Source organism: Eleutherodactylus coqui, chromosome 11 (genome assembly GCF_035609145.1).
Source record: "Eleutherodactylus coqui strain aEleCoq1 chromosome 11, aEleCoq1.hap1, whole genome shotgun sequence".
Taxonomy (NCBI): Eukaryota; Metazoa; Chordata; class Amphibia; order Anura; family Eleutherodactylidae; genus Eleutherodactylus; species Eleutherodactylus coqui.
Genome location: NC_089847.1, coordinates 118,857,586 through 118,994,598, shown reverse-complemented (window position 1 = coordinate 118,994,598; position 137,013 = coordinate 118,857,586). Strand labels below are relative to the sequence as shown.

At 43.7% G+C, this 137,013-nt stretch overlaps 1 protein-coding gene across 2 annotated transcripts; it reads left to right on the top strand.

Annotated features, from left to right (window-relative positions):
- The first annotated feature begins 30,696 nt into the window (after positions 1–30,696).
- CREB3L1 (cAMP responsive element binding protein 3 like 1) lies at positions 30,697–118,781 on the top strand. 2 transcript variants are annotated; one of them, XM_066583404.1, is made up of 12 exons: positions 30,697–31,314; positions 96,004–96,217; positions 97,593–97,741; positions 100,170–100,245; positions 101,107–101,264; positions 101,412–101,561; positions 103,067–103,125; positions 103,325–103,393; positions 106,556–106,655; positions 108,743–108,869; positions 116,776–116,986; positions 118,116–118,781. In XM_066583404.1, exons 1-12 carry the CDS (start codon positions 31,222–31,224, stop codon positions 118,138–118,140), a joined length of 1,431 nt encoding a protein of 476 aa, XP_066439501.1. In that variant the 5' UTR covers positions 30,697–31,221; the 3' UTR covers positions 118,141–118,781. The 2 variants fall into 2 exon arrangements, with proteins under 2 accessions (XP_066439501.1, XP_066439502.1); XM_066583405.1 differs by lacking the exon at positions 108,743–108,869.
- Positions 118,782–137,013: the final 18,232 nt, after the last annotated feature.

Genomic DNA, 137,013 nt, shown 5'->3' with positions numbered 1-137,013 from the left:
AGCAGCACAAATTCTTTTTATAGAGTACCTGCAGGCACGGAGAAGGTCCAGGGGCTCATCCTGAACAGTGTTAACACTCTTGGGAGGATATAAAAAATAAATATATTTTCACTAACCAACATATCAGCCTCATCCTTAGGGCTTGTTCTAACAAGCATGATTTTGGCGCGGTATAGGTGTGCGAAAAAATCGCGCCTATACTGCGCTAAAAATCATGTGAATGGGCAATTTTTCACATACAGAAGACCCAAGTTTAATGCACATGAAAATCGACCATTCACTGGAGCAGCATGTTGCTTTAAAAAAGCAAAGCTGCTCCAGGAGGAGAGAGAGATGAAGCCCTGCAGGACTTTTGGATTTTCCCATAGCAGGGAGAGAGAGAGCAGGGCTATGGTCTATAGCCCCGCTCTGGGTTAATCCCTCAGAGCCCCGCTCTCTCTCTCCCTGCTATTGGGGCTTAACCCATAGCCCTGCTCTCTCTCCTTGGATATCCCCATAGCACAGAGAGAGGGGGAAAGGCTAGAGACAAGACCAGGCTATATGGCTTCTCACAGGGATTCCCCATAGCAAAGAGAGAGGGATGGGGCTAGAGGGTGGATCCCTTTTGTGCAGCACTTTTTAAATTTCTCACTTTAAGTAGCTGAGAATTCCTTCGGTCGGCAGACATCCTTCTAATGACTTGTCATCCTATTTTTCTCTGCAGGAGTTTTCATAGACTCCTGCTCACATAGGAGCCTATGGACACTTCTGCACAGCGCGCACCGAAGATAGGTCAGGTCCTATCTTTTCATACATCGCGGACCTTAGGCCTCCTTCACTGCCCACGACATGGCCGCAGCGGCCGAAAATCGCATGAACAAGAGGCAGCCGTGACGAACTCATGGCTGCATCTCCCATTTAAGCGCCCGTTCTGACGGCCGAGGTGCGGCAAGTATACGTCGCAGCTTGGAATACCATCGGGGGGCGGGAAGAGAGAGTTTAGCTATACTGCTCTGAAGATCACATGAACGAGCTAATTCACATGCTCCAAGGTGCATGAAGCAAAGATAGGACAGGTGCTATCTTTGCACTCACCTCAGAGCTAGTTTGCACTCACATGTCCTATCTTTTGTTAGGGGCGCTGATCAGCGCCCCTAACATTCTATTATGTGAATGCTTCTATAGGAACCAATTGGTTCCTATAGAAACGCATTCTGTGCGCTGCTTTTTAGCGCACAGACAGCGATCGTGTGAAAGGGGCCTTAGGGTGGCATGGGCAGATATGGATGATCACTTATAATGTAGACTAGGTTAGAGTAGATATGGGTTATGAGTAGTATATATGGCCCTGCTGAAGTATACTGTATCCTAAAAAAAATCTGTATGTACCGTACAACGCAACAACATCAAATGATTTGAAGTGAACATGTAGAAAAAAAAAAATCTGTGCCTTTTAGCGCTGTAATCAGTTGTATCAGTGACTAATTCCATCATGTTAATTAAACTGATTCACGACTTTTCATGCTGTTAATCCCCTGTTGTATGAAGGTACTTTGTCTGCGTTTGTTTTATCATTTTATGACTCAGGTTCTGCAGTGTTGCTCAGTATGTTTGCAAGCATTAATCACAGTATAATCTAAAATAAATGGGGATCTAACAAGTTCCTGGAAGTTTTAAATAAATATTTGAAAACTTGCATTAGAGGGTCAGTGGGAATTCCCAGGAGAAGTAAAACGAATTGCACATCTACAGCAGCAATTACAAATGTGTTCTACATCTACTGTGTTATATATGAGCGAAGAATACAAAGCAACAAGCTATTTCCATAATACTACAACTACTAGTATTATGCATGTTGGATAAATAGGACCAAGGACATAAATTAGGGTTCCATGGTAGTAGTTGCCCCTTGGCCCTGGTGCCTAAGGGGGCCTAAAGACACCTGCGCCACATAAGAAGACACCGGCATTATAACTAGCATGTGGGATGCCATGTTACAGATTTTGTATTGGCCTCAGGAACTTCTGCTCACAACCATATTACAGCCCCATATAACCTCCAAATTGTAATATGGCAACAATAGAGGCGTATTCGACCCTGGTCTACCCTGAGTGTTCCTCCAATTTCATACAGAGGTTGTGGATCATTCTATTGGATATTATATCAGGGCTCCAGACTAGAAAAATTACCTAGGAGCAGAGGCGTAACTTGAAGCTTTGGGCCCCAATGCAAAATATATAACAGGGCCCTTTATTTTAATGCTTTGTTCATAGTACTGGACTCCCTATATGGATAAGAGAGGCCTTATGGGCCCTCTAAGGCTCCTGGGCCCAGGTGCAACCACATCCCCTGCATCCTCTATAGTTACGCCCTTGCCTAGGAGCCATTGGCTCCTAAACTGAAAAATGTAATCGCTAAATTAAAATACATATGTAATGTTAAACTAATGACTTGCTGTAATATATCATACTCTAGCATAGTATAAATTAAAGGGGTTTTCCAGGCAGAAATGCTATTGATGACCTGGTCGGTCCACCGCTCCGAATCCCGGCCAGTCAACTGATTGGGTGCCCGCTGTCAGCACCGGGACACATAGGGATTCGAGTGAAAGCTGCTGCTCTGACCCCTGTCTAGTCACCAGCACTTGTAATTGCAGGCGCAGGTGCCATTGAATTTATTGGGAGCTGTACCTGCAATTATAAATGCCAGTCACTACACAGAGAATCGGAGCAGCAGCTTCCACTCCAATTCCTATGTATACCGGCACTGACAGCAGGCGCCCAATCAGCTGATCAACCAAAGTCCTGAGCAGTAGACCCCGGCTGATGAACTACTGATGACCTATTCTGGGGATAAGTCATCAATAGTATTTTGCATGAAAAATCCCTTTAATTACATAAAGATATTTAGAGTATCCCCTCAGTATAATGCACCAAGATCATCCAAAACTCCAGAGTAATCATCTATACATCCTGAATGTGTCACCCCTCAAGTATAATACAAGTAAACATTGCCACAACCTACTATACACATTCAGTAGTCCCTCCTGCAGTATAATCACTTTCAGAGCTTCCTACCAAATCATATGATCTGTAGCCAGGTGACCAATTCCTCCCTGAGTTATACAATTGGGCAAGGTGCTCCCCCAATGGCATGAACTAAAACCAGGCACTTCTCCATCACATGAAATGTGGCCTGCCCCCCCCCCCCCCCCCTTTCAATCCACAATCTTACTACTGGTCCTTCTGCACATTTTTCCACCCTCTATCCCAGCCATCCTAAGTGTTGCATCGACCATCCTACACATTATCCACCCTCCGCCTCTCAGCCTTCCAAACTCTTACATTGATCCACCTGCACATTTCCTATTGACACATACTGTAATCCCATGACACAAGCCACTAGCAGCGTGGTTCATATCACTTACATAGACAGGCAGTCAGCTGATAGACAATAGAAAGGTTCAGCCAACAGAGATGAAGTCCCTGAAACTCTCGACGACAAGGTTGAGTGTTTGGGAGCGAGTCATATAGCAGACGTGCCTCGTATGAGGCATGCTAGATGGCTGTGTTGGATTGAGAAGTGATTTTTTTCTATTACAGCAGTGAGACGCTATGATGAGGGTAGTCATAAATGGCAATAAGATTAAAAAAATCTTGTTGCCATTTGCAAAGTTTTAGGCACTTTAAAAACCATTTTGGTGGCCATCAGGACCCTTTTTGTGTTGGAAAAAACCTGAAGAAGGCAAAAGCAAAAACTCCCATTAAGTAAACCCTTCATGTAAGGGGCAAAAGCCGCTCCTCACTACAAATTTTTCAGAACGTCAAGTTTAAAGAGCTTCAAACATACATTTTGATGCAAAACACTAGCTAAAATCTATAAATAAAGTTGCTGAAGTTACAAAAGCCTGCACATTGTCTTGTCGACAACTGGGGTCCATGGCTTCATGAAGTCTAGAATCAACCTGAAATAATTGGGCCACGTCACACTGCCAGTTCTCTAGGGTCCAGTTAGCAACCCTACGAGTCCATTCTATAGAAATAGAATGTCCCATCCATCTGTCACTCACTATCATACCTCATTGGAACTCCGATGTCACCTTGCCAGTATTCGACCTCACTCACCAGATTACGCCCTACAGCTTATACAGGTGTGGGCATTCCTAAGCCATCACCTCAGTTAATGCCACTTCATAATCAATTTCCACATTGCTATCCCATGACTTTTGACACGTTAGACTTTTAGATCTTATTGTACAATGATAACCAGTAAAGTTTACAGTGCTATTAAAAGTGAATGGGTATACGTTCTGTATAGATGGCAGGAGGGTAGAGTATAATCTCCACTGGAGGGCATTCGGTACTGATGGTGTGAACCCAACATGGAGGAAGGGGTGCATTTTAATTTCTACTATGGTCTGCAATAGCAATACTCTGACCATGAGCAGGATAAAACTATGGGAACGAAAACCTCACATTTTATTAAGATAATTGCATCCATTATATTGTCTTTTATGTCTCGCTCTTCTTCCCATGTGTGTAGAACTCTAAACCATTCTGCTGAGTAGTACACATCGGCATTAGGAGAGACTGACATTACTGACCACGAACTTAGTACTCTTGGATCTAGGGGGTAATTAACCACTTGAACACATCACTTTTATGAGTAAGCCTGAGTCAGCAGTGTCTCTGAGGGACCAAATCTATGACTGTAGTAGACTTGTTAGCGATTGATTTCCATGTTTGGTCACTCATTTAACCTTACATGATTTTAGTTTTTTTTTTCATAAAGATTTTTCTTGTTATTTGTGAAAATTGCTTCCAGCGTTCATATATAATCTGTGCTCAATTTCCCAGAAGCGCCACCACAGGAAGAATGAAGCATTACACATTTCTCATTGCAACCAATTAGCTGTCCGTGTAATGTATGGACATGCCAAGACCTCCAGAGACAGAGATGCTCCTTGTAGTCAAACAAGCCCTTAAAGGGGTTGTCCAGTTGTAAACGATTGATAGCAGATCCTTAAGGTAGGTCCGTTGCCAGAGAGCCAAACCAGTCTGCTGTTCTATGGGCCTGTGCACTTGTGTACTGAGCAGATTTCTACAGGATGTAGACGGCTCCGTTTTTATGGCAGTGGCCATGCTTGGCCTTGCAGGACAAGTTCTGATACATTTCAATGGGTGCTCGACCTGCAGTTTCACACCTGGCGACTGCAATGGAACTAGAACTGTCTGCTTTCTGTAGAAATCAGCTCAGTGCAGTCCAGAGAATGCTGATTGGCAGTGGTTTCTGAACAATGGACCCCTGCTGATTTACTATTCATGATCTATTCTGATAATTGGCCATGAACAGTTTACAACTGGGCAATCCTTTGTATAAACTCTGTAGCCCGTTAATTTACATACTCATACCCAAGGCCATACCCATTAAACTTCAGTGGTCCTTACCCACCGATTTCAGCTAGACCGAATATTGCATGTTTATGGGGTCCTCTCGACTTTCCCTTGGCAGATGATGTCGGGAGAAAGTGGGATTGGGTAAATTAAATTTCAATGATTGTTCAGGACTGGAAATCAGGATTTCCTGTACTCCAGGCAGCAGCTCTATCTGCTGAGCCATCCAGCTCTTTGGGCAGCTCCTCTGCATGATCTTAGCCTTATTTTGAGCTCCTGTAATCCAGTCTCTGTTTTAGCTGTGCCCTGTTCCTGACATGCTATAAAAGCTTGGCCTTTCCGCTTCCTCTTTGCGTGATTATTGCTCACTGAAAAAGGCCCGAAAATAAAATATAATCTTTATTAATTTAAAGGATAAAAAACCCCTCTAGATTCCGGGGGTAATTGAGACCCGAAACAGACACAAAGAGACAAACACACAAAAAACCTATGGGAATTTAAGCAATTGGCTTAGATACATCAATTCATACCGACCTCATTGGTTTTAGAGGTAGGTAATACTGTGAAGGCGTAAAATGAATTAGTGAAAGCGGTGGCCGTTTCCTGTGAAAGGGGGCCAGAAAGGTGGTCACTAAATAATTAGCTTGTGGTTATTATCCACTGGTGGAAACGTGCGCGTTATGTTAGAGGGCCTCGTTCACACCAGGATATATTGCCACTCCACAGTATTAAGTAAGGGGTGTTGATACTCAGCAATCCATTACACAAAAAAATATTATTATATTCATATCCAATTGTGACAACAATGCCCTGTGTCCATATGTCACAATTGCTACAATTGCTATTCCGATAGGGGCAACGGTCCGTCACTCTTTGCGTGATTATTGTGCTCGCTGCCTTTAGTCAAGCTCTGCTGCTACTGCTCCTCTCTATACAATTGCTGTTACCCTTTACCGACCTCTGGCTACATCCTGACTATGCTACCTGCCTGCTCCCTGGTACTGCAGCAGATACTTACCCGTTACCAAGCTCTGGCTACATTCAGACTATGCTACCTGCCTGCTCCCTGGTACTGCAACAGACACTTACCCGTTACTGACCGCTGGCCTTTCTTGACCAGGCTATCTGTCCACTTGGGTTACAACACAAGGCTTCGAAGCCGCTCCGGGTCATTACAGCCAGATCCTTTTGTGCACTCTGAAGATAAGCCACCACCAGAGCTGCCTGGCTGCAGCTTTCTTCACATAAACACTCGGCTGAACCCAGAGGTCATGTGTTTTGTGAGGTAGGGGAAATATCTGTCGGCTGAACAGCTATGGAAGTGTAAGCCTCAAAATGCACTAAAGTAATTAATAATGGGGAAAATTTACCAAAAAAACCCTTGTTTTAGACACTATCTTGAAAATGTTAAAAACTGGGTAAAAAAGAAGGTCGGCTAAAAGTGCATTTTTGCAGACAATATTGAGGTAAGTGTACATCAGACATAACGAGGTCAAAGGCTGCCTTCACATTGATGATAAAATTGCGCAATGCAGGGTTATGAAAGCAATGATTTTCAATGGTTTTATTCCCATTTGTGATGTTTTTATCCATGTGATGTGGCGTGAAAAAAAAATCAAGGCATGTCCTATCTTTCTGCATTTTTTTTCTAGCCCATGCTTCCCTATGGAGCCTTCGATTTATCGCATGGCGATGTTCTTGTGCTGTGATGCGCTTTTAAAATTAGGAACTCCTATTGAGTTTCAAGCGAGAAAATTGTGGGTGGCAGCAATGTGATGCGGGATTATTCTCTGGAAAAAGCATCGTTGAGGCTCAAAAATCGCGTGAACACATATGCAAATTTTCAGAAATTTTCTAATGGCGAGATCGCGATCGCCAGTGTGAAGGAGCCCTAAGAGGTAGATGCAGATACCATTTTGATAAATTAGACAGTTTTTCCTGACATAAATGTATGCACTAGAGATGAGCGAGTATACTCGCTAAGGGCAATTGCTAGAGCGAGCATTGCCCTTAGCGAGTACCTGCTCGCTCGAGAGGAAAGGTTCGGGTGCTGGCGCGGGAGAGCAGTGAGTTGCGGCAGTCAGCAGGGGGGAGCGGGGAGGAGAGAGGGAGAGACAAATCTTCCCTCTGTTCTTCCCCGCTCTCCCCCGCAGCTCCCTGCCCGCCGCCGGCACCCGAACCTTTCCTCTCGAGCGGGCAGGTACTCGCTAAGGGCAATGCTCGCTCATCACTATGCACCTTTCTATACCACTGATACATTTTCCCCATGAAGTTTATGCATTCTGCTGCTGTATAATAGACTTTCATCTAATAATCTTCAAGAAGAACAATCCACTGTAGCCTTTTATAAGATGTCTCCATGGTTTTCCTGCATCAATCTGGAGTAAATTTCACATTGATTCTCCTCTTTGTCATAATCTGATGTTTAATGTCAGACGTAACACAAGAGACAATGACAAAAAGTATGAATTGGCGGCGCTCAGCTGTTGATACGTGCATGTAGTGACGTTACAATGTAACAAGTGTCAGAAGCGCCGGGTTTCCATGGAGATGGACACTGACGCAGTAAAACTCAATTACTGAAAGGCGCTGCTAAGAATATCATGTAGGTATAAATCATACAGTCTGGAACAAAGATCTAGGCAATCGTTAAGTATCGTGATTACTGTTCTGTGAATGGGAAGAGCTTGTGGGCATTTTCCTAAAAAGGGGGTGTTCCTGGAAGCTTTGGAGGTGAAATGGGTAAAGTGTTTCACAATTTAGAATGCAAATATTCGGAGGGGAAAAAAAATTAAATCACTTAAAAAAGTGTAAAATAATTTTTTTATTTTATGGCTATTACATGTCAAGAGCAAGAATGAGTATTTCAATGATACATGTATGACATGGTGCTTTGTGACTTCTAAAGGGTTACTTTAGCAGGTCAGCTTAAGTTTGGGGTTGGACGGGGGCGTGGGGTGTGGTTCTTCTGTCTCCCCACGGATTTTGTCCTCACATCAGTGCCCGCTAAGATGCAGCTTTAATCAGTTTTCGGAAAAGCTACAATTTGTCGAGGGAAATGCAGGACAAAGAAACCCCAAACTACCAATTCTGTCCCGTCTCCCCACAATCCTGTTTGTGTCTCCTCTCTGACTTGCTCTAATTAGAGGGGGCCTCATTATAGGTCTTGTGTACCCCCCACGAAGAGACAACATTAACCCTTAACTATTGAATGACCCAACATGTGAAGTCTTATAGAATGTAAAGATGTGAAACGGATGTAGCCGCCACCTCTCTGCTGTCCAGACATCTCCCTATAAAAGTATATAGCGCAAGGTCGGAATCCTCTTACAAGTCATAATTTACTTGCATTTAACTACTTCATTCCGAAGAAGGAGTGGGGGTGGGGGGAAGTTGCAGTGCTGTGACATCAGACCTCTAAACATAATGAGCTAGAACTATTTTGTGACTTAACTTCACTTAAAACTGTTGTCTCCGTATAAAGAAACTTAACCACCACTGAAGAGAATCCCCCCTACAATAAAGTTATTTATATCTGTTTTTGGTAAAACTGGGTGACAACCAACAGGACTGCAATTACAGATACCACAGGGTTGTCAACCAGCTTTTCCTAAATTACATATCTGACTGAATGAAGGATGTATCACAGTTTAACTCAGGGATAGAAAACATGGCTGGGGGGTTATGTACAGGGTGATTCAGAAGTCTGGGCTACCCATAATATTTTCTGAATGAAAAGAGATGCAAGTAGGGAACTTTGTAAAATACTTTGATGGGTAGGGGAAAGCTTTTTGGCACTATGGTTGTGCTTGTGGGTCATCTTGGTAGCAGCCATCTTGATTCAGCCCAAGAAACTTCAATGGTCTTTGGATACAGAAAGTAGATGGAACATCAACTGATCTTCCCTGTGCTATTGGGGGAATAAAAGAATGCAGGCTATCTATAAGCAGAGAGATGGTGATGGAACACTTAGCTAACTTAAATGAATTCAAGTCTCAAGGTCCAGATGAATTGCATCCTAGGATACTAAAGGAAGCATCAGAGATAATTGCTGAACCACTAACCATAATCTTTGAAAATTTCTAAAGAACAGGAGAAGTCCCAGAAGATTGGAAAATGGAAAATGTTGTCCCTATCTTCAAAAAAGGGGAGAAGGTGGATCCAGGAAACTACAGGCCTGTGAGCCTGACTTCTATACCAGGAAAGATCTTTGAATAAATATTTAAACAGCATGTATGCAAGTACTTGGATAAAAATGGAGTAATTACCCAGCGCAAGCATGGGTTTGTAACAAACAAGTCATGCCAGACGAATCAAATTTCCTTCTATGACAGGATCACCGAATGGGTTGATCAGAAAAATGCGGTGGATATAGTATATCTTGACTTTAGTAAAGCATTTGCAAAGTATCTCATACCATACTTATTGAAAAAATGACCAAATATGGGATTGACAAGGCAGCTTAGGTGGATTTACAACTGGCTGAGTGATCGTACTCAAAGAGTGGTCATAAATGGCTGCACATCCAAGTGGAAGAATGTATCAAGTGGGGTACCACAAGGCTCCAGTGTTGTTCAACATTTTTATAAATGATCTGGAGGACGGAATTGAGGGGAAACTGATCAAATTTGCCAACTACACAAAGCTAGAAGGGATAGCAAACACTAGGGAAGAGAGAGTAATCAAAAATATCTAGAAAAGCTTGAATAGTGGGCGGTGACTAACAGAATGGCATTTAACAAGGGGAAATGCAAAGTCCTACATCTGGGCAAGAAAAATGAAAAAAGCACATACAGAATGGGAGGAGTTGTGCTAAGCAGCAGCACATGTGAAAAAGACTTGGGTATACTAATAAATCATAGACTGAACATGAGTCAACAATGTGATGCAGCAGCCAAAAAGGCAAACACAATTCTGGGATGTATTAAGAGAAGCATAGAGTCTAGATCATGTGAGGTCAATATCCCCCCTCTACTCTTCCTTAGTCAGACCTCATCTGGAATACTGTGTCCAGTTCTGGGTACCCCATTTTAAAAAAGACATAGACAAAATGGAGCAAGTTCAGAGAAGAGTTACCAAGATGGTGAGCGGTCTGCAAATCATGTCCTATGAGGAACTGTTAAAGGATATGGGAATGTTTAGCTTACAAAAAAGAAGGCTGAGAGGAAATTTAATAGCGGTCTACAAATATCTGAAGGGCTGTGACAGTGCAGAGGGATCCGCCCTATTCTCATTTGCACAAGGAAAGACTAGAAGCAATGGAATTAAACTAAAAGGGAGGAGACAGATTAGATATTAGACAGTGAGGGTGATCAATGAGTGGAACAGGTTACCACCGGAGGTGGTGAGTTCTCTTTCAAATTTACCATTCTATGATACATGATTTAAGAGTAGTATTTCATCAGAAATAAAGCATGAACTGTCAAGAAACTGATTCAAAAGTTTGGGGGAAACTGGCAGCGTCTAGGATAAACCGAGAAGTGGTTGTCTGAGCAGTATTACCGTTCTGCAGGTATATCCCTGGGTGTTCTTGATTGAAAGCCTCACCTACCTCGCGTGAACTTCTGTTACCGACCATCAGGATGATCTCAATTTTACCCTGGATTGCTAACGACATCTTCTTGTACCTGGAACATCATCCATAACTTGAAAATGGTTGCAGGTATTGAAAAAATGACTGCACCTATCAATTTCTGATAAAATTCTACCCTTAAATCATGTATCCCATGACCCCCTTCCCATGGACGTTTCTTGGGCTGAGTTCAAAATGGTAGTCACCAAAATGGTTGACAGGCACCACCAAAGTACCAAAAAGTCTACAAGGTTTCCTACTTGTATCTCTTTTGGTTAAGAAGAAACTCTGGGTGTCCCTGACTTTTGAATCACCCTCTATTTATGTTGGTTACATACTGTAGCACCAAGATATTGTGCAGTGGCTTATATAACTCACACAAATCCCTTTTCCCCAATCCCACACACACGCATGGAACAATTTATCAGTATGTTGATGGAGGAACCATGCTGTAGGTTACAAAGTGTATAATCTATATTCAATATGTATATGTGAGTGCAACTGTAAACAAAGTGAATATGGATAGCGCCCTCTTGTGGGAAAGCTGTCCAAGAGAATTCTGAAATTTACAGGGGTTGTCCAAGAAACAGCAGCACACTTGTCCACAGGCTGTGTGTGGTATTGCAGCTCAGCAATTTCCGCTTGTGTGGAGGAAAGAGCATTTTTCAATAGCATGTTATGGGCAGTATTTGCTACGGATTTCGGAGGTGGACGCCCACTCCGGATTCCGCAATGCAAGTCCGCCCATGTGCAGGCGACCTAAGGCGGCAAAGAGGCTCCCGAACCTCCCTGTGTTTAAGCTGGACCACTGCTGTGGTATATGAATGCTCATCTATTTTTTACTGCATATTTCAAAAGCTCTGTTCACATCTGCATGCAGGGTTTCCGTTTTACTGTTCCGTCCTGCGAAATTTGAGTCCCTGCCAGGAATGGAGCCGTCCTATAATGGAACCAGATGGACCTCATTGACCAGTTGGGTTTTGGTCCAGACGAAATCTTGCAGCATGCTAAGTTATTTCGCCCAAGATCTCAGGACGGATCAGCGCCGGAGGCTTCGTTCCGCAGATGTGGACACAGCCTAGGCTACAAATCTAGATCAGGCCAACATCCCTGCCTGCTGGTCATTGTCTAACAGCAGCTGATTCCTTAATTTGGAAGCTTAATTAACCCATTGTATGTTGTATATATTTTTTATATTGGGCATAATGGAAATAATTCCTCAAATATAGCAAAAGACCTGGTAGCGGACACCTGAGATGATATAGTACAGAAGTAGTGACAGGTCAGCTAATGTATTAGGGAAATGCTATTTATTGCTTACTTAGTGTGTCCTTATATTAGCCTGCGGGTATTTCTCTATCTACAGACCTGCAGACACTGGTTGTCAAACAGCCCATGGCAGCTTCCAGGCCTTACAGGAAGCCATAGGGGATTTGAATCCCCCCCAGCTCTACATCTGTATTATCTACACGCTCCTGCTTGCGAAGGCAGCAATTCCATTAATATGTTTATATAGAACATTGCTATGCATGTAATTCTCCAATGTAGTATGGTATAGATACTGCACAGCAGCAGTCCCATGTGTACAGTTGTGGCTAGAGATGAGCAAACATACTCGTTTAGGGCGATTTCGCAATCGAGCATCGCTTGTTTCAAGTAACTGACTACTAGAGCGAAAAGATTCGGGGGGCGCCAGGGGGCGGTGTGGTAGAGCGGGGGTAGCAGTGGGGAACAGGGGAAGCTCTCTCCCCCCCCCCCCCCCCCCCCACTCCCCTCTGCAACCCCCAGCTCACCCCTGGCGCCCCCCGAATCTTTTCGCTCTAGTAGTCAGTTACTCGAAAAAAGTGATGCTCGATTGCGAAATCGCCCTAAACGAGTACGTTCGCTCACCTCTAGTTGTGGCCTTAGGTTTTGAGACTGACACAAATTTTGGTTTTCAGTGCTTCAGTGTTTTTAGATCTTTTAGGTCCAATGTCCATGGGCGGATCTGATTTGTGGAATCTGCGCAGGTCACGCGAGCGGAAGATCCGCAAATCAAGCCGCCCATAGGGATACATGGGCGTCCGCAAATGAAATGAAGCATGCAAATTTGATTTGCCGAGCTTTTGATCCAGGAAAAAAATCTTTTCAAAGCGGATCCCGCACAAACGGCTTCCATTGAAGTCAGTGGAAGCCGTCCGATCCGCGGCCAGGCTGCAATAGAATTGCCACAGATTCCGCAGGAAGCAGAAGTTTAAAAAAAACAAATCCACTGAGCATGTGTGGTGGCGCGGCGGCCGGCGCTTCCGCACATATCCGCTGGGAAGAAAATGAAGACCCGGATGGGTAAGTAGAAGACCTGCAGGGTCCTTGGTCACGGGCAGGGTCAGATTCCGCTGCAGGATGCCCCATTGCGGAATCCGATCCGTCCGTGGACAAGAGGTCTAAGTCAAATGTTTCTATGGTGTACTGAAGTACAATTCTAAGCATTTTTTGAGTTTTTAAACTTTTATTGACAAATACATCAAAGTTAGGCAAAAACCTTTTTCTTAATGCTTCTGCTATTCGCCCCAGGCATGCTGGATATCAGCTTCGGGGCCAAATACTGATTTTTTTCCCCCATTTTTCCTAATTAGGGCTTGGAGTTTATCACAATTTCAGTGTTTTTGTTTGTCCACACGCTTTTTGAGGACTGACCCCAGGTTCTCAATGGGATTGAGATCTGGGGAGCTTCCTGGCCACTGACCCAAAATTTCAATGATTTGTTCACCAAGCCATGCTAGAAAAAGCATTGTTCATCACCACACTATGCCGGGATGTTTGAGAAGTTGCTCTTGGAGTATGTTTAGATGCCATACTTTATTCATGGCAGTGTTCTTAGACAGAATCGTAAGTGAGCCCACTCCCTGGGATGAAGAGTAACCCCACGCATGAATGATCTCAGGATGCTTTACTGTTGGGAGGACTCAGAAATCATGGTAGAGCTCCCCTTTTCTTCTCTTCCAGATGTCCCAAACAGTCTGAAGGGGGCTTCCTCAGAGAAAACAACTTTACCCCAGTCCTCTGCTGTCCAATCTCTGTACTGTATTTTCTCTGATGCATTTGAACTCGGAAGTCCCATTCAAATGAAGGAAGCGGCAGCACGCTGCTTGTGGCCTTAGGTCACGCTGCTTGGGTGACTCTCCATTCATGCTCCTCCTAACTGTGATGAGAAGAGGTGGGCACGGAACCCTTCCTTTCGCGATCAGTGGTGGTCTCAGCAGTGAGATCCCCAACCGATCAGACTTTTATCGCCTATACATTCATCACATATTCTGCAAAAAGCACAATATTTTATCTCAGAAACCAGCATCGAAATGCAAATGTTCAACATGCGGATCCTGCCATGAATTGGGAAATAGCTAAATTCTGCGGCAAATATGCAGATTGGCACATATTTCCACTGTGAAATATTTCGCTGCGTGTAGCAGAATATTCCGGTGTATGTGAAAGCACCCTGAGGACTCTTTCACACGAGCGTATATCGCCCGCTGTTTTCATGGCCGGCTGATATATGCTACGATCTGATGCATTGGATTCCAATGCATCAAATCACATGGCTGTATTCCTACGGCGTGACAGCACCCGGTAGGCCAATATAACGCCAAGCACTTTCACGCCGGTCCACAAAGATAGTCTTGGAACTATCTTTCAGGCCAGGAATACGTTGGCCACTGCATGGGCTCCTATGGGAGCCCATGACAGCAGCCGGAGAAGGGAGGTGACTGCTAAACTCTCTCCCTCTTCTCTTCTCCTCTCTCCTACCCTCTGGTTGTTTGCAATGGGAGGTGGCGGAGCTTGGCTCTGCCCCATCTCACCCCCTCCCATTGCTGGCTGCAGACAAGGGTCAGGAAGGGAGTGGGAAATTAGCTCCTCCCCCATCCCGCCCCCTCCCATTGCACACAGCTGGACGAGAGGAGATGAGACGGCGAGGGGCATGAAGGGGAGGCCCAACGGCATTGCGAGCTCGGCGTGAGTGCGTCGGGGCCCGTGCCGTCTGAACAGGTGCACAAACGTTAGATTTGTGCGCACGTTAACACATTTTTACGGTCTTAGCAGACGGACGTAAAAGCGCCTACGGCCATGTGAAAAAGTTGAGGATCATAATTTCTATAATTTAAAAGTGGGTTGAGCAAATGTGGAAAATCCCTGGGAAATTATTTGCAGGGGCTCCTTGCTGATGATGAGGTAGTATGAGTAATACTGCCTCAGAGAACCGCACAGCCTTAGACACATCATAGTATGATAAGTATATTCCATTACAATACGCATAAATGGACATGTTTCCATTGACATGAATGTAAATAGTATTTATATGATGTCAGAAGCAAGCAAATGTACAGAGATCAGCAGCATGACATAGGCACCGCTCATCTCTCCTCTCAGAACCATCAGAGATCAGTTTTGCAAGAAGTTCCTCTAGCTGTGCCAATAACAGATGGACTGACATGACTTTTCCTTTAAATGGGTTGCGTCAAAATTGACTTTATAGGATAGGTGATAAAAACCTAGTAACTCACCAATAAGACCCTCGCCAATCCTCAGAAGAGTGGTCCCGTGGCCCCCTCTCCTCTTCATTGCACGCTCACTGCACCCTGCACAGCGAGCAGGAGATTGGATAGAGCAGGGGTTGCGCATGCGCAGTGTCACTCCATTAATTCTCAATGGGCTCAAACTGGTGGGAGTCCCATTGCCTGATTCCAAGAACGGGGTATCCATGATCAGCCCCTTTCTCAATTGCTTATTCCTATTTCCCTAACACTGCAGCAAATGGGTGGTCACAGCTCCATTAATTTCTACGAGGCTGACAGATAGCCATGTGTTGTGCTTGGCTATTTTCGTCAGCCTCATTGAAATGAAGTGGCTGCACGTGGCTTTGTCCATTTTAATGGGGCAGAAGGAGATATCTGTCGCAGCTTTTCGGTCGTGACAGCATCGTAGTATGGTGGCCTCAACGCAGGCCAAGACCTGTCGCCTTGTTATGCAGGGCAAGGATTTATGCACCATGTGCAGAGACTGCTGGGTGCTGTCTCTCTTTGCTGCATGGATGCATGCTGGATTAGTCATGCCTGATAGAGGGTTAGAGGTGTGTTCTCAAATTGCTCTGCCAGTCCTCAGGTGTGGAGTAGCTTTATATTCTCAACCCTCCCTTTGCTCAATGCTGCTTATTCAGCTCCATAGAGGAGTAGTAGAGAGTGGAGCTCCTCTGTGCGGGGTGTACTGTTACTTCCAGATAAGTTGCTGCGGTTTACTTTTCTGTTTTCATTTCTGTTTTGCTTTGCTGTTCGGTTCATCTCTCCAGGGGCCTCCATAGGGACAATCAGGGCCCAGGAAGAAGACCATGGGGCCGCCTCTATCAAGGCGATTACTCTGCTTCTAGGCAGGGACCCTTCACCCCCCTGCTAGGTTAGGGCCAGGCTTCCTTCTACCTGGAGTGGTGCTACGGTTTAGCATAGCGTGGTGTGCGTCTCTTTCCAGCAGTGTGTACATCTCTAGCGCCGTGCTGAGCGTAGTACTCTTGTGCCGCTCAGGCTTCACATACTAGTTTTCGTACTCCTGTTGTGGTGCGCACTGTTCTACAGTGCATATGTATTATCAACTGCAGTGGTTGTGAACGTCACCCTGCGTCCATGCTGAGCGTGGTGCTTGTGTGCCGCACGAACGTGACAATAGCCAAGTTCAAAGTGCCCATCTATCTCTGTCCATCCCATTGAAATGAATGGATCCACAGTCACACATGCGCGACCAGCGGCCTGTTAGCTGCAGTGTTAAAGAAAGAAGGATAAGTGACTCTGCAGAGAACATGGGTCCCGCACTCTCGGAATCAGTGGGGGTACTAGTAATCGGACCCACACTGATTTATCAGTTTTCACTCATACAATGGACGAGGAAAAACTTAGAGAAGTTCTTACTTTGCAGAATATCCCTTTAAAAGGGGTTGTCCCACCACTTAAATTTGCTCCTAGTTGCTGCACACCAGATCCTGTGACTGCTGCAGCCAATCACTGGCTATAGAAGATTACTGCTGTGACTAGTGATTGGCTGCAGCAGTCACAAATCCTGGTCAATAGCTAACAGGGAGCTAATGTAAGTGGCGGGACAACACTTTTAGGGCTAATTCCCACGGGCGGATTTACACTGCGTATCACGCGGCGGAAATCCGCGGCGTTGCCCCGCAGCTATTGGGTTCTATTGAACCTAATAGCGCAATGCTCACGGTGCAGAATTCACATGTACTTACCCGCGGCATATTCTATTTGCCGCGGGCGTACGCGTGGACGGCTTCCATTGCAGTCAATGGAAGCCGTCCGTCACGCTATCTTCCGCTGTAAATCCCTAAAAAGTGTCTGGTCCATAAGGGGTTAACTCGAAAACACTTAAAACTGCAGTAAAGCATAGCTTTTTCTATACCAACAAAAGGAGGTCTTAGTAGAGTCACAATTGTGTTGTATTTGATGGCACAGGAAGGGTTCATCGTTATTCTATGGTGCCGGGTAGGTAATACTATACTCCACTGTTTACACAAGGGTGGAGCATTGGATAAAACACAGATCAAGTGTTTTCAGTTGAAATCCATGTAATTTTTTTCTGAGCCTTTAATTGGTGCCTGTCCCTTTAATTACAGTATTATGGAATTGCAGGCTTTTGCCCATCCTTAGAAGTAGGAAATGAAGTAGATGGGATCTCTGCGAGAGACTGGACAGTGTTTATGGGAAAAGGCAGCTCATTTTACAGCAGGGGGAAACTAAATGTAGTTGCCCCTTTATTGTCATTTCCCCAGAGGTCCACGTGGGTTACCTGTATGTGTGGGCATGCCGGACTGCGTATGTGCTCTGGTATTACACTGTGATTAGATGTAATAGCATCACTTAAGCAATAAATATTACCTGTCTGTCTTTGTGTAGTCCGAAGTGTAGTCACACAATGGTTGCCTTGTTGCACCCTAAGGCCTTAGTCACACGGGTGTTTTTTCACGCGATTTGCGCATCGCATGACGGATGCGCATGCGCAAATCGCGTGACCGGCGCCGAAAAATCGGCCGAAAAAACGCCCGAAAATCTGCTCCTAGCCGCGTTTCATTAGAAACGGGCCGGAGCTGTCCAGCGCATTGCATTCAATGGAGCCGGCAATACAGTCGGCTCCATTGAAAGCAATGCGCTGCGGGCGAGCGCTGGATGAATTGTCGGGAAGGGCTTAAATATATAAGCCCTTCCCTGCAATTCATCCTAAAATGTGTTAAAATTTAAAAAAATTGTATACTCACCTTTCCGCTGCAGCGGGAGTTCTGCCGTGGCCGCTGTCAGTTCTCCTGAACTGCTTCTCGGCACTATTCAGCCGGCGGGGCTTTAAAATCCCCGCCGGCTGAATGAGTTGCCTCTGATTGGTCACAGCCTGACCAATCAGAGGCAGGTTTCACTCACACACCCATTCATGAATTCATGAATGGGTGAGTGACTGCTGCCTCTCATTGGCTCAGCGGGACCAATCAGGGGCAGCTCCCGCTGCTTTCACACAGGAGCCATAGTCATTCCGTGAACAGCGGCAGAGCATGCCGGAGATCTCTTGCTGACGCTCGCTTGCCTTTATTGAACAGGAAGTCGCTCAAAGATGAGCGACTGCCTGTTTAAATTGTACGAGATGTCGTTCACAAGTCGCTTTGTTTCAGTGAGCTTGAAAAGTTCCCATATGCTGGGTTGAAACATTGCTGTCATGACCATGGAGGAATAAGGATAAAGATGACATTGGTTGCATAACCTTGGATGTATGGATTTCTTTTTCTCCCTTGATGCTGCTTCCTTTTTTTGATATATTGTACTATGTTGCGATTAGGGTCTGATCCCATGTAAGCTTGCATCATACACACTCCACCCACAACAGAGATACTGGTGAGTGCAGCTGACATCTTTTTCTTCTCTACTTGAAGTCCATCTTGATTCCCACACAAGACAAACACAGCTTGGCTCGTCCCACAGCAGTGATGTCACGCAGGTCTTTCAGCCCACCGGATCTCTGTGGTGGGGGTAGGTCGGTGTCTTCTGTCAGGACTGCTGAGTTGTGTCTGAGATAATAACGAATTAGTTGTATTCCCATTTTGTTATTTTTGTCCTCCCCTTTTCAAGAGGCCTGTGTTGTTGTTCTGTCGGTCAGGCTCTGTATTTTATATATCCTGTAGGACCTGCAATGACATAGCCAGGGAGCGGAGCATAAGAAGAACCCACATACAATACTTTCTACCAAACTGCAGAATGGCCCTTCCCACAGCAGTGACATCACCACAGGTCCTTCAGCCCACCGGATCTCTGTGGTGGGGGTAGGTCAGTGTCTTCTGTCAGGACTGCTGAGTTGTGTTTGAGATAATAACGACTTAGGCCTAATTCCCACGGGCAGATTTCTATCGCGTATCACCCGGTGGAAATCCGCGGCGTTGCCCCACAGCTATTAGGTTCTATTGAACCTAATAGTGCAATGCTCACAGTGCGGAATTCTACCGTGGAACTCTATCCCGTGAAATCACCCGTAATAAGCCGCGGCATGTTCTATTTTGCCGCGGGCGTATGCATGGATGGCTTCCATTGCAGTCAATGGAAGCCATCCATCACAGCGGAAGATAGCATTAAAGAGCTTCCCCACCCATCAACGCCCGCATCATATGACGCGGCTGACTCATGATGTGACACTGTGGGCATGTCACATGACGCTGCCGGCGAGTCACATGACACTGCCAGCACATCACATGACACTGCCGGCGCGTCATGCGCTGTACTGCGCATGCGTGCCCACACGGGCTGTGGGACTTCAGGCAGCGGATCCGGAGGTGAGTATGGGGTCTTTGGAGGGGTGCCGTGACGGGCTCCGCTGCGGTATTCTGCTTGCGGAGCCCGTCACAGCCATGGGCACTAGGCCTTAGTTGTATTCCTTTTTTGTTATTTTTGTCCTCCCCTTTTCAAGAGCCCTTACTCTGTTGTTCTTCTATCGGTCAGGCTCTGTGTTTTATATACGTTGTAGGACCTTCAATGATGTCACCAGGGGGTAGAGCGATGTCACCAGGGACGGAACATGAGAAGCACTCACATACATACTCACTGACAAGTGGTCGTTAGTAGTTTGATAAATAGGAGTACGCGCGCACAGCCTGGAGCTTTGAGTCCGATGTACAGTCCTGCTGACTTTCAAGAGTGACAGCATAAGAGGCTTATATTAAAAAAAACACCTCCTCGGGCTCCTGAAAACCTGCTCTATAAGCACCATAACTTAGTGTCTGGTGTTCATAGCCGGTGATAGGTTCTTTTTAAGTAACTCTAACCCTCCTATGGACTGAAGCAAAGCCACAAGACAAATTAGTAAAGTTTATTTGCTTTGAAAAAATACTCCCTCCTTCTCCATCATCTTGTAACCTACAATTCGAGGGCCTTACCTGTGACCCGTTTCAGGTCCGTCATTGTGACTCCCATCAATCACAAGAATGGGGATCCTACGCCCCACTCTTCTAGAGGAGTTTGAATGGAGCTGTGGTCTCATAAGCACTCTTCCGCACCGTTCAGTGTCTATTCACTGACATACATAGGCAGGCTTGGTGGTGGTCCCAGGAGTAGGTCCCCAGTGATTCTACATGTGTCACCTGTCCTTTCGATAGATGATAAGTGCTTCTGTGGGATAACGCCTTAAAGTGATATTTAGTTTAATGGAAACGATCAATGCCTTTTGCATCATTGTCAGTGTTTATTGATGGGACAGAAGCAGCCGTCTGTATAATTTGTGTTGTGTTAATTAAGCTCATTTATTGATTAATACAATGTTCTGCAATGCTCTAATACACTTGATTTTTCAATAAGCAACATTTCCAAGTTGTATAAAACTGAGAAACTCCTTTAAGTCAAGGCTGGATATTGGTAAATGTAATGAAATGTGTCATTGATACAGTTGGTATAATACCAAGGTTTCCACAGCTCAGTTGTTAATGGAGTAAAAATTACGATTATTTCTCCTGCAGCCAAGAATGAATGGAATTCAAGAATTCCCAGAGCTGACACATGAAGGTAACACTGAACTATTAAGACAATATTTACACTTCTGGAAAAAAATCCTTTGTGAAATTACTTTTTATTTGCTGTTAGTGTCACATTACCATCCAGATAAAACATGGCGTTGTATAGAGCTATACATTGTCTTACCAGAGGGGGTGCTATAGGACAAATGAGTATTGGGGTGGGGCTCCGCAGTGTCTTCTGATGTAAAGAGGGTTGCTAAGGCCGGATTCACACAAATGTATTTGTGCATGAAAAATGTGGGTGCGCAATATGCAGAAAAGAGAACCTACTGGTTTCAATGGGTTTGTTGACATGCGTGTATTTGGCGCAAAAAATACTCATAATGCGCATTTGTACAAGAAAACATGGTGAACTACATATATCAGAATGGTCTGGCACCCTGTATCCACTATGTGAGGGGGTATACACCAAGCAGCCACCCCCCTCATTATCAGGAGGCAGTGTGAGTGGGTGTCTCATCGGTGTCCTGCACAGGTGTTATTGGCTCCTCCATTTGGTAGTCAGCTACCTGCATGGTGAGAGGAGGCTGCATCTATATGCACTCCTCAGTCAGTAAGTAACGGCCATTTTCTGTGATTGTTTTTAATTCTTGATTTCCCCTTCTGTGATGCATTTATATTAGTGTCGGGACCGACTACAATGCAAGGAACCGTGAAGTGGTTAGTGGGCTCATGTATCTTGGCCAACATCCAACCAATGCCTTGCATTTATTATCTATCATTCACATGCAGTGTGGCATTACGACTCCAGGGGGAGCCCAGGGTGGCAGTACCAATGTGGTTCACTGACGGATATGCAGGGCAACCCGCCGAATTATCATGGCGTCATTAATAGGTTGCTGGTCTGCATGGTGAACTACATATATCAGAATGGTCTGGCACCCTGTATCCACTATGTGTGGGAGTATACACCAAGCACCCACCCCCCTCATTATCAGGAGGCAGTGTGAGTGGGTGTTTTATCGGTGCCCTCACAGGTGTTATTGGCTCCTCCATTTGGTAGTCAGCTACCTGCATGGTGAGAGGAGGATGCATCTATATGCACTCCTCACTCAGTAAGTAACGGCCATTTTCTGTGATTGTTTTTAATTTTTGATTTCCCCTTCTGTGATGTGTTTGTACAAGAAAAGAACATTTTGAACTCATGAAGCTATTGGCCAGTTCAATAGTTGAGCGCCTCTGTGTGTGTTTTTTGCGTGCACATTTATGCATGACTTTGCGCACGCAAAAAGTATAGTAAAATACGCAGATGCATGCACAAATACACAATGCGGATTCAGCAAAAACGTGAAAGAAAAACATGCGCAAATACACTTAATATAGAATCATAGAATGGTAGAGTTGGAAGGGACCTCCAGGGTCATCGGGTCCAACCCCCTGCTCAGTGCAGGATTCACTAAATCATCCCAGACAGATGTCTGTCCAGCCTTTGTTTGAACACTTCCATTGAAGGAGAACTCACCACCTCCTGTGGTAACCTGTTCCACTCATTGATCACCCTCACTGTCTAATATCTAATCTGTCTCCTCCCTTTCAGTTTCATCCCATTGCTTCTAGTCTTTCCTTATAGAAATGAGAATAGGGCTGATCCCTCTGCACTGTGACAGCCCTTCAGATATTTGTAGACCACTATTAAGCCTCCTCTCAGCCTTCTTTTTTGCAAGCTGAACATTCCCAGATCCTTTAACCGTTCCTCATAGGACAGGATTTGCAGACCGCTCACCATCTTGGTAACTCTGCTCTGAACTTGCTCCAGTTTGTCTGTCTTTTTTAAAGTGCGGTGCCCAGAACTGGACACAGTATTGCATATGAGGTCTGCCTAAGGAAGAGTAGAGGGGGATAATGACGTCACGTGATCTAGACTCTATGCTTCTCTTAATACATCCCAGAATTGTGTTTGCCTTTTGGCTGCTGCATCACATTGTTGACTCATGTTCAGTCTATGATCTATTAGTATACCCAAGTCTTTTTCACATGTGCTGCTGCTTAGCTCAATTCCTCCCATTCTGTATGTGCTTCTTTCATCTTTCTTGCCCAGATGTAGGACTTTGCATTTCTCCTTGTTAAATACCATTCTGTTAGTCGCCGCCCACTGTGCAAGCTTTTCTAGATCTTTTAAAACACTCTTCCCTAGTGTTAGCTATTCCTCCTAGCTTTGTGTCATCAGCAAATTTGATCAGCTTTCCCTCAATTCCCTCCTCATTTATAAAAATGTTGAACAACACTGGGCCCAAGACAGAGCCTTGTGTTACCCCACTTGCCACATTTTTCCACTTATGCGAATCTGACCTAACTGTCCCAATATTCCTGGACAGTCCATAAAATAGGGCACTTTTTTCCATTGACCATCAAAAAAAGAGATGCTTCCGTGAATTTTTTGAGGCCGGTGGTCCTTGATCAGGTTATTATGATTGTAATTATCGTCATTTTGGAGTTCACAGTAAATGCTTGTAATGTGTTATCAATATTTGACCTGCAAAGATATTTTTATCACTTAGAATCTTTATAATTAATTAACTGTGTCTGTAAAAAATGTTGGCTGACCTATGGATAACGTGTCCAGCAAAAAACTAAAAATCTGCTTGTTAACTTGGGCTGCAGATGTGTGTCATGCAACTTGTGTACATATGTTAGGTGACCTACCTTTTGTTATCTGATGTCTTTCTTCTTTCATAGATGTCATATAAGGCATTCATATGGCAGAAGTTCCAAACCTGTGGCTCTCTAGCTGTTACAAAACTACAAATCCCAGCATGTTCTGACAGCCTGCGGCATAAAAACTGTAATAATAATCTTTATTTCTATAGTGCCAACATATTACGCGGGATATATTTGGTGCAACTCGCTAAGCATAAACTTTCCACCTCCGTATGGCTCTTCATGGTTGACAGAGAGTACATTGAGGATATGTTCATAGAAGCTTGGCTATTCCATTGCTCGGCTCTGCTACCGGAGCCGAACAACGAAAATGATGAAAGTGCTGGATCTGGCTCTTCTTTTACACATATGGCGCTCGACAGACCTCATTTACTATAATGGGGTCTATTGGGCTTCTGGCATGCCGACTAGAGTTTTACAGGACAAAATAGTGCAGCATTTTGCTCCAAACGAAGCCTTTGATGTGAACAGAGCTTAAACGAAGATTTTGTGCTTTTCAAAACTATAAAGATTAATGTAAAAAGGGTGTAAAATACATATTTGGCACCTGCCGTGTACTACACTTTTTTTTGTCATATTTCACTTATTTAACCCCTTAACGACACGAGCTGTAAATTTAAGTCCGGTGCATTCAGGGTTTGTATGGAGGGGGATCTGGAACTCATCCGTCTCCATACAATGCGGCTGCTGGCTGTTTCGTACAGCGTGAATGCTGATCATGGCTGTTAACCTCTTAAACACCACTGTTTGTTTTTACAGTGGCATTTAAATCCCCTGATCAAAGTTTGGGGGTCCCAAATGGCCCCACCATTATGAGATAGCGAGGTGTCGTTTAGTTGCTGTGGAGTTTTCTGAAGACCCCCAGCGCTGCCATGACTGATTGCCATTCTTGTGGCGTAGCTTGGTAGTTTGTCTGTCAGGTTGTGGTATAATGTATTACTGTGGTATTACATTATACTGCATGAGAGATCAAATGATTGCAAGTTCAAGTCCCTTTGTGGGGACTAAGAAAAATGTAAAAGTGAGTAAAAAAGGTTTTCATAATTATTAGAAAAAAATAAAAGGAAGCAAAATACCCTTTTTCCATATTTATAATGAAAAAATCTAACAATAAAAACCCCAAAACATTTGGTATCCCTGCGTCCGTAAAAATCCGATTTAACAAAGTAAGGCTGGATTCAGACGACCGTATATCGGCTCGGTTTTCACACCGAGCCGATATACGGTGTCCTCATCTGCAGGGGGGAGGGGAGGATGGAAGAGCCAAGAGCGGGAACTGAGCTCCTGACCCCTCTCTGCCTCCTCTCCACCCCTCTGCACTATTTGCAATGAAAGGAGTTCTGAGAATTAGCCCCGCCCCTGTCCCGCCTCTCCTCATTGCAAATAGATGAGGCAGAGAGGGGACGGGAGTTCAGAGCACTGCTCCTGGCTCTTCTTGGCTCTCCCCCTGCAGAGAGAGACAACGTCTGAATCCAGCCTCAGCCATTACTTGTCCTGTATGGTGAACGTCGTCAGAAAAGAAAATACACAACGCTAGAATTGCGCTTCTTGGGTCACAGCGCCTCCAAGAATAATTTCAATAAAAAGCGATCAAACAACTGTATGTTCCGAAATGGTACCAATAGAAACTACAAGACATCCTACAAAAAAACGAGCCCTCAAACAACTGTCAATTGAAAAATAAAAAAGTTATGGCGGTCAATAGATGGCGGCAGAAATTTTTTTTTCTGAAGATAATTTGTTTTTTTTAAGTAGTACAGCAAAAAATATATATATATATAGACATTTGGTTAAGTCAGAATAAAGCTTTCATGTCATTTTTGCCACAATATGTACACTGCAAAAACAAGGCGCCCCCAAAGATGGCAGAATGAGTTTTTGTTTTTTTTATTTCACTCCACTCAGAATTTTTTAAAGTTTTTCAATGCAGTATATGGTACCAATGAAAAATACAACTCATCCTACAAAAAAACAAGCCGTCAGACAGCTATGTTGATGGATAAATAAAAGAGTTATGATTTCTTAACCCTTTCCAATCCAATCGGGCCTGCCCTGACATCATCATTTTCTTCCACACCTCCGATGTCGGGACAGGCCCGACATTGCAGTGCAGGGGTGCATCTGCACACGATCGTCAGACACATCGGGTGCAGATGCACTCCTGCATTGGTCCTCATCGAGGACCCCCGAAGAGAAGGCAGAAAGGGTTTTTAACCCTTTCTGCCTTCTCCTTTACACATTACATAGCGCTCAATTAGCTGGGGATAGAGATGAGTGAGTATAATCGCTAAGGGCAGGCGGGCAGGGAGCGGCAGGGAGGAACGGAGGGGAGATCTCTCTCTCCCTTGCTCCCCGCCGCAACTCACCTGTCACCCGCGCTGGCCCCCGAATCTTTAGAGACGAGCGGGGAGAGATACTCGGCTAAGGCACTACTCGCTCAAGTAATGTGCCTTAGCGAGTATACTCGCTCATCTCTAGCTGGGGAGAATGGATGAGAAAAAATAAATGGATTGGAAAGGGTTAAATGTGGAGAGGAACCCCTCCCCATACCCCCCTTTACCCACCCCCCACCCCAAAAAAAAAAAAACTGGGAGGTCCTTAAGGAGTCAAATGGGTTTTCCAGGGAAATATTATTGATTACGTATCCTTAGGATAGATCATCAATGGTTGATCGCCCGGGGTCTACTGCTTGAGACCCTTGCTGATCAGTTGATCGGGCACACGCTATTAGCAACATAACATGTGAGAAAGCATAATATGTAATTTTGATGGAATGGTGGAAGGGGATTTCCACTGACAATTGTCTTTTAACAGGTCATATATATAAATATTAGAAGATTTGTGGAAATCTGTAGATTTGGACACCATCAACTTCAAGGATGAAAGGGATTTAAAGGGGTTTTCCATGACTCTAATATAGTATATGTCATCAGTATCTGAGTGGTGGGGGTCCGCCGCTTGAGACCCCTATCGATGAGCTGTTCGAAGAGACAGCGGCCAGTGACTGATTATGGACATTTCCTGTCCTAGGGTCAGACAGGTGGCCTAGGTTCCGGACATGGGGTCGTCCTTGTCGGAACGATAGCCCCACTTTAGGCAGGAGTATTTCCCCCCTTCGGCTGTTAGGGCTAGAATTCCCATCTTTTCCCCTTGTTTGTGTTTGGTGGTGGTTTTAGTGCTTTACGTGGGGCTTTCTGGAGGTTATTTGCCCCATGTGAACACTGTCTTGCATCTGTGATGGGCGTGGTGCGTTATTGCTCAGCACGCACGGACGTAACACTTAAATTACATTTGGTATAGATAGCAGAAATGACGAGGCGTACCTCTTTAATGCTCTAGAAATCCCTGGCAACATTTGCCACAGAGGACTTCATTAATTATGGCTGTCTTCACCCCATGAATAGACAATGTACAGACATTGGTTCAGAAGTTCATTTCTGGTGTCCAGTTCAAACATCACATAATAATTATATAAAATACAAACATATGGAACAGGCGGTATTACAAAAGACGCATTCATCATAATATTCCCTCCCACTGAATGATACAGTGTTATGTCTTGGAGATAAACACTTCAGAAAATGTATCTCACACTACAGGCCCAGAATATTTCTGTTATCGCAGGCATTAGAAGAGCCAAAATCCGTGGGCAATTAGCAATTAAATGAATACTATGCCTAAAGTTTACTCAGATGAGCATATTCCACATCTGTGTACTGTCCAACATACTGCATACAGACAGCACATGGACCTATAGCATGCGATGGGGCCAATCACACATCGGCCTATGATGTGTGTGAAAAACATTGTAACACGTAAGGGGATGAAAATGTTAGCAATGTGTAGGTGGACCGGTGCCACATCTGCATTGAAATGCCCGGTCAGAGGTTCTGCCACAGATCCGGCTCAAAAAACGTAAAAACAAGAGAACCTACCCTACTCCCCCCCTCACCAAGATAGCAGAATTATGTTTTTTCTCCATTTCAATGCACTTGGAAAATGAAAATACGTACCATGTTTCCCCGAAAATAAGCCCTACGCCGATTTTCAGGGGGGAAGGCTTGAAATATAAGCTCCAACCTCCCAAATAAGCCCTAGCTACACTAGATTTAGAAAAAACAGCAATACTCACCTAAACGGCAGCGTCTGGGTCCCTTGCGCTAGTCTTGGTGCTGTGGCAGGCTGCTGTGTAATCCTCCACGCTGACAGTATTCTCTTCCTGGTTGGATCACGAGCGCTGCTGGCTCAGCCAATCGGAGCCGGCGCTCGATCATTCACAGCCACTTAAGTGAATTACATCACTGAATCGCAGTGATTGGTTCATCAAGTGCCGGCTCGGATTGGCTGAGCCAGCGGTGCTCGTGATCCAATCATAGCACTCGCTTGCTGGAGGTGGGGTATTCAAAGCCATGTTAATTACCAGGAAGAGAATACTGTCAGCGCAGAGGACACTGCAGCCTGCAGCAGCACAGGAGACCAGCGCGAGGCATCGGGATGCCATCTGCTAGGTGAGTATAAGGAACCCAGCAAAAGTCTGCAAAAGTCTTTAGTCGAAATCTGTAGTTGACATAAGTATTGCAGTGTATTATGTCAGCGATGCTGCAGTTGCATGGTCAAATTCCATGGTGGGACTAGAAAAAAAAGTGAATCACGGCACGATATCGCGCTCACCAACATGCGATATCCCTGCGGATGTGAGGAGTTTTTGTGACAAAACTGCCTCGCATCACTTCGGGGAAGAAGCGATTCTCCATCGCGGCTGACAGAGGATCGCGGAGTGTCTCCCATTGTTTTCAATGGGGAGACATTGCCTAGCACGCGGTGTGATGCTGCCGGCGGCCCCATTGACAACATTGGCCGACGCGATGCGAGAGCACGCCCGAAGATAGCGCTGCGGAATAATTTGGCGCTATACAAATAAAGATTATTATTATATTTATTATTATGGCCCCATTCAAAAGAATGGGGTTCATATTCGTGCGTCTCGCAACGCACCGATCTCGCACGATTTTCTCGGCCGTATGAAAACGACCTAAGATGTTATTTATCCTGCAAGGTGAATGTCATTAAAAAAACGAACAAAAACTTCACCAGAATCGCTATTTTTTCCCCCGCTCATTCCGCCTTCATTAAATTAAAAAGTACCGTAAAAAACACTAATATTTCGTATAAAGCGTTTTTATCACGCAAAAGTAGGGAAACATAAAAAATACGATATGGGCGGCTTCAGACGCGCGTATGCGCAAATATGCTAGCCTCAGCGCTACGTATTTGGGCAGTGATAGGATTGATTAGCGCACGTATCTACGCATAGTAGTGTACTTTTTGCGTACGCAGGGCCGCTTCACACGCGACACGCGACACCCCCCCTTCCATGATTTAAGAGGCTATTTCAAAAACGCGCGCCGCTACAGAAGCAGTCAAAATTCTTTTTTTTTTTTTACCCTTCAAGTTTTGCGCTATCGCACACAGGTAAAAAAATAAAAATAAAGCAGGAAGGCGGGTCCGGCACTATCGGTTCTCGCACATAGAATAGCTACGTGCAAGAAGGATAGGGCGAATCCCATCTTTTATATCGCGCGTCGTATTAACGCGTGAGAATCTTGCTAGTCAAGACGAAACCACGTGAAAATCACGCTTGGAAAACGTGACGAAACTTAGTCATTTCTCTCTTTTACACATGCGAGAAGAGATAGGTCCAGCTCTATCTTTCCGTTTTTTTTCCCGCGCGCAATAGTGCGAAGTTTAAATGGTAAAAAAAAAAGACTTTGGACTGGTTCATGCGCGAATACGCTTTGTAATGGTGGGCGCATTTGCACATGCGCCCGTCCGAAAAAGCAGGCTGCTAAGGTGTGTGCAATAGCTCTTACGCCCATGTGAAGCCGTCCTAAAGGAGCATTTACACGTCTGACGGCGATTCGCATCCAACTTGCATCGAACAGCACGTATTTTACTGTACTTTTTGCTCCTGCAAGCTACGCTCATTTGCACGCGGCGAACAAATACCGATTAAAATGGCTGATTAGTCTAATGAGCTCCAGGTGTGTTTTTTTTTCCAGCAGAATTACGCAGTATTTCACACATAGCCTAGAGTATTTTGCGCCAATTTGCGTGCCCCCTTTGACTTCTGGGGGGTCTTTAGGTGCGCAAATGCACAGGAAAACAGAGCATACTGCGTTGGTTTTTTTTTGTGCGACCAAAAAGAAATGCGCATATGTGAACGGACCCATTGAAATCGATGTTTTTTTCCCCCTGCGCTTGCAAATTTTGCGCATGCAAATACGCCCGTGCGAAGGGGACTTAGGGTGCATTCACGCGGACTAATTACAACCCACGAGTTCTGTTCCATAGCGTGCGCGTTAATAAGACCTGTGTGTTTATTCACGTGAGCCATTTCTCACGCACGGCGAAAATGAAACGTCATTCGCATGTGCTATTTTTGGGCGCCATTTTTTTCTTACTGAAACTTTTTTTAAAAATCGCAGGGCACCCGCCTTGTGCACGAGCGCGATACGATTTTTACCACTGAAATCTATCGGAAGCTCTTGTGATCGTATCACGCACGTAAAAGTCTCAAGTACATAATGGCGCTGCGTGTTACAAGCAAAAACGCACGGTTATTCGCATCCAGAACCGCACGTTTACAGGCGACGTATCAGTGTGAGTTTTGTGTGAATACACCTTAATTCAGTTGCTGCTTATTTTGAGGTAAATACTACACATTTATTGTTTCTCAGGACTATTTTCCACATAGGTTTCTCCTCAGACTGAGGTGCCGGCCGTGCAGCCGCCCTCTTATATACATTCTCCCCTCAGCCGGGAGTTCCCGCCCAACACACATCGCCGCTCTGAGGTAAAAGCAGGGGGCGTGGCCTATACTAGCGCGGCTCTTTGGTAGAGGGGCGTGGTTTGGATGCTCTCTGTTGCATATGCATAAGATGGGCGTCGTTCAGAGAACCTGCGCCCGGCGGAGCTGTGTAATATTCATGAAGGGGCGTGGTGTTGGTTGTCAGCTCCGGCTGCAGCTGACAGCTGTGGAGAGTCACCGGGAGACACTGGAACAGGACAGCACAAGCCCGGCACTAGGGAGAGAGCCATAGGGAAGACGGGAGACCCTCTCCCCGGAGGGGAGCACCATGCACTGGGAGGAAACAGGGCCTGCTGAGCCCTACTGACTAAAGAAGCCTGCCCCCCATTCCAGCCCGGGCATCCTTGCACCCCATCCCTGTGACCCCAGCTAGTATTGCTGCACCCCCCATTCCTTTGCACTAGTTCTGCACCCCCTGTATATCATTATCTGCACCCCATTATGATAGAGGTACTTTTGGGTGACTTTGCCCCATGTGCCCATCTCTGGGGTCTCTAGATAAGACTTTGGGTTTTGGTTCTCCCCCCTCCAGCAGCTTGCAGCAGGTCAGTTTACACCTTGGCTTTGGTTGGCTGCACCTTCTTCCCATCCAGCCACCTGTGACTGATCTCTGCAGAACTCCGACTCTCATGGATGGCAGCCAACCCCGGTGACACCTGACGGCAAGAACCTCAGACCTGGGACCATGGATGGTGTCGCCATGCCGCAAGAGCGAAGCTTCCACAGCCCCTTCCTGGAGCTGGAGGACTTGACCGAGGCAGACTTTATGAGCAATGTGGTAAGATCATTCTCTACTATTGGCCATGGCGGATGGCTCGTCACATCAGGACCGTGGCAAGTGCCAACCATCCTGATGGCTAGCCAGCACGTCTCCAGAATGCACCTGCTTTAGCCCAGGCTTCCTAGACGGAGATGTAGCAGAGCTGAGTTTGTTATGTGGCATCATTTGTGATAGGAGAATTCAGATCGGCGTCCGGCGAACAGTTTTTGCTTTCCGTTTTTTCTTAATTAAAGCGGTAATCCGGTACAAACTTAGCTTTAAAAATTAGATCCAAGGGCTTATTTACACGAGAGAGAAAATCACGCATGCGTTGTAGTAGGGGTTAATTTGCACAGGCCATTTTTTTTCTTCTAGGACCGATAGGACCTGTTTCAGTTTTTCTGTCTCGCCCCATTTGCGTGCGATTCACGTGCAAGAATTGGACTTGCAACGTGCGGTAGCGTGTACATGTGCTGCGCAATGCGAGTTGCGTCCAAGAATCTCAGCGCAACTCGCTATTGGCTGTGTAGATACAGCTAAGGCCCCCTTCTTTCAAACATTTGCGCGCTCCTCAGTGCAACTTCTTTGCGCAGTGAACAAGGCTTCTTTGCAGTCGTATTTTAGTACACTTTTTGCGCATGTTCATTTGCGCGCGACAAACAAAAATGCGCCAATTTTTTTTTTTTGAGTGACCGAAACGCACAGGAAAAATACGTGCATGTGATCGAACGCATTCAAGTCAGTGCGTTCTATTCTCTTCGTATTGCGTACGCAAATTTTGCACATGTGAGGGGGGTTGCTTTGGAGGGGCTTATGGGTCCTTTCAATGGACACGATTTGCCTGATAGTCGTCCCAGTGATAATTGCGCCACTGCTTTTACACAAGTGCGATGATTGCTCAGCGAATGGAGGAGGGCTGCATGGAGACTTCTTCCGGCTGCCCGCCTCCATTCACAGTAAACAGGCAGCCATTCGTAGATGAATGACTGCCTGTTCACACGGGCCGATCATCGTTTGATTTTTATGCCTGCTGAAACTGAATTACGGATGATAAGTAGAGATGAGCGAGCGTACTCGGCCACGCCCCTTTTTCGCCCGAGTACCGCGATTTTCGAGTACTTCCGTACTCGGGCGAAAAGATTCGGGGGGCGCCGTGGGTGAGTGGGGGGTTGCAGCGGGGAGTGGGTGAGAAAGGGAGAGAGAGAGGGCTCCCCCCCTGTTCCCTGCTGCTACCCCCCGCGCCACCACGCCTCCCCCCGCCCCCCGAATCTTTTCACCTGAGTACGGAAGTACTCGAAAATCGCGGTGCTCGATCGAGTAATGACTCGAAACGAGTACGTTCGCTCATCTCTAATGATAAGCGAATGAATTCTCATTCGTCGCTTAGTCACTAAATGAATATCGTTCAGATTCCCGCGGTAAAAGGTTGCGTGTAAAAGGGCCCTAAATCAGTTAAAACAATAAAGCGAAGGGTACTTACCCATTCTCTGCCCTGGCGATCCAGCGCCGTAGCCCCACGATTGTAATGGTCTGTGCTGACAGCGGAAGTCCCTATGGAAGCAAACTGATTAAAAACGGAACGTAGCGAGCAATACCGTTTTTGCTCTCAAATTAGTCCGTTCAGTTTTTTCTTTTTCAAACTTTTTTTGAGTGGGAAAATATAGAAACTGAACGGAAAGCACCTTTCCGTTTCTTTTTTTGCGTAGATGTCTATGGCTGACGGAAGCAAAAACCTCTCTTTGCTTTCGCCTACCTTCCATTTTGACCGGATCCGTTTTTAAGCATACAGTGCTGGAAAACAGGCATCAGGTGACCAGAGGGGGAGGGGAAAAGCCCGCCCAGCGCTAAATAAACGGATTTGTTTAAAACTGGCAAAAAAAATGGTTTGCAAACTGATACATCTGTTTGTTTTTAAACAAATCCATCGAAGTGTAAGCAAATGTATCGGTTCTACTTCAGTTTGCAGTCAGTCCTAGGGGTGCGTTCACACCATGCTGAAGATTGTGTCACGGATTTAGTGCAGATCTGCGGCAGATTTCACCCTTTCAATTGAACTCAAATCGAAGGGTGGAATCTGCTGCAGATCTGCACCGAAATCCGCAGCAAATCAGCAACACGTGAACATCTGTTTCTAAAAAGACCCAGAACTCTGATATCAATTCACCCTCAGTTCCTGCAAATCCTCCTCCTGACCAATCAGGCAGCCCCAAAGGTTTAAATGACAAACTCAGCTCTGCTGCATCTGTTCTTGATCTGTGCAGGGGATATGGTTTGCTAGCTGTCACTGCTGACAGGCATGGGGTTTAGTATAGCGTTACACTGTGTTGAGTGATGATGATGGACTTGTTACATTCTTGCTACGTTGTTTTCTGTCTCACACTGCGTCTTCCAATCCCCCAGGTTACCAAGGAGTTGATGGTTTCCCCACATTAATAAGCATATAATAGGTAGGACTTGTAACTGGACTGTAGTTGCAGATCCTACTGGTGGCCATAGAACAGTGATCTACAAGCTGTGGCTGTTAGGGCATGCTGGGAGTTGTAGTTTTCTAACAGCCACAGAATAGAGCTAGTGCCATAGAGACTTGTGATATGGGTTTACTACCATAATGGTTGGCCTGCACTGATATCTTGCAAGGATCTGACTTATTAACAAGACGGAGACTCATTAGGACGCTGCAGAATGTTCCTCCTTGTGGAAAAATCCGTCCCATAATCTGGATGTCTAACGTGTAGATTTTGATATAGAATTAAAGATGGCAAATGCAAAAAAGAGCAACTCTTGTTCTGGAGGACCCAACATGTCCATGCTTCATACAGACAGTCAACTGACTTCACTGGAAACGGTGTAATGCTTCGTTTTTCCTGTGGGAGTGCTGCAGGAAAATTGAGCATTTGCCGTTATGTTACCGCACATACGACAGCTGATCGCTAAGGGTGTCATAAGCAACTTATTGTCTAAAGTGGGACAGAATTTGTCCTGGCCTGCAAGTAGAAGCAATATTACCTGCCACCCGTCCGTTACAGAATTCTTCCCGTTTTCAGACCCCTCTTCTTTCTTCCAAGATGATGGCGCCGCTCCTCACTACCTGATCCGCCCTGTGCAGCAGTAGTCTTCAAGCTGCTTTTGGATTGGCCAGCACTGCTCACGCAAGTAGTGGTGGCCAATCGGAGAGCAGGTGCAGAGAATCGTAGTCTAAGACACAACCAATGCACAGGTAGTCAGTAAAGTCTGGTGACCATATTGGGAAACCGAAAGTGAAACCGCTGCTCAACTTCCACTCCCTCCCTTTATCTGACGGCTCCCATAGACTCCCATAGAAGTCTATGGAGCCTTCAGCGTTTTTTGGTCCAGAGATAGGGCACGACCTATATTTTTCGGCAGCGTGAAATTTCGGTCGCTGAAATCACGCGCTTATGTGCTATATTTTTCAGTCCGATATTTTTGCGCGCCAAAAAATGATTCTTCTGAATGAATCCATAGGAATCCATAGGAAATCATTGGCTCTGATGGTCGGGATTTTATTGCGTGGCTAACTTAGCAGCGATAGAACGCTCGTATGAATAAGGCCTCAGGGTGTATTCACACGTACAAGTGCGATATCGGTCTGAGAAACTCAAACCAATATCGCACTTGTAAGCCTATCACATTTGCCTGAGATTGTGATGCGTTTGGAAAAACGCATCGCTGCCCGTACGATTATTAAACGTGTTTTTCACGCCCATGAAAAAAACCCATGTACTTTCAATAGTTAAACTGCTGGAAATCGCACCACCGTCCCGTACTATTCGCATGGCATGGGAGTATGAAGTATTTTTTTTTTCAGGCTTCCATAAGATATAATGGTCAATTCTTTTACAAGAACCCTCCAAAAATAGGACACGTGCGACTTCTCTAACTCCGATCATCGGTCTGAAAGAAAAGTCGCTCATGTAAATAACACAATTGAAATGAAAGTGTTCTTTTTACGTGCGAGTTCCTTCTGTATCGCAATCGGACGGAACTCGCGCGTGAAGATCGCCCGTATGAATGTATCCTAATGAAAAGAGACCGCACGTCTCTGCCCGCTGCGCTTATTGGTGGAGATTGTAGCTGGAAACCTTAATGATCGGGATATCAAAATGGTTCAGCATTGGCCATTACATGCTGCTAGAGCGGGCCAGTTTCGCGGTACTGGCGCATTGTGAAAAAGTTTCGCGTTTTGTGCCACCATTGCACTGGTGACTCCTGTATAAAAGTCGTGCGTCAATCTCAAATATAGAAAGAGTGAAGACTTACAGGATCTCGGACTGTATGCGTATTTTATGTCCATGACCTGTAATGTCCGTCATTTCTGCGCCATTTCTAAAACCTGCTTTACGATATTTCCCACTATTGACAGATGAGACCCCTGTGGTACATCGAACGCTCCGGCACAACCTGTAACCTCGTACACTAATACAACTTTCCAGAAGAGGTCAATCCAGTAAAGTTAGATGGGGGTCATTCTCTTTTCCCAGGCGCAGCGGCGTGATGACCCCTCTCTGCTTGCAGGGACAGGCAGGAGATGTCCTGATAGCATCAACCTCCTCACCGCCGTACGAGCGATGATTCACACAACACCTCGCAGATTCCATCCAGAACAAATAGACAATGTGTCAGAGAATCTATACCGCATGTTACTGCTTCATTACACCGGAGGATTACGTCGCGGCGTTCGTTCGGAGGGAGAATGAATGAATAATCCAAAGATGTGTCACTAATATTAGATCACTGCAATGAGGCGCAGGCAGCGGGGGGTGATTGCACTACATAGAAGTGTGACAGCGCGGTCTAATATGGGGGTGCGGCAGTTTTATTGAGGTGTTAGATTACCGGGGTCAGGGGACTACGTTTCGCGAGTATGCCCCTCCCCATCCCTTTGCCAGGCGGCTCCCATGGGAGTCTATGGGAGCTGCCGGTGTTGTGCCGTCAAAAGATAGGACTTGCGCCAATTGTGTGCGAGTAAAAAAAAAAGCCGAAAGATAGGGCAGGACCTATCCTTTCTCACGCACAGGAACTGCGTGCGAGAAACACGACTCATTGGTTTCGTTTTGTCACTTTTTGTGGCTGTAGTCTTCACGGCCGCAAAAAAGGTCCGCAAACACTGTGGGGTGTTTAAGCCCTAAAGCCACCTGCATGTGGGCGAGTGCGATATCATGCTGAGAAACTTGTGAAAGTGCGATGTATCTGCGGATGCAAGGCGATTTTATTGCAAAAATGCCTCACATCTGTGAAATTGCGCTCCTTCCGCGTTTCATGCGCAAAAAAGGATCGGAAGCGTTTCCCATTGATTTCAATGGGAAACCTCGCATCACATTCGCATACACATTGCAAGGCATGGAAGAGCCAAGCGAGGCATTAAAGCTCCCATTGAAATCAATGGGCGATGCATTCCGAGGAATGTTCATATCTTGCGCGAGTTGCGTGAAAGCGCTCTAATTTAGAAGTACCCAATGCCTGATGTTTCAGATCCCCAACAAAGAGAAATTGAGGTCTATGTTTTCTGTCAGTGAATGGAAACCTTTTACATCCAGAGCCAGAAGACATGCAGGAAGCTACTTCTCACAGCTGAGAGTTTGATACAATTGTGTCTAGTTCAAAATGTATCAGCAGCACGATTGTTTCATGTCCTGATGCTACATTTACACGGCGAGTATAATAACATCCGTCCCAGAAACTCGGACCAATATCGCACTGCCAATATTTGCCTGCGATACAGTTTGCGAGAAAAGCGCATCCTATCACTGAAAATGTAAGAATCACACTGCACCCGTATGGGCATGCAAATGTGATGCAACGTATAACTCGCCAATAGGAAATAGTGGGCAAATTGGTCTTACTGGTAATTTGCAGCTGCACTGAATTGGCGTTTTGTCATTGGCTGACACGGTCCCATAATGATGGCATTGCCCGTGGACTGCACTGTCCAACAGCTCCATGCCTACTTCCAGTGCGCTTTACTTACTTCAGTCCTAGCGGCGGTCCCACGGGACTTAGAGAGGCAGGGAAAGCGGATTTCTGCTCCTCACACGCTACTCTTCAACTTCGCAATTGGGTTTTACTCTCTCTTACAGGGGCCACAACACAAAATTGAAATCCATGTTCAGGGGCCCCCAGAAGCCGTGCGCCATACCATCATATAGCGCATCCATGCCTTCCCATTCAAGTACGCAATTGTTATTTCACTATGGGACGCCAGTACTGAGGTATAGCGCCACTACACCCGGTATATGTATACTTTAGGTACAATATTATGACAAGAGGACCTGAAAAATATGCAACTTCTGTCTCCGAAACACATTGTACATGGTGGCTGGATTACAGCCCGTATTTACATTTAGTGGTTAGTAGTACATGATCCAGCAGGGAGAAGGCTATGGGTGATGGATGAGTGCTGCGGAGAAGGGAAGGAGAGTAGTGGATTGCAGGTACCAATTGATGGATTGCAGTGTAGCATCACTGTGGGAGTAGGGATCAGGGACGAGAGCGATAGACTGCGGATTCCTCTCCCGCAATACCCTTGAACGCTCACCAAATGTATTCCTTAGCTTTACCTCCCATCAGCCTGTGCTCGTTCAGTAAGAGCGTATTACATGAACGCATTTCACAGCGCATTGCTCACGCAAAATGCGTGTGTACAATACACAGTGAATAGAACCCCTTTGGGTTTGTTCACATGAGCGTATTTTGCGCACGCATTTCGTTCGCGCAATAAAATATGCAGCATCTTCTATTTTCGTGAGTATTGCGCACAAACATAGCACGTACGGTATTTAACGTAATTGCCCATTGAGATCAATGGAGGCATGCTTGCGTGTTTTTTTTGGTGTGCGCAAAAAGTACAGTAAAACACATAAAGGCGCACGCAAAAACTCAACGCCCATTGTGTAAATATGAAGCACTAATGCATTTCAAAGTATAAATGGTTTTTTTTTTGGAATTCGGTGCAGAACTTTGCAGGTCCATGTGGGAATGTTGTTTTTTTTTTTTTAAAGAGCCACTCCGTCCAAAACACTTTTTTCCATCACTGGCCGCCTCACCTGATTGTCAGTCACACTCTTGTATTCTCCTCTGTGTATTCCAGTCACTTTCATGCAGTGCATCCTCCCAAATGATACTTATCAGGCACCATCGTGATGGTAAGAGATTTTGGTTTCACTTTTACATCTATCCCATGATGCATCCGCTAGAGCTATACCATTTTTGCTTGTTGGAGGGATAGTTTTAATTACTTTCTGTAGTAAAGCTACAGACCATAAATATACAGTCAGGAGGATGAGCCGTGATCTCCTCCATTATAGCTGTGTGATCAGCATTTGTAACTTTGACAGGAGCGCCTGTATCCCCCTGTGGTAGATCCATGTAACAGCATCATACAAACTGAGAAACTGACTAGAAAATGAATACATAACCCCAAGTAGATCTGGGCTAGTGAGAACTGAGATCACATGACCATCTGGGGTGAAAGAGGCCAGGAGATTCAGACAGAAAGAAATAACTAATCAAGGTAACATTAGCTCACTTATATATCCTGGGTAGAGATGAGCGAGTACACTCGCTAAGGCACATTACTCGAGCGTGTAGTGCCTTAGCCGAGTATCTCCCCGCTCGTCTCTAAAGATTCGGGGGCCGGCGCGGGTGACAGGTGAGTTGCGGCGGGGAGTGGGGGGGGAGGGGGAGAGGGAGAGAGAGATCTCCCCTCCGTTCCTCCCCGCTCTCCCCCGCCGCTCCCCGAATCTTTAGAGACGAGCGGGGAGATACTCGGCTAAGGCACTACTCGCTCAAGTAATGTACCTTAGCGAGTATACTCGCTCATCTCTAATCCTGGGGGATAGCTACATAGTGAATGTATAAAAAAATGGAGTTTTTACTGTAAGGCTAGGTTCACACGTGTTGAAATTGACGCCGTATTTCGCATGCATTTTTAAACCTGAGACTAAACAGCAAAGTGTTTAGTGTCATTCCGAGCATTTTATTCCGATCGTTGCTTGCCATCGCTTCGGTGTATTTTTTTAACATACACGCTGCAGCGCCCCGTGTGATTAGCTCCGCCCCTGTCCCGCCCACTCCCATTGCAAAGGGCTCGAAGGTGAGGATAGAGAGGCGGTGAGGGTGAGGAAAGGGGGACTGCTCAGATGAAAACGTATATCGGCCGGCCGTAAAAAACACTGGGTGATATACGCTCTTGTAAATAAGCCCTAAGTGTGTGATCAGACATCGCAGAGACAAAAACCCGCATGTGAATGTTCACTGCAGTATTTACTGATTGCAGTGAATGAATTCCGCTGTGAAAATGCACGAAATTTCCGCAGCAAATGAAGTGTGTTGCAGATTCGCAGGCTGACCAGCTTCTACTACAGATATTGTCCGCTATGACTGCATGGGGTTTATTAAACCCTGACATCACACTGTACATTGCTGCGGATTCGCGGCTCGCATTCTGCAGCACTTCTGCCTTTCTGTGATTCCGCTTGCTCTACATTTTCGCATTCCTTAGAATGTTCACTTTCTCTGTGGTGCCAGCGATCTGGTTGCTCAGATTTAAGAGGAAGCTGGTATCCCGCTGTGACAGGAACTAATTTTAATTCTATAATATGCTTGTGGTTGTCACTAATTATTTGTTCTGCCCATTGGAATCTGTATTACGGCTTGGAAGCGCTCCTGGGTCGGGAATCAGCGCTCACAATTACAGATGACAGCTACTTTGGCTGAAGAAATTATAGTGCTGCTGTCTCACAGAACCGGCTCTGCTGCATCGCTCATTTGTTGCACATCTGCTTATTGGGGGAGGGGAGTGACGGGTTTTAGTAGTGGGCTTATTTTTTCAGATTCAATCAGTCCCATCTTCCTCTAATGGGCTTTATTACCTTTATGCCTGGAAATACTTGGATGGCAAGTGGTAAATATGGCGGTGTGAAGACGGTCGTTGGCTAGCTGCTACTTCTGGAAGTGTTGAGCGAACCGAACCGGTAGAACGCTGTTGAACTCTTCTAAAAGTTCAGTTCCGCACAAACCCGAACCAAGTTCTCCGTAAAGCTCTACCTGAAAGAGGATTCTACTATTCGGTTTGGTCAACACTAGCCTAAATACTGGAGTTTGACGCTGTCATAAAAGCCATATACTCCGGCGTTATCTCGCAGGCCGCACTCAGATCCGCCCCTTAATCCGATGCTGCAAATTCCGCACCAAAACTCACAAGTCTCATTATGGATTTTCAATTCTGCATCAAAATCTGCACGGAGGCATATAGATTTTGGTGCGGAATTCGCCACAGCTTGCGGTGCGTCCTGCAGGCTAATTCTGCCAATGTGAAATGTCCCTTATGGCTCGTAGACAGTGTTTAGGTGTTTTTGGTGAATTTCTGGATGGGAACAAACTTTTTGCAAAAGTTTGGCGAACTGACTGAACCAAACTTTTCAAAAGTTTGCTCATCACTAACGTCTGACGTGTCTTGGTGAAGTGGGGGAGTAACGGGGGGAGCGGCGAATAAGCCGGGCAGCAGAGTTGACAATGGATTGCAGGGGTGCAAGGGCATTAGAAGGGAGGCCACATAGGGGAATGTGCAATTAGGGTGCTTTCACATGGGCCAGAATGAACCTGGCGCTGCAGAAATCTGCACCAAATCCCACGTGTCTAAATGCAGATTTTTGATGTGGAATTGCTGGCAGATTGAAGCCATTTTCAATTCCACATCAAAATCTGCATGCAAATTTTGGTGCAGAAGTTTCTGCATGTTGTGCCCAAATCCCACCCGTCTAAAAGGTCCCTAGGGTGCCTTCATGGGGGGCATATTCACTGCTGACTTTCCACCGTAGAACATCAGGTCTTTCCCATACACTGTGGTTTTCATGCAGAATTTTTCCACTTAATGTAGACAAGATTTAGAGGCTAGTACTACTCGCGATTTTGCCACAAGAGAATTGCGTCTTTTTTCACGTGATTTTTGAGTGTCAGCGCTGCTTTATCTCGTAAAATCATTACTGCCGCTCGCGATTTTCTCACACGATTTTACCTCGTTTTTTTTTAGTGGAAGTTAACCCTTTCCAATCTGTATCTTGGTTTTCCTAGGGGGCTTACTTTTTTTCTGCTGTTATACAACAGCGCTATATGCTGGCTGAAGCCAGTACTGCATGAGGTGACACTATGGATAGGCTTCGACAGCAGAGAGGCTGGCAATATACAGTAAGAGAACCCCGACGGATGTCTTCCAGCATCGGAGCTGTAAAGCCTGAAATCATAATGTCTTTAGACATCAGACAGTGGATTGGAAAGGGTTAATAGCGATGAAAAGGAGGGAAAACGCGCTAGAAAATATCACTATTCACTGAATGGCTGTGGTTGGTTCATCAAGCACTTTCTCTGATCGGCTGAGCCGCGGCACTCAAGAATCAATCACAGTCAGCGCTTTCTGGCGCTCCAATCCACGAAGTTCTGATGGAGGACTTCAAACAAGTGCCGGGGACCTGCGAGGAGACGTGCGGCGGACTGACAGTGGCTGTTAGGTGATGTATTGTGTTTTTACATTTTTTTTAAAAATGTAGCTAGGGCTTATTTCAGGGGTAGGGCTTATATTTCAAGTCTCCCTGGAAATCACAGCAAAAGAGCGCTTCCCAAAATGCGTGACTTTGTAGCGCCATGTGCGACTTTGTAGCGATACAAAATCGCGAGAATACGCAGTGATATCGCACAGAACACAAATGTGATATCGCTGCGCTTTTTTTTTGCAGTGATATCGCTGTTGCCCGTGTGAAAGAGGCCTGCAATGTACAGTACAATGTAAGTGGGGCTTTTACAAACCGCAAATCTATAGCAGAAGATCGTAATGATGTGAACTTTCCAAATCCACCGGATGATCTACTCGTTGCGGAAATGCTGTGGGCTTCACCATGCAATGAATAGATTCAGGGAGGGAAAATTTGCACCAAAATTTGCGCATACATTTTTTTGCAGATTTTGCTCTGATTTACTCTACAATGTGAGATCATACCCTACTGCACAATTTCCATTGATTCAGACTGAGGCCTTAGTCACACGGGCGTTTTTTCACGCGATTTGCGCATCGCATGACGGATGCGCATGCGCAAATCGCGTGACCGGCGCTGAAAAATCGGCCCAAAAATCGCCCGAAAATCTGCTCCTAGCCGCGTTTCATTAGAAACGGGCCGGAGCTGTCCAGCGCATTGCATTCAATGGAGCCGGCAATACAGCGGCTCCATTGAATGCAAGCGCTGCGGGCGAGTGTGGGATGAATTGTCGGGAAGGGGTTAAATATATAACCCCTTTCCTGCAATGCATCCTTAAATGTGAAAAAATAAAAAAAAAGGATGTACTCACCTGCTCCCAGCAGCTGGAGATCCCAGCGGCCGGCCTGCAGTGGGTGTGAAGGAGGTGTGACTCAGACTTGCCCCTGATTGGCTCAGCGCTGAGCCAATCAGAAGCAAGTCTCAGTCACACCCATTCATGAATTCATGAATGGGTGTGACTGAGATCAGCCTCTGATTGGCTCAGGCTGAGCCAATCAGGGGCAAGCCTGAGTCACACCTCCTTCACACCCACTGCAGGCCGGCCGCCGGGATCTCCAGCTGCCGGGAGCAGGTGAGTACATCCTTTTTTTTTATTTTTTCACATTTAAGGATGCATTGCAGGGGAGGGGTTATATATTTAACCCCTTCCCGACAATTCATCCCGCGCACGCCGGCAGCCCATTGCTTTCAATGGAGTCGGCTGTATTGCCGCTCCATTGAATTTAATGGGCAAACATCGTTCTTCTCTGCCACAGCTGTTACAGCTGTGGCAGAGAAGAATGATTTGTCTTCTGTATGTTCTCAATGAGGTCGGCGCTGCTGCCGCCGGCCCAGTTGAGCGCATATAGAGAAGAGAACAGGAATCGCAGATCGCAGATAGGTGCGATCTGCGATTTCTGTTCTCTAATTTATCGGACGAGCGCATAAAAAGCGCTCATGTGTCCGATACCATTGCAAAGCAATGGTTTTAAAAAATCGCCGGACGCATGCGCATGCGCAAATCGCGGCAATAAACGCCCGTGTGACTAAGCCCTGAGAAAGGAGAAAAATTGTGCAGCTCTAAGTGATTAAAAGTCCGTTTGTGAAAAGTTTGCAAAAGTTCCTATCATTTGGTGTCTACAGCTCCTATACAGAACTATGTGGATTCATGATTACAGACTAGAGTACTCTATATACATTAGCAGGGGGCATTGGGCGCATGACTAAAGGATCAGACCACACAGGGTTTGTTTGTAGTCTGTAACTATGGAAACACATGAGTCTGTAGAGGAGCAGCAGACACAAAACAAAAGGCGGTTTCTACTCAAGACATTTCTGGTTATGGGACTTGAAGAAAAAATGAAAGACTGCAAATCACAATAATGACAGATTGTCACAAAAGACAGTAAGCAGGATCATCGTTTTTAGCCAAAACTTATCTTTGTTTATAACTTGCCATAGACACGAGATAGCGGGCGGCCAGACAGTTGTTTGGCTGACAGCTATTCCCCTTCAGCTCCATCGCTAACTGACTTGACTGGACAGGCATATCGTTTCTATGTAGGGAGGAGGGATAAGCAGCTGTCAGATGCCTCTGGCACCGTGTATCCCGAAGGAAGCAATAGCATTGGTTGTATTGAAATCCAAGCTGTCTGATCCCTTGTGTTGGGTGGGGGTCTACCGGTCATCATAGACCTGAGATTGTAGGCCGATTGCAATGAAATTCTGTGGTCTAACCCCCTCTATGTACAAAGTGAGGACTATAATGCATGGGTGGTCTCACACAATGTTTTTGTGGCAGATTTTGAAAAACACTGTGGATTATAAATACGCAGCAGGTCTAAACTGAGGATTTATGCTGTGGATTTCAACCCTTGAAAAACAAATTTCGCAGTAGATCAGCTGAAAAAATGTGGCCAAATGTGCACCAGATGAACACGCCTTGCAGGCGCAAAAATTATAGTGCAATATGCAGATGCGCGTGCAAAAGAAGTATCTCTCATTCTGCAAAAAGGTTACACTCATGCGCGAGCTAATACACATGCGCCCGTGTGACACCACGCCTTAGGGTGCTTTCACACGGGAGGAATTAGCTCACAGTCCGCACTGCAGTGGCCCCTGGGGAAGCACACTTGGGGAACCTTCGCACATCACGTAAATTCTGCAGAATTTACAGTCCAATCAGTATGGACAAGAATCGAAAACCACATGGCTGTTTGTGCTGCGGATTCTCACTGCGGATTTTGACCCGTGGCAAATGCGCTACAAAATTGTGTGGATTTGGCCACTGTGGATTTTCATCGTATATGCTGTGAGTTTTCTGCTGCAGAAACTAGGCAGCAACTACATGCTGTGTAAAGGCATCCAATACATGCTATGTAAAGGTATCCAATACATGCTGTTTAAAGGCATCCAATACATGCTGTGTAAAGGCATCCAATACATGCTGTGTGAAGGCATCCAATACATGCTATGTAAAGGTATCCAATACATGCTGTGTAAAGGCATCCAATACATGCTATGTAAAGGCATCCAATACATGCTATGTAAAGGTATCCAATACATGCTGTGTAAAGGCATCTAATACATGCTATGTAAAGGCATCCAATACATGCTGTGTGAAGGCATCCAATACATGCTATGTAAAGGCATCCAATACATGCTGTGTAAAGGCATCCAATACATGCTGTGTAAAGGCATCCAATACATGCTATGTAAAGGTATCCAATACATGCGATGTAAAGGCATCCAATACATGCTGTGTAAAGGCATCCAATACATGCTGTGTAAAGGCATCCAATACATGCTGTGTAAAGGCATCCAATACATGCTGTGTAAGGGCATCCAATACATGCTGTGTAAAGGCATCCAATACATGCTGTGTAAAGGCATCCAATACATGCTGTGTAAAGGCATCCAATACATGCTGTGTAAAGGCATCCAATACATGCTGTGTAAAGGCATCCAATACATGCTGTGTAAAGGCATCCAATACATGCTGTGTAAAGGCATCCAATACATGCTGTGTAAAGGCATCCAATACATGCTGTGTAAAGGCATCCATTACATGCTGTGTAAAAGCATCCAATACATGCTGTGTAAAGGCATCCAATACATGCTGTGTAAAGGCATCCAATACATGCTATGTAAAGGCATCTACATAGATCAGTATCACAGAAGCCCTTAAAGGGAACCTGTCACTGGCCACGAGCACCATATGGCAGGTTCCCAGAAGCCCAGGGAGATATTTTTTATACTCATTGTGTCTGCGTTGTCGGCCCCCAAAAGTTGATGTGCAGCCCATTGGACTCAAAGCTCCAAGCTATCCATGCAATCCATTGATGGTGCCTTCACACTTGCGGTCGCAATATCACTGTGTTTTTTAACTCGAATGTCAATAGCACTTTCTAATGTTAAAAATACTGCGGTTTTAATGGACAAAACTTGCATGCGCCCGTGTGAATGAGCCCTTTACTGCTACTGCACTAATGCAGGGGTCCCCAACTCCAGTCCTCATAGACTCCCAACAGGTCATGTTTTCAGGATATCCTATTGTAAGAGCACCTGTGGCAATGTCTGAGGCACCGACAATAATTACATCACCTGTGCAACACTGAGGAAATCCTGAAAACATGACCTGTTGGGGTCCCTGAGGACTGGAGGTGGGGAACACTGCACTAATGGCTTGAATGGCTGACTGCATGGCCCATATGTGTAATACTATGGTAGTATTTCGGAGGGGAAGTAATGGACCTCACATTACGAAAGCTTTCTTAGACAATGATTAATCTCATAAAATAATATTTGTAGAAGCAGCGAATAGTCCTACGCATCTGGGGAGGTCATATCGGAGTGCAATGTGTGCCCCTCCCTCAACCCTCTGTATGATAATAGTGATGTGCAGATGTACAAGGGACAGCCTGGCCTTGTGTACTATGTGGTTGTAGCATCTATATACTGTATATAGTCAACTGTATGGAACACAATTAGCAGAAGAGGTCACCACGTTTAGCTCTTTGATGTAATGGCCCATTTACACGTAACCATTATGGCTCAAACGAACGGATTTGAGCAATAATTAATTAAATGCTAAAACATATAAAAATCACTCACCATTGGTTCAGAAGTCGTTATCACTGGCTTTCACGGGCTTCTCGTTCCGTGTAATTGCTCCACCATGTAGAAGGTGAACCACTGAGCGAGACGCTTGCGATTCAGCGGCGAATTCTCTGCACGAGCGCTAACGACCTTAACGGGTAACCGTGTCATTGCCTAGTGACGGCGCGAGAAAAATAAACATTTAGAAAAAAGTCTGTACTGCACATGACTGACGGGGGCTTTGCGGAAGCCTTCCGCAGTACAAAAAGGGAAGAGTCAAGTACGCGGGGGCACAGGGTCAGATTCAGCTTTGGGCTCCCGCGTGCAGAATCTGACCCGTTCGTGTGCAGGCGGCCTAAGTGACTGTTGTCCCGTACACACAAGGCCACAAAACGAGAATACATTCACTAGTCATTACAAGCTCGCCTAAAGATAGTCGCTGGTTGATTATTGTCTGTTGTGAACAGGTAATCGTTGTTTTTCAACCACTAGCCAACAACTTTGCAGGGAGGTCAGCGCTTGTTCAACATGCGCTTCCCACTGAATGCTGATTGGCTCCCACCTTTTTTTTTGAACATTTTGCCATACTCATTTAACACTCATTGGTTCCTGAAAACGCATAAACACGTGGTAGTCATCCTCAACTGAACAGTTCCTGCTGGTCTTCGAAGGAACACTCCCTACTGCCAGAGCCGTAACTTGAAGCTCCTGTGCCCCAATGCAAAACCTGGAACGGGGCCCCCAACTATAATGCTTTATTCATAGTACTGGGCTCCATATATGGAGAAGAGAGGCCTTATGGGCCCCCCAAGGCTCCCGGGCCCGGGTGCAACCGCATCCCCTGCACCCTCTATAGTTACGCCCCTGACTACTGCCTTCTCTGGTTGGTCTTGGTCTAGCTAGAACTCGGTGATCAATGAGCGTACATTGAGCAGGGGTCAAAATTTCAAATACACCCGCCCAAAGAACCTCATGCCCCCTAACTAGTCAACGATCGATATTTCGACCCGTGTAAAGGCTCTCAACAATTCGTTCAGCGATTGTGAAATTGAGCAAGTGAATACCAAACGCGCCAGGTTACGCTTTAGCGACTATTTCAGACCATAGTTGTCTCTTGTAGAGCCACCCTAACATTGGGGGCCTATGAGCCCTCCAGACATGATGGCCAGTTGTAACACCTCTTACAGTCACGCTCGGGTCTGGTTATCTCTATTTGGATATAAGTATATATACATTTCTGCTAATTCTTTTTATGTCTGCTTGGTCTCCCTCCCAACTCTGCTTTTTCTCTTATTTCCTCCCCCACAATTGACATTTTCCATCCTGGTTCACATATCCTGGAGCCTTCGAAGTGACTGAATCCGTCGTCTTGATTAAATGCAAACAGCAGGCACAGGCGAGGGCCCTGCGTTGCGGTGTGGGAAGTGTGCGCCCTGTGAGATCCCAGCAGGAACTGATTAACAGGTGCATTTACCATCATGTTTACATGGGCCGTCTCGCTGCATGCCAGACTGTGAGGACTTAGGGATTTGCCACTTTCCTACTAAATAAGCTAATTAGCCCTAACATAATAACTGATGTCACCTAACAAAGGCACCTGCTGTTTAATCTTACTCCCCATTGTGCTGCAATCTGGGTGGGCATGGGGGGGGGGGGTTCTCAAGTAAACAGCATCCTCATTGCAGTAGGGAATGAGCCAATCGCTCATCTGACATTTACAATACATATGCTGCTACAATGGAACTTTAAATTGGCAGCATAAGGGTAATGGAAATGGCCATTAAGTACTTGTACCAGCTTTACCAAACCACCGACTCTTGACCGTGGTTTGAAAAATTGGTACATAGAGCATAGTGCTAAGACTGCAGAAATGCAGTCCTAAACTCTCGCTCACGACCTGAAGGTTTGCGTGTTCAATCCCCGCATGCTTCAGTTAGCCGGCTCAAGGTTGACTCAGCCTTCCATCCTTGCGAGGTCGGTAAAATGAGCACCCAGCTTGGTGAGGGCAATAAATAAATTACTCGAAAGCGCTGCGGAATAAGTTGGCGCTATACAAATAACAGGATTTTTTTTTCTTTGTTACAGGTATGAATAGACAGAATTTAAGGGTTTGTCTAAAAAACAGAAAAAAAATTCTGGTGGGGCAATTGGTAACAATTAAAAAAGCGGCAGGAACCTTGGTCCCCAATGATACTGTCCCGGAAGAATCTGCAGCAGTCCCGTGCCATTCGTTGTACATGTGACCACTGAAGCCAGTGATACTTCCATGGATGGCACGTGACCACTGAAGCCAGTCATTGGCCGAGCGGTCACACGTAGAATGAAGGTTTGTGACTGCTGCAGCTTCTTCCCGGACAGGATTGTTGGGCACCAGGGCTTTTGAACTGGATCGGAGGGACACGTTTATGCAACCATGTTACAGGCAAGTGTGCTGGCATGACTAAGGGGATCCTGACCCAAATAACAAGAATCATTGATTCCTATGATGCTCAGAATTCAAGTTAGAAGAGCCATGGTCAGGATGGGAGGGTCGCCCATATGATGGACACTTAAATGCAGAGGGAATACGCTCATCTATCAATGGCCTTAAAAGGCTTCACTGATCATAAAAATGGGGATTCTTTACCCCCTGTTTGAATGGAGTGGCAGTCAAGTGAGCACACACCGGCATTTAGAGTCTATGGGATGATGGAGATACAAGATGGTAGGAGATGTTTAATCATGACTTAGGGTACTTTCACGAAGGCTGAGCAACGGCCCAAAAAATTGCTCAAATAAGTGATTTTAACCAAAATTTCTCCAGCGTAAGAGCAGAACCTGACGGTATTCAGCTCACTGAAACAAAGCGACTAGTGAACAACCTCTCGCTCGACGTAAACAGGCAGTCGTTCATGTTTGATCGACTGCCGGTTGACAGTGAATGGAGGCGGGTGACTGAAAGAGATCTCCGGTACGCTCCGACTCCATTCACTAAACAACTATCACTCCTGTGTGAAAGCGTAGGAGGGATAGTCATCCTGTTTAAAAGTACTCTTACATTGACATGCCAAAAGTCATGGGATAGGGGTATGTAAATTGATTATAAAGCGGCTCTACCTCAGGTGACATCTTGGGAACGTCTTCACCTGCATAAGTTATGAGGGGTTATCTTGTGAGTGAGGTTGAACATTGGCAGCATGCTCATGGCAAGGCAACGTGAATTATCGACGTTCGAATGAGGCGTGATAATGGGTGCCAGACGGATGGGACATTACCTTTCCAAAGTCGTACGGGCATTTAATGTTCCGCAATCCATAGTGTCACGCGTGTACTTAGAATACGTCAGAGAAGGCACTACCATCCACAGTGGACAATGCGGTGGCTGCCTAATGGTGCTTGATTATTGTGACTGACTGCATCTTGCTAGAATTGTCCATGTGAACAGACAACCAGAAATCACATTCAATGCAGGAGACCCCACACACATACATCCCGCAGGTCAGTGCAGCGCTCTCAAGCTTCCAGGGGATATGGGACCAGAAGATCCATCAGAGCTGCTGGTAACACCATGACACCGGGCACAGTTCTTCACCTGGGCCCGTGAGGTTGCTAACTGGACCCTAGAGAACTGGCAACATGTGGCATGATCCAGTGCGTTACGGTGCAGTGTCGGAGGAGCGGGCCCACAGCCGAGAAAATAGCGGGGCAGATCAGGGCCTTGTCATGGGGCTCTACCATCTCCTCCCCTGAGGGTAGCTCGGGCCCCGTCCAAGTTACTGCTGGGAGAGGTCACATGGAAAAGCAACTGAAAGTTATCTTGAGTCTCTTTTGTCACTAGTGATGCCACCGTTCCCTCCTCTGCGGTGAAACTGGATGTTGTAATAAAAAAGTCCACACACAGAGGGCAACTATTCATGGACAAACCCGGGAACGGTTGATAGTGTTTGTTTCCTTTAACTTCAGAACAGTGCCAACAAACACTTGGGTACTGACACAAATTACTCTCCTAGAGGCTGGTACAACAGGGAGGACTTCTCAGGTGATCTGGACAATCCACAGGCTCGTTATCTGTGAGATCCTGCTCCCGGCGACTCTCTCTCCCACACACTCCAACTCTCTACCGGTCCACACTCACGCTTCCTGTGCCTTACTCTTGCCAGACAACGATCCTTCTCCCTACTCAGGACTTAGTGGTAGCATTAGTACATGCCAGGCGGAGTAATCCCAAGTCGCACAACAGGGAATCACTCAGCCTCTTCCATGCTTCCACACACATATGTATCACAAGGTCACATGACATACAACATGATACATTTTCCAGACATAACCCAGACGTTAGCCCATTCAGTGCTGCAGAGGTGCAATAAACATCAAATGCATACACATAGAAGACACTGACAATACGATTGCACAAGACAAACATTTAACATAATGGAGGGGCCACCACAATGGTACCAATTGTTTCAGGCTGATGAGATTCATGTGTGTGTGCAGGCTGCTGGTGGTTCCATACTGCTGTTCAGTATGTTCTCATGGTTGGGTCCATTATTCCACCTAAACACGTCATTACCTGGTGCTCACTATGTTTCACTGCTTGGTGACTATTTGTAGCCCTTCATGAACTTCATGTACCACTACATTGATGCGATATTCCAGCAGGATAATGCATTGTGCCATTGAGCCCAAGTTGGCCAGAATTGGTTAAAGATGCATTCTGGAGAGTTGCTACGAATGGTGTGGCCTATATGTTCACCTGACATAGGCCCAATTGATCATTTATGGGATGGTGGTGGAGAGGTCCATTCGCACTGTAGATCCTGCACCTACAAATACCACAGAGCTGTGGGTGACTATCTAACGGCTCAACATCCCTCCAGATGTCTTCCGGCCACTTGTGGAATTGATGCCACGTTGAGTTGCTGCACTTTGCTGGACTAGAGGGCTTCCTACATGACATTAGTTGGCGTCCCATGACCTTGGAATGTCAGTGTATTTACAAAGTTGCTTTATTTCTATTGAAAATTTGCTTCAAAAGGTGGACCCTGTGAGAGTGCAGCCATTTTTTGTTTGTCAATTTTGGTTTCTTTTCACTTTCATAAAATCATAACTTTTTATTTTTCCATTTTCTGTGGGTCCGGAAAGTCTTCAAAACCTTTCTTTTTTTTTTACATTTTGCTATGCTGTGGCCTTGTGCAATTTAAAAGAAAATTCCAGGTTTTCCACATCATTCTACACTCAGCATTCCATAATGACAAAGTGAAAACAGAATGTTAGAAATCATTGTAAATGGTTTAAATGTGAAAAACGAACATTTTGCATTTACATAAGTGTTTACACCCTTTGGTATGACACTTGAAATTTAGGTCTGGGGGCTCCCATTTCTCTTGATCTTTTTTGAGATGTTTCTACACCTTGATTGGAGTTACCTGTAATAAATTCAGTTGATTGGACATAATTTTAAAAGGCACAGCCCTGACTGTATAAGGTCTCAAAGCTCACAATGCATATCAGAGCCAAAACCAATCCATGAGGAGGATAGAACTGCCTGCAGATCTCAGAAACAGGATTGTGTGGAGGCATAGATCTGGAGAAAGCAACCAAAACATTCTGCTGCACAGGAAGTTCCCAAGAGCCCAGCGGCCTCCATAATTCTTAAATGGGAGAAGTTTGGAACAACTGGGACTCTTCGTAGAGCTGCCGACCCACCAAACTAAGTAATCGGGGGAAGAAGGGCCTTGGTAAGAGAGGTGACGTAGAATCCAATGGGAAGAGAAGGGTGGAGCGACTCCTACTAAGGCTTTATTCCCACGAGCATATATCGGCCGGCATTTTCACGACCGGCTGATATACGCTATCATCTGGGGCTTAGAAGCTCGTGAACGGGCGCACAAATCTAACGTTTGTGCGCCCGTTCACACTGCATGGGCCCCAGGGCATATGCAGCAAAGTCACCATGCTGTCGCCCCTTTCCGCTCCCTCCCAATTGCATGCTCACCTCTGCTCTCCTCCCCACTCGTTCTTTGCAGAGGGAGGGGGCGTAACGCTGGCGGAGCTAAGCGCCGTCCCGTTCCGCCTCCTCCCATTGATAGCTATGGACAAGGGGCGGGAGATTAGCTCCGCCCACATCCCGCCCCTGGTCCGCAGCCAGCAATGGGAGGAGGCAGGACGGGTCAGCGCTTAGCTCTGCTCTCGCCCCCTCCCATTGTAAAGAACAAGCAGGTAGGAGAGCAGAGGTGAGCCGGTACGGGGGGGGAGGAAAGCAGAGGGAGGGAGTTTAGCAGCTAAGCTGCTAAACACTCTCCCACCTCCGGCCGCTGCCATGGGCTGATGTATTCTGGCCCGAAAAATAGTTCCAGGACTATCTTTTGGGCCAGAGGTAAAAACGCCCAGCGCTATATTGGCCTGGCAGGGCACTTTTACGTCTCAGGAATACGGCCATGTGATCTGATGCATTGGAATCCAATACATCAGATCACCAGCGTATATCGGCCGACCCGATATACGCTCGTGGGAAAGAGCCCTAAGGATGTGATCCTGATAGAATAATTAGTAAGGTGCTACCAGTCTAATTATCTTCACCATATGTAATGGGGGATAGAAATGCTTAATTATAAAAAGGAGAAAGTGATGGACCGTGGGCGCAACCCTTGTAATGTAAAGCGCATAAAAGCAGAGGGATTAACCCAATTTCTTCTTTATTAATCAATTGATGTAATATATTTGTGCTGGCTAGCAATTAATTAATGAAGAAGAAATTGGGTTAATCACTTAGCTTTCATGTGCAGTACATAACAAGGGTTGCACCCACGGTCCATGGTCCATGGTCCAGTGACCAACCCAATGGTCACTCTGGCTGAGCTCCAAAGAACCTGTGTGCAAATGTGAGAAACGCGGAGGGTCAGCCATCACTTCAGCCCTCCACCAATTCAGGCTTTATGGCAGAGTGGCCAGAAAGAAGCTTCTCCTCAATAAAGGACACATGACAGCCCATCTGGAGTTTGCCAAAAAAGCATCTAAAGGACCCTCAGACGGTGAGAAACTCAATTCCCTGGTCTGATGAAACCAAGATTAAGCTTTTTGGCCTCAAAGTTTTTTGTTGCACTGCTTTTAAAAATATATATGTGTAAAGAAAAGGGATTCTGCCACCATCTTGTGACTACCATCAATGCAACTGTGTGAAGGCATGTTTTTTGGCATGTAGTTTTACCATTTTGTGGTATATATGACTTTTTGAATGCTATTTATTATATTTTTTTTTTTGGCGACAAGGTGACCAAAAAGTGTATTTCTGGTGCTGTGTATTTTTTTCTGACAGCATTCACTGCATGGGATAAATCATGTATTATTTTAATTCAGATTAAAGTCAGATTTTTATGGATGCGTATCAATACTAGAGTTGAGCGAACATACTCTGGCGAGCTTGATGCTCGTTCAAGTATTAGCGTACTCGATGGTGCTCGTTACTCGAACGAGCATCAAATCGCGTTCGACCCCGCCCCAGCTTTTGGCTCCTCCCCGCTGTGACGTGCCTGTTTTGGCCCCTCCCTGCCACGACGCAGCACGCGCCATTTGAAAGTTTTTGGTCTGGCAGGAAGGGGAAGAGAGAGAGAGAGAGAGAGAGAGAGACAAACCAAGAAAGAAAAAAAAAAGCTCGGGACCCTGCGTTCCACATACAAAAATGCTCGAGTCTCCCATTGTAGTCAATGGGGTTCATTACTCGAGTAGAGCTCTCGAATTCTACGAAAAGCTCGACTCGAATAACGCGGACCCGAGCATTTGGGTGCTCTCTCATCTCTAGTCAATACCAAATGTTTTTGTTTTTTCTTAGTCTTTTTTGTTCTAAATATAGAAAAATGTTTTTATTTAACTTTTAATACTTTTTATTTTTGTGTATTTTAAAAAAAACTGTATTTTGCTTATCTTTACTTTTTTTAGTTCCCATAGGGGTCATGACTTTTACGAACCTTTGATCGGTTATTCAATATACCGCAATACTCCATTACTGCAATATCTTGTTTTCCTGCAGGCATTCTATTGAGATAAGCCACAGGCGCATCTTAATAAGCAGAAATACATAGCAGTTCTGCCCCCCCCCGATGAGGTCAAGGGGTATGGGGGCACGTTCGAGACACTTAAAGTGACCCTCTGGCCCTGGACAAACAAAGATGGCCAAACGAGCTTCTCTGACTAGCTGATGCACACTGTGCAATAGTATGCATAATTAGTCTAAGACACTATTAATGCACAGTGTGCATTACGTAGCCAGAGAAGGAGTTCGGCCATCCTTGTTGTCCAGGACCGGAGGGTCACTTTTAGTGGCGCTGTCAGAAGTCACAGCGGTATACAAATGGTTAATGGCTCCAGTCAGAGTTATCTCCAGTTGCTTCTTCTGCGGCTGGGTATCCGCTGTCAAAGGCTGCCCATACCTGCCATGTATGGAGTGAGCTCGTCTCCCTGGGCCATGCAATCTCCATGCATATTCGCTATACATCTATGGTGGATGTTGCCAAGGGATTAAAGCACTTTGACTGTTTAGGGCTGGCAGCAGCAAATGTAGGGCATCTTGTGTTCTTATTTCCAACCTTTTATTTTCTTCCATAATCCTGGATTCATGGGGCTGTTTGCATATTCAGCCAAAGAAACTTAGGTGGCAACTGGCAGTAGACAGCGCAGGGACACCCTTCGGTACGCTGTCCGATCTTCATAGACATTGCACACTGCATGGCCTATTCAGGTCCCTGAATAACCCCTATAGCTGTAACTCTAGACACAGTCGAAATAACATCAGTGATACAATTAATATTTATAAGTCGCAAGCTGTAGTCATTTTATAATACTTAGTAACTAAATTCGTTTTTTTATTTTTATGCTTCGCTCACCATTGCCCCTGCTGAGCACAACACACAGTAGGAGATGCCAAGAGTTACACAAGTGACAATTGCTCTGACTCAGAAAACTATTTGTCACTTGTCAAGCTGATTCAACTTCTGGCCCAACAAACTAATTGGAATATCCTTACTCCATAGGCACTAACTAGTATAATACTGCCCTTATGGACAGAAATATAACTACAGTTGTGACTTTAACATAACGTGTTAAGAAGAAGTTCTGTGCCATAGTTTGCTTGCTCTTTCAATAGCTTTTGTAATTGCTTTTGTTGTGTTAACTTCAAAGAACATTATTTTCAGTGGCTTAAGATAAGATAACTTGTCACAGACGGCAGAAGAAAGTTAAACTACATTTGTAACAAACTATAATGTAGCCCATTACATACAAGACTAACTACTATAAGGGCTTAGTCACACGGGCGTTTATTGCCGCGATTTGCGCATGCGCATGCGTCCGGCGATTTTTTAAAACCATTGCTTCGCAATGGTATCGGACACATGAGCGCTTTTTATGCGCTCGTCCGAAAAATTATAGAACAAAAAATCGCAGATCGCACCTATCTGCGATCTGCGATTCCTGTTCGCTTCTGTATATGCGCTCAATGGGGCCGGCGGCAGCAGCGCCGACCCCATTGAGAACATATAGAAGACAAATCATTCTTCTCTGCCACAGCTGTAACAGCTGTGGCAGAGAAGAACGATGTTTGCCCATTGAATTCAATGGAGCGGCAATACAGCCGCTCCATTGAAAGCAATGGGCTGCCGGCGTGCGCGGGGTTAATTGTCGGGAAGGGGTTAAATATATAAACCCTTCCCTGCAATTCATGCTAAAATGTGTTAAAATAAAAAAAAATTGTATACTCACCTTTCCGCTGCAGCCGGAGTCCAGCCGCGGCCGCTGTCAGTTCCCCTGAACTGCTTCTCGGCACTATTCAGCCGGCGGGGCTTTAAAATCCCCGCCTGCTGAATGATCTGCTCTGATTGGTCACAGCCTGACCAATCAGAGGCCGGTTTCACTCACACACCCATTCATGAATTCCTGAATGGGTGAGTGACTGCTGCCTCTCAGCGCTGAGCCAATCAGGGGCAGGTCTGACTCACATCCATTCATGAATTCATGAATGGGTGTGAGTGAGGCATGCCTCTGATTGGCTCAGCGCTGAGCCAATCAGGGGGCAGGTCTGACTCACACCCCCTTCACACCCACTGCAGGACGGCTGCCCGGAGCTGCAGGCAGAAGGTGAGAATGCAATTTTTTTTTATTTTAACACATTTTAGGATGCATTGCAGGGAAGGGCTTATATATTTAAGCCCTTACCGACAATTCATCCCGGGCTCGCCCGCAGCGCATTGCTTTCAATGGAGACGGCTGTATTGCCGTCTCCATTGAATGCAATGCGCTGGACAGCTCCGGCCCGTTTCTAATGAAACGCGGCTAGGAGCAGATTTTCGGGCGATTTGCGGGCGACTTGCGCGCACCGGTCACGCGATTAGCGGATGCGCATCCGTCATGCGATCCGCAAATCGCGGCAAAAAACGCCCGTCTGACTAAGGCCTAATACTGATCCCCCATGTACAAGAATATAACTACTATAATACTGCACCCTATGTACAAGAATATAACTGCTATAATAGTGCTCCCCTATGTACAAGAATATATCTACAATAATACTGCCCCCTATGTACAAGAATATAACTACTATAATACTGCCCCCTATGTACAAGAATATAACTACTATAATACTGCCCCCTATGTACAAGAATATAACTACTATAATACTGTCCCCTATGTACAAGAATATAACTACTATAATACTTCCCCCTATGTACAAGAATATAACTACTATAATACTGCCTCCTATGTACAATAATATAAATATTATAATACTGCCCCCTATGTACAAGAATATAACTAGTATAATACTGCCCCCTATGTACAAGAATATAACTACTATAATACTGCTCCTATGTACAAGAATATAACTACTATAATACTGCTCCTATGTACAAGAATATAACTACTATAATACTGCCCCCTATGTACAAGAATATAACTACTATAATACTGCTCCTATGTACAAGAATATAACTACTATAATACTGCCTCATATGTACAATAATATAAATACTATAATACTGCCCCCTATGTACAAGAATATAACTACTATAATACTGCCCCCCTATGTACAGGAATATAACTACTATAATACTGCCCCCATACAAGACTAACTACTATAATACTGCTCCCCCATGTACAAGAATATAACTACTATAATACTGCACCCTATGTACAAGAGTATAACTACTATAATAGTGCTCCCCTATGTACAAGAATATAACTACAATAATACTGCCCCCTATGTTCAAGAATATAACTACTATAATACTGCCCCCCTATGTACAAGAATATAACTACTATAATACTGCTCCTATGTATAAGAATATAACTACTATAATACTGCTCCCTATGTACAAGAATATAACTACTATAATACTGCCCCCTATGTACAAGAATATAACTACTATAATACTGCCCCCTATGTACAAAAATATAACTACTATAATACTGCCCCCTATGTACAAGAATATGACTACTATAATACTGCCCCCTATGTACAAGAATATAACTACTATAATACTGCCCCCTATGTACAAAAATATAACTACAATAATACTGCCCCCTATGTACAAGAATATAACTACTATAATACTGCCCCCCTATGTACAAGAATATAACTACTATAATACTGCCCCTATGTACAAGAATATAACTACTATAATACTGCCCCCTATGTACATTAATAAAACTACAATAATACTGCTCCAATATACAAGAATATAACTACTGTGATACTGCTCCCTATGTGCAAGAATATGACTACTATAATACTACCTGCTATATACAAAAATATAACTACTATAATACTGCCCCCTATGTACAAGAATATAACTACTATAATACTGCTCCTATGTATAAGAATATAACTACTATAATACTGCACCCTATGTACAAGAATATAACTACTATAATACTGCCCCCCTATGTACAAGAATATAACTACTATGATACTGCCTCCAATGTGCAAGAATATAACTACTATAATACTGCCCCTATGTACAAGAATATAACTACTATAATACTGCTCCTATGTATAAGAATATAACTACTATAATACTGCCTCCTATGTACAAGACTATAACTACTATAATACTGCCCCTATGTACAAGAATATAACTATTATTATAATATAGCCTCCTATGTACAAGAATATAACTACTATAATACTGCTGCAATATACAAGAATATAACTACTATAATACTGCCTCCTATGTACAAGAATATAACTACTATAATACTGCCCCCTATGTACAAGAATATAACTACTATAATACTGCCCCCTATGTACAAGAATATAACTACTATAATACTGCCCCCTATGTACAAGAATATAACTACTATAATACTGCCCCCTATGTACAAGAATATAACTACTATAATACTGCCCCCTATGTACAAGAATATAACTACTATAATACTGCTCCTATGTACAAGAATATAACTACTATAATACTGCCTCCTATGTACAAAAATATAACTATTATAATACTGCTCCTATGTACAAAAATATAACTACTATAATACGGCCCCCTATGTGCAAGAATATAACTACTATAATACTGCTGCAATATACAAGAATATAACTACTATAATACTGCTGCAATATACAAGAATATAACTACTATAATACTGCCCCCTATGTACAAGAATATAGCTACTATAATACTGCCCCTATGTACAAGAATATAACTACTATAATACTGCCCCTATGTACAAGAATATAACTACTATAATACTGCCTCCTATGTACAATAATATAAATATTATAATACTGCCCCCTATGTACAAGAATATAACTACTATAATACTGCTCCTATGTACAAGAATATAACTACTATAATACTGCCCCCTATGTACAAGAATATAACTAGTATAATACTGCCCCCTATGTACAAGAATATAACTACTATAATACTGCTCCTATGTACAAGAATATAACTACTATAATACTGCTCCTATGTACAAGAATATAACTACTATAATACTGCCCCCTATGTACAAGAATATAACTACTATAATACTGCTCCTATGTACAAGAATATAACTACTATAATACTGCCTCATATGTACAATAATATAAATACTATAATACTGCCCCCTATGTACAAGAATATAACTACTATAATACTGCCCCCCTATGTACAAGAATATAACTACTATAATACTGCCCCCATACAAGACTAACTACTATAATACTGCCCCCATGTACAAGAATATAACTACTATAATACTGCACCCTATGTACAAGAATATAACTACTATAATAGTGCTCCCCTATGTACAAGAATATAACTACAATAATACTGCCCCCTATGTACAAGAATATAACTACTATAATACTGCCCCCCTATGTACAAGAATATAACTACTATAATACTGCTCCTATGTATAAGAATATAACTACTATAATACTGCTCCCTGTGTACAAGAATATAACTACTATAATACTGCCCCCTATGTACAAGAATATAACTACTATAATACTGCCCCCTATGTACAAAAATATAACTACTATAATACTGCCCCCTATGTACAAGAATATGACTACTATAATACTGCCCCCTATGTACAAGAATATAACTACTATAATACTGCCCCCTATGTACAAAAATATAACTACAATAATACTGCCCCCTATGTACAAGAATATAACTACTATAATACTGCCCCCCTATGTACAAGAATATAACTACTATAATACTGCCCCTATGTACAAGAATATAACTACTATAATACTGCCCCCTATGTACATTAATAAAACTACAATAATACTGCTCCAATATACAAGAATATAACTACTGTGATACTGCTCCCTATGTGCAAGAATATGACTACTATAATACTACCTGCTATATACAAAAATATAACTACTTTAATACTGCCCCCTATGTACAAGAATATAACTACTATAATACTGCTCCTATGTATAAGAATATAACTACTATAATACTGCACCCTATGTACAAGAATATAACTACTATAATACTGCCCCCCTATGTACAAGAATATAACTACTATGATACTGCCTCCAATGTGCAAGAATATAACTACTATAATACTGCCCCTATGTACAAGAATATAACTACTATAATACTGCTCCTATGTATAAGAATATAACTACTATAATACTGCCTCCTATGTACAAGACTATAACTACTATAATACTGCCCCTATGTACAAGAATATAACTATTATTATAATATAGCCTCCTATGTACAAGAATATAACTACTATAATACTGCCCCCTATGTACAAGAATATAACTACTATAATACTGCCTCCTATGTACAAGAATATAACTACTATAATACTGCCCCCTATGTACAAGAATATAACTACTATAATACTGCCCCCTATGTACAAGAATATAACTACTATAATACTGCCCCCTATGTACAAGAATATAACTACTATAATACTGCCCCCTATGTACAAGAATATAACTACTATAATACTGCCCCCTATGTACAAGAATATAACTACTATAATACTGCTCCTATGTACAAGAATATAACTACTATAATACTGCCTCCTATGTACAAAAATATAACTATTATAATACTGCTCCTATGTACAAAAATATAACTACTATAATACGGCCCCCTATGTGCAAGAATATAACTACTATAATACTGCTGCAATATACAAGAATATAACTACTATAATACTGCTGCAATATACAAGAATATAACTACTATAATACTGCCCCCTATGTACAAGAATATAGCTACTATAATACTGCCCCTATGTACAAGAATATAACTACTATAATACTGCCCCCTATGTACAAGAATATAACTACTATAATACTGCTCCTATGTACAAGAATATAACTACTATAATACTGCTCCTATGTACAAGAATATAACTACTATAATACTGCTCCTATGTACAAGAATATAGCTACTATAATACTGCCCCTATGTACAAGAATATAACTACTATAATACTATCCCCTATGTACAAGAATATAGCTACTATAATACTGCCCCTATGTACAAGAATATAACTACTATAATACTATCCCCATGTACAAGAATATAACTACTATAATACTGCCCCTATGTACAAGAATATAACTACTATAATACTGCCCCTATGTACAAGAATATAACTACTATAATACTATCCACTATGTACAAGAATATAACTACTATAATACTGCCCATGTACAAGAATATAACTACTATAATACTGCCCCCTATGTACAAGAATATAGCTACCATAATACTGCCCCTATGTACAAGAATATAACTACTATAATACTGCTCCCTATGTACAAGAATATAACTACTATAATACTGCTCCCTATGTACAAGAATATAACTACTATAATACTGCTCCTATGTACAAGAATATAACTACTATAATACTGCTCCTATGTACAAGAATATAACTACTATAATACTGCCTCCTATGTACAAGAATATAACTACTATAATACTGCCTCCTATGTACAAGAATATAACTACTATAATACTGCCCCCTATGTACAAGAATATAACTACTATAATACTGCCCCCTATGTACAAGAATATAACTACTATAATACTGCCCCCTATGTACAAGAATATAACTGCTATAATACTGCCCCCTATGTTCAAGAATATAACTACTATAATACTGCCCCCTATGTACAAGAATATAACTACTATAATACTGCCCACTCTGTACAAGAATATAACTACTATAATATTGCCCATGTACAAGAATATAACTACTATAATACTGCCCATGTACAAGAATATAACTACTATAATACTGCCCCTATGTACAAGAATATAACTACTATAATACTATCCCCTATGTACAAGAATATAACTACTATAATACTGCCCATGTACAAGAATATAACTACTATAATACTGCCCCTATGTACAAGAATATAACTACTATAATACTGCCCCTATGTACAAGAATATAACTACTATAATACTGCCCCCTATGTACAAGAATATAACTACTATAATACTGCCCATGTACAAGAATATAACTACTATAATACTGCCTCCTATGTACAAGACTATAACTACTATAATACTGCCCCTATGTACAAGAATATAACTATTATTATAATATAGCCTCCTATGTACAAGAATATAACTACTATAATACTGCCCCCTATGTACAAGAATATAACTACTATAATACTGCCTCCTATGTACAAGAATATAACTACTATAATACTGCCCCCTATGTACAAGAATATAACTACTATAATACTGCCCCCTATGTACAAGAATATAACTACTATAATACTGCCCCCTATGTACAAGAATATAACTACTATAATACTGCCCCCTATGTACAAGAATATAACTACTATAATACTGCCCCCTATGTACAAGAATATAACTACTATAATACTGCTCCTATGTACAAGAATATAACTACTATAATACTGCCTCCTATGTACAAAAATATAACTATTATAATACTGCTCCTATGTACAAAAATATAACTACTATAATACGGCCCCCTATGTGCAAGAATATAACTACTATAATACTGCTGCAATATACAAGAATATAACTACTATAATACTGCTGCAATATACAAGAATATAACTACTATAATACTGCCCCCTATGTACAAGAATATAGCTACTATAATACTGCCCCTATGTACAAGAATATAACTACTATAATACTGCCCCCTATGTACAAGAATATAACTACTATAATACTGCTCCTATGTACAAGAATATAACTACTATAATACTGCTCCTATGTACAAGAATATAACTACTATAATACTGCTCCTATGTACAAGAATATAGCTACTATAATACTGCCCCTATGTACAAGAATATAACTACTATAATACTATCCCCTATGTACAAGAATATAACTACTATAATACTGCCCATGTACAAGAATATAACTACTATAATACTGCCCCTATGTACAAGAATATAACTACTATAATACTGCCCCTATGTACAAGAATATAACTACTATAATACTATCCACTATGTACAAGAATATAACTACTATAATACTGCCCATGTACAAGAATATAACTACTATAATACTGCCCCTATGTACAAGAATATAACTACTATAATACTGCCCCCTATGTACAAGAATATAGCTACCATAATACTGCCCCTATGTACAAGAATATAACTACTATAATACTGCTCCCTATGTACAAGAATATAACTACTATAATACTGCTCCCTATGTACAAGAATATAACTACTATAATACTGCTCCTATGTACAAGAATATAACTACTATAATACTGCTCCTATGTACAAGAATATAACTACTATAATACTGCCTCCTATGTACAAGAATATAACTACTATAATACTGCCTCCTATGTACAAGAATATAACTACTATAATACTGCCCCCTATGTACAAGAATATAACTACTATAATACTGCCCCCTATGTACAAGAATATAACTACTATAATACTGCCCCCTATGTACAAGAATATAACTACTATAATACAGCCTCCTATGTACAAGAATATAACTACTATAATACCGCCCCCTATGTACAAGAATATAACTACTATAATACTGCCCCCTATGTACAAGAATATAACTACTATAATACTGCTCCTATGTACAAGAATATAACTACTATAATACTGCCTCCTATGTACAAGAATATAACTACTATAATACTGCCTCCTATGTACAAGAATATAACTACTATAATACTGCCCCCTATGTACAAGAATATAACTACTATAATACTGCCCCCTATGTACAAGAATATAACTACTATAATACCGCCCCCTATGTACAAGAATATAACTGCTATAATACTGCCCCCTATGTTCAAGAATATAACTACTATAATACTGCCCCCTATGTACAAGAATATAACTACTATAATACTGCCCACTCTGTACAAGAATATAACTACTATAATATTGCCCATGTACAAGAATATAACTACTATAATACTGCCCATGTACAAGAATATAACTACTATAATACTGCCCCTATGTACAAGAATATAACTACTATAATACTATCCCCTATGTACAAGAATATAACTACTATAATACTGCCCATGTACAAGAATATAACTACTATAATACTGCCCCTATGTACAAGAATATAACTACTATAATACTGCCCCTATGTACAAGAATATAACTACTATAATACTGCCCCCTATGTACAAGAATATAACTACTATAATACTGCCCATGTACAAGAATATAACTACTATAATATTGCCCATGTACAAGAATATAACTACTATAATACTGCCCCTATGTACAAGAATATAACCACCTAAATACTGCCCCCTATGTACAAGAATATAACTACTATAATACTGCTCCCTATGTACAAGAATATAACTACTATAATACTGCTCCTATGTACAAGAATATAACTACTATAATACTGCTCCTATGTACAAGAATATAACTGCTATAATACTGCCCCCTATGTACAAGAATATAACTACCATAATACTGCCCCCTATGTACAAGAATATAACTACTATAATACTGACCCCTATGTACAAGAATATAACTACTATAATACTGACCCCTATGTACAAGAATATAACTACTACAATACTGCCCCCTATGTACAAGAATATAATTACTATAATGCTGCCCCCTATGTACAAGAATATAACTGCTATAAGAGTTTTGATGCTCTAAGTCTACCAAGAACGCTATCATTTTAGTCTGTGTGACTTATGGATTGTATATAATAGTTAGGCAGTGCTCATGCGTTGCATTATGTACTGCCTTTTGCCTATCTAGTTTTTTCTTCTAGTGGATCTGAGCCCACTTTATGACCAGTCATCTGTCTTTGGATCCATCTAAGGTTCATGTTATTCATATGTATACATGGTTTGAGGACTCACTGATACTGAAGGTCTAAAGAGCTGCTGAACACTTGGGGTCCTAAGCCTCATGTTCTTTCGAGAACATTCTTCGCCAGATTTTGCAGCTGAGCTGCTGATAAAACATTTTTTAGCTACATCTTTTGGCCGGAGGAGTAGGATTCCCTATGAGTCATGCAAATACAAAACTGGACCATGGACAGAGACCTGTCTGCAACTTACAGCGAAACAGCTGACATAGTTGTGTGATATAGCCTGGTGTACCTGTTACCCATGGTAATAAAAACTAATTCAATCCGCGCCTCTCTGGTGTAGATTAATGAATCGGCATTGTTTGGAACACAATATTCAATGTTTTTGTCCTTTTTATCTCATTCTGTAGAGTGAATGAAGAATAAGGAGATGTTCACTTCCTATTGTACAGTAAATGGCTGATATTAATGGGGTTGACGGGTTTAAAAACCCATCTTTGATACACTACTAGGGAATTAATAAATGGGGTACCCCATTCAGAAACCCCATCTAGTAGCCAGAGTGCAGAATGGCTATAAAAAGGAGTTCTTGCTTTTGAGACCCAGTATGTCCACACATTGATTTCAATAGGCACTGTGTAATGCTTCATTTTCAATATGGCGGACTGCAGTGGAATTGAATACTTCTTGCAGGTTTCCTTCACTGATTACAGCTGATTGCTGGAAATCTTAGTAGTGGGGGCCGCTGTAAAGACTTGTCATGTTCTCTGATCGGCAGGACTGGCTATATAGCTTTGTAGCTGTAACCCCCCCCCCCCCCCCCCCCTGACTTTCTTACACCTCTTCTTTTTTTTCTTGTCAGCCCCCTGTTCCACTGCAACAACCTCCGTCAGATTTGGTCCTCGGAGCTTTGAATCTGTCAAGTGGGCAGTCTCCTTCCTCTCACTGTCAATGAGTGACTTCAGGTTTCTTCCACCCATTGATATCATCCATTGACAGTGAGTGAAGGAGACTGCCCACTTGACAGATTTAAAGCTCCGGCAGCTGAACCTGATAGAGGTTGGTACAGGGGAATGGAGGGGGGATACAGAATACAAAAACAGTTAAAATAGCGTCATCCAGGTACCTTGCTGCTGGCTTCACTGATCAAAGGACATGACAGGTTCCATTAAAGTATGGCTTCCCCTTTGCACATCACCATACGCTCCCACTATGGGGACATGAATGACAGGATGGGTTGGTTTACCACCCATTATGATGGAAGGGTACTGTGATCCTTGGGCTGCTTTTCTTGCTGTACTTGAGAATATGTGGTCAAAGTTCAACTGGGTGGTCTTCTCTGCCCACTGTCAATGGGTGACATCAAGTTTCCTCCATCCATTGACTGTAAACAGAAGAGACTGCCCACTTGACAGATTCAAACTTCTGGGAGCCATATCTAACAGGGGTCAGTACAGGGAACAGGGAATGTGCAGAAAAGAAAGAAGAGGTACAATAGAGTGAGTGGGCCACTACTGCAATTCTATGCTGCTGGTTGAAGGAAATGACAGGTCGCCACACTCTCCCACTGCGGGACCCATAACTGCAGGATCGGTTGGCTTACTACCCTCCATTGCAGTTAGATGGAAGGGCAGTGTGACCCTTGGGTCATTTGCCTAGTAGTACTGGTGGTCATGTATCCAACCTGACCTTGGACTTCTTGACTCCCTAGTCCCGTAGCCCTCAGTCCTAACTTTAGGAATGTAAGCTTTATCATTTTGTTACATTTTTTGTATTATTTCCTCCCTCGATAACTACCCGTCTTCTAACTGGGTCTTCTTATGTCACTGTGCTCCTTCTGCATCCCTTCATGTCTCTACATACTTGTGCCCTTTTCTGTGTTATATCTCAGGATTTTGCAGTCGTTCTGCACATTGCTCTGGTTAAATAAGTTGGACTTTCTTGGCGCGGAGCAGCTTCCCCTTTGATTTGAAGCCAGTTGGACCTGCTGCTGACTCTGCCTCATCTCACTCTCTCCAGTCGGGAGAAATCTTTCCAATTCTTATTACTTTTGAACTCTAGGATATTTCTGTCCCGGAAAACCTGTCATTCAAATAAGTCTCAAGCCTCCCACCCAACCGAGCCGGTGCACTCATGCATGGAGATGATCCTAAACAATTATGTCTGCACAGTTAAAGTATATTTAACGATGTTGGCTCTTCCTTGGGAGTATTACAGTGCTGAGTCTTTGAGCGGCTTCTATAGGAACATTCCAGTTACAATGAACTTTTATTGAGCGCAAGCTGAAGTAATGATGATGACCCCCTCCTCCATAATCCCCTTTCGTCTTAAGACAGGTTGTTATTTTTAACAAAGGTACAGATGACTTCATCCGTTTATGTTTTTAATAGACATTGGGATAGCAATAGGCAACATCACCGAGCGATATGCTGTCTTTCATAATGAAGTCATTCCATCTATACAGATTCAGACAGTATGGTATATAGTATATTTTCATAGACCATGATAACTTGGGTTAGTACATACTGATTTGTTCTGTGAGTGATTCAACGGTTGGCAGCGCTCTTTCATGAGATATAGCAATAAATATGTTGTATTATAGTGTTGCTAAAAAGTTAGCGAACTTTTTTGCATGTTTTCCAACTTTCTCTAAACCATCGAATCTAATCCTTGTAGAGCAAATATTCTAACACAGTAAAGTGTATTTATATCTGTAACTAGCTGGCTATATGTCAGTGGCATCTGCATTGCAATTTCCTTAAAGGGTTTGTATCATCAAGACAATCTCTTTCGTATTCCCTATAAAATGGGTTATCCAGCCCTTAAAAGTTGTTGAAACCCGCCCATGGAGGGGGGGGGGGGGGGACATAAAAATGTCGTACCTCACCTGATCCCCCGTTGCTCCTCTTTCCCCTAATACTCAGTTCCTTACTGATGTCTACTTCCTGCTGCAGCGTTGATGTCACCGACGCCAGGAACATGTGACCACTAAAGCCTATCATTGACTCACTTTGGCTGGTGATTAGCTGCAGCGGTCACATGACCCTGTGCTGGTACATGCAGTGGGGCACCGGGTATCTACAGAACGAGAGCAGTAGGGGGTTAGGTGAGGTTAGTAAAACTTTTTGGGGGCTGGATAACTAGTTTAAGGTTTAGGGATGTCATAGAGAGAGCTTGCTCCTTAGGGATCCCCATATATTAGTCATTATATAGGCCACTAACGAAGCACATATTCATTCCATTTGTGTTTTACGTGATCGACCATTCATTTGAATATCCAGAGTGTAATTTTCCCTGCAGGAACCAAAATTCATCGCCATTGCGCTTGTGACATCAGCTGGTCGCTGGGAATTTCAGAAGCCGGACCAATGGCAATTAGCTAACCTTTTAGCCGGTTTGAATTGATAATGGCTCATCTCTTGGACAGTCATTGCCAAAATTCAGAAACTAAAGGGGGCCTACAGCTCTGCAAAAGTGATGCCTATACCTTTTAAGGCATCTTTATTGGTGTGGATCCAACTCTTAGCATCTCTACCAATCACCTGATTAAAGGGACCATGTCCCCTTCATTGTTTACTAGCCATAGCTCCATACTTCTAATAGTGGTTGTCCCATTCTCTTGAGTGTCTGTGAACTGCAGTACCAGACACAAACACTACTAAAGGTATGGAGCTGTACCTGGTAAACAATAAAAGGCAGATGGCCAAGAGTTGGATCCACCACCCCACCAATCTGATATAAATGGATCAACTTTGTAGTCCTAGGAAAGTGCTTTAAGATATCTATAAGAACAACTAAAGGGACATGTAGCTGCCTCATTCTTGAAATCGTTGGGGGTCCCAGCTTACAGATCCCCACCAATGGAAATGACTTACACATATCTCATTGTAACAAGAGAGTCAGAGATACACATAACCTTTTAAATGTATTTGAAATAGTATGTGAACCAGTGTTTTTCGTAAGAGTTGTAATCCCCTTGAGTAGCAATCATCTCAGCTAAACATCTATAGGAACTGTTGATCAGTTCCTCCTTTAATGGGGTTGCGAGTAACAATCGTACAAAGCCTGGTACATAGCACAACCTTCTAATGAAGATACTCTTAATAAGTGAATGAAAGTTGATAACTTTATTATATGAAGTACCCTCAAGAAAATGCATTTCGAGGTCAAAGGCCTCTTCTTGAGTCAAGCTGGGATAGACAGTATAGTCTGTAGTCAGTACATGTCTCAGTTATTCTGGAGATCATGGGCAGATGAGACTATTGTAGTGCGGGCCTGTACTGTATCCCAGTTTGACCGAAGAAAAAGCTTCATTGGAAGTTTGCACCATGTATCAGGTTTTTTTTACGGTTTTTCCATGCAACATCCCACACCCAACTTCGGCAAGGCATCATCCTGTTTGGCAGCTCCTCCGTTGTAACTCTGTCTCCAGTTCCTGCTCACGGCCATCACACCACCTCACATCTCTAGGCACCAATTCAAGGTTCCTTAACCCACTTCTTCTCCTCCACACTAGTCCTTAAAGGGGTAGTTCCACTCCGAAAACATAATCCCAATTCACCACAAATAACATTGCCATCTATTGCATAATGTATATTCCTACCTGATTTTCTCTGCACTTGACGATCAGACATCCGGTCACGTGATCTTCCCCCATGACTGTTTTTACAAGTTTCACCGATACTGCATTTGTGCAGAGTTTAATACTTCCTCATAGGGCAATGGACACAACATCAGTAGTGATGTAGCATCAGTTGCCTATTTGGCCGCATTGATATTCAAGTGCATGTGCAGTCCAGAGCGGTCTGTGTGTACATGCGAAGGCCAGAAGTAGCACTGGCAAAGAAGCCAGCGCTACTGTTGATGGGTCATGACCCCCCAAGATGGAAGTTAAATGGCTTCTTGTTCTGGACCAAAACAAAGTGGTTGGAATGCTGAAAATGTAAACGGAGGGATGTATAGGAAATTAAAAGGTAGGAAAACTGATTTAGGGGATTGCTATTATTGGGTGGGACGCTCCTGAGAACAGTTGGAAAAAAAAATTTGAAGTGGGAAAACCCCTTTAAGTAGCGGCTTGTGCAGTCAGACCCTACCCCATCATTTCTGTCACATTGAGGACTGAACTTTGACTTGGCTATTGCAAAATGTAAACCATCTGTCTCAAGCATTCTTTGCTAGATGTATTGTTAACTTGCTGATAGTTCTGACTTCTGTGGAACTCCACTTTGTGGACAGATACAGATTTCCTGACATCCTGCTGACTTTACTGGTGCAATCCAGAGTTCATATCTCCAGCAATAAAGGCAAGGCATTTTGATTCTTTGGCTGCACAACAGCGCCATTCCAGAAAAACTACTTCTGCCGAATTTCACGGTTGCGATGAGTGCTTGGCCAAAATAATGTGTTGAATTTCAAAGAGTTTCCCAGGAATACACATTGTTGGCCTAACCTTAAGATAGCTATGTGACTGGAAGGGGGCCTGACCTTCTGGAACCCCACCAATCAGTAGAACAAAGCCTAAACTTCAGTTTTTTATCAGAATTCGCAAGACCACCTGCAGCTTCCTGGAGGAAAAATGCAAAGCATCACTCTCTCTTGAGTTCTACCACTTACCTGTTATGTCCATGTGGCGCATTTAAGCGGCAAGCCACAGCATGGACGCAAGATGGTGTCCTAATAAAACCCACAACAACTCTCATCATGTTGCATAGACCAATTACACCTCTCCAGGTAAAGATGGAAGGACACCTATCCCTAACTAATTAGGAAAAGTGGGGAAACCCTGACTAAACGCAGGGTGATTGTCCCGATAAGGACAGCCACACTGTCTTCATCTGAGACCTGGCTATTCCTGATTAGGAACCTGGATATATGTACAAAGCACTCAGGACACAACACTGTTCATACACACTTAACACAGAACACGACTGTTCACACCTCATGTCAGGCCACCTGCACAGACATTCATAACACAATGCTGTTCACACCAACACACAAAACAGGACTGCACATACACCACATGTCTGGCCACCTGCATAGACATGCAAGACAAGTCACTGTTCATACCTACACACACGTTAATGCATACCACATAGAACAGGAACCCCACCCAGAACTCACATGCATCCAGATGTAAAGCATAGCTAGTCCAAGTGTCCTCACACCAAAGGGATAGAGAGTCAGCCACCATGCTGAGATACAGGGAACAGTGTCAGGCATCACCCACCTGACACACACATAAGACATCAGACAGCTGGAGGCCGCACCTGTAAAAGCATAGGGAGAAACCTGTGGGTGTATGCACCTGTGTGGTCACTGTACCACACACTACTCAATGTACGCACCCCAGAACGGAAGGAGGGGAGGGACAACAGGTGTCCAGACCGTCCTTAGGTAAGGTCAAGAAATGACAGTTGTACTGGAATCAGAATAGCGCTCCTTCAGTATAAAATGGATTGTTAGGAAATAAATAATATAAAATATGGGACTTACCCGGCACTAAGTGAGGATCCCAATACTTGGGATAACTCACTAGTACCTCCAAATCCTGGATAGCATATAAAGTAGTTTAGCCTTCTTCCCAATCCTGGCTGGAGAGCTGCTCAGATATCTGGGGTCCCTAATGATAGGGAACCCAGTGTATGTATAAATCCAAGGTATAGAAAAGGTATCAAAAATAGCGGTTCACGGGATGAAGGAAAAAATAAATATATGTTTTTTTTTTCACCAAGTAGGTGAGGTTTATTGCAACGCGTTTCTGCCCGCTGAGGGCCTTTTTCAAGCATCATGATGCTTGAAAAAGGCCCTCAGCGGGCAGAAACGCGTTGCAATAAACCTCACCTACTTGGTGAAAAAAGAGATATATATATTTTTTCCTTCATCCCATGAACCGCTATTTTTGATACCTTTTCTATACCTTGGACTTAGGTAAGGTGAGAGAGACACTTCAGATAAGCATGTATAACACCAACTCTGAATAAGAATAACACAAAGTAAAGCACTAAAATATGCAATAGACCAGAGGGGATTGGCTGGTGGAGAATATCACACCCAGCCATCTCAATTAACCCTCACCTGTGAAGCTTTGCTCATGGAAACCTGTAGAACCACAGGCCCCAGACGCACAACCCAACATTACCTTTCATCATACGAATAGGTCAATAATGGGACAGTCAGCAGGATAGATCACATGGTCTGGATCCACACTTTAGAATTGGCCTTGGATCACTGCAGAAAGTTGGCCCCATTTACAATTCTCTCACTGCTGATATAGGAAAATTAATTTGACTCACCAATGTTGGGGCATCTGCTAGACAGATGCGTATTACTGACCACATTATAGGATTATGACTGCCACTCGTGATTGGATAGCAGTTTTCTTAATTTTCTGCAACTGTGGCTTTTATGACCAGGTTACCTACAAAATCATGTTGTATCTTGGTGGAACATCCCAGTCTTTATTATCTTTGCATTCTTTGGAGCGTTGCGGTGATGTGGAAGCCTTAGACAAACTAATAAATAAAACAAGCCCTTGGATATTTAATAAATTGTAAGCTCAGAGAAATAAAATTTCACCTCACAATGATTCATTGTCCCACAACTTTGAGCTTACCTAGAGAGACTTAAAGAGACTTAGTCAGGTCCTATGAGTCTCATAAACTAAAGTCAGTCAAGACGAGTATAGATTCTCTTTAGGGACAGCACCTAGAAGATGTGAGGAGACTTATAAGGCCATGCATGTTCCTCTGGGAAGTATGCAATGGGGGTTACATTCATGCTGAGCGTTTAGGCACCACACCCAGCACAGACACAAAGCAATGTTCACACAGGACAAATAAACACTGGTAGATCCCATGTAAAACACCAAAACAACCACCCAAACACAAACAAGGGGAAATCTAGCCCTAACAGCCAGAACAGGGAAAAACTCCTGATTAAAGTAGGGTAATCGCCCCTATAGGGACGCTCACATGCTAGAACCTAAGGGCCACCTGCACTTACCCTAGGTTAAAAGAGGGACTATCTAAGAACAGGTGGTAACAACTATAGGCAGCAGGGGCAATGGCAGTGACTCAACTGAATCACGTTGACAACACCAAGGGAAATGTGGACTAGATCATCTTTACCACAAGAGATGAGTAATCAGCAACAACTAAGAGCAGGGGCTGGAATATACAAACCCCCTGTCAAGTAGATTGGCCAGCCAGGGAAAACACAACCACCTAAGGGAATCTCAACATACGACTCCCACTGACTCATTAGCAGCGACAGGTAAACCCCAAGGGATAAGAAATATGCATCCCAAAAAGTGTCATAATATGGCTCAGACTGGCATTGTGCCGCCAGTCCCTTTCCGCCTCACTGACGTTTTACCACAACCCCATCGCGGCCGTCGAGCCGTGACAATGGAAAGAAGGAACACATGCCTCTACAGCGCCACCTATTGGAAGGTAGCAGTCCTGCGAGTCTATGGTAGACCTTTTCACAGGCCAGAATCCTAATTTCCAATAGGTGGCTGTATGGAGATATTTTTTCCATCATAAACTAAAGTTATGGTGTCCCAGCAGCTGGGGGGGGGGGGGAGTTTCACTCTTAGAGCTGGCTCCAGGTGTTCATGGCCCCTTGGGCGACAGTCATAGTGGGCTTCCTTAGTAATTTATAGGCCCCACTGTGCCCCATTAGTAATTTATAGGCCCCATTGTGCTCTCTTAGTAATTTATAATAACACTACAAGTAAGTAAGGTAGCACAACCCCACAAAAAGTGTCAATTGCATAGTAATAGAGAGAACATGCAACATATTAATTCAGAAAAATAGATTTTTATTGTGCAACACCAGAAAAAAAATTGCAACCTTATTGGTTAGCAACCCTTTTTCAAGCCATACAAGAATGATATAGACAAGAATTATAATAACATCTCAACCGGATCTTAAGGATAACCAATAACATAAGCCAACATGATACAGTAAAGCTAACACGGAGGCTAATACACATATTCTCGTATTTCTCATTTACTGTAGAAATTCTTGCTACCACAAAACATGGTATAAGAAAGTGCAGAACATGGATGGATGGGTTCCAGCGTTCCTCCTGGTATGAGTGGTCTGTCTTGCTCTCCATATGTTGTAATTTTGTTTGCCTCTAGTAATCATGTGTTTATTTTATCTAATTATAGCCCCCTCCCAATTGGGATACTTCATTACAGCCTACGCCTTGACTCTTCATGATTTAGGTGCGATTTGTCGTGCACTTTCTTATACCATATTTTGCGGTAGCCAGAATGTATACAGAAAATGAGAATTATGTGTATTAGCCTCCAGGGTAGCTTTACTGTATCATGTTGGCTTATGCTATTGGTTATCCTTATATCTGATTGAGATGTTAATATAATTCTCGTCTTTCTATATTGTTCTTATATAGCTTGCAAAAGGGTTGCTAACCGGAAATGTTGCAATTTTTCTAGAATTGCACAATAAACATCTATTTTGCTGCATTAATATATGTGGGTGCTCCCTCTCTCTACTTAATTAAAAAAACACTTTGCCCCCTTAGTAATTCATAAGCCCCACTGTGTTCTCTTAGTAATTTATAGGCCCCATGGTGCTCCTTTAGTCATTTATAGGCTCTGCTCTACCCCCTAAGCAATTTATAGGCCCCACTGTGCACTCTTAGCATTTTGTAGACCCAGCTGTGCCCCCTGATTCACTTATAGGACCTGTTATATCCCTTGAATCATTTTTAGGCCCCACTGTGCCCCCTAAGCAATTAGTAAGGTATATATATTTTACTGACTAAATACAGACAGCAACTGGACCCATTAAAGTGGTTGTACGACAATTGCAAGTTATTCCCTGAGGCACAGAATAGGGGATCACTTGCTGATCGGTGGGGATCACACTGTTGAGACCCCACCCCCCCATACTGAGATCAGAGGTCTCATGTCCCCCTCTGACCATTTCTGCAGGGGTTGCTTCACCCTTTGCAGCAAAGTTGCAATGAATGGAGCGCTGGCCGAGCATTTGCAGCCAATGCGGCTCTGTTCTTTTCAGTAGGGCTGACAGAAATATCTGTGCACTTTTCTCCTGGATCTCTAGCAGTCCCATTGAAAATGAATGGGGCAACAGCGCATTTGCACGACCGATGCTCCATTCAGTCTCCTAAGGGCTCCTGTCCACGGGCGATAGTTCATTGTGTTATCCGCAGCGATAATCTGGCCGCAGGTAACGCAGTTAACACCCTCCATAGCATTGGTATAGGAAGTGCAGCCCCGACGCCCACGAGTGAAGATTCATAGCAATTCTCTGCTCGCGGGATTCAAATCGCGGCATGCCGCAATTCTCCGCGGTGAGCCTATCTGTCAGATAGGCTCAGCGCGAAGACCTGACAGCTCTCCCTCCTCCCTCGCAGCGGAATATCGCGGCAATATTCCGTCACTGCCTTGGACAGGGGGCCTTTTTAACTGTGGGAGGTGCAGTAAGTCCACAGTGAGAAAGATGGAGGACACAGGACCCCCGTTTTCTGCATCGGTGGGGATCTCAGCAATGAGACCCCCATTAATCAGCAAGTTATTACCTATTTTGTGGATATGGGGAAATTTGTGATTCTGGTGCAACCCCTTTAAAGTAAATTGGTGTATTCAGATGTGATCTTTTTTTATGCAGACCGATGTTGTGCATTAAAAAAAATTGCGGCATGTCCTATTTTAGTTTGTATTCAGAGACCAAAATCGCTCATGAAAGTCTATGGGAGTGTTAGAAAAGCCACAACAAATACTGATGTTACAGGCATATGTGCTGCGTTTTCCTGCATGATGCCAGGAGACTGTGAAAATAAAAAAAGGGACATTAATTGGCCCTTCTTGCATTTTATATTTGCGCACGTAAAAAAAATAATAGCACATGTGCAACAAAAAAGCATGAAATATGCACATACATAGACAGAAGCTGTATTTTGCCCATGTGAATGAGCCCTAAGATATTGATATTTTACATTCTTACTTTTAAATATAAATAAAAATGTTCCTAATTTAGGGCTCATGATCACAAAGGGTTCCCAGGACGAGTTTTAAGCCCCTTGATGGAAAAAAAAATGAACATTTCCATTCACTGTCAGCAGGCGGAGGATTTGAAAACTTTGGATAATTGGAACAGAAAGTATATTGGAAAGTTGCATAACTGCTCATTATACAGTAAATAAGCTTTAGCCACATAAACGTTTAATCCCCATCCTATCCCTGGCTCATACGCTGTAATTTTCACTGCAGCTTGGCATTGAGATAAATGGTGGGAATAGATGAAAAGACTTACCCCCAAGTTAAAATTCTGGGGAGAGTTCTCAAATCTAAGCTCACGGGAATGCTGAGTGTTTACCCATTGGAACCAATCAGGTTGCTTCTTTTAATAGATGTTTGAAGAACTGAGAGCTGGAATTTGATTGGCTGCTTCGCGTCCCTGCTCCGCGCCACAATCCTTACTAGGACTTTTTCCACTTTTAGTAGAATATTTATGTTAGCAACAGAGAAAACGATCCATCGAATACCACAGCATGCCAGATCGTAATCTGCTGCAAAGTAATGTTTTTGAACACTTTCCTTCATTTTCGTGACTGATGAAACAGATTTCCACCTACCGAAACTAATCCGCAAATTACTGTAAATGATTGTTTATGTAAACTGTAAACACTTAATGTCGGTTGTATCTGTAAACCCATTTAGGGCTTAAAGAAACTTTCCAACAGAGAAATATTGCCTCTTCTGACGGTTTCCTTCTCCTTCCTCCAAATACCATGCACATCGTTTATAGCAAATCCTAAATCCTTCTAGGCATGCCAAAACAGACATGACAAGTAGACATAAACACTCGATTAGCGGGGTCTGCCAAGCTGAGGTTTGGCTATAGGGGGGGCAGAGGTAGCAGTTGCACCCAGGTTTTGGTGCCTGAGGTGGCCAATGTCCTCTCTGCCCTATAAGACCCCATTGGGAAAACCCCATTACGAGGTACATTCAAGTTCTAAGGTTTCCTAATTTTTTCCTAAAAAAACTACTTACCCCAGAAAGCTGACATTTTTGTAACTTCTCAAGAATAATCTCCCTCTTGACGTACATATTGTTCACAATGTCACCGGAAAATCGCTGATGCAAGAGTGGCATGACTGGAAAACATGTGACAAAGGAGAGCATCCTTCATCCGGTCTCATCTATTGTAACAATTGACAGAATGAAGGCACCATTCATGCCGTTATAACGTGTCAAGAATGCTTGACCTATTATCACACATGCAGCGGTGTAATGGTGGCACCACCTGGAGAACATCTGGAACTTCAGGTCTTCACGTAGGTTGGTGTACACAGATCCTAAAGAAGTGCCAACTGTGCAGTCAGTTGGTGGTCCTCCATAACCACCTGCTCTAGTCGCGCAGTCATGTTGTCGTCTAATGCATGGCTGAGGCTTCTTTGGTTTATCTTTCAAAATCCAACCGCTGTCACGTGGGTTCTCTGCAATGGACCATGCTGCCATCTGTCTCACTCCACTCATCCCCAAAAAATGCCCCATCTTCTAAAACGTGTCCCATGCTTCTACCTGCCGCTATTTCCAAGAAATAAATTAGGCGACCGTAGAACTTGAATGTCCATGAGCATGTAGAGGCAAAGCGTTAAAGGGTTACCCCATCCATTAAAATTGATCATCTATCCATTGGATCTCTCCATTGGGAACTTCATCCCTGCCAGAATGCCCATTGGTAGAAAGAAGTTGCGTGGAAATATGGCCGGGCACGCATAGCGCTGCTGTATAAAACTCAATGAGAGGCATGGATGCCGTTTAGGGGGTCTCGTAAATTGTTGCATTTTTTTTTTGGCTTTGATCCCCTTAAAAGTTTTCAAGTTTGGGAGGATATCACAGATATATAAAAACAGAGGGATTATCCACGGTTTTTAGTTAGTATGTCATCCGGATTGAAGCGTGAGCCACAGCTACTGGACAATCAGTGCCTTCCTTCAGGGAAACCACAAGGAGATGGATTGCTCTACTGCTGGGCAACGATGGAAATTAGAGAGTATGTAATGGACAAGTGTGGTTTTCTTTAGCTTTGGGCTGGGTTTATATGGTTCCTGATCACGGACAGATTTAGGGGCAATGACGTCAGAAGCCAAATGGCTAAAGTGTGCTTTGGTTTGTGGAGTCTAAAGTCTGGGGAACTATAGTGCTTCAAAGAAACAATGCCAACCACAAAGCCATTAGTATTAGTCAATGTTTTTATCTGTGTGCAGTTGTGAGGTCTATAGGAATATATTAGACTTAGGCATGGTTACATCCCACATGTAAGATGGCCAGCGGACCTTCCCGGCTCCTATGGTTTGTTAGTTTTATATTGATATCATTGAAAGCAAATTATGACCCAATGTTTCTCTTCATTTCTGTATTCTACAATATATTACACTGCCTCCTTGTTTTCAGTGTCAGTTGTAGATATGTTTGCTTCCATCCGGTTGTCTAGTCTTGGTTACATTCAAAGGATAAAAGCTAAGCCTTAACTACTCATTCTCATGTAGCTGGTGGGTTTGCATAGAAGAGCTTTGGTGGATGCCTCAGAATCTTGAGAGCCGCAAGTTGAATTCATCCTCAGCTGGTCCCCTTCCTTTGATTGACATGGTTGATGTCTCTAAAGCATGGTTAGGGATAGACTGATAGCAGGGAGATCGTAGTAGGGGCAACATGTGGAGTGGATCTGGCCTCCGCTATTGGGTGCACTATGGGATTCTCTTAGAAAGGTCTCAGTTACAGGAGTTATTGATATAGGAGCATATAGGGGAAAGGCTATTGGCCTTGACCACATGATTCTGCAGTTTTCTTGGACTCAAACCCAACTATAATAGAACTTAAATGCAGTGGCATCACCAGGTCAGATCAAGCACTGTGTATCCCACCACCATTAGATGGCAGTGAAGCAGAGCTTTTGGAATGTGTCCTCTTAGTGTCCTCCTGGTCAGCGTTACTAATAAGCTGAGGTTCTCTCCCAAAGTAATGCTGATTGGATGTAGCAGCCATTGTGATACACTTAGTGGGTTGTTTCTTTGAAGCACCTATTTAAACCATAGTTGGGCCACAGTTTTCGCATCCCTCATACATCCCATCATCAGGTATTGTGCTGCACGTTGATAGGTGATTGTAATTGTTGCTTTACTATTTATTTGCCTGTACAAGTTTAAAGGTACCCATACACTTCAGTAGCTGTTGGTCAAATGAGCTCAGTCCACAGTTATTCCTCCTGATTTACATGCAAACTTAGCTGGACCGAGCATGTATGTATTCTGAATGGGGAGAAAGGAGTAAGCCACTGGAAGACACCTCTGCTGGTGGCATATCTTGCTTCAGAACCAAAGGATCAGGCATTGAAATACATCATGGCCAATCCACTCCATCTCTTATGTTATGGGAGAGTCAGGAGGCCACCATACCCATTAGATAGTTAAAACGAACAAAAAGTTTGGTACCGTGTTAGCCAGTAGAGCAAAATGTGATCGTTCTTAGAAAGAGAAACCAAGTAATCTTGTAGATATAATTGCTAACAAAAATACATGATGTTATAGCGAGCTTTCGGACTGGCCCAGCGTCCTTCCTCAGGCTTAACAGGACAAAAACTGAGAGCCAGGATGAGATCTCATTGACAGAATTACCTGTGGCAAAACATTTTTGTGGTCACAGATACAACATATGAGAGTTATCATATGTTCAAATTGCGACGTCACAGAAGAATTTGGGAGTATACATTTATGGCCATTTTTGATACCCTCTAAAATGGAATGAACCTCGGATAAGGGTTCTTGCTTCAGGGGAGAATAGGAAAGGTCCGAAGGAGGTAAAGAAAGCGCCCCAGGGGGTGTGTGGAGACACTTGGGGGAGGTTGAGTGGGTCAGGGGATGGCATCCTCTCTCCCCAAGGCGAGCACCCAGACGGGGTGCTATTCCCAATCGTTGTTTTATAGACTTTGTAAAAACTTACATATAGATTTGAAGGAATGCTGCCATCTAATAGGTGGCGCTGTAGAGGTATTGTTCCATTTTCTTTATTTGCAGGTCTGAAGTAGAGATTCACATTCCTTGTTACTGGACTACTTATTTAAACAATAAACAAATTACCTGAAAGTGCTGCGGAATAAGTTGGCGCTATACAACTAACAAGTCCCTTTCCCCCTCATTTACTGTTATGATCATCCCTCCCTGGTATTTATCTAAATGCTATATATCCCAACATGTCTATGCCCTCTCTCCCTCTGTCTCAGATTTTTATCTAGTTCAAATTAACTTCACCATGATCCTGTCCTCTCATGTGATCATGTGTATTTATTATATACATCTGCAGATTTGTTCCATTATAAGCCTGAGGAAGGACCCTGCGGCGGTCCAAAAGCTGGCTATAACATCATGTATTTTTGCTAACCATTAAAAGGTATCATATCTACAAGACTACTTGATTTCTTTTACTGAGAACAATCACATAAGATAGTTGTGACACATCCCGTGTTCTTCTAAACCAATTTCACTTAGGGGTGGATCTCAGGGCTATATCTGGGGATTCCTGGTTTTCACTCTTTAACCCCACCGATTGAGATCTGGTCTTCGAGGAATCCCAGACAGCTACCCCATAAATAGTCTTAGTTAAGAGGCAGCTGACATAACATGGTCAGAAATTCCTTAACGTAGTACTGGAGGGTGGAGATAAGGGCAAGAACAAATTCAAAGTCAGGACGGACTGAATTCTTGAGTAACTTAGTACCAGATTATATAGACAGAGATGTAGTTGAGGAACAGAGCCAAGGTCAGAATAGGCGGATATCTTGAATAGTCGAGAAGCATGCTGAAGGTCAAGGCAGGCAGTGGGCGGAAGAATTGTGGTCAATAAGCTTGCCAAAGTCAGAAAAGAAACTGGGAAAGCCAAGTACAAGTTAAAAACCAGACTAAAGCCTTTGAGCGCCATTGTTGGAGACTTATTGCTCAGCCATCCTACCAATGAGGGAGGGTGCCTTAAATAGACTGGAGCCTATTCGGATTGGCTGGGGACTGAAAAGCTGGGCGTGCACACTGGCAGTTTAAGAGGTGGGGCAGGGGTGCACACACACACCCTTTGAGCAGAAGTGACAGCCGGAGTGTGGGGAGGAAGGACGCGGTTCCTGCCACTGCAGACACAAGGTACACAGCGCTGGCCATGACCAATGGCAGAAAGACGTAAAAGTTGCCTTTGACCATGACCAGCATCCATGACAGAGGAGTCTGATATATGGACCTGTAGGCTCTGCATGTGCTGTGTACAGGGTCTGTTTACACCTCCCTAAGTGTGAAGTCATTGAAATTCTTATATATGTACTTCTATATTCCCAATATTATTTATTCTTCATAGTTTAGTGTTGTCAATTGAAATATATTTGTAAATCACTCAAATGTAGATGATCGTTGCTTTATGTAAATTCTTTTAGTTAAGGGAATCATGTATACAGCTATTCCTTCAAAGGTACTGATTATCGGAATCGTCCCATTCACAAGAAGTCAGTTGATCACAGCACACACTTCACCTTAGCTTAGCAGGGAGGAAAATCATCACAAAGCAGGTGCACGCCCGTTGAGATCCTGGATCCTGGATCGTATGTTGAACAGCAGAGTATGGAAGAGCAACACTCCGGGAGTTTGAAAAAGATATAACTTTATTTGCCCACAACAACGTTTCAACCCTCCTTCCGAGGGTCTTTATCAAGTTCTAAACACCATACACAGACTCCAACATTAAATAGTGCCAAAAAGCTCCACCTTCACCAATCACAGACAACAAATCACATTGTAATTAAAATAGATCGAACATCATTGGGTGAATCAGTATAGCATCACAGGTGTACCATGCAAAATTTAATCAAGTAAATGCTATTTGGTGTAATACCCAGCACTGCCTCTCAGTTGCCACCGGTCTAGTCACATGGTGCTGACGTCACCTCCTTCACCAGATCGCACTATGGCTATCGCGAGATCAGCAACATATTTAGTCTGCTGCCATACCAACCTGATGACCGAATCCACTGGGGCGCATGCGCAGAGTCTCCTTAACTAGCGCAGAGCGCCGGAGTAAGGATTTATCCAGTGTCTCACCGTGACTAAGTCCCAACTCAAACTCACTGCGCAAGCGCATAGCTACACAGACCTAGCGCGATTACATACGGCTAACAAGCGCCACCGACGTAGGCCTACGCAAATAGCCCAGCCACTGAATGGCTAATCGCATGATGCTACGGCAAAATACAAGCCCAGTATACTACGACACCTGAATCCTAACTATTGCGCATGCACGAAGCTACGGAACACACGCAAGATTAAATACAGCTAGATAACACTGATGGCCCAAACGAACGGTAACGGCACAATCAATATCGGCCAATATCTTCTAATATCGCTTCTAGTGTAGCCGGGGGCCACACTATTATTGTCAATCGTCCCATTCAATACTGATAGTCAATAAATATGAACCCTTTAGTGATGGCTAATACCCCTTTTTTACTGACCCCACTAATGGGCTCTAAATCTGCACATACGTCTTTTTAGGATGGTGGCTTAGATGACTACTGACAGCCAGGCTCCTGCTCCAACAGCCAGGAATGGAGAAAGCTGAGATCCTGACAGTTTAATTCTTTATACGCCACAATCAATAGCAACTGCAACATGTAAGCAGATAACAGGGTAAGGGGGTTCTTTCTATCACCCATTGGCACCCCGCAATGTAATTGCATGGCAGCCAGAAGCCTGGCAAAGGACTCCATGATTACCATGTTACTCAGTCCATTAGACCCCACCTTCAGTCTAATAGGCAGCTCTCAGAGGCTTAGTAAAAGGCTCTACATTAGTAATGCAGTGTACCATTCTAACAACTGAATAATCAAATCTTCAAGTCCCCTTGAGGGGCTAAAAATTACGTCAAAAGTTCAATAAAGTTTAATTAATAAGCAACTCCTACAAGGTATTACCGCATTTGTAATGACCCAGACAATGAAAATACATTGTTAGTTATCATGCATGGGGAACACTATAAAAATAATTTTAGAAAATAATGCCAGAATCGCTATTTTTCTTTTGCTCAGTCCCTAAAAATGTAATAAAAGTTCCAGGTATCCCAAAATGGTACCAATAAAAACTACAATTCTTCCCGCAAAAAACAAGCCCTTACTTAGCTCCGCTGCTGGGAAAATAAAAAGGTTCTGGATCTTAGAATGCGGTGATGCAGATTCAACAGATTTTCTTTAAAAATGTATTTTTATTGCGCAAAAGTACTAAAAAAAATCTATATAAACTTAATTTTGCAGTAATCAGGCTGATCCAGATAAAAAGTTATTGTCTTACTTTTGCCAAATGGTGAACATAACCCCAAAACAATGGTGAAATTTCCAGATGTTTTATCCATCTGCCCCCTCTAAAATGAACTAAAAGTTATACGATCCATGAGTGGTGCCATTAAATATACAATTCCCCCCCCCCCCCCCCCCAAAAAAAAAATAATAATAATTTTTTAATGAGTTAGGGCTCTCGCCATGCAATAATGAAAATAACTTGGTCCTTAAGGCAAAAAATAGGCTGGTCTCTAAGGGGTTAAGGGATTGCTTTGTATGTGATTTCCCTTTGTGCAAAAAAAAAAGGTGTTCTGGTAATTTTAGCTTGTTTAGCAACAAAAACAAATGAAAAAAGGAAAACCGTGATTAAAATCAAAACTTGAGAAGAAATTGAAAAAAAAATTAGATTTTATTTTTCAGCTAAAACGCCGGGTCCTAATGCACATCCGAGTCGAATCACATATTGTGCGGCGCTTTCCTGAAGCTCTGTCAGAAAGTCACAGTTCTAATGTAATTCTGTAATTGTATGGCAAAAAACAGCAAAAATGCACTTTGACTGTGAAGTATGAAAAGCATGAAAACGTCTGCTCCTTGAGAATGTTTCCACGTCCCGTTTTAATTCAGTTTTTGAAGGGGATTCTAAAAGCGAAACCCAGAAACATTTAGAAAAGTCTCGGCTTCTCTTTTTATCCATCTACTTTTAGTTTTGATTTGCAAAACTGCACCAATAAAAGCAGGTGTGAAAGCGCTGTAAGGCCGATCATCATTCAGATGGGTGATCGATCAGTCATCCTGTGCGAAAGGGCCCTAAGGTCTTGTTCACACTTGGTAGTAGAGATGCAGAACAAAGCCACACCAGCAATGTGTATTCTATATATACAGTTTGTCAAAAAAAAGTCGTGCCCCTAGAACAAGTTGTCGTTTGGCCGCAAAATCCGGCATGCAGTTCCATCTCAGGCAGATATACAAATGATTACAGTTCTGGTGTAATTAGATGAACAGTCTTGTCACCGGAGGCCCTAGAAGTGGTTCCCCCCTTGGCCTATAAAAGGCTATCGGAGGCTCCTTGTGTATAGTGACCTCTTCTTCCGCTTATAGAGCTTGATGACCACTAGACGCCTCTATGAGGCAGAGAAGAGATTTCACCCCATTACCAGAGTCTGAGAGGGGCGCATTATTGGGATGTGAGAAGCTGGATGGTCGTAACGGTGAATTGTCCACCACCAACCGTTCCGTTCAGAGGTGTTGGGACCAGTGGGTGTTTAAGGGCACACAAGGTGACGGGGCTCAGGATGCCCCCTACAGACCACTAGTAGAGAGGAGCGTCTGACCAGACTGTTAGGAGGTTTTGGGTCCAGTGCATATGTGAGGGCACACAAGTTGACTGGGCTCAGGACCCCCCGACAGACCACCAGTCGAGAAGAGCGTTTGACCAGACTGTTAGGAGGTGTTGGGACCAGTGAGTGTGTGAAGGCACACAAGGTGACCACGCTCAGGATATCCTTGGCAGACCACCGGTAGAGGGGAGAGTCTGATTGTCCAACCAGCGCAAGCAGTTTTAACTGCTTAGTTGCCCGCCATCCAGAAACAGGTGGCGCCATCATAACAACACTGTAGATGTTGGAACCATTTCTAGGCACTTGGCTGAAAGACATTTGGTCTCAAGGTGCACATTACTTGTACAGCCTTTGACATCAACACACCGTTACTTCCGTTTGCAGTTGTGTCAAGAATCATTATCACATCTTGTATCCAAGCTAGAGGCGGTACAACAGGGTAATAGAGCCGCCATGCCTGCCCGCTGTAATCACTTCCTTACAATCACAGAGAGAAAGTTTCAGCTTCTAGGGGACGAATTGTTACTGACAAAGAGTGCATATACATTTTGTATTGTTTTTTAAATCGAAAACCCCCGCTGAATATACACCCCAACATTTAAAGGGGTTGTCCCGCGAAAGCAAGTGGGTCTATACACTTCTGTATGGCCATATTAATGCACTTTGTAATATACATCGTGCATTAATTATGAGCCATACAGAAGTTATTCACTTACCTGTTCCGTTGCTAGCGTCCCCGTCTCCATGGTGCCGTCTAATTTCAGCGTCTAATTGCCCGATTAGACGCGCTTGCGCAGTCCGGTCTTCTCCCTTCCGAATGGGGCCGCTCGTGCCGGAGAGCTGCTCCTTGTAGCTCCGCCCCGTCACGTGTGCCAATTCCAGCCAATCAGGAGGCTGGAATCGGCAATGGACCGCACAGAGCCCACGGTGCACCATGGGAGAAGACCCGCGGTGCATCGTGGGTGAAGATCCCGGCGGCCATCTTACTAAGGTAAGTAAGAAGTCGCAGGAGCGCGGGGATTCGGGTAAGTACTGGACGTTTTTTTTTTTTACCCCTGCATCGGGTTTGTCTCGCGCCGAACGGGGGGGGCTATTGAAAAAAAAAAAAGCCGTTTCGGCGCGGGACAACCCCTTTAATGGGATCTGCCCCATAGTTATTTTTACCTGAGACCACTGAATACCTTCAGCTTAATTCTTATCACTCTGCATTGATGTCTTGCACCCCACCCCAGAAAAAAAAGTCTGATAACACCCCACTTGTTTCTATTAAGGAGATAAGCAGTAGGAGCCTGAGATAATAAATTCCCTGATAACAAAGTAATAAAATAAGATTTTGCGTTAACATTGCATTTTAAGTTTCCTTCTTGACGGTTCTCTACGCTTAGAACTTTTCTGCGATGGTCCGATAAACCGGAATATCTGATAATTCAGCTGGCAGCAGGACCCATTGATGCCGGATTAAATACGTAATGCTGATGGAAACTGTGTGTGAATATTAGAAACAGCATTAGCTGGCAGCGCAAGGAAAGGAGACAGTACAAAAATGATTAGTTCCTATGGACCGCAGCCAAGGATCACAGAGTACATGGTGTGAAGCGCGGCGGGATGAGTTACCTGTAGTACATCACACCAGGAGAGTAATATTGCATACGAGACGCGGTAGGGTCGCATGATATTTTCCGTGTATATATATATTTATATATGGCATTCTACACATTTCTTGCTCCCGCATGTGGAATATATTCTGGGTTCACCAATAATGAGGCTCCACCATTCTAGCCCTGCACTCCCAGGCTTATGCAGCCAGACATACGGCTCCACTAACTTTCATTGCTGCTGCATTCTTGTCCCCCATTGGCTGACTCCTTCCAGCGACTGGCCTATCCCGCTTCCAGGACTCACGCCGGCTTTAATTCTTGGAGCATACTTTTAACTCCTCGCTTACCCCAAGTTCTTCCTGCTTCTTGCAGAGGATTCTTATGGCTATGGAATACTGAATGTGTTCAAATACACACGATGAGTCTTGTCTGACTCTATAGGATGCATGTGCCTGCTCTCAGAGCATGCTGGGAAGTGTAGTTCGCCTCTGCACAGCTGAGGCGTCGCGAAAAGGACGTGCAGCTCCTTTTTTATGGGATTCTACATAAATAATAAAAGAGCTCTGGTTGTTAACATGTGTTTTCACAGTGGAATAGCCTCAAATGTGGTCTGTTTGATGCCGGCTAAATATTCCGTCACTTATTTTTACTTTACGCCATGCATCATCTGTATGTGATTTCTAGATGGTGCAATGGCGACTATATATAACATATTGATATATATATATATATAGGGCCTGTAAAAAAACAGATCCAACCCAGTCCCATTCTTGGACTAGGGGTGGTTTCACATCTGCGTTGGAACCTCTGGTCGGAGGTTCTGTCCTAGATATGGAAAGCACAAGTTTAGCACAAGATTCTCACCTGTGTGGCCTTACTCCCATTGAAATCAAGCGCCATTGGAAGCACCTGAAGTGTAATAGCACCTGAGGATAGGTCGTTAATCATTTTTGCTCATAAAACATAGGTCATCCATATCAGATTGTTGGATGTCCAACACCCAGCATCCATGCAGATCAGCTGTTTACAGGAGCCGCTGTTCTCCAGCTGTTCTCAGCTCTGTACATATGACCCAGCGCTATGGACAGCGCTTGCTGCTTCCTGTGCTGACCACAGTGACAGCGGTGCCGCGAATCAGCTGATTGGCAGGGATCCGAGCAGCGGGTTCCCGACGATCATCTATAGAAAAAAAAATGAAGAAATCCTGAAATACCTCTTTAATTTCATGTTAGATCTTTATAGGGGTCAGAGCTCTCTATTTTGATACAGAGCTGCTAATCACCTATAGAACCTCACTTGGCAAAGTCATATCCAAGAGTAATTTAGATTGTGAGCCCAGTGGGGACAGGGACGATGTGGCTGATGAGAATCTCTGTAGAACGCTGTGGAATATGTTGGCGATATGTACATGAATATAAAATAATAGTAGATAATAAAATTGTGGTTCCCTGGAGACATTCCTGGGGGGTGTGGGGGGTAAATGTTACTACATGTACATTTATACAGCTCTTATTTAGGGCCCGTTCACATCTGCATCGGAGGTTCCGTTTGGAGTCGCCGGCGCAATTCTTGTAGAAAATCCTGCATGAAATATCGCAGCAAGCGGGGAAAATGCCAAAAGGTGGATGGACCGCATTATGGTCAATGAGGAGATCTTTAATGATTAATGCTCGATTGTAATGTCACTAATCTCCATAATCGTTAAGTCAACGTTAAAGTGACCCTCCAGTTTCGGGATAAAATTTTGTCCTTGGACCGGAGAGGGCAGTTATATTATCTGTGGTTTGTCTTCTGTGCCAATGGCCCTCTGATCGGCTGGTGCCAGGTCCTGTTTTCAGAGGTCCAATGTAATCTTCAGATTTAATAATCCTCGCAATGTATTGGCAGAGTTAGACTACCAATGTACTATATGTACTCTCGGATTGACCGCACTGCTCATATGATCAGTAAACTGGCCAATCAGAGAGCAGTGCACAGTGTGTATTTGATAACTAGAAAATTGTGGTTGCCATCTTGGATGGTTGAAAACGGGTTCCAGAACCAACAAATGCGGGACATTGGTAAAGAAGAAAAGCAGGCAATATATACAGTACACACGCATGTCACCTCAAACCCTTGGGACACAATGTTGTCCATGGCGACACTTTGTATGGGGGTATGTAGCTGGAAAAGCATGAATGGAGGTCGAAAGGGAGAAATGCATCAAGAGGAAAGCACATCAAGCCAACCCTTGTCAGGACCGTCTTCCACTTGGAAACCGATGTCCCCACTGTGAAAGAACCTGCGGATCAAGAATGGGTCTCTAAAGTCACCTGCGGACCCATCGCAAAGACCCCATACTTGGAAGGCAATCATGCTGAGCCACGAGTGATAGCCTATGTAGCTGGATACTATAAAGAGTATTGTTGCACGCAATGGGCAATGTAGGCCGTATTGTATATAAGCAGCTTGTAGCTGACACTGTATTTTGGAGTGTTGTGGTAATGACTTCATATGGGGCAGGTTGCACAAAGTGTTGCAGCTTTATTTGCAACCTGTTGTCCACATTCTAGGGGGCAGTGGCGAGCATGAAGGAAACCCGGCATCAGGTTGTGTGTGCCGGCTTGGTGAAGGCCTTTCTGTTGAGGACAGCCAGCGCTGGCTCAATGGCTGGGGCCAGGGGTTTCCTTACCATCATTGGCTCCAAAAAATGCTTGGTCGCAGCCCTGAGCGGGCATCAGTCTGTATGCCATGATTGATAATGGTGGATTCCACATCTTTTCAACATGTGACAGTACACAGTCAAGTCAGTGCAGTACCAGAGTGTGGTGGCACCTGGAAAACAGTAGAGAACAATCCGTCGTGCTCCCAGACTGGTGATGCTCCAATTGAATGTGCATCTTAGCTAGGAATGGCTGCTCATGGGACGCTATCTGTGTGACTCCCTTATACTCATTAGACAACAGTGTTGCGTCACACACACTGCTCTCCTTTGTGGAGTTCCCTTTCATCAAATACTAAATGCCTCCCCCTTTGCCAAGGCCACCATACCAGGTTCCCGGGCTCTTCTAAAAATGAACATGACTACATTGAAGCAAACCATAAAATAGCAGTTTCATTAAAGGGGTTTTTCCGGTTTTAAACTATTGGTGACCTATCCTCAGGATAGGTCATCAATAATAGATTGGCTTCAGTTCATCAGTACTGAACTGAATTCTGCAGGAAGCAGACAGCTCTGTTCTTAGTGTAGTGGCCAGGCTTGGTATTGCATACCGAGTTCCAATTGTAATGAATGGGAACTTTGCCTGTAATACCATGCCTGGCCACTGCCGTGGGAATTGAGCTGTCTGCTTCCTTAGCTCAGTGCACAAGCACGCTGGCTTGCAAAACAGCTGATCTGTGGAGGTCCCAGGCAACAGACCCGCCACCAATCAACTTATTTATGACTTATCATGAGGATAGGCCTTTAATAGTTTATGACTAGAAAACCCCTTTAATAACAAAAAAAAAACCAACAATCTGGGGGTTAGGTGACCCCTCTTACAAACACATCTTGAAAGATATAATAGACATAATAGAGAGATGGAACATGCAAGACCCATCTGTCTGCTGCAAACAGGGGGCCAGGAACATTGAATGCAATGTGAGGCTCTTGGAGAAGGTCAAGGGCCGTGTCTCAGGGTTCTCTAATGTGAAAAGTTGATCATTAATGTTTTATTGGTCTCCAGATCCCAATAAGTGACATTAAAATAAGCATAAAAGGAGTTTATGTAGCTGAATAAGATGCCGCAGCAAGAAAAGCCCGTGATTTCTATCCGGGAACCATTTTTTATTATGTTCTGTTCCTATAGCCTAATTGCCTTTCCACTCTGATATTGCAACACTGTATTTACTATAAGAATCCACAGCCATCCAGCAGCCGGAGGAAATGCAAACTTAGATCTTCCTTACAAATAAAAAAGTCAAAAAGTTTACGCAAACCGGTCCCATCGGCAAATATGGTCATCAGCAAGGTGATCAATGTAATGGATGAAATGTGACAAAATCTTAACTGTCCTTCACATTCACTGCCAAGTTCCAGTTCAACGCTTGTAGGTCCAAAATATTTTTTGACTATGCTCTCAGAAGCTTCGGTGATCTTTTTTTTCCTAATCTACTCGTAACTCAATCACTCCGCAGTTTTTTAGTTTACCTGTTATGCAGCGATGATGTCACATCCATCCACTTGATCACTGCAGTCAGCGATGAGACTTGCATGTACGGCGCAACTCTGCTGAGGCCAGTGATCAACTGCAGCGATCACATGGATTACGTGATGTCATTGCTGCATGACAAAGACCAACAGGGACCACCAACGTGCTGGCACTGGAGCAACATGGAGAAGAGTTCGGTAGTCAGAGTGAAGTCACAGGAGCGCGTGGGACTGAGCTAAAGAGACAGACAGTCCCTGTTGCTGCGCGAGTTTTTCCTCTGGGACTTTTGCAGTCTTCCATCACTTCAAGTCTATCCCACGGACAGAAAGTGCTGCGACAGGAGGAGAGTAAAGTGCTGCAGTTTCGGTACCAAATCAGCTGCATGTTTTACCAGGCCGCGCCTCTTGGAGAAAGCTACCCGTGTACCGCGTTACTTGTTGTTTCCTGCCAGCAGAGACATTTAGTTGTTCAGCAGCATGTGGTGCTCCGCAGCATTGACCCAGGAGTTGCGGGGCTTGAATCTGCGGTGTACGCCAGGCTGGATGGCCTCTGTTCCGACCCTTCTTTCCTTGATGGATCCCAGCCTGGGGTGATTTCTGGTGGGCTTCTTCGGCGACCGCTGTGTTGAGGTGGCCCTGAATATCCGTATGTCCAACTTGACCAAGGAGGCCCTCACACTGGACCTCACGCCTCCAGGGACCAATCCACCGCACCAGTGGTGAACCTTATACGTGTGAGGGAGTGATGAGCACCACCTGGTTTGCTTCTTCTCATAGATAGATATGAGATAGATATTAGAAAGATATGAGTTAGATATGAGAAATAGATAAATATAAGATAGATATGAAAGGTAGATAGATATGAGATAGATAGATAGATGGATATGAGATAGATAGATAGATAGATAGATATGAGATAGATAGATAGATAGATAGATATGAGATAGATATGAGAAATAGATAAATATAAGATAGATATGAAAGGTAGATAGATATGAGATAGATAGATAGATGGATATGTGATAGATAGATAGATAGATAGATATGAGATAGATAGATAGATATGAGATAGATAGATATGAGGTAGATATTAGAGATAGATAGACACATATGAGAGAAAGAGATAGATATAAAATAGATAGATATGAGATAGATCTGTGGTTCTGTGTATACAGCACGTTTTATCGGTCATTCCTCTCGTGTTCCTCATTATATTCTGTTACTTTTACATCTGTTTCACAGACTCTGCATAGTAATCTGTGCCCGTGTATAACCAAGATACAACTGTGTGGTCCCAGATGCTTAGACTTTTCTTCATACTTGTTCTTTTTTTCTTCCATTAATTATAGTGCACTTGTTTTTTTTATCCAAAATGCTGAGTTGATAAATTTTAAAAAAATCTTTAGAGGGAACGCATTTCTGATACACAGCTCTGAATGTTCTTCTTCGCTTCACACAACTACCTAGCTTGCTGGAACTAATGTGTGCCTAAAACGTAAGCAGTCCACTTGCCATGCCGCCGGTGAGCCTAAGGGTGCCAATTTAATGAATACCCAGGGGATGTTATGTGAGCTTGTCACGGCACGTGGGGTTGCAAGCGAATGCCGCCCGCTGTCACATGTTGCACACCACTCCTCTGCACCCAGCTGCACCCTTTCTTAAACGGCCACCCCAGGATGCCTAAGCAATTTGGTCTCATTTGCCATTTGTGACAAAGCCCGTTCATGTACTTTCTGGTTTTGATCCTTGCCTGACTCTGAATAGTCTGACTTTTGTGCTCCCTGACCTCAGCTCTGTATTCTGGACTTTGTTATTGCTTGTTGCCTAACCTAACCTGACCTTCAGCCTGGACCTTGTTACTGCCCCTCTGCTGCCAGCCTTGGACCATTGCCTCTATGCCTGGATGACTCCTGTTTAGACTTCAGGTACTGCGCCTTGGCCCAGTGCAGCATCAGCAGCCACATTGCCAGACTATCTGTGTGTTTAATGGCTTGGGGACCCCCGCAGCAAAGTCAGTATCATATTTGGAGGGGTCAAGCATGAAATCGGGGTTCACCAAATGCCGTCACCTTGGGTAGTCCAAAGCCAACCCAGTGTGCAGCAAAGCGGATCCTCATCCACCCAACGCAAGCACAATTTCATTAGGCAGGTAACAACTTCCACTGGTGTCTACCTTTGGGTCAGCCATCAAGACAATGCAGGTGAGAGGATTATGCAGATTAGAGGCTCAACCTCACCTGTGCTTTGCCACCCACTTGCTAAACGACTCATTTAATGGGCAAACCTGGTTCCCAACAATGTGCCCTTTTTCGCATCAGTGTAAATTCACCGGACCATTTCAGTGTTCCATTGCTCTTTCACCATTAATCTATGAAATGTTTAAACGTAAGGTCTAGGCTAGTCCTTTTCTTTGGTGCCCCCCCCCATCATATATATATATATATATATATATATATATATATATATATATATATATATTACACTGATGGGCAGTCTGCATATATTCTTGCAAAAATCTGTAAACTCCCACCAGAAAAGTTCAGTAAATGAATATTGTACCAGAACCAAGTTCATAATATAAATATGTCATGAACCAATCTTATTACATAGACACAATACCAGAACCAAGCTCATTAAAGAAATACAGCACCAGAACCAAAATCATAACATAAATATAGCACAAACTAACTAGAGTATATAGATGCAATGTCTGATCCAAGCTCATACCATAAATACAGCACCAGAACGATGTTCATACCATAAATATGGTATGGATCAACCTAATTACATATATATATATATATATATATATATATATATATATATATATATATATATATAATATCAGAACCAAGCTAAGTATATAAATACCGCCTTCCATCATAAGGAAAAACTATATTTATAGGCAGTCTGCTTATATTTTGCTTGTGTAGAAAGCAGCAAACTCACACCAGAACAGTGTAGTAAATATATTTGTACCAGAACCAAGTTTAGACCATAAATATGGTACTAACCAGCCTTGGTACATAGATACAGCACCAGAACCAAGCTCATTACATAAATATAGCCCCAGAACCAAGCTCATAACATAAATACAGCACAATAACAACATTCATAACATAAATACAACACAAACCAACATTAGTACATAGATACAGGACCAGAACTAAACTTATAACATAAATACAGCACCATAACCATGCTCATACGATAAATACAGTAGCAGAACTAAGCAATTGTGTTATAGGGGCACCAATGGACTGACAGCGTCACCTTAGAGGAGAAGAGACAGAGCCAGGAGGCTTATGATTCATATAGCTCCACAAGACGCTGTTGCACAAAAGAAGAAGACCTTCTAGCCAGCCCCCCTCCCCCTACAGCCTGGTTACCGGTGCCGTATTTGACTGCACGGGTTGCACATAGCTAAGGCTGGCCATGGCCTAAGCCTAAGAGATCGCATAAAAACCATATTATCCTACCTCATGTCAAAATAAGGGGTCTGCCTGTCTAAGGAGCCACCAAATACAGTACAAGATGGAAGTTGACAGCCATAGTAGAGTTCAGGGGCCCCGACCATTGCCATCACAGTGCCCAGATGTTTTTGATGAAGAACCTGTCCACCTTGTTCCTTTCATATTATCTTTGCAGGATCACAAACAGTAAGAAGGAGAAGTATGACATGGGGTGGGAGAGGAATACTTGGTTTTGACGCCCTGCTAATGATGGGACTTGACATATTCACACCACCAGCGTCCTCTCATAGTGTTTGTGTTCTCATTGTTTGCACTTGTCCCGATGTCTCTAATTCATGACTATTTAGCTGGTTCTCGTCATTGCCCCAGTGCTATTCAGTAGCGTGTCTCTGCTGTCGCCTATTATGTACAAAATGTGTTTTTTCCTGGAAGACTTATTAAATAGGACTTGGCTCTTTCGCACCTCTGGAAAATTGTCTGCAGACGCCCTTGTCTCTAGTCACTGCTTGGTTATGTGCAGGGTGGCAGCAGAGGACTTGTGTTTTTTACATTTTCCCTGGAGCTTGTCTATATTTAACTGTTCCTGTATATACGAGATTACTGGTTTCCTGCCCATATAAAGCCACCCTACCCCTCTCCAGATGGGTCATCAGGTGTATGCAGCCATCTGGATGAAGGGTATGCCTGTCATATGTGGCTCTGCTATAGTATTATCATGTATTTATGGCACTAGTTTGCAACAGAGAATCCACTCATTATCACTGCTTAAATGCCCCAGCGTATAATGCTATGTATATATCTGTATGTATAATGTCCTGTATGTGGTCTCCGGATAATTAGAAAGTACTTAGCTTTAGGCCAAAGTTTTTTGCATCGTACATTCATACCTCTGTACGCTATCCTACTAAAAGTTATAGGACACCTGAGTAAGAATCCACATGTTAATACTTAGTGGGGCTCCTTTGGCCCTAATGATATCGGATACACTCTTTGGCATACTTTCTCCTATCGTCTCATACACTTTATCTGGTATTTCCCTTGAATCATCCTGCAAATGTGTGGAAGGTTATTTGGGGCATCTACAGTGTCATTAGACAGTTGAATAATAGAAGAACGTTCTATGAAGTGACAAATCACGCTACACCATCTTCAAATTAGATGGAGGTACCTTGGTGTGGAAGATGTCTGGGGAACGTCTTTTACCTGAGTGCATTGTGTCAACAATTCTGTAAAGGTCTGGGGATGTTTACGTGGCATGGTCTCGGTCCGTTGGTTGTAGTGACAAGAACCAAGAACACTGCGATGTACCTTGACATTCAAGATAATGTGCTGTCGACAACGTGGCAATACTCTGGGAATGGTCGGCCATACTTCAAACAAGACAATGCACCTTGTCACAAATCCAATCCTGTTTTACATTGCTTTGATGATATGGATGTTCCACAATCAGACTGGCTGGAACCTTACTGAACATCTTTGGGAAGAACTGGAACATTGAGTTGGGAAATATGAACAGCGTCCATCTTCTTTGAAAGAACTTACCAGACATTTGCAGGATGAATGGGTGGAAATACTAGCTGAAGTGTGTCAAATGTTAATAGAAAGTATTCCACAGAGAGAATCCAATGTCATTAGGGCGAAAGATGGCCCGACTAAGTATTAACATATGGAAATAAAGACTACTTCTGATTCTTGCTCAGGTGTCCAATAACTTTTGATGTGATAGTATATATTGTATACTAACTGAGCAATCCATAAGAATGTAATTGTTTGAAAGGCATTTTGACCCATCAACCCCAGTACTCGTTTCTATAGGCCAAGAGCCATACTTTAATTATTACTCCTTTTGCCTCCACAGCATTTCTCGGAAGCTCTCGATGAATTCTCAAATGACCTGTTTAATAGTTTCTTTGACGATCCTCCTCTCCTGGATCGGGATTCCTTACTGGATATGGAGGTTGAAAGCCCTGCTCCACCCATACAGGCTGAGCACAGCTACTCATTGAGTGAAGACTCCGCTCCACAAAGTCCAGCCCTTACCATCAAAGAAGAAGACGAAGACAGTCCAAGAGGTAGGTCGCCTTATTACCTAGTAAGCAAATCCCATCTCAGTTGCTGCTCGGATTCAGACCCTTTTCGCTGTTATGCCTAATATTTCTTTAACCCTTTCCAATCCACTGTCTGACTTCTGAAGACATTATGATTTAAGGCTGTACAGCTGCGATGTTGAAAGACATCCATCAGGGTTCTCTTACTATATATTTCCAGCCTCTCTGCTGTCGGAGCCTATCCAATGTGTCACCTCATGCAGTACTGGCTTTAGCCAGCAGATAGCGCCATTGTATAATGGCAGAAAAAGAGTAAGCGCCCTAGGAAAACCAGGATACAAATTGGATTGGAAAGGGTTAATACGCAGCCGTTTTGGCCATACAAGCTCGTTTTATGAGCCTAAGAGCACAAGATTAGTACATGGCCCCATTATCAGACAAGAACATTGGCCTGAACATTTGTTTGCCCGATCGGACTGTGCAAACGGACAAACAATTAGCTGACAAATAAGCAGAAGCTCGTTGGATAAGCATAGCTTTAATGCAAGCATAAATTTGGTTGGCTTCACATCTGGCTGTGTAAACAGGGATGCACTGGCTATTGGAACGATAGTTGTCCCATGTAAACACCCACTTACTTAGGGTGGCTTTCTATGGGACAACTATCAGTCACAAAATCACTCAAACGAGGTATTTTTCAATAATACTTTTCCTGTGCAAACATGGGACCCGATTGGGTAATGAGCAAGAAATTTCTCAGTAGTCGTTAGTTACTTTGTTTCAGCTCACGGAAACAAAGCGACTAGTGAGTGACTTCTTGCTCAGTGTAAGCAGATAGTCGCTCATCTTTGAACTGCCTTTTCACAGTGAATGGAATTGGATGGGTGGAAGACATCCCCAGTTCATCCAATCATTGAATGACTATTGCTTCTGCATGAACGCACAGGAGCGATAAGTCTTGGGATGTCCAAAAGCCACTCATATCACCGTAGATCCCTAAGAATGGCAGATATAGGTCTGTAGAGATATCAGAGCAAAATCTAACACCACGCACAGAATAATTCCAAACCTATTCCTAAATAATACCACCATGCGGTGCCAAATAAGAAGTGGTCACATAATACTGCCATATAGTGTATACAAAATGATGCCATTCAGAGTGGATGGAAGCAGCATGGGTATAGGGTGCTGGAAGCCACAAGGCCCATGCTAAAATCTGGCCCTTCATGTCTAGAGTAATGATGGTAGTCGGGGGTAATAATGCGCCAGTTTTTTCTTCTGACCAGAAGAAAGTCAAGTAGTCACCAGATATCATGTTGGAAACCATTATCATTAGCAATAGTAATGTTTGGTATCTTCTGGGTCTATTGTCTATAACCTATTTATCATTGACACATAGAATCGGGAAGTGCAGTCTGGGCCTTGGAGCATGAACTCTGCTCTTTACTAGTGAAGCAGGAGCAGAATCTTATTCCACAAGTCGAGCATGTACATCCGAGTGTTCCTCTGGAGCAAGTCCCTGGTACAGGGGTACTACAGAATGAGGAGGTATGTATGAGAATGAGTGGCGAGTGACGTATATTATTATCAATAGAGTACATACAAGTGGTAGTACATAATGGTAGCCTCTGAGTCTATGACAAGGTGAGGGCCACCAACAACATAGATACATCCTCTTTTCCATGTTCGGGGGTGTCAGGATAGCAGATGTGGATTTACTATACCTCTAAACCAATTTGGTTTAGGGCTAGATCCAAAGGCTGCACCTGGGGTCCACGTTTTTCACCCTCTAACCCCACCAATCTGGGTCTAGTTTTCACTGCAAGAACCCCAGACCGCTACCCCAGAAATAGTCTTGGTGAAGAAGCAGCTTACACAACTTGGTCAGGTTTACCATAAGACATTAAGGAGGGTTTAGATAGAGACGTGGTCATGAAATATATGGAATTCTTGCTTAACCGAGAAGCATACCAAGGGTCGGGGCAGGCAGCATGCTGAAGAATCTTGGTAAAAAAGTTAGCCAAAGTCAGGAAAGAAGTAGCCTGGAAAAGCTGTTGAGATGGCACAGATCAAAACCAGGAGATTAGACAAAACAGTATATGCTTTGTTAACATCGTGGAGATTGCTACGGCATCCTCTGATGGAAGAGAGCCTAAAATGTGGTAGGAACAATTAGAATTGGCTGAGGATGGAAAAATCTGGGTGTGCGCCGGCCCTTTAAGAGGTGGGTTGGGTGCACATAGGCACCCTTTGGGTGAAGGCAGAGAGGGAAGATAGATGACTGTGGCTGCTGCCAGGGACAGTACACAGGAAGATAGGGATTGGCAGCAGGAGGTGAACAGAGTAGGTAGTCATAACCCGATATGTGATATAGAGTTAATGTGTTTTGGGCCTCTCCTTTGCATACTGTGCAAAACATTGTAGAGAGAGGTGGTCTGAAAGTTCTTGTTAAACACGTTGGGTTGTCTTATTTTCATGTTGATATCGGTCCTCCCTCCTCTAAAGGCCTTAGTCACACGGGCGTTTTTTCACGCGATTTGCGGATCGCATGACGGATGCGCATCCGCAAATCGCCCGAAAATCTGCTCCTAGCTGCGTTTCATTAGAAACGGGCCGGAGCTGTCCAGCGCATTGCATTCAATGGAGACGGCAATAGAGCCGGCTCCATTTAAAGCAATGCGCTGCGGGCGAGCCCGGGATGAATTGTCGGGAAGGGCTTAAATATATAAGCCCTTCCCTGCAATTCATCCTAAAAAGTGTAAAAATAAAAAATATATATATACTCACCTTCTCCCGGCAGCCGGAGCTCCGCGCGGCCGTCCTGCAGTGGGTGTGAAGGGGGTGTGAGTCAGACCTGCCCCCTGATTGGCTCAGCGCTGAGCCAATCAGAGGCATGTCTCACTCACACCCATTCATGAATTCATGAATGGATGTGAGTCAGACCTGCCCCTGATTGGCTCAGCGCTGAGAGGCAGCAGTCACTCACCCATTCATGAATTCATGAATGGGTGTGTGAGTGAAACCTGCCTCTGATTGGTCAGGCTGTGACCAATCAGAGGCAGATCATTCAGCAGGCGGGGATTTTAAAGCCCCGCCGGCTGAATAGTGCCGAGAAGCAGTTCAGGAGAACTGACAGCAGCCGCGGCTGGACTCCGGCTGCAGCGGAAAGGTGAGTATACAATTTTTTTTTATTTTAACACATTTTAGGATGAATTGCAGGGAAGGGCTTATATATTTAAGCCCTTCCCGACAATTCACCCTGCGCACGCCGGCAGCCCATTGCTTTCAATGGAGCGGCTGTATTGCCGGCTCCATTGAATTCAATGGGCGAACATCGTTCTTCTCTGTCACAGCTGTTACAGCTATGGCAGAGAAGAATGATTTGTCTTCTATATGTTCTCAATGGGGTCGGCGCTGCTGCCGCCGGCCCCATTGAGCGCATATAGAGAAGAGAACAGGAATCGCAGATCGCAGATAGGTGCGATCTGCGATTTCTGTTCTATAATTTATCGGACGAGCGCATAAAAAGCGCTCATGTGTCCGATACCATTGCAAAGCAATGGTTTTATAAAATCGCCGGACGCATGCGCATGCGCAAATCGCGGCAAAAAACGCCCGTCTGACTAAGGCCTAACTCTGAATGAGTTTGCATGTGAACACCTAAATAGTTGCCACGACCCATTGACTGTTGTTGGCCAACTTTGGTCTAAAACTCAGTGGTTCTGAAATCCAACTGGTTAAACTTGCACTAAAAAATGAATTTAATCCTGACTGGTTTAGAGGTGTTTCCAGGGTCCAACAACATACTAGACTTGTAGTTTTGCAACAGCTGAGAAGCCACAGTTTAGAGACCACTGTTCTAAGTTATGGAAATCTACAGAAGGGTATTTTTGCAAATGGTGACCGTGTTGTGATGATGATAACAGGGTCTGAAGACGCAAGTAGTGATTCATGCCTAATTTTTGTGTTTTTACAGAACATTTCCCGAAATTCTATATCACATATAAAAGTAGAGCCAGGAATGCCAAACCACTTGCTAAATGTAACATCGGGTAAGTGATTATAAATGGACAATGTAAATTTACATATTATATAGTAATTTATTCATGATTTCTGCAAGACTGGGTCACAAAGGCGTGATAATTTGATTCAAAAGTGGGTGTTTGAGGACACTCTCAGGTGGAATGAGGACTATCCCTTTGAAATGCTGTGGAATTTGGCTTTCAAAGGAAATGTAGAGCAGTAGTCACCAACCTGAGGCTCTTAAGCTCTTGGGAAACTACAACTGTTGGTATGCCCTGATGGCCTGCAGTTGTCAAGGCATGCCGGGAGTTGAAATTTCCCAACCACTGGAGATCCTCGGGTTGAAGTCTACTGATATAGAACAATATTAAAGGGGCTGTCCGGGACTTTTGTGACTTTTTGTATTAATGACCTATTCTCAGGATAGGTCATCAATAGATGATTGGTAAGAGTCTGCCATTCAGGATGCCCATTGATCAGTGATTCCTAGCACTGCTGCCAACACTAGAATTAGACTGCACTCTTTATATTGCAATGCAGGCACAGCTCCCATTGAAATAAATGGGAGCCGTGCCTGCTGTATCCAACTGGGCCACTGCAATAACAGTACTTTCTACTTCCAATGCCGTCTGGCACTGACAGTAGACCCGGGAACTAGCTGAGTGGTAGTGATCCTGAGTGGCAGAACCCCTCTGATCAACTATTGAGGATAGAACATCAATAGAAAGTCACAAAGTTCCAAACATCCCCTTAAACTATAACTCTACTAATTGAAGGGGAAAGGGTTCTAGGGGAGGAAGAATAAAACTAATGGGTCCTTGGGCTGAAAGGTTTTATATACATGGCAGGACTTTGGTTACAGTATTGTATTATGTTCTTTCCTACTCTAGATGTTTTAGGGGTCATGCCTCTTACTCCACCCAGTAGTCATAGCAGTGATAGCGATGGCTCTCAAAGTCCTCGTTCTCTTCCACCCCCAAGTCCAGCCCGTCCAGCAGCACGGTCATCTCATGCTATCTCCTCATCACCGCTGCTCACTGCTCCTCATGTAAGTATGATGTGTTTCACAGGCGCTTAGGTCATCGCCTTCCCCTTCGATTTCTTGTTGGTCCTTGTACGGGCAAAAGAGGTGTTTTTGTCAGTTTTTGGGCACTATTGTATTACATATTTTCACTTCTTTCATTTTTGCATGTAGAAACTACAGGGCACATCAGGACCTCTCCTGCTAACAGAAGAGGAAAGACGCACCCTAGTGGCTGAGGGGTACCCGATTCCTACCAAACTTCCCCTCACTAAAACAGAAGAGAAAGCCCTCAAGAGAGTGCGTCGGAAGATAAAGAACAAGGTGAGAGTAGGATCCTGTGGAAATAAAAAAAAAACTACTGAAGTGGTTGCATTAACAAATTTGACTCGAGCTGTCTCTGTGACATCATCAGCCCTCCACCATGAAATTGCGGTGTGCCATGGCTTGTTTTAGGCAGGAATAGTGATAATACACTGCAAGTACTGCAGTGCATTATTTAAGAAATCTTGAGATCTCAAGTCCCCTACAAGGACATAAAAAAATGAAAATAGTCCAAAATAAAACCACGTAAAAAAAAATTGTAGAAAAACACATTTTTTCATGCTTTACCTTTAAAAAAATAATTTAAACCCTTCTATAATGACACAAGAAAATTGAGCATACTTTCTATCCTGCATGGCAAACGTTCTTAAAAAATGGAGTTGAAAAGGAATTTTTTTTGTTCATTTCATCTCCCAAAAAGTGCAATTAAAGTGATCAAAAAAGTCATATTCACCCCAAAATAGTACCAATAAATACTACAGCTTATCACTAAAAACAAGTCCTCACCGAAGACAAAAGTTTTGGGTCTTTAAATGCAGCCATGCAAAAAAAATATATATATATATCTGCCTATATGTATGTGTATGTATGTATATATATATATATAATTTTTATTTTTTTTTTAACTAAGAGAGGGTTTTATTGGTCAAAAGTGGAAAAGCTTAAAAAAATATATAATTTTGGTTTCATCGTAATCGTATCGACCCACAGAGAAGTTTCATGTAATTTAAAACTCATGATGAAACACCCCACTCTTCAAAAAAAAAAGGAATAAAAGTTAGAAAATACATTATATGTACCCCAAAATGGTACCAATGCAAACTACAGCTCACAACGTAAAAAACAATCCCTCATGTGGCTACATCGATGGAAAAGTTAAAAAGTTATGGCTTTTCAAAAATGGAGATGAAAATACCCAAAAACTGTTGCTTCCTCAGGTCCAAAATAGACTGTGTCACTAAGGGGTTAAATTGTTTGCAATAACAAATTTATCTATCAGTCTTGACTCCAGCCCTGGGGACAGTAGACTATCTAACTCTATTGTATACTCCGTACAGGAGTACAGTTGCATCATAATGGATCACTAGCATCAGCATGGGCCACCAGCCTGTCTGCCAAATAGTGGTCCAGAAAATCTACTGCAATCACTTAGAATATACAGTATAGAAGAGAATGGAACCTATGACTGAGACCCCTCTCCAAGTGCCACTCCATACTGCCCATTCCAACACTTGCTGACTCTTCTACCTTCCAAGCCCTGTATAAGGAATTGCAGATTAGGACCTCCTCTGCCGAGCGGGTTCAGACCACCCATGAGGTAGAGTGATGGGATGAATCCGAGTTAGACACTTTTTCTATGGGCCCCATAGCAGCGTCCAGGGTTGCCCTTATAGTGGAAACCTAGGACATGACTCCTGCTGATTCTTCATAGTTTTTGTACAGTCTGATGTAAGTTGTCTAGAATCCAGATTGTTATTGTGTACTTAATTTTGTGTTTTTGACAGATCTCAGCCCAGGAGAGTCGGAGGAAGAAAAAGGAATATGTGGAGTGTCTAGAAAAGAAGTGAGTTATGAAATGTGTGTATAGCCTTGCCCCAGTCACTGTGTACGGTACAAGGATATAGCACCATGTAAATCACCCTGATGTTCATCAGTCATACATGCTATTTGCATTGTTACTGTAATTCCCATGTCACCAGTACTTGACCTGTGCACCTTTCTTGGCGTCCATTGTGCATTATGTCTCCACTGCTCTCTTGCAGGGTGGAATCGTTCACATCCCAGAACAGCGAGCTGTGGAAAAAGGTGGAGACTCTGGAGAACGCTAACAGGTGAGGTATACGTCCTGGTACCTCGTACAAAGAAATAGGTGAAAGGTGGCAACACAGTTTTTGCATTTTGCAGTACTTTTTCATACCATATTTGCAGTATTATTACGATACAGAGCTTCTGGCTAGAACAGCCCACTGTAGGGAGTTAACCCTTTCCAATCCACTGTCTGACGTCTAAAGACATTATGATTTAAGGCTGTACAGCTCTAATGTTGGAAGATGTCCATCGGGGTTCTCTTACTGTATATTGCCAGCCTCTCTGCTGTCAGAGACTATCCAACGTGTCCCCTCATGCAGTACTGGCTTTAGCCAGCATATCGCGCTGTTTTATAACAGCAGAAAAAGAGTAAGGCCCCTAGGAAAACCAGAATACAAATTGGATTGGAAAGGGTTAAGGGGCCACTTGGGCATCTCATGCTTCAAATGGCTTGTCCTAAATAGAACTAACAGTAACAAAGCAGACGCAAGATATCTTTATGATATCCACATCAATCAAATATAGCTGATGCAACATTTTGGCTTCACGTGGCGATTCCAGAAGGCGCTTTGTAGACCAAACCGTTAAATTCACTTTCTTCTCCCACTAAAAATTCTCCAAGGGGATTAACACTCATTTGTGACTCCTTCAGCAGTTTAGAGGTAATAGAGTAAAAAAAAATCATACCAGTTCCAGGGTGAAAAGGGTTGTCCAGAGAGGGCAAATATTTCCCGGTCCAGCTGTGTTTAGACCTCCACTTCTGGCTGTTCCAGCATTGTTTCATGTGATGTGGACCTTCTCTTGCCTCGGAAGTTATTGCGGGAGGCTGGTTGTCTGACTCAGTTCAATAACTAAGCCGGCCCCCTTCTCTACATCGGCTCTGACAACGAAGGAGGCAGGTCTAGTTATTTAAATGAGCCGAACAATCAGCCCCCCCATTGCTGACGTCATAGGCAAGGAAAGGGCTATACAATGTGACCCAGTATCAGAACCAGGCTGGAAGTGGAAGTCTGGACAGTACACTGGTCCGTATTAGTATTTCTCCTCCCTGGACAGCCCCTTTAAATTAGAAACCAATTCTAAAATATTCTACTAGGGCATTCAAGAGACACTTTTTGTTGCTGCTCTCTTCTCTGGCTAATAGATGATGGTCTTGAATGAGGAACCCTCTTCTATTAATGGGGTTTTCTGCACTTTTTTCAACTGTAGACCTGTCTTCTGGACCACTTTTGTAGAGGAGGGTTCCCTGTTCAAGACCATCATCTATTAGCTAGAGTAGAGAGCAGCTACAAAAAGTGTCTCTTGCTTTGGAGGAACTGACATGTCATGCATTACTTGGACAGCCAATTGATTTAATCACCCACCTTGTAATGCTTCACTTCCCCAATGGTGGTGCTGCAGGGGAATTAAACACTGGATGTAAGGTTACTTAGAGATGAGCGAGCATGCTCGGTATGGGCAGTTACGCGAGAGAGCAACGCTATTTTTGAGTAACTGCATGCTTGTCATATTCGGGGGGGGGCTGCGGGGGGGAGAGAGAGATCTCTCTCACTCTCCCCCGCCCCCCCCCCCTCGAATTTTCTCCGATGGGCATGCAGTTACTCAAAAATAGCGTTGCTCTCTCGCATAACTGCCCATACCGAGCATGCTCGCTCATCTCTAAAGGTTACCCTCTAGATTACAGACAATCACTGGGGCTTCAGCAGGAGTACCATATATGATAAACTTATTTTTAAGGGGCCATTCTAAAAAAAAGGGATTTGTCCGAAGGTGAAATCTTTGCCCAAGACAAGCATGATTATCTTAAAGTATGTATATGGTTTTACACTTTTAACGCAACGCATTTCAAAGACTTTTCAGTATGAATTAGTGCAGATGGCGCCTTCCCTAACTTGTCAAGGTGTTTTCAGAAATTTCAGACCTCATTTATAGGCCGTTTTCCGGCAATTTGGCTTATTGCTGATACCCTTTTGGTTAAAGCAGACCTGTCAGTGACAAGTTTGCTTTAGATACCCCACACGTCAGAATTCTTGTTATGGAGACTACGGATGACGAAATGTGGTGGAAAAGAGTAGAGCTCTGATCTAATAGATCAGCTATTAGAATTCACCATCCAGCTGTCCGATGAAGAGGCGCTCAACCTCGAAACGTGTTACACTTGATTGTTATCAATAACGTTTTTATTACCTCTACCTCACTTCCAATTTCGGATTCCAGTTCCTCGCTATCAGGTTGTGCCAGAGCTCTAGTCTTTTCCACTATGTTTCTTCATACATATTGTTGCTACACTAGGGGGGCACGGCAGCACCTTTCTCTGCACCATCTACTCTAGATCTTTACACATGGTGCTCTGCCCATTTGCGTTGTTCTTCCACACCCCATAGAAACTGCAGAGGCACAAAATGGGTCACCAGTACAGCACTGTGTTACTGAACCCTCCACAATGTAAGATCTGATACTAATTTTTTTTTACTGTTGGATTCATATGGAATGACATTAGAGTTGGGTCCTTTAGACTTCTATTGGTGCTGTATTACTCCTCTGTGCAGCTCAGTGATTGTACTTCGCTATGATCTGGCATGAGGACACAAGCATGCACATGGAAATATCAATATAATTAATGACAATAACATCATCCCTGTTACTCCGCTCAAAACCAACACCAACAGAGCGTTTTTGAACCAAATCCCAGACCAAGTGTAAAGGCGCCAGAGAATCAATATCTCCCAAACAATAGTAAACCTAAAATATCATCCAGCTCGACCCACTCGGTCCAGTAAATAGTCATCCATGCGGTGTATTTCCAACTACAACAACCCAACTTGTATTATTTTATTGACCTTAAAATGTGTCTTATTTTTAACCAGAACCAACAGAAGTGAAGTTTGGAAAATAGGAGGAAAAAATAGCAGACAAATGTTTACTGGGTGTATTGGGTCACGCTGGAAGATATATAACCAGGCTTTGTCCCCCAGCATGGACAAATGTGGAAAGCTGGACAAGAAATTCAAGTTTTATATTTCAAGAAAGTAGGAATGTAGTGCCATCTAGTGTTGACAAATGGCAATAACTTATTAGGAATTATATTCCTCACTTCCTGATAAGTAGCTAGATTTAGGAGTCGGGGAAAGTGGAGTTATTTGGCACAGGATGAAATCTCACCTCAGTTGTGTTCTGTTCCCCAGGTCTCTGCTGCAGCAGTTGCAGAAGCTCCAGGCTTTAGTAACAGGAAAATTACCAAGACCCTGCAAACTTGCAGCAACCCAAACAGGGACTTGTCTTATGGTAGGTCTTATGATAAGATGACCTGTGTGATGGTGGAGCAGTATGGTGGCTGCTCCTTATCAGCTTTGGAGATCTCCTGTTGGAATGTACTGCTTATGTGTGATATTAATAGGCAGAAGAGCTGTTACTCTTGTCTGTGATATACTAAGGTCCGTGTACTTCATAATGAGTCTTCGGCTAATTTCTGGTACCGTATGCACATATATTATAACTATATCTACATTTACTAACATCTGTGCCTCGTTGTAAATAGTAATCTGAGGTTGTGTTTGTTCATGGTTCGCACTGGCTCTATATGGGTCATACTATTACTAACAGCCAGGAGATTATAGAACTGCAGTTTAGAAATGAAATTATGAACCTTACATATTCAGTCACTGAGAGTCATATCATCCCTACATATGACAATACTAACTCAATGAGCTTCCTCTGGGTTTTGTTCATCATTGACTAAATTTACTCCACGATATCAAGTGTCTGGATATTCCCAACAGTGAATGCGCCACTGAATGAATGTTCTCCAAGGTCCCTGCACCAGTGGCTGAATGCTCTCCAAAGTCTCTGTGCCTCTGACTGAATACTCTCCAGAGTTCTTGCACCACTGACTGAATGTTCTTCAAGGTCCCTGCATCACTAAATTAATTTTCTCCAAGGTCCCTGCACCACTGTCTAAATGCCCTCCAAGGTCCCTGTGCCACTGGCTGAATGCTCTCCCGAGTTCTTATACCACTGACTGAATGTTCTCTTGAGTGCCTGCACCACTGGCTGAATGTTCTCCAAGGTCCCTGCACCAGTGGCTGAATGTTCTCCAAGGTCCCTGCACCAGTGGCTGAACGTTCTCCAAGGTCCCTGCACCAGTGGCTGAACGGTCTCCAAGGTCCCTGCACCAGTGGCTGAACGGTCTCCAAGGTCCCTGCACCAGTGGCTGAACGTTCTCCAAGGTCCCTGCACCAGTGGCTGAACGTTCTCCAAGGTCCCTGCACCAGTGGCTGAACGTTCTCCAAGGTCCCTACGCCAGTGGCTGAACGTTCTCCAAGGTCCCTGCACCAGTGGCTGAACGTTCTCCAAGGTCCCTGCACCAGTGGATGAATGCTCTCCAAGGTCCCTGCACCAGTGGCTGAACGTTCTCCAAGGTCCCTGCACCAGTGGCTGAACGTTCTCCAAGATCCCTGCACCACTGGCTGAATGTTCTCCAAGATCCCTGCACCAGTGGCTGAATGCTCTCCAAGGTCTCTGCACCAGTGGCTGAATGCTCTCCCAGGTCCCTGCACCAGTGGCTGAATGCTCTCCAAGGTCCCTGCACCAGTGGCTGAACGTTCTCCAAGGTCCCTGCACCAGTGGCTGAATGCTCTCCAAGGTCCCTGCACCAGTGGCTGAACGTTCTCCAAGGTCCCTGCACCACTTTTTCTTCCGGTATTTTCAGCCGGATGTGTGATGGAACTTCCAGCTGGGAGTTCCGACACACATGTGGAAGCGCCCTTAATCTGTGAGCATAAAACTCTTTAGACGTCAACCACTCAGTCTAGACCGGGGGTGCACAATCCTTTTTGTTCAGAGCGCCATATTGTCAGATTGAACCAGTTGCAGTAAAATGTGAAGGAGTATTACCATCAGAGACCTTTGTGGGGTATCTTGCAGGACTCAGAACTGTTGATACAATGGGGTCCCATTCTTCCCCATTGGTAGTAGGCTCTCAGTCAGGGGTTGGGCCCATTCTGAGTTTTGCTTTGGGTCCCTATGATGTTTGTGTACGCTTCTGATCAAGTGCTAAAGACGGCTTCCATCTTTAATTCCCTGCTACTTTTCCCTTTGGAGGAGCCTTCTCCTGTGCTTTTTAGCTCAACAATTATAATACTGCCCCCTATGGGCCTGAATATGCATCTGCAGCCTTATATGAGAATCTTCATCTCTGACTTTAGTTGCTTTCATGCATGTGTATTAATGGACGCTTCTCCTGCTTTCCCTCTCTCTCCCTTCCTCGTTGGGATGATGTAACACATAATGGGTTGCGTTACCTCTAGACTAACAGACTATAACAAGTTTCCTGTTTGCACACTGTCTCTCTGACCTCTTTCTCCTCTCTGCAGGTTGTCGCACTGTGTTTTATGCTTGCCTTTGGCTCCATGATTCCATCCTTTCCAGAGTTCTCTTCGGGGTCTCAGACAGTGAAATCAGCCCCTCTTTTGGCACCTGACCTGTATACCCTCAGCCAGAGTAAGACACCTCAATGAGCAATGATCTTTAAAGGGAACGTGTCATCAGAAAATGACATATTATGATATATCACATTTTTTGTGTTAAACATATTTTTGTAGAATTTTTGGGGATTTTTTTACATTTTTGGTCACAATCTGCATTAAAAAAAAGCCCAAATGCTGCATTTTTTACACTGAGCACAGAGCCTAATAGTACTCTGATACTTCCTGATTGATGGCAATATCGCAACGTTTGATTTTCATGGTTTTTTAAATTAAAAATCGCATAACTTCTGTGAAATTGCGATCTTCACACACGTGAAAGAACTGCAAGTGTTTTCCAATAGACTTCAATGGGAAAAATTGCCCTCGCATTCACATCGCATGGCCTGCAAGTGCAAACCAATTTTTTTTTTTCCAAGGTCCCATAGGAAACAACAGGCGATTCCTCCTGCGGGAATGTCCAGTAATAGAACAGGCAGCAAATTTTTTTTTTGACCTGCAAGAAAATCGCATTGCATTGCTGAACATGTGATTTTTCTCGCAAATCTCATGTATTTTCAATAGGAAAAATTAAAACTCTAATCGTGCTCACATGTACATACTAGTGTGATGCAATTTTTTTTTCACCCCTTGTAAACAATCCAACGCTCAATCCAATGATCTTTTTGAACATGCCTTGTGGACGCAAAAAGTACAGTAAAATACAGTGATGCGCATGCTAAAAAGTAGAGTTGATTCCACAAAAACACTACGAGCTAGCATGCACAACTATGCATACGCTTGTGTGAAGCCAACCTAAATTAGAACTATGTAAGGGGGGGGAGTGTTTTAAACAAACCCCCTTGTCTATTTTCCTATTATATGTTCTAACTTGTGATTGTTCTCAGCAAGAGAAACCAAGTAATCTTGTAGATGTGATACCTTTTAATGGCTAACAAAAATACATGATGTTACAGCAAGCTTTCAAACCTCTCAGGGTCCTTCCTCAGGCGTAATCAAATAGATCCGAAGAGGCATGCATATATATAAAATTATGACAAGACACAGACATGGATATGATTAATTTGCATTTAAAAGGATACTACAAGAGGATGAGTAGAGAAATAAAAACATACTTAAATAGTCGACTGATAAAGATGTGAAGGTTTTGTGCTCCCTGAATTTGTGTTAATTAGTGTCTTTTTTTAATTAATAACAATTTATTTGGGGTGATACAATCCCTTTGAGCTGCCCTGTCCACAGGTAGCAGGGTATGGTGAAAGTCATGCTGATTTCAACTGTCACTTATACCAATTGGTGTAGGAGTTTTGTGAAACTTACTTTTGAAACTTTGTAGTCCATTGATGCTCATATACATTGCCCATCCAGACAATCACCGACGGGTCTCTTCACATCACTGTGCATATAGAGGGACCGCAGATTTTTTTCTAGGCATACAATCAGTATCCCTAAAAAATGGAACCCCCCGGCCCCCAGGCTTGGAATAGCTGATCAGTGAGAACAATAGATCTGAACAGCCAATAGACTGAAGCATTTGGGTCTCCGAACTTATAAATCACCTTCTACTTTTCCATCACAAACCTAAAATTATTTTGTCAGAGCTTGAAATCTCATCGCTGAATCGGGTTGAACAGCGTGCTAATTAAATGACTGTCCATTCGACAGACACCTGATCAAACCTCTTCACAACCCATCAGTCCTTGAGGAGCAGAGATTAGCTCCTCTATGACACTTAACCCCCAACAGTCACACTAACATTGGAAAATACCATCCAGAAATTGAACTTTTTTATTGTAGATTTTGAATTTATGTCTCATATAAATATATTCGGCATTATATTTTCTTAATTTTTAACCCCTTAGTGACATAACTAATTTTAGCCTTAAGAGCTTATTCACACGTCTGTATATTGGCCGATATACGGTGTCCCTTTCTGCAGGGGGAGGAGGCGGGCCTGGAGCAGTGCACTGAGCTCCCGCCCCCTCTCCATTGTTTACAATGGGTGGGACAGGGGTGGAGCTAAGTTCCGCCCCACCCCCTCCCATTGCAAATAGTGGCGACGGGCGAAGAGAGGGGGCAGGAGCTCAGTGCACTGCTCCTGGCCCGCCTCCTCCCCCTGCAGAAAGGGACACCGTATATCGGCCGGGCGTGAAAACCCGGCCAATATACGGACGTGTGAATAAGCCCTTAGAACTAGTAAGTTGTTTCTGCTTTTGTGTGATAACTTTTTTAGTTTTTCATCAGTGTGGCTGTGGGACGCCTTGTACCTTGAGGCACGTCTTCTAGTTTTGATAAGAACCAATTTTGGGTATATATAATGTATTGAATAACTTTTTTACTGGATGGCAATGGAAAAAAAGCAATTTCACTCATGTTTTGGGGGATTTATTTTTACAGCATTCACCCTGTGGTACAAATATTACGTTAACTTTATTCTACGCACCATTACGATTACAACACCGAATTTATAGAGGTTTTATAATGTTTTACTAGTTTACCTTCAGATTTATTTTTTTTGAGTGTCACATTTAGTTTTCCATCGACAGCTGTAGGAGGGCTTGTTTTTTTACGGGACAACTTGCAGTTTCTCTTCATATCATTAATTGTTTTTATTTCTGTTTTTGGGAAGCGAGATGAAATATTTCTTCTTTAAGATTTAATCTGTTTAACGGAATTTACTGGGTTGGATGACTAGTGCCATATTTTATAGTACGGGCTCTTATAGATGTGGTGATACCAATTATATGTGATTTTATTTTTTTAATATTTAAAGAATTGTGTAAGTAGTAAAACACTATTTTTTTCTTTTTGACTTTTTCTGTAAAACCGATTAGATGCCCCAGTCAGCAATGGCTGAAAAACACTGAAAAATGGCCACACCTAACTGACACAAAAGTACAATAGCAAATACATACACCAGTTCCCAGTAGCATGCAGGAGGAAAATGCTTTATGTGGAAAGTGAGAGCGCTTTCACACGGGACGAAGTATTCCACAATAACATTGGTGAATACACCCTCCTGCGAAATATTCTTGTGATTTTTTTCACGCACATGAACATCGCAAGTACACTGATGCGAAAACACATTGTGTTCGCATCGTATCCAGAAGTGCAATTTTACAAGCGCGATATCAGTCTGAGTTTCTTGGATCGATATAGCTCTTACGCCCATGTGAATGCACCCTTACAGAGTTGAGAAATACTAATGAAGTACCCATGATGTCTGCTTAGTATTAAACTTGCACACAAATAAAGTTTGTATAAGGTTCCTGCACCACAAGTACAGGTAGTATACCGTGCAGACCTACAGCACCATTGTGGCATCTGCGGTAAAAGCATGAAGAAGAGTGATTAGATGAACAAGCGCTCATCTTTTTGCACTCTTATTCTGCAGAAAAAGAACCCCATATTGGACAATCAGAGAGAAAATATGTTCTTATCCATAATGGGGGGAGGGAGTGAAAACATGAACAAAAGTCCATGATGTCCTTGCCTCAGGACAGAAGAAAAGGCAGAAGAATCACAGAATGGTATCTGCTGCCCTGCCTACATGTCACTTCCCCCCTCCCCTCCTCTGCAACACAGGCTTAAAGGGGTTCTCTCATTAAAAAAAAAATAATCAATACTTACCTATTGCTCCCCCGTCAGTCTTCTTACAGGATCTTCTTCTTGACGATCTTCTCTTGGGTCCTGCAGTCCATCTCACTGCAAGCCGGACGATTCTTTCTCTTCCAGTGACAAAGCATCCTTTCTGAACACTTGCGGCGAGACAGTATGCATGTGCAGTCTCAGTGATCGCTTGGCATTCCATGCTAGGCAGTGTATGCTACATCACTAGTGGTTTTTAACCCTTCCTGCCTTCTGCTCCCCCCGAGTACACAGTGCTCAATGAGCACTGTGTACTAAAAGTGAAAGTAACATGTAACTTTCACATTGCGAGCCTGGGGGGTCATGTGACTGCCTGGGTTCCCTGCTACAGCAGAGCTGGAGGGTCATACTAGACCCTGGATAGCTCTGCCAGTGACTAATGTCACTGTAGGGGCTGTTTTCCCCTGTAACTGGGGCTCCTATGGATGCCCCAGCTACAGTGGGAAAGTGTCAAATAAAAAAAAAAAGAATGTCCCCCAGAGGTCTTATATAATGTCATGGGGGACATAGATAGTAAAAAACACAATTACATACATCAGTAAAACAAAATAACAGAATAAAACAACAATGCATACAAAAGAAAGAGAATAACACAAAGCAGACGCCAACAAAAACCGTCGCCGTATGCGCCCTGTAAACCAAAACCATACATACAATATATCAAAACATCCAAAATAAATAGAGGAAACCGTCCCCATACTTTATTTTAGCATAAATATACTAAATTTAAAAAAAATAACTATAAATGTTAAAAAAAATCATTTTTTTAGCAATTTACTCCCAATAAAACTGAAAAACAGAAAAAAAAGTCAGTAAAAAAAGATATTAAAAATATAGCCCTATATGTCACGGGAAAAAAAAACGCAGCAAAAATAATTTTGATAGCTAAAGGAAAAAAAAATAGGGCAGTAAAACCGCCACATGGGTAAAATCCTTAAAAGGTGTCTGATCCTTAAAGGGGTTGTCCCGCGCCAAAACGGGTTTGTTTTTTTTTCAATAGCCCCCCTGTTCGGCGTGAGACAAACCCGATGCAGGGGTAAAAAAAAAAAAACCTCCAGTACTTACCCGAATCCCCGCGCTCCCGCGACTTCTTACTTACCTTAGTAAGATGGCCGCCGGGATCTTCACCCACGATGCACCGCGGGTCTTCTCCCATGGTGCACCGTGGGCTCTGTGCGCTCCATTGCCGATTCCAGCCTCCTGATTGGCTGGAATCGGCACACGTGACGGGGTGGAGCTACAAGGAGCAGCTCTCCGGCACGAGCGGCCCCATTCGGAAGGGAGAAGACCGGACTGCGCAAGCGCGTCTAATCGGGCGATTAGACGCTGAAATTAGACGGCACCATGGAGACGGGGACGCTAGCAACGGAACAGGTAAGTGAATAACTTCTGTATGGCTCATATTTAATGCACAATGTACATTACAAAGTGCATTAATATGGCCATACAGAAGTGTATAACCCCACTTGCTTTCGCGGGACAACCCCTTTAAGGTACAAAACAGCCTGGTCCTTAAGGAGTTAAATGAGAACAGTAAATTCAGCATTCACACTCTCAATTCAAATGGCTGTAGAGCCGATTTTATTGAGGCTTTGCAATAAGACCAAAGACATGTCTGTAACCTTGATAAAACCGGAGCTACAAACGTTAGAAGTAGAGCGAGCGCTGTTCATCCAAAACTGCAATGTGGTTTTCCTGTAGAATGAATGGAGGGTAATCAGTAGAGAGGTTAAGGGGGGTCAGGTTTCAGCAAATAAAGGTTATTCTTTGTATAATGAAAAGTCTTACAATTTTTCTAATATACTTTCTGCACCAATCTCTTGTGGTTTTCAAGGTCTCTGTTTGCTGTCATTTAATAGGAACCTTCATTATTTACTTCCAGTAGATAAAAATGTGTCCTGGAAAGAATGTAAAGAAAGATTCCACTCTCCAGTGTAGACGGCTGAACATGAAAGTTGTCTGCTTTATAGAAAACCCATTTTCAAATACACTACTGGGACATTCTGAATTAATAGAGGGGTAACCTTCACCTATGAGCTGGAGCAAGCAGAGTCTGCAAAATACATACCTGTCTCTGGAAGACCTGACATATTAGTGCATTACATGAAGTACCCATTGATTTCAATAGGAACTGTGTAATGCTTAATTTCCCCTGTGGTGGCGCTGCAGGAGAATTGAACACTTGTGACTGGGTTCTCCAACAGGTTACAGCTAATCACTGGAGGTCCCACCAGCAGAAAACTCTTTGATCAACTTATTGATGGGGATCATTTCTAGCAGAAACAGATTTTTCAAAGTGGAGAACCTCCATAACTGTAACGGCACAGATTAAACAAAAGATGACACAACTGGACTTCACAAATAGCATTTGTATTTCCCAGTTACTAACAGTGTCTCTGAGTAGTCAGATGCTCCTAGAACTTACAGTATGGCCAAGCTAGTAGGTAACAAAGATGCAAATATTGGTACTTGCCAACAAATGGCATGGTACTTGCCAACAGAATGGTGATGGTAATCAGAGGATAGCAAAAACAGATGATGGTGATGGTAGTCAGATAATGGAGAAGATGGGTGATGGTGAACAGTTGATGAAATGACCCTAAAGCAAGCTTTCCCTAAGTTCTTCTAATCTATCCCTGATGCTGACCCTAACACCAGATATCACTGTCCCTGAGTATCCATAAAACAATCCCTAATGGAATGTCTATCTGAAACACTGACCATGACAACAACAGGGTACCAAGACCCAGAGACAAGAAAATCAAACTGAGAACAGAACTGAAAAGCAAGACAAGACAGATACAAACAAGGAACAGACTAGAAATAACCACAGAAACAAAACTACATTGACAAGTAACAAAGCTAGAGTAGGAACAAGATACTAGAAGGATAAAAGAAACAGTGGATTAAAATGCATGTAGCTTACACTATAACCAGCAGCACACTGCAGAAGCCTGGAATATTTAAAGAGAGGCTGGCCAATCAGGAACTCTTCTTCAACTGAAGCTGGGCTGCAGCAACGTGGTCTGCTGGCTCACTCTAATGGCATAGCAATTACCCCAACAGTAAACTAGTACATAGGAGATGATGATACAGCATGGCACTAAAATAGTGTGTGTGAGCAGATGTATCAAGTTGCTGTTAGCGCTGATATCCTCTGTGTACTTGCATGGGTCCTACATCACATCACCCACATCAGCGCCAGACCATGTGATGTGCCTACATTGTTTTACTTATAGACTGGCTGAGCTGTCATTTGTCTCGGTCAGCCTATCAGTGTCTCTTTTTAGAGTATTTATTCCAGAGAACGCCGGTTATACTGTTCTATATAGAACCTTAGTAGGTATTTGGTGGTTCTGTACTTATACTGTGGAATTGGTTTTCTGTGTATGACTTTTGAAGTTCTTACTTTGACTTTTGGCCTTCCCCTTTGGTACTAACTATACTCTCCTTTGGACGCTAACCTAGGGCTTGTTTTTTGTTTTTTTTTATAACTCCTTTGTACTTTCCTTTTCACATTGGGATTTTGGTCTGTTTCTGCTCATTTCTTCTATAGTCCTTCTTTCCCGTTTAACATCCAAGGATTTAAAGGAATCTAGCCAAGTTTCTATTGTGGGGTCGCCCTTTTCAGGGTGGGTGCTCCACTTCCCTTTCTAGTCCTGTTAGGGCGGATCCAGGGAAAGGTCCCAGACTCCCCTACAGTACCTTATTCTGTCTCTGGTACTGTCTAGTAGATCTAGTACCTTTCATGTCTTGTGTTCTTACATGTCATTCAGTCAGACCATTGTTCTATTACTTCGAGTATATGGACATGACGCAAAGGTTGTGGACCACAATTCTTATACATGAACATGTACGTTTAACCCCTTAACGAGTTGGAAAATTATCAAATCTGGCTGAAATTCTTTTTTTCACTGGCGTTATCCGTGTGTGTGTTGTGTAGCAGATACCATCACTTGGGAAAAATACCTTTAAAACTAAAAAGAGCATTTTTGATTAGTACTTAAAACCATATACTGTAGATGTCTCATACTTTGACTACAGTGAATCAGATTGACAGTGATGTACGGTACCCTAAAGATTTGACTGTTTAGTTTCCAACACAACGCTAACATGAGAGCAGCTTTCCAGGTTGTTTGATATAATCTACAGGACGTAATACTGTAATGTTAAAATGTCAAGTAAAGGAATACAACGATTTTTGGATCATTTTTGTTAATTAAGTGTAGAACGTAGATAAGAGAACTTATTGTAATGTACATTTTCTTTTTCAGTCCGCTCCCGAAGCCTCTTGTCCTACGATGAAGGAGCTGGAGTTTCAGCAGAGGATCCCACCACAGGTTTGGGAGACCACAGAAAATGGACCTCTGACGCAGCATCTCTCAGCGAGCATCTCGAAAACACGGCTTACGAAAGGGACATGTACTTTGGACAAACAGATCGGAAGAACCAGACACATGGAAGAGTCACACGCCAGGAAGAGGGGTGAGCATTCACATTGGTCTTTATGCCTATCTTGGATCAGGTACCTTAGAATATATTTTGCTTTATTACAAATTGTTGCACAGGAATATCGGCCCCTGCGGACAAGAAACTTCTTGAAGTTGTCACAAATTAGATGGTGATACTGACATGCTCTGACCAGCTGATAGAAAGGGGTCATCGATTCATGCTGCTTGTACCAAATTCTGACCTCCCATCAGCACGGTGCAACGGAAATATGGATTCATTTTAGCTGACAATGTTTTTTCCACAGTGATACAATCTTTGCACTGTTTTGTCCAACGGAGTCTTGCCTTTCTGTACCTCTTAGACACAATGGCTCTGGACCTGCTTGTCTTCTGTTATAGCCCATGTGCGATAGGGAACGGCAAGTTGTATGTTCAGACATGTTATTGGAGCCCCAGTGTTGTATTCGGCTGCTCATGACTGTGCGCCACCAGATTCCTGACATCCTCCTCTGACCCCTATTGCCAATGAATTCTTATGTCCACAGCTTTCCCTTTTATTGGATGTTTTTCCTTGATCATGCCATTTTCAGTACACTCTCTACAACTTTACATGAGAAAACCCCATAAGGCTGGCAGTAACATCCCGGCCCCGGCTAGTCTAGCACCAATGACCAAAACTCGTTGGAATCACTCAGATCGCTGGATTTTCCCATTTAATGTGGATTCACACTGAAACTGATCCACGGAAAACTTGTCATCAACGTGATTGTATGTTGCAGCCCGGGGGTCACACGTCCAATTACCATACAGGGAATCTCCAATTGTGACAATGCCGGGGAGGTGGGGGGGGGGGCTCTGATAAAAGAGCCAGTCAGTTCATTAGCTCTGTGCAATATGAAAAGAATATTGTATGACTCCTGGAAACTATAAGCAGGCAGGCTAACTGACTGATCTTAATAATATTTTTTGATAAAATGTATCCTATTTTTGAACTACTTTTCCCAACATCCAGGAATTGTTGTTGCAGTTTTTAACAGAGCGTTCCGGAAATTGTAGCTCCATAACTAATGTGCAACTAAGCTTCAGGCTGCGTTATGTAAATGTGTGACAACATGTCCGATGCGATAAATTCACAACTGACTGTGACCTTTTCTCCTTCGCAGGGGCAGAGGTTCTGAGTTCTTGTAGAGTTGGTGGCAAAGGGAGAAGGATTGAAAGCTGAGCACTATATGTGGGTGGAGCAGGAGGGTTAACAACAAAAAAAAAGCAAAAACAAGACGCTGGCCATTCTGGAATCAGAGACTAAAACACTACGGTGATCCCAGCACAGAATCTCAAACCCCCAACAGATTTCGGCCTGCAGCACCATGGCATCAACATAATGTGTGCAGAGACTTTGTCAACATAGAGCTGACACAACTGCCCTTTTTGTGCCCGAGGCAACGAGTGTGGAGGGAGACACCGACTGCGGCTTCTTCTACACACCAAAGGAGTAGCTGAAAGCGCAGTCTTCCATCTTGCACAATAAGGAACCCAATTCCTAGTTAAGACTTTATGGAAAGCAAGTCCTCTTCTTACAGTCAATAATCCCCATTTGTTGCCAGGAAATGACTTTTTTAGCTGCCTTGCTCTGCCCATAATCTCACCAGCCTGGACCCCCTCTCCCTGGCTCTCTCCCTTGTACAGGACACACCTGGATTTCTGGAGAAGATTTGATAGTTAACGCAAGCTTTGTCTGCTCGGATACCGATTTATATGCTTCTTCTTCTCATCTCCGCTCTCTGCCTGCTTCAGTCAAGCAAAATAATTAAAAAAAACCAATAGCATCAGCAGTTCGCGTCTCCGGTGTGAATCACTGAACGGGGAGGGGGGGACACAAAACGGGTCAAAGCTGGAGAGGGATGGTTGCAGGGAAATAAGGCCAAAAGGGAGATAAAAATCCCAAGAACACAGATGTTGCATAATGCATGGAGGTGTGTGTGTGCAATCAGGTGCATGCTTAGCTGAGCAGCAAGGGGTTAACTAGTCAGCTGCAGATGTTTGCAGACATGGAAAAGTCAGTGAGCAGTGACTCCAGTAATCCCTAATCATCCTTCCTGCCGCTGACAGATCACATTCACCTAATGAGATCAAACATCGCTTCAGCGACTGCAGGAACAGCGGCCTCTCCCAGCACTTCTATAGCCCCAACTCCGCCGGGTCCCTGGTGAGTCTGTACTAAGGCACTTCCACTGTTACACCAATATCCAGGAGCATTAATAATAAAAGTCTTACTATAATAAAGAGGTTCTGTCGGCTCTCCTGACGTGTCTGTTTTAGTAAACACTTCTTCATGAAATAGTCATTCTGGAGCATCTTTTCTTGGCATTCGGCATTGTTCTGTTCTTTCCTCCTGGAAATGTACACTATCCTACCAAAAGTAATTGAACACCTGAGCAAAAATCAGAAGTAGTATTTATTTCCATATGTTAATACTCAGTGGGGCTCTTTAGGCGCTAATGACATTAGTGGCATACTTTCTGCTAACGTCTCAGCTGGTATTTCCCTCCATTCATCCTGCAAATGTCTTGTGAGTTCTCTCAAAGAAGATGGATGCTGCTTGTATGTTCCAGATTGTCCTAAAGATGTCCAGTAGGTTCAGGTTGAGACTTTACGCAGACCAGTCCAATTGTGGAACACCCATATCCTCAAACCAATGTAAAACAGCGTTGGATTTGTGACAAGGTGCGTTGTCTTGTTGGAAGTATGGCCGACCATTCTCAGAGTATTACTACATTGTCAGCAGCAGGTTATTGTCTAGAATGTCAGGGTCACCTCCGTGTTCATGGTTCTTGTCACTACAATCAACGAACCGAGACCATGCCACGTAAAATATCCAAAGACCATAGCAGAACCTGCGCTGTACTTAAATGTTGGTACAACACACTTAGGAAGAAGGCATTGCCTAGACATCCTCCATACCCAGGTATGTCCATCTAATGCGAAGATGAAATAGCGTGATTTATCAGTCCATAGAACATTCTTTGTCCAATGACGATGCTCCTGGCACCACTGTAGACGGGTCGATGCATCTTCATTGATAGAACTCGCTAGACATTTGTAGGATGAATGGAGGGAAATACGAGCTGAAGTTTATCAGACGTTAGTAGAAAGTATGCCACGGACAGTATCTGATGTCATTAAGACCAATGAGGCCCCACTAAATATTAACATATGTAAAGAAAGACTACTTCTGATTCTTGTACAGGTGACCAATTACTTTTGGTAGTATATTATATGCATACATATCCAGGTGGGTGTTACCAGTTGGGGGGGGTGTCCTTACACACTGTTATTGTCCAATCAGTGCTATCATTGTAGTGACAAGCTCCCAAATGGTAACACCAACCTGTCAAAATATTCATATATTTCTAGTAGTAATAAAAGAAATGGCACAATGAAGTGTTGCAAGAAAAGATGCTGCAAAACACTTGCGAAAGCCAGTATTTACTAAAACGCACATGTTTAGAAGAGCCAACAGGTCCTCTTGAACTGTTCAAAAGTATACCATTACCTGCAATGGTGAGGTGGGGCCAGTCTTGCATGTGTCCGTGTGCTGTCCAATGCAAGTTGTGCCTGAGCCTCTCGGGTACAACTCGCACAGGCAGGTAGACACGCACAGACAAATATGCATCCCGGCTTTAGTACCCCTAAAGCTGAACACTTCCGGATGGATTACAGAAAGAAATCTAAGAAATATCAGTGATAAATATATATATGTCATATCGTAAGATGTTTTATTAGATGTTCTCTGTCTAAGAAAGTTAATGCACTTCCCTTAAAAGTTTTCCAAAGTGCTTAATAAGACAGAATGTCGCCACCTTGTGACAATCTGGAGATACTGCAGATAAAACAGCACATATCGGTACCAGTGTTTTCCATGCAGGGTTCCTTTTGCCCTGATGAGTTGCCCAGAGCGCAGCAACAAGAGTCACTGCAACAATAGGAGAGGAAAACTAATTTCAGGCTTCAAGGAATGCTCTGCAATGCAGTAAGTATGTCCGAGCTAAACTGCAGCACTGGACATTATCATAAAATGCTTTACCTGCCCCTACACTGAGCTTCTTTGAGGTGGGAGTAGCACTAGGGGTTCCCTTATGGTAATAAGGTTGGGCATCACTTATATAAGAAAACAAGGTGTGGGCAATCAGTCTATGGATCTTGAATAAGAGATGGAGGCCAACAAGCAACAAGGCCTCTATTCTCCGCTCATAGGGGGTGCAGCAGGATTACGAAGCACCAGAAGGGGGACCATTTTTAATCCCTTTTATGAGACCTCTTTTCTCTTTGTACACTGTGATAGACAGAACACAGGTGGCAAATCATGAAATGTCCTGTTAGATAGGGCTATCTGATGTAGGATAGATAGATTCAGGACCGGGACATGGTGCCCTAAACAAATTAGGTAAATTGCACCGCCCTCCCCCAAAACCCCTAGAATCAATTAAAAAACATCTAAAGACTCATTTACACAGAGCGATGATCGCTCAAAAATCGCTAAAAAGCGATCGTTTGAGCAATAGTCGTTGCATCGAAACGCGCGGCCATAGTGCACTTTTCGTGCACTGCTACCTGATCGTTAAATTCAGTCCAACCTAAAAATCGTCGTTCAGTCTTATCAGCAGTTCTACGCGGGTAGTGCTGATAGCATTGTTTACCGCTGGAGAACAAAAGAACTGAAAGCAGATAAGAGCCCTCGGGCTATTAACTGCTTTCAGCTAAGGCTTTATTTGCATGCTTAATTGCTCTTAAGTAGCTGAGTAGCTATTTAAAAGTTTATGCAAAATGATCGCTCAAAGCTGTCACTGTCGTTTGAGCGATCTTTGAGCGATCATCTGCTGGTATAAATTGGCCTTTACCCTGTAATGAAAGAGATTTAAACACATCTTGCAATAAACAAATATTGGCTGAAAAAATATTCAATCTGGTGACTCACTTTGGCCGCCTGCACACGGACGGGTCGGATTCCACTGCCGGTGACCTATGTGTACCTGTCCACAGTCGTCTTATCTGTATTATGGATGTGCTGGCCGGTGCACATCCGCAGTACAGATAATGCCGTGCCGTCACTAGGATCCCGCGACCTTTCTACAATGATGCTTGCAGATGGGCCGCAAGTCGGGTGACTTCCATTTACTTCAATGACAGACATCTGCGCAGAATCCACCTACGAATAGAACATGCTGCGATTCTTTTTTTCCCCGCGGGCAGAGAATTACGATTGATTTCCGCTCATGGGCAGGAAAAAAAAATCGCTTTTCCATAGCATCAATAGCTTTCTATGACAGGTATTTGCTGCATAATCCGGAAGTCGACGCCCACTCCGGATTCTACAATGCAAATCTTCCAATGTGCAGGCCGCCTTTACTTTTCTTCTCCATTTGGCCCAGACCGTCCTGGCAATTTCTCCTGGGCCCTGGAGCTTGATGGAGCCCAAAAGCCCCTCTGTCACAAATAAAGATACCTGTATTATAAATGACACATACAGTGTGCTTACATTGCATCTACCCTTCAGTCTCCATAAATTGCTGGAGGTGTGGCTTGGGCCTAGGATCCATGTTTTATATATGGTGGGATTGTTCCTCACTTAGGCCCTTTTAAGACTCTGTATTCTCCACATACACAAAAGTCATCAATCATCCTGTGGTAGTGACTCCACAAATTGCTCTCCTCTCCATATTACCTGGTTCAATTGCTTCCATAAGGAAAGATCTCCTACACCACTTCCTGGTGGCGGCACATACTGTCATACTCAGACACTAGAAGAAGCGCAAGACCCCCTGAATTGTTGAGTGGACCCAGGAGGTTAATGAAATAATGGCGATGGAGGAATTGATGGCTGAGGACCTGGGTCTCCCAGAAAAGTTCACTACTGTTTGGAGCTCCTTGATCTTCTTCCAGCAGATTCCCAACTTTCAAGCTTTATTAACTTAAATTGTCATAACATTCACCTAATTCCCCCGCTTTCCCTCCTCTTTTGTTCTCTTATTCTTCTTCTTTTTTCTTTTCTCTTACCCTCTTTTTCTAGGACTTAATTGTTGCTCATTTGATTGTAAGTTGTTATACTTACTATGGCATTATCTGGACTAACTTAACCAATTTATATTGTAAATCTATGTGATACAACATTGGATAACAACCATGTTATAAGCACTTTAAAATGCCATCAAAATAACCACTTGTCCGTGAGTGTGTGAGTGCTTCACATGCTCCACCCCCTGATCACATGACGGTGACATCATCACAGGTCCTAAAGCATATATCAAACACAGGACCTGTGATGATGTCCCCGTCATGTGATCATACACATGGTCTCTGAGCTTCATCACATGATGGTGATGTCATCGCAGGTTCTAAACCAGCAAAATCTCATGACAGTGATGTAATCACAGGTCCTTCATCCCTATACAATGAATGAGGGGTTACGGGCGGACTACATGCCTCACAAACCCCTGTGGCCTCATTTGCTTTAGATACAGCAGTACTCAGTCTGGTAGTTTGTAACTGGTTGTGAGACAGCTGGACACCTGTGTGGAGCCTCCTATAAATGACACCTCACAAATGTATAACATACATAGCTGGTGGTGCAAATTGACCAACCAAATTGACGCATAGTTCTTCCCCACTATCTTCACATTTCCTGAATGTGATATCATGTCATCTCAAGTGCTAATGCTGCCAACACCAGTCCAGCCTTCATCTAATCGTCAACCGTTGCCCAGTGTTGAAATAAACCAACGTTATTGTGCAAACATGTCACCACAGAGGGTTCAATGCCGCCATGAAGCTAATGCAGCTTAAATGATACAGCGACAAGCCACGATTTCACCTCAGCCACCAGCTGAAGTTTGTAAATCTTGTGTAGCTGATATTCGAAAGCTACAAGCAAACATGTCTCCTCAGCGAGCTGCTAAAGTTCGTAAATTACATGCTCCTAATATGCGAAAGCAAGGAGCCTACTATTTACATGGAAATATTTTGACCAACTCCAAATCCCTTTCACTATATATTACATCAGTAAGTGGCGCATTGCGTCACCAGAAACACTGGTACTATAAATAATACTAATATCTAGTTTCTTTATATTGTACACAATTGTTATTTCTGTTTTATATGTTTTTTTGTAAATCAATTAACATTGATTAAGTATAAATGACATATAGTAGCTGGGGGATCCTGTTGGAGATTTTCCACTGGCCCCCACATCAACTCCCATAATTAATACAGACCCCCAGATCCAACCCCATACTTAATACAGACCCCATAATGTAGATCTCCAATCCGATCACTTCATTTTTACTGATGCCAGATCAGACCCTCTTATCCACCCCCATATTTATAACAGAGTCCAGATCCAAACACATAATGAATATAACCTCTTTCCACTGAATACAGACATCAACACAGACCATTAAAAAAAATTGCTCACTTCTCCTCACTCTTTGTGTCTAGGCGCCACTCCCACCACTTTGTTCCTGTTCCAGGTGCTGCTGCCACCACTGACAGCACTCAAGTCTTCCTCTGTACTAGGCGATGCACCACATCCTGACATGGTAGGCGTCGGAACTCATTGCAACACTGGTGCCCGGAGCAGAGGAGAACCAGCTGGGAGCGATGAGCAATACAAAAGATTCTTACGGCTGCCAGGGACTACTGTAACAAAGATAGATAGATATGAGATAGATAGACAGATCAAACCCTATTGTTGATCAGTAGGAACTACACTCATTCCTAGACATGTCTTATAAATATTGGTACATGATTTATAGATCCATGACATGGTCACCATTCTGATGTCATCAAATTAGCAACTGGAAAACAAGATGCCATATACTGCTATAATACAGGGGTCTTCTGTTTTCAGTGTCCGCCCCTGAGATACATTTGCAACCATTGTCACATTAAGGCTAGGTGTTAGGTTGTGTGGTTGGACCTGTGGTTCTACAGTTTCCCATGAGCACACCTTCACATGCGAAGGTTAATTGAGCTGGCGAGTTTGGTATTCGCCAGCCAATCTCCACTGGTCTGCTGCATATATATACACCAGTCCCTCTGCAAGAGGAAGCTGGTATGCGTTCACTCTAAGGTTTGGTTTACCATCTCTGGGCGAGGTAGGTCCTTAGGTTCCAGTACAGGGCAGTCCTTATCGGGACGATCGCCCTGTTTGCAGACAGGTATCATGTGGATATAGTCTCATTAGAGTAGGGACCCGCAAGACAATGAGGACCCTTGAAGTGGGATTGCGGGCTTAAGTGACTTGGCTAATCCACAAACTAATACCTTGTGCTTATGATAGCTTTTCCATCTGGTTATGCGTGCGGGTATGCAAGGTGAGTGCTTTGGCCGTTTGTCAGTCCTTATGTTATGTCTGTCCATTAGTTTAGTATGCAGTTTACTTTCCCTTTGGTGTTCCATGTGTGAAGCTGTACAGTATTTCCGGTTTTGGAACTAGTGCATCCGTGCTGTGGCGAGGTGCACCCAGCAGATGTAACGCAAGGGCTACACAACAACTTTCACAGGAAGCAGATGAAGTCACAATTTTACCCCGATTAAAATATATATAACCATGTAGCCTCAGCCATAATCACATTAATTAGGGGGGTTGACTCATCACAGAATTAAAGGATGGCTTGAGTCCTCCAAAATGGAAGCTGCTCATACAGAGCAACTCTCTGCTTTGACTTATAGATGGGGTTCTTCAGCAGGGAACTCCCTTTTATGATGCCATAAACCCTAATAAGATATATCAACTATATATATGAAGGGGGCTGAAAAGTTTCAGCCCGGCTAAGAAGGGAAAGTGCTAGGGGCTTGTGTGAAGGAGCCCTGTCCTGAAGAAGGAGCACATCTTTTTTCAGCTTTCCGCATCTTTGGTCTTTAAGTTTGGCCTTTAATAGAGATGAGCAAACACCCAAAAGCTCGGGTCCACGTTATTCGAATTGAGCTTTTTGTAAAATTTGGGAGCTCTACTCGAGTAATGAACCCCATTGGCTACAATGGGAGACTCGAGCATTTTTGTATGTGGGACGCCGGGTCCTGAACGTTTTTCTTTTTTCTTGGTTCATGTGTTCCTTTCTCTCTCTCTCTCTCATTCTCTCTCTCTCTCTCTCTCTCCCCCTGACTGCCAGCCTTTAATTTGCCGTTGACGTGCACGCTGCGTCGCGGCGGGGAGGGGCCAAAACAGGTACGTCACAGTGGGGAGGAGCCAAAAACTGATGCGGGGTCGAACATGGCTTGATGCTCGTTCGAGTAACGAGCACCATCGAGTACGCCAATACTCGAATGAGCATCAAGCTCAGCAGAGTACGCTTGCTCAACTCTAGCCTTTAATTTTCCCAGCAAGTGACAGTAGCTTTCTGCATTGATGGCTTGCCCCCTCTGAAAACAGTCGGTTAATAAAAACCCCAAAGAATGGTGGCCATGACCTTTCTCAGTTTCTTGGATTTCTTTGGCCATGGAGATCCAGATTGCCGTCACTGTGAGGACCGTTTGCCCTCAGGATCGTAATGGTGCAACCAAATTTCATCAACAATCACCTCACCAGTCGATCCGAAAAATTAGCACTGGATTCTTCAAAATGCTCACTTGTGTGTACTTCTGGTCAGCATTCTAACATTTTCGCACCCACTTGGCTGAAAGTTTGTGAATATCCAATTGTTCGTGAATTATACTCCAAACACGCTCCCTGGATATCTGCAGGGACTCAGCTGTTTTCAGTGAGATCTTCCTTTTTTCCCCAACCAAGTCGTGAACACAGTCAACAATTTCAGGTTTCAACACTGATGGGTCTCCCAGATCTTTAAGCATCTTGGGTGGAAAAATTTCCTAGTGAAAGTTGTCCCACCATTCCTTCACAGTTGAGTATGACGGTCACCGGTCACCCAATGGTTCCATCAGGCACTTAGGAATTTCCTTTGATGTTTTATTCTGCGCGAACAGGAACGTCATGACGCCTCGCAGATCAATGCTGCACATTTTTCATCTGAAAAAAAGAAAAATTAGTGCTATTATCCTGAAAACTGGCAGGTAAGCCTATAAAAGAACACACTTTATACCAACAATGACACAATATTGCATACACTTCAGGAAGGGGGTTGGGCTGAAAACCTTCCAGCGCCACTTGTATATACATCCAATTCTGATCACTAACTAAGTTCTCCACGTCTGACCACTGAGCACTCCATTTCTGATCATCAGCTGCACATTCGAATTGTGATCATTCAATTGCCACATCCTTATTTATCATTCTTAAGCTACCATAGACATTTAGTAAAGCAGTCTAATTGTCACATCAGTCTAATTGTCATGGCACAAGAGCACCGCAAAGGGCAACACTATGCAGATCAGTAGCACCACTCCAGGAGGGAAGGAAGCCTGGCCCTAACTTAGCAGGGAGGTGATGTGTCCCTGCCTAAAGCGGAGTCATCGCCTTGATAAAAGGTGGCCCCCACGGTCTTCTTTCTGGGCCCTGATTGTCCCTATAGGAACCCCTGGAGAGATGAACTGATACCACAAAGCAACAATAGTAATGGAAACCAAAATACAACTGATAGTAAGCAACAGCACATATCTGAAGCTGTAGCAATTCACCCGGCCTAGAGGAACACCAGACTCCAGCCTTTTCAATAGAGAACTGAATAAGCAGCATTGAGCCAAGGAAGGGGTGAGAATATAAAGCCATTCCAAACCTGAAGACTAGCACAGCAATTACGGAAGCACACCTCCAACCTTCTCCCAGGCATGGCTAATCAAGCATGCATCATGCAGCAAAGACAGACAGCACCAGCAGTCTCCGCACATGGTGCACTAACCCTTGTCCTGCATAACAAGTTGACAGATCATGGCCTGTGTCGAGGCCACCATGCCACAACGCTGTTGCGACTAACAAGCCGCGACACTAATTCTTCACCCATCAGTGTTTCCCAACTCCAGTCCTCATGGACCCTCAGCAGCTCATGTTTTCAGGATATCCTATAGTAAGAACCTCTGTGACAATGTATGAAGCACCAACAATAATTACATCACCTGTATAATACTGAGGAAATCCTCAAAACATGACCTGTTGGGGGTCTAATTCTGATGACTCGCAAGCACTTTAATTCCAATACTCTAAAAAGTAGTCTAAAGGCCCATTTACATGCAAAGATCATCTTTTAAATGATTGAATGATTGAACATTTTAGCGATCTTTTTGCATAAAGTGTTAATGGCCACTAGTGTTCATTAACACTTTATCATCTTCATTTGCAAGTAAATGAGCCTCCAGGTGCTGTTTGCAGAGCCCAGCATGAAACTAATCATTTTAATAAGTTGCATTGTTCTCTTTGGGTCTGCCAGCAGAATACAATGTAATCTTCGGCTCCCACGGAGAACACAGCATGCGGTCTGTTGAGAGATACTTTATTCACCTTAGTTCACCTTAAAATCATCGTTCAGACGAAAAGCGCACAATGGCAGCGTTTGCACGCATCGTTTATCACTCATTTTTATTCGTTTGAACGGAAAGGGTGCCCAAAGAAGCTGCTGTTCACCTGCTCTAACCAAATGCAGATCACCACTAATTGCTGGGTGGCACCAGGACTGCTACTTACCAGTGAACTGCATGCGGTTATTAGCAGTGAACTGCATGCAGATAGGATGGATAACCACAGCATTCAGGCACCCTAATTCTTATCACTCCAAACATTCTAGTCCATCTATGTAGCCTCAAATTTTGATAATTCATTGTGCATTCCAATTCTGATCACTTAATTAGTGCTTGAATTGTGATGACTGATTTGACACATTAATTCTGATTGCTCGGATGGCCGCTGGTGGTCATGGAAAAGCACCCTAATCCTGACCACTAAATGCTTAATCTTAAATCTCATCATTCTAATTATTCTACTGCAATTATAATCCTTCTATCAAACCACTAAATTTCTTCTAGCGCTACAATTCTGATCACTTACTAAGAACTCTAATTCTGATTACTCAATTATCACACTAATGCAATTGCTTATAAATAGAGATGAGCGAGTATACTCGGTAAAGGCAATTGCTCGAGTGAGCATAGCCTTTAGCGAGTACCTGCCCGCTCGAGACGCAAGGTTCGGGTGCCGGCGCGGGGGAGCGGTGAGTAGCGGCAGTCAGCAGGAGGGAGCGGGGGGAGAGAGGGAGAGAGAGATCTCCCCTCCGTTCCGCCCCGCTCTCCCTCGCAGCTCCCTGCCTGCCGCCGGCACCCGAACCTTTCGTCTCGAGCGGGCAGGTACTCGCTAAAGGCAATGCTTGCTCAAGCAATTGCCTTTAGCGAGTATACTCGCTCATCTCTACTTATAAAGTATTCTACTGTCAGAGGGCCTATAAAGGTGTTATAACAGTGAAATGTCCATATTGAATGTCCATGAGACAATCATATGTGCCACAGACCCAAACTGCAGTGCCAGCATTGGGTTAGTTTTTTGGTGCCCTCCTCCCTTTCATAAAAAAATTATATATTGTACTAATAGGCAGTTTGCCTATATTCTGGTTGCGCAGAAAGCAGCACCGCTCAGTGAATAAATAATGTACCAGAACCAAGCTCAGTACTTAAATGCAACACCAGAGCCCATCTTTGTGCATAGATGCAATACCAGAACTAAGCTCAGTACTTAAATGCAACACCAGAACCCATCTTTGTGCATAGATGTAATACCAGAACCAAGCTCAGTACTTAAATGCAACACCAGAACCCATCTCTGTGCATAGATGTAATACCAGAACCAAGCTCAGTACTTAAATGCAACACCAAAACCAATCTCTGTACACAGATACAATAGCCAAACCAAGCTCAGTACTTAAATATAGCACCAGAAACAACCATCTGTATGTAGATACAATACCAGAACCAAGATCATAAAAGAAATACACCAGAAGAACTAACCTCAGTACATAGACACACTACTAGAACCAAGCTCATAACATAAATACAGCTCCATAACCAACTTTAATACATAGATACAATACCAGAACCAAGTTCATTACATAAATACAGCTCCAGTATCAGTGCATAGATACAATATCAGAACCAAGCTAAGTGCAGCACCAGAGCCAAGTTTAGTACATAAATACCATACCTGAACCAATGTCATAAAATACAGAACCAGAACCAAGCTCAGTATATAAATACAGCAGCAGAAGCACACTCATAGCATAAATACATAACGAGAACCAAGCTCAGTATATAAATACAATACCAAAACCAAGCTCATAACATTAGCTCCAGAACTAATCCTACTACATAGATACAACACCAGAACCAAGCACAATGACTAAATGCAGCCCCAGAACCAATTTCATAACATAAATGCAGTAGCAAAACTAAGTGACTGTGTTAGAGGGGTGCCAATGGGCTGATAGTGTCACCCCTGAACATCAGAGGGGACAAGGCAGAGCCAATAGGAGGTTGATTCATGTAGCTCCATAAGACGCTGTGACAAGGAGGAAGAACATCTAGCTTTGTGGACCTAAGGAGGATGATTGCGCCCAGTCTACATCTGCCTGCTGCCCTCATACAAGCTGGTGGCATGTGCCCTGTGCGACCACATAGGTTGTACATACCCAAGGCCGGCCTTGGGTACATACCCAATGTCATGGGTAACATGACATTGTTGAATGTTGTTTTAAGTTACAATGTCCAAGGTAAGACCATTGTATGTTGTAAATATTGTAACCTGCGGCCATTGGGATGTGAAGGATCTCTGTAGATCCATACTGTAACTGTGTTCACCCGACCGTACATGTTGGCTGATCTACAGCGGATTACAGTGATGTGCATGTTCCAATTCTGAATATTACTTTGCATCTCACCTAGAAATAGCGCTAGCCTATAGTGTCTCCGGAAAGCACCGACCGGGTCTATAAGTCCGTAGTACAGGCCTATAGGCGCTCTATATGCTGCACTTAGCACGCACATGGCTTCGCCTCATACATAACCCCTTTCCCGATTTAACACTTACCTGATATATATAAGAGCCTCCATTGTAAAGCAAAGCACAACATGACATGATCAGTAAGTAGTAATGACTCTTCACATCTAACATACGTCCACCTTTCTTCCCTATGCTATAGGTACAAGCCCCCATAGACTGCCTCATATGTTGCAGGTCTAGCAGTGCAGGGTTAATTACAGTCTCTAAGGTGACACGATGAACATTATTATATTAGCTGGTCTCCTCCTTCCTCCACAGGGCACACAGGCTGGCTCGGATTCTGCTGTCACATCGCCTCTCACCCACCCTGTCGCTCTCATTCTCCATTCACTCCTCTTTTTTTGCAGTTGGTCTGTCGAACACTCTATCCCTGCATCCAGACGTCTCTCTCTACCAGCCTTCAACTTAGTCTTGACTTTACCATCTTGCACCTCTTCGCTATGCTCATACCTTGCCTCTAGTGCACCCATCGAATATCCCTCTTTTCTTATCTTTGCTTTTGCATCTCCTCCCTCTCCTCCTTCCCTTCCTCCTTCCTCCTCTCCCCTCTGGTGTATAGACTTCACCTTCTTCCCATCTACATTGTATCTTTATTTTCTCCCCTATTGTCATTATTGTATCTAATCTTGTTTCCAACCCATTTATTGATCTGTGTCATTCTTTGCCCGCTTGCTTCCTCCGTCGACTTCTTTTCTCTTTCCTTCCATCAGGTTTTTCTTTTTTTTTACCTCTTCTTGTTGTTTCTTCTCCCTGGTTAAACTTCCTGCCATCATTTCATCCCATTCTTGAGACAGACTGAAGGTAAGACCTAGAATGGCAGAGGGAGGGCATGACCAGGAGCGAGTAAGAGATGGACGGGTACCCAGTCTGCATGGGGTGGATGAAGAAGAAGAGATGAGAGCTGGCACATCTACCATGGCTCAATTTAAAGAACCCGCACAGGGAAATGCAGACGACCTGCTGCCACTTTATATGAAGAAGCAGCTGTCTTATAGGTAAGTCATGACACTTTCTATAAGTGACCCACCTGTAAACATCATATCATGTAAAACCCATGTACCGATAGTATGACCGTGACTATACATTCATCATATATCATTGTACTAGAGATGTAGCAGAGCTGATTCTGGCACAACTCATTAAGATCGCCATGAAGCGACACCTCTTACATCATAGGGATTTTCAGTTCTATAGAGGTGGTCTCCAACTTGAGGGTCTCCAGCTGCTGCTAAACTACAACTCTCAGCATGCCTTTGTAGTGGGGGAATACTACCCTGCTTCATCTGTTGGTGATGGGTTGCTCCTGAGTCTGGAATTGCAAGAAGTTCAAGAATATAAGTAACACGTTTTGCGCACTTCCGGGTAGACCCTGGTTAGGCGAGTGTGTAGATAATCTGGTGGTGCCATGCTGGAAGGAGAGTTTTCACCTGCTCATCGCATATAGAGAAGAGAGTAATGGGGCAAAGGCGTTGTACCAAAGTTGCAAATTATCCCCTATCCTACCCTTTCTGATTGGTGGGGGTCTCACTGCTGAGACCCCTGCTGATCTCAAGAATGGGGGCCCTACCTCCTGTTTTGCCTGTCATTGTGGGGGTCACATCTTCCCCTGCAGTGGCGTCAGGGCATCCCGAGGATGCATGGTCAGCACTCCATTCATTTCATTGGGGCTAACGAAAATACCCAAGCGGGTGCCACTCGGGTATTTCTGCAGCCCCATTGACAGTGAATGAAGTGCTGGTGCGACCAGCGCTCTACTCAGTCTCCTCCTCACTGCAGTAAGATGGGGAAATGGGACCCCCATTCTTGAGATTGATAGGGGTCTCCTAGGGGATAACGTGTGATATTAGTAAAAAAAACTTTAATGGCACGCTGCTACCCAATACTTATGAGGTGCTGAGAACTCTGTGCTGCGCCACAAGACTTTACCTCTGCTATATCACAAATGTATGACTCTGGCAATAAGGTTGCATTTGTTGGTCAAGCATATTCACCAAGTATGTGGTCTCATCCAGTATGGCTTATTGCTACTTCTCTACATGCGCCATACCTTGTTGGGGTGAGTCCCTATGCCACTAATTACCTAGTAACATAGTATGTTAGGTTGAACGAAGACAATGTCCATTTAGTTCAGCCTGTCCCCCCCCCTTCCTTGTGGATCCAGAAGAAGGCAAAAAAACCAATGAGGCAGAAGGCAATTAGCTCATATGGATGCACATTATACATAAGTATGCTTCATTAGTCTAAGACACTACATGCAGCTTTGATTGGCTAGTGCTGCCCATGTGAGTAGCACTAGCCAATCAGAGCAGAAGGTAGTGTCTTTGACTACCTGATGCACACTGTGCATTAGTATGCATCATTAGTCTGAGAAGTGGTGCGGCCATCTTTGTTTGTCCAGACCCCAAGGGTTGCCTTAAAATACCACCGCCTCACACAAGAGTGGTGCATATATACTGTACAATATATGCATACAATTTAAAGGGACTTTCCAAGACTAAGATATTGATGACCTATCCTCAATGTAGGTCAATAATATCAGATCAGTGGGGGTCCACCACTCTGGATCCCCACCAATCAACTGTATTAAGTGGATGAGCGCCGCGGCCGCTTTGATGCCTGCGAGGCACAGCGCCATGCATTGTATAGTGGCTACGACTGGTATAGCAACTCTGTCCCGGTCACTTGAATGCAACTGTACCGCTCGCAGGCCATATGACCGATGAATGTTACATGCCTGATAAGAGGCCATAGTCTTCACACGAGTGCCAAAGCATCTATAAACAGTTTATTGTTTGGGGTCCCAAGTGGCGAACCCCCACTGCTCTGATATTGAAGACCTAACCTGAGGTCCAGGAAAACCCCTTTGAGGAGAGGGGTGTCTCTCATTTCCTTACAGCACTACTATTTACATTGTATATGGCTCTATTATATAGGGAGTATATGGCAGTACTATGCAGGCACTGTGTTATAACAGTCTTTAGCACGGTATGGTGGCTTCATTTACGCACTATATGTCATTGTTATAAGGGCAATATCATACTACATGCCTATTTCCTTCAAAACAAATGGCAGAGTTCCCCCCATACATTTGCCCAAAGACTTTTATCCAGCCCTGTGTGCATGAAGTATGACCTTTAAAAGGGTTCCCCCGTTACTTCAACTATTGATGACCTATCAATGGATGGGTCAACAATAGTTGATCATTGGGAGTGTGCCGCCTGGGATCCTCACCAATCAGCTGTTTGGTAGAACAGCTGTCAGTTCAGACAACACTATAAGCAGACAGTGCTGTCCGTATTGCAGTGGCCCAGTTTGGTACTGCAGGCATAGCTCCTATTGAATTCAGTGCCTGTTGTTCCAAACCAGATCGCTACAATTTTGACAGAGCTTTCTGCTTCCAGCTCTGTCTGCACTGACAACGGTGCCAGGGATCAGCTGATTGATAGGTATCCCGAGCAGCAGACCCCCTGCCGATCAACTATTGACGACCTATCCTGAGGATAGTTGATCAATAATAAAAGTCCCAGAGAACCCCTTTAAAAATGAATGTTCCGATAATGAACACATTTTGCGAGGAACATTAATTCAGTGCTATAGTAACACTTGGCGGCTTTACATATAAGCTTTCCGTAAAGCTGACTTGAGCAGTTAAAGGGTGCGAGTGTTCTCTCTGCATGGATACATCCACACAATGCTGCTTACATGACTCTGTACACACATTTTGGGAACTATGCTTTAACTTGGAAGGCTTCTAAACACAATGCAAGATTGACTTGGCTTTGCGAGGCTCCTGCCGTGTTAATAACCTGTAAGTGTGCTTAAGATCTTTGTATAGACCCCGCTGTGCGTGGCCCTATTACACCGAGTCATGTGTGCCCTGCTGAATGCCGCTTTCGGATCTGCATCTTGAAGGAAAAGTTACGTGTCAATTACCAAACAGCAATCGGGTCTTAAAGCAATTATACTAAAGAAAGTTCTTTCATTCTATGCAAAATGCAAAACTGTTATATATAATAACCGCAGAAAAATGCAAGGTGCATATTTTGATCAAAACATGTCGGCCCATCCGCCACATCCAGATGACCATTTGTCTTTGGACAGGTTCCTAACTCTAACAGACACCCCTCTTTGGGCCTAAGCCTCAACACTCATACACTTATCTCAATAAAAATGTATAACCGTAATATATACTAACTGCATAAAAATGCAGCAATATATGGTAGAAATAGGAGAATCTAACAGAAACCTGGACTCCAGGAAAAATAGGCAAGGCTCCTAAGGACTGTGCTACATACCGGGAACTGTGACCGCTGACATCCCTCGCCTCCTCCTGTGATCATCACAGCTCCTGGTCCCCTGTCTTTGTCACTTGCATCAGATGCCACATCAACTTGCATTCCAGGCCATCAGCGACTGCTTCCTATAGAGAGCAGTCAACATCTTAAAGGGCCTGTTTGCACCCAGCTTTCCCATCTCTGGCCAATCTGGACAGGCTCCTGTCTATTTAAGGCACCATCTCCCACTGGAGCGTGCCTGATCAATTAGTCTTTCTAGCGTGCCAAAGTGTTGCATTGTTCTAACTGTTCTGCTGGTTTTGATATGGGCCAGCTTTCCCATCTTCTCCACTCCTGAGCTCGACTATTTTATTGGCCATGTTTTCTCTGTCTACTGCCTGCCTTTTTCCTCAGCCTGATTCACTGTTGGACAAGAATTCTACCTGTTCTGCCCTCGGCTCTGATCTATGACCATGTTCCTGTCTGCTCCTCCAGCACCACATTACAGTAACCGTGACCAGCTTGCATCAGCTGCTTCATACCCGAACCTATGCCTGCAGTAACAGTCTGTGGTTAAATCCAGATCCTAAGTAGTGGGGTTAAACAGTGAAAACCAGGAACCCCAGGTGCAGCCCATGATCTAACCCTAAACCAAACTGGTTTTGTGGCATAGTGGATCCACATCCTCTGTATTGACAGGCTGCACCTTCAATATAATTAAAAATGTCCTTGCCACATCAATCTGATGGAACCAATGAAAGATGGATTCAATGATGCAATGTGGTGCCAGAAAGGCATCCACAACAGTGAAGGAAGGAGATAAAAGGCTTTTTATAGTGGAGTGGGAATTAATGTTGGGGTCTGATGAAGGAGCCATGTACATTATTTGTGATTCAAGGGGATTAGATTGAGGCCAGAGGCATAACTTGAAGCTTCTGTGCCCCAATGCAAGATCTGTAACAGGGCACCCAACTATAATACTTTATTCATATTAGTAGGCTTATGGGCCCCTAAGGGTCCGGGGGTTCTGTATACACTGACATGTCATAGGATAGCAGTATGTACATTGATTATGAAGCGGTGTTACCTGAGGTGACAGCTTGGGAATGCCCACACCTGTATAAGTTATGGGGTGTTATCTTGTGAGTGAGGTTGAACATTGGCCAGCGGGCTCACGGCAAGTCAACGTGAATTATCGGAATTGGAATGAATCATGGTAGTGGGTGCCAGACGGATGGGACATTACATTTCTAAAGTTGTCTGGGCATTTAACATTGCTTGATACACAGCGTCATGTGTGTGCCAGGAATACGTCATAGATGACATTACAAACGACAGTGGACAACGCAGGTTATTGAAGCGTTTTTTGGCTTCCATTGGATATGGGAGCAAAAGATCCACCAGAGTGGCTCTGATAACACCACAAGACCAGACACAGTGCTCACCTGGGCTTGTGAGATTGCTTAATGGACCCTAGAGAACTGGACACATATGGTGTGGTCCAATGAATCATGGCACCAATTGTTTCGGGCTGATGGTAGAGTTTGTGTGTGGGCCAGACCCAATGAAGCCATGGACCCAACTGTCAACAAGGCTCTGTTTAGGCTGGTGGTGGTTTCATACTGGTGTAGAGTGTGTTCTCATGGCATGGGTTGGGTCCACAGACCAGTGCCTTGTTATAGGCTCTGACTCCACAAATTACTTCTGGTCATACAACTGTTGCAGAAACATTGTGGGTAATCAAGACCATTGTGCATTGTAGAAGTTCTGACCTACTCAGAACTCATTTGATCACTGCAA

Coding starts and splice junctions, on each gene's coding strand:
- CREB3L1 (XM_066583404.1), top strand. CDS start 31,222: ATGGATGGTGTCGCCATGCCGCAAGAGCGAAGCTTCCACAGCCCCTTC. Junction 103,126..103,324: donor GTGGAGTGTCTAGAAAAGAA/GTGAGTTATGAA, acceptor GCTCTCTTGCAG/GGTGGAATCGTTCACATCCC. Junction 116,987..118,115: donor GTCACACGCCAGGAAGAGGG/GTGAGCATTCAC, acceptor TCTCCTTCGCAG/GGGCAGAGGTTCTGAGTTCT.